This window comes from Xenia sp. Carnegie-2017, unplaced genomic scaffold (genome assembly GCF_021976095.1).
Source record: "Xenia sp. Carnegie-2017 unplaced genomic scaffold, XeniaSp_v1 HiC_scaffold_19, whole genome shotgun sequence".
Taxonomy (NCBI): domain Eukaryota; kingdom Metazoa; phylum Cnidaria; class Anthozoa; order Malacalcyonacea; family Xeniidae; genus Xenia; species Xenia sp. Carnegie-2017.
This window is the reverse complement of record NW_025813481.1, coordinates 11796634-11940812: the sequence shown is the minus strand read 5'-3', so window position 1 is coordinate 11940812 and position 144179 is coordinate 11796634. Positions and strand designations below refer to the sequence as shown.

The following is a 144179-nucleotide window of genomic DNA, read 5'->3' as shown; positions in this document are numbered from 1 at the left end:
TGATTACACTGATGATGAAGATTTAATAACACACATTTGCAATGATTGCCTGCAAACTTTTATCTTAGGTTGATTATTTAATATTGAATATGAGAATATGTTAAATTAACCAATAATATGTAACGGTAAATGCGCGAGCGCTGGCTGCAAGATTTGAACGCTGCTATAGAAGTAGATATAGCCGGCTCATGCAATTGCCGATGATGTCAAACCATTGTTCATATGCTTTATAACTTCCTTCCTTATTAGGTGGCAGGACTAACGACAAATTATTCTCCCTCTGCAATTTGAAGTTTGTTGTTGCTCCTCCCAAGGGGGTGGTAGGGATGCAGCAGATATTGAAAAAGATTAGTTAAAGTCGTTTTCTTTTTCTCCAGCAGACAACAGTCAACTGAGCATAACATAATTTAATCATAAGGTTGTGGAGTGAACTTGTTTTTGCTTAATATATCATAAATGTATTTTGTTCTTAATTTTATAGGTTGATCAAATTTGGAACTGGCCATTTTAATAATAGTAGAAAAAAATCTTAACGCTAACATAGAATGAACTATGTACAAAAGTGGTATGTCCATTTTAACATCCTGTATCAATTCAAGACCGTGGTACACAACAGTTCCGTGGAAATGGACAACTGAAGCGTCCCTTTACGAATTCTAACTTTAGACAATTTTCTCTGCAGTTCCCATTTTGATCTGCACATTGTCTATTGTCTTCGATACTATCAACGACTGCTGGTCTTTTTCTGAATCTGAAAGGAGATGTTGGTCGTGTGAGAACCTCACTGGAAATAGTATCTTTTTCTTCTGTTTTTAAAGAAGTGGGTAGAGCCGTAGATTCAGGATGCGTGGAGTCTGCTTCACTCCATGGTTGGGTTGTCTTCGTTTCCTGTGGTTTGTCTGAGCTCGGGTCTCCTTCGCTCGATGGTGGCATTGTGCTCGTCTCTTTTGGTTTTCTGAGTTCAGGTCTGTTGCCCTCGAGGGTGGTATTGTGCTCGTCTTTTGGTTTTCTGAGTTCGGGTCCGTTGCCCTCGATGGTGGCGTTGTGCTCGTCTTTTTTTGTTTTTCCGAGTTCGGGTCTGTTGTCCTTGATGGTGGCATTGTGCTCGTCTTTTGGTTTTCTGAGTTCGGGTCAGTCGTCCTCGATGGTGGTATTGTGCTCGTCTTTTTGGTTTTCCGAGTTCGGGTCTGTTGTCCTTGATGGTGGCATTGTGCTCGTCTTTTGGTTTTCTGAGTTCAGGTCAGTCGTCCTCGATGGTGGCATTGTGCTCGTCTTTTTGGTTTTCTGAGTTCGGGTCAGTCGTCCTCGATGGTGGTATTGTGCTCGTCTTTTTGGTTTTTCTGGATTCGGGTCTGTCGCTCTCGATGGTGGTATTGTGCTCGTCTTTTTGGTTTTTCGAGTTCGGGTCTGTTGTCCTTGATGGTGGCATTGTGCTCGTCTTTTTTGGTTTTTCTGAGTTCGGGTCAGTCGTCCTCGATGGTGGTATTGTGCTCGTCTTTTTTGGTTTTTCTGGATTCGGGTCTGTCGCTCTCGATGGTGGCATTGTGCTCGTATTTTTTGGTTTTTCTGAGTTCGGGTCTGTTGTCCTCGATGGCGGTATTGTGCTCTTCTTTTTTTTTCTGAATTCGGATCTGTTGTCATCGATGGTGGTATTGTGTCTCTTTTCGGTTTTTCTGGGTTAGGGTCTGATGGTGGCATTGTGCTCGTCTTTTGGCTTTTCTGAGTTCCGATCTATTGTCCTCGATGGTGGCATTGTGCTTGTTATTTTTGGTTTTTCTTAGCTCCGGTATGTCCCTCGCGATGGTGGTATTATGCTCGTCTTATTTGGTTTTTCTGTGTTCGGGTCTGTTGTCCTCAATGGTGGTATTATGCTCGTCTTTTTTGGTTTTTCTGAGTCCGGGTCTGTTGTCCTCGATGGTGGTATTGTGCTCGTTTTTTTGATTTTTCTGTGTTCGGGTCTGTTGTCCTCAATGGTGGTATTGTGCTCCTCTTTTGGTTTTTCTGTGTTCGGGTCTGTTGTCCTCGATGGTGGTATTCTGCTCGTCTTTTTCGGTTTTACAGGGTTAGGGTCTGTCGCTCTCGATAGTGGCATTGTGCTCTTCTTTTTTGGTTTTTCTGAATTCGGATCTGTTGTCATCGATGGTGGTATAGTACTCGTCTTTTTTGGTTTTTCTGTGTTTGGGTCTGTTGTACTCGATGGCGGTATTGTGCTCGTTTTTTTTGGCTTTTCTGAATTCGGATCTGTTGTCATCGATGGTGGTATTGTGCTCATCTTTTTCGGTTTTTCTATGTTCGGGTCTGTTGTCCTCGATGGTGGTATTGTGCTCGTCTTTTTTGGTTTTTCTGAGTTTGGGTCTCTAGTCCTCGATGGTGGTATTATGCTCGTCTTTTTTGGTTTTTCTGAGTTTGGGTTCGTTGTCCTCAATGGTGGTATTCTGCTCGTCTTTTTTGGTTTTTCTGAAATCTGGTCTGTTGTCCTCGATGGTGGTATTGCAATCATCTTTTTTTGTTTTTCTGAGCTTGGGTCTGTTCCCCTTGATTGTGGCGTTGTGCTCGACTCTTTTTGTTCATCGTTTTTTTTTGCTTTTCAAAATTTTCGGGTTTTCTACACCGTGCATCGGCACACATGCTGAAAATAAAATAAACAATATTGATGAAGACGCTTCATAAACGGTATCAATTTTCTTGCTACTCTTCTTGTTCATTTACACATCATATTAATACTTAGAACTAAATCAGGAAAACTTTTGAGACAATTGTAATGATCTGGACAAAGACTGCCTTTCTGATCACGCGTGCGTAACACGTGAACGACAAAATATCCGCTTGAAATGTCAAAGTTTTTATCTGTTGTTTTCAAACACGAAAAAGTTTTAAATTGGTTCAACTTCAGTTTTTGGTACCTGAAGTTATACGATGCTTTATGATTTTGCTAGAAAATGTTTCTTTGTTTGATGTGTTGTGACATATATGTACAACTACTGACTATAGGCCATTGCATTAAAGTAGTAATTAAAGATGCATATAAAACCTATCCGTATCGGCAAACCATTGACATACTGATAAGACATTATGAAAACATGGAGGAAATTAGATAGAGTGACACACACTGAATACGCTTTTTAGAATAGACATATCAACGAAAAAAAGAGTTGCGCTTACACTCAATTATTGCAGTTAATCCTATGAGCACAATTAAGGTGGCGAAAGCTCTCGACATTTTCAATTCTTGTGTTGAAATAGTTGTCATCACTTAATAATATCACTTTATGTTGCTACTTTCGCAATTTTTTGGAGCGTTGCTTCTTTTCTTTCTGTTCAGTGACTCTTACACTACGTGAATGAAGTGTCGTTGTCCGTCTTCCACTTTATACTCAAATTTTTCTTTTTCGTGACTCCTTGATTAACCTTTTCTTTGGCTGTAATTTGTTGTCGACGTAGATATGGTGATGAGGTTTTTTGTTCTTAAATCGTAATAGCGTTGCTTTGGTAAAAAAGGAAATTTTGGCATTTTTATTATAAGGTCAATGCTGCTGTCCGGCTATATTCACATTGTCCTTATCGCTTTAGCTCATGTTGGGACTTGGGAAATATCCTGTTTGCAAATATTCCCACGTTTCTTTGCAAACAAACATTGTATAACTGTTTGTACATTATGACCAACTCATGTGATTCGCTTTTATGACTGTCATTTTTCATTTTTCTTGTGGGAAGATCATGTCTTTAATTGGAGTCAGACATGTTCCGTTCGCACTTTAGTTCCTTTTTTTTTGGATAAAAATTCCGATGTTTTGATCTACTGCCAATATTGCAATGCAGCTTCATGAGCATGAATTACTTTAGTGTATAAGCACTATAAGTTAGCCGATTAAAAAAATATATCATGAAACGTAGCTAGTTATGACGTATCAATAATCAACTTGATATGTGCATTACATCATGATCAAAACGGATTACTTGCTAAAGGTCTTAATTTTCATTCATTCTGTCGCTATAAAAGCGAGAACATCTAAAAACGCGCTTTATATTTTATTTTTTTCGGAGCAATATCAAGTTTATTCGATAAACATTTCACCTATATCAGAGATTAATTGAAGGCGTTGTATAGTCCAGGTTTATGATAATTATGCTACAGTGCTGATTCACCGTCCACCTAGCTATACAAAATCTTTCACTGAGTGCAATGTTTTCTACCCACAATTGACGGTCACTGAAAGAAAGTTTTCGCAATAAATTTTTATTTTACATTTATTCTATGTTATTTGCCAAACGATATTTTTTTTTATAAATTATGTTACCAGCGGGAAGCAACCCATATATGTACAAGAATTATGTGAAAGATTCTCCGTAATTATATTGTAATTGGTTAGAGTTAGATGACGACATTGTGACAAGGGCTTTGTTACATTGCGAGTTACATAGTTCAATTAAAATACCAATGTCTTGTATTGTGCGAAAGGTATAGAACTTAATCAAATGAAATAGCCTAAAAAAACATAGTAAATAAGATGAACTAACTAAGCTATAGAATAAAACTTATTTGAATACAACTAATGTAGTTACGTTGCGTGGTGCTACTTCCTGGCTGTGCAATCATTTTCAAAACAATTTTTCTAACGCGACACTATTCAAAATTTCTAACTTCAAAAAAATTTAATTTTTTGGTTAAAATGTTTTGTGACATACTCAAGCATATTTGAAAACGGTTTGACATTTCTTTTACATATAAAAATCTCGTGTTCTGGAAATTGTTTAGGTTAGCGTTTTTGAAACTCCATAGTAATTTCATTAGCACACGACACATCTGGATTCTTAATGTTCGTTTTATTGATCGACGTCTGCTTTGCTGGTTTATTCTATGTATCGTGGACTCATTAGCCATGTAATATCTTCATTTGAAGTGGTTTCATTGTTTTGAATAAACTCGTGTATTTAGGTAGTATTTACTATCAAACACTTCTTTTCTGTATAAAACAAATAATAATAATAAAACAATAAAAATAAAACAAGATTCACTTTAGAGAGTTAAATAGCTAAGTGCTTTTTGCACACCCAATATTCTCAAGTTCTTCAAAGATCCCGACGTGATGTTCATTCACTAGGGCTGATGCTTTTTGTTGGTATAAAAAAAAACGCAGATTCAGAACATGGATTCGAGAGTAGACTTTAAGATTTACGAATAGCATGCTATTGCTCCATAGTTCAATAGGCTACAAAATGCAGTTTTTGTGTTTTCTTCAGAAGACTCTTTGGCTGTCATTAACATATAACGTAGACTTTATATTTTCAACTTATTACAAGGTGGAGTGTAAGATGTGGTATCGTAGAGACTTTCACGCAAACTGCACAACTGCACTCCACATTTTCTTTCTTTCCTTTCCTTTCGCGGAGAGAAGACGGGACAGGGATGTAACTAATGTCGTGCACATCACGATGCGAATGAATATGTTGCCATGACAAAAATGACATAATTTGTCATAAGTGCAGCGATGTTTTCCTTCGATTCGAGTTGATGGTGTCCTTTAGATGGCATAAACACATTTAAGAAAATACACAATAGTGAAAAAATTTTTGTTTGAAGTTTGCTTCTCCCCTGAACGAATTTTGAGGTGCATTATAAGCATTGTTACATAGATTTGCTTGGAGTTCATCAACTTAGAGTTACCAGATGAGAGCATTGAAATCATCAAATGCTCAACTAGAAAGGTTTGAGAAGGCCTCGACAACAAAAAATGTGCGTTGACAGTCTAGCAGTATGGGTTATTGATAAGGATTGTCTTTAATGTTGATGTACTGTCATTGTTAAGACTTTAATTTTCCGATTTTGCATTCAATTTATGTCATTTTGCAAGATATTATTATATTGATTTGTGATTGAGGATGCGCTAACAGGGAACGCCATTCCTTATTTATGAAGATTCTCGGTAATTATATACTCATGGGTGATAGGCAAACTAAAAAGCCAACATTACTGCTATCAAGTCTTGAAATCAAAGATAAAGGTTGATATGAAGGTTGTAAGTTGTAATAAAATGCAAACCAATTGATACTGAATGCGGGATAAATTGTGGCAGAAAATTCTAAATCGATTCAATCGTTGAATAGAATTAGTCTACAGTCTCTTTCGGACAATTTCCTCTCAAAGGTACTCGGAAAACAAGTTATTATATAATCAACAAAACCAAACACATATCAAATGCTTCCTAGCAGCGACAATTTGTGATCTAATGTACTGTTGTTTTCCAGTTATAACAACGATGCCTAGACACGCAATCATAGCACACACTGTGCTAGCTACAAGCGATTATTTGGAATAACAATTCTGAAGAATGTACTGGCAAAAGAGATATGCAATTATATGATATTCCCGTGAAGGAATGCCTATGGATATCCATAATGCAGTGTCATCAATAGTCTCCTGAGAATGTTAAAGAAACTGAATATGAGCTAAGTGCATCAAGAAAAAAGCTTGTACAAATTAAATGTTGATACCATCATATCCGTGGGATCTAACGTGTCGTGATCATATGAACGTTGGATGTTGTGATTGATAAATGCATCACCCGCATCGACCATGTAGCCAAAAATGTGTTACCGAATGGAGAGAAATATGGCACAGATTTAAAAATGTACTCGTAATAGAAACAAACACTTTTTTTCATAAAACAACTACAAACAATAAGTGACTTGAACAGCTAAGTGCCTTTTGCATACCCAATATTAGCGTTCAATCGTATTAATTTTCAAACCCATAAAAAAACCCCCGAGAGAAAGATGCCACTGTGGTGTTCATTCTTGAAGGTTCATCGACGCTTTTTGTTGGTATTGAAAAAATGCGGATTCATTTTGCGAAGTCGTAAAGTATATTTTTTTGATTTAAGAAAAGCATGCTAAATTCCAAATTCCAATAGGTATACATGCATAAAAAAAGCAATTTTTGTGTCTTTTTAGAAGACTCTTTGGCAGTCGTTAACATATAACACAGTTTCGTATACTGTGTATTTTCAGCTTATTAGAAGGTTGAGTGTACAACGTGGTATTTTAGAGACTTACACCCTTCACTCCTCATTTTTCCTCCTTTCTCTTTGCGGAGAGAAGACGGCACGGAATGTAACGTTGCACACATCACGAGGAACAAGAATATGTTGCTATGTAACATGAAGTAAATCGTATGGAGTGACCCGACATTTTCTTTTGATACTAAATGAAGATGTCCCTTAGCTGTAATAAGCCCATGGCGAAAACGTTGGACTTGCTCTATCAAGTAGAAAGTATCGTGCTATTAAATATTTCTTAGTACAACAAATACGTTAACACATCTGGGCACAAGCAGTAAACTGATTGCAGCGAACAATTTTACACACAACTATTTATCATTCATTGTAAAATGGGCTATAAATTATAGCATCATCTAGAGCTGCTATGAGCATCGCCTAGTTTGTGCTATTATATGGTTTTGGTTCATAACATTGTGAAATTATGACTAGAAAAATTACTTAATGAAAGAGCCGAAACTGTAGCAACTATTTCCACATAATATAACGGATCTTATAAAAGTTACTACACCTTTATACTCTCGACATGCACCAAGGTTTCCTCAGCAGCTCTTTCCTTTCCATCATTTGTGAGCATGTTGTTGATTTCATGCCTTATTCAAAAGGACTTTCGAGAATGACAACTTGCTCTCGCGTAAGCTTTTCATAATAGCGTGGTATATTGCTTATGATTAATAAGGATTTCAATTTTTTATTGTATTGCAAATTTTAAAGTGAGAAATAAAGAAATGGCGAAGAGTTAAAAAAATCACAAAAATTACCCTAATCACCCCAACGTTTTGCCAGTATCTATAGTATCCATTACTATCATCCACTAGGTAGTTGAGATAGCAACCTGAGATGGCTAAATCCTGCATTCTATCTTTTAGAGCTCTGGCCAACACTCATTTAGAACAAGCGAAACGAGTGGTAATGTTTACTTTGCACAGTTTAAATGCATTTAAGCCAAGTGTTTTGACCTATAAGAATGTATTTTTTGTGGAAGGCCATATTTTGTAAATTTTGATAACAACGAACAAATAATGTAATGAATAAAAGTCACACGATATTTAAGCTCCTGCACCACGTAAAATGATAAACATGGTAATTGTGTAAGAGACGACATTGTTCTTGTTATGCATGATTGCGATCGCACGATGGCATTTGTATGGCGGATTAAATGGCTTCTTTGAGTACATTCCACACGATGAGGGCATTCCTTTAAGTTGTTTTTGGTTTCTCATGAAAACTACCGGAAAATTATAAAGGAATAGAACATATTCATGGTTATTCAAAGACAACTCATGGTTATAAACAGATAACCATGAGTTATCTTACAACAACCTCCGAAGCTGAAGCACCAATTTTTCATCAAATTTTATCACTGTGGAGTGAGCTTTCAATTAGCACAAAACAAGTCACCCATGAACTCAGGCAATCACGCGAACATCGTAGCTATAAACTTTACCCTGTTTCAAATTTTTGCCCCATCAATTAAGAAAACAACGTAAAACAAAGCATTAAATTGCTTTTATAACGGAGCATCCATCAAAACATATTTCGTCATGCAGTGCATGAGTAGGATGTGTGAAAGAGATCGTTTATGTGTTTACTTATATCAGTGTTCAATAATTTTATTTTTCTTTCTTTAAATGGCGCCTGTTGAATATACCTATAGCAAATCACAACAATGAAGAAACCTTAACGCCGAATCGAGGCCTGTGGTTGATTATAAAAAGTGCTCTTTCTTCAAAAGCATTGACATGTCCGCTGTGAATTTCGGCCCACCCGTTAGACCAGGAAAATATTGACCATAAAAAAAATTCAGCGTGGTAACAACTCAACCTGCGCTGAAATTGTTAAAACACAGCCCCTTAATATATCATTGAATTTGATGGCTCTTTCAATTCCAATCACTGGGCTTTCGCACTCATTATCAGAATATTTTAAAATAACAGCAGTACAACTCGAGCACGATTGATCTATTGCTAAGTATGCATTGGCCTTTGCGAACTCTGATGCAAACCGATCTGAGTTTATGCAATCAATTAAATCAATCGAAGAGAGTTTGCAAATCAATTATGAATGCATGTTAGAGAAAAAATAAAACGTTTGTCTTCATTTTATCTGTTTTGCATTAGTGTTGCTTCATATGAGAAATAAGTGTTTACTGTGTTTGCGCAGGCTTATGCATATAAACTATAGTCACACAATGTAATGAAATTATTAGCAATGTACAAAACAAGATGCATATAAACTATAGTCACAAAATGTAATGAAATTATTAGCAATGTACAATACAAGATGCCCTATAACCTATCGATCTTCGGTCTCGGGTATGCACTGATCTGTTCTTGAGTTCTTCCAAAGGTCTCTTTGGTTTTCATAGGCCTGTGCAAACACAGTAAACATCTTTTATTTTCTCAATTTTTCCATTCAGTAATAATCAAGAGGAGATATCAAAGAACAATTCCATCAACAATTATTACTAATTAACCTTTTTTTTACACGAAAACAATTGCGGAAAAGTGACATTCATTTGATGACGAGTAACATTCATTAGTATCATGGATTTCTGCTAGAAAAAGTCGCATTCAAAAAAAACTATTCATCTTGAATATTTGTACCTCATCCTTACAAGCAATGTATGGGTAGTATGTAGCTTTAACATTCTATATGTGGTTATAAAGTTGTAAATAAAATAAGAATATAAGGACGCAATTGCTTTTTGATTTTCATATCTCAGAGACAATAAGTTGCTTTTAGTTTACTGGCACATTTTATGTTTTCATAACGCTGTTGTCGTTCTATCATTGTTACAACGGCATTTGGTGTAGTGTTGCACTGCAATATATATAACTGCTGCTTAAACTGGGGAAGCAAGGACTTCTATTAGATTTATAGAGCTTAATAGAATATGATATATATACACTGTAGTAGTCTTAAATTATAGTTTTTATTATGTGTGTCCAGTTCGTGACACTTAGCTGTTTTGAGAAGGCTGTACCCTGTTCAGACTACTTCGTTGATAAATCGACCCAACGGCGTAACTCATCGTTGCTGCCAAACATAATTCGAACAACCTCAGAAAAGTATTCACAACTAACCAGGTCCAGGCATTGGGTGCGAAGCTCTTGTTGGATAAACCACGAATTATCACAAGCAGTGTATAAATGTAGAGGAGTGCACATAAAACGCCGAAAACTGCGGCAAGAAGTGTGATTCGAATGACTTTCGCACTTGCATTAGCTCGTTTCTGATTTGTTTTATCCATCACTTCCGTGTTGTTGTTGTTTTGAAACTTGACAAGATTTGCTTCGATCTTTAGCATTTTTTGCACAACTCTTCTTCCACTGAACAACAAGCTTGCGGATATTCCCAAACAGCCAATCATATAGTAAAGTGCACAAAATACTAGCAAAAACCTTGCGCCTTTCATGTAGGTGGTCGCTAACTCCGAAGCTACGACAGCAACATAATGGACAGCAAGAACGAGTGCTATTAGTTTAATGCCAATAGCATTCGTCGCCATCACCTGGAATTTGCTGAGAAGCATGAAAATCTTGTGGACAAATACAAAGCCAGAAAAAAGGCATGGGTATCCAAATGAAAAAAGTAGCCGAGTAACGACGACTGGAATGCGTTCTGGTGGATTGTTTACGAGCTCGTAAGGCGCAATGCTCAAAGCTAATAACCTAGTTAATGCAAGAACGTTCACGAGAATTTGAACTGTTGCTGCGTAGCGTCGATTTGGCATGTTCCTCATTCGATATACCTTGTATAACTGGTACGCGTTGTAAAGAAACAGAGCGCCAAAGCAAGTGGAAAAAAATATCCAGTGTGTTTTAAATGCAATCTTCCAAATCCCGCTCACTGAAGCCAAGTCGACTTGCGGCTCTACAAATACGCCATTGTCCGCTGTCGTTTCTGGTGCTGCCAGTTCGGGATTTGGCTCGTAGTTCGGTTCCGGTTCGTGTTCGGGGCTTGTCTCCGTTTCATTTTTCATTACCTCGTTCGTCATTTTATGGAAAATATTGCTATAATAATGCACAGAATCTTCTCGATTGTGCAGCTGAATTTTTTCATTAGGTACGCGCTCGATTTTATATCAGCGTAGCGGGAGTGATTAGCTGCTTGCTGTGAAGAGCACATGTAAGTGATGTTTATATATTTATTTGTTTAATTACTTTCACTTGTTATAAATTTAACTATATTGTTCAACTACACAGCTCGTTTTAAAACACAATGATAACCTCGGAAATACTAATGACACATACACTAGTCGTTTGTGGTAAGGGCATGCGCAGTCAGCAGCGTAGGACGATGCTCGAGCTCTAGGTGTTAATAAAAATTAACACTGAGAAAGAGCTTATGGTCTGGCTTATTAGTTCTTTTCATTATTGTAGACGTAGAAAACGTCAAATGTTTTGAGAAGAAAATATCGATTCCCTGAAATCGTATTTATTCTGAAATCCCATCATCCTAAGCAGTCTTGCATGGTAATATATAAAACTTCGACTTGTTACATTTGCCATATGCGATTGTGGTTTATATTTTAAATGCCTTTGCAAAGAATAAGTAAACATGCTCGCCATCGGAGCCTGTTCATGCGCTTCATAGTATTCGGTATTGAAACGGAAAACTTTGTTGTCTCTGCTGCACCTGCTCCGCAAAAACAAGTTCATCAGTTATTACCAGACAAGCAACATAAAAATCGATTTCATTGCCAACTAAATTGCGCAAAAAAGTCGTATGTGGAGAAATAATCACTTTAAATGAGCTCATTAGGAACGTTTGGAAACAATTCAAAGCGAGTATAGCGACACATAAGACCTAATGAGGGCCAAGACGTCACAACTATAGAGAACTAATTGTAAATGAGTTTCTTTGATAGCTGTACATTGCATGGAAAGCAAAATCTGTTGTATTTCTACTTATGATGATTTTTATGCGGGAAAAAATAAACTCGATCATGGCTAAACTAAAATGTCTGCCAACAAAGCTGCTGATTCATTTAGCCGATCCGGGGCTCAGTCGAATTCGCACGAAATGTCCAGATAAAAACTATATTGCTGCAAGACTATTTCTCGAATTGCGTGCAAAACATTATGTAAAGTATTTTCGTTTCTTTATTTTCTTCCATAAGATTTTCATGCCACAATTAATATCGTTCACCAGTCAAATTTCATTTATTTGCATCTCGATATAAAACGCGCGTTGTGATTGGATACACAAGACCTATTGTTATGATAATAGTTAATCATTTATCATTCATAGCATTTCAAAAAGACCTAAATCACTTTATATTTTTATTGTTTGATTGTAGTAGTTTTTAAAGCACAAATTTGATACGGCATTTTGTGTTACTTATCTTGTGTGCTCTCATGCAATTCTATTTCATTTACAATGGTATCACAATTGGAACTTTTATTGATCTAAATTTCGTTTGCCGTAACCCCCAACCTCTCTGATAAGAAAACTCAATAAAAACATGTCTTCTTGCGTAGGATTATTTAATAAAGTTGTGCAATATTTCTTGATAAGGACACATAACATCTTGTCTAGCTGATGATTTTCCTTCCGCAGCGCGTTTAGTTATATAACATGCAAATGTCTGTCTGTGCAAAGCGTATATGCTATATATAAAGAATTTTTTGTAAAGATTTGAATTAGAATGCAAACAATTACTGTTAGTTTTATACTTCGATGTATGCCTATGTAAAAATATACTTATTTCAACGATCAACTCCGGACTCGGTCGTTGAAACAATCAATATGGCTGTTAGTAACGATACACGTGATTCACGGTGGCGAATCAATCGAGAGGTTTAGTCGTGCCTCGTAAATTTTACTCGATTCACAATATCAAGTTTTCTATGTCCAAGTATTTAGATTTATGTATGATGGAACGAAATTGGTATTTGTGAGTGAAAAATAAAAAATATTTTCAGAGTGGGAGAAATATATCTGGCCAACATCTGCTACAGTTATGTCATAACTTATGCTAACGACACATACGTATTGTAGGCAATGTTATTTCCCCCTTTTAAAAAGAGTGCTTTTTCACTTTTATTAGCAAAGATAATGCTTTTTTCTTTATTTAATCAAACCACGCAGAATGAATTCGTTGATTTAAAAATTTGTCTTATTGTAAAGTTAACTTGAACATATTTAGTGTGTTTATGATATCGTTTTAATCAAAACATCTACGCCTGTAGTTAAATCTAAGCAAGTCAATAACGTTGCAAACAAACTCTCGAGACTGCGCAAAGGATTATTGCGTCTGTCGGAAAAGATCATGTTAACTTGCGTCTTGACAACATTTGAATTTTATAAAAAACATTTTGTTCCGACTATTGTCCACTTTTTAAAGAGAATGTCCAACCCACTTAACTCTCCCCACGCGCGTCACAACGTTTATTTGTTTGGTGACAAGAGAAGCTGTTTCAGACACAAGCAATCTTCTTTCTTTATTACCATTAGCATTTAACAGGCTCTTTCAATATTAACGCGTCGATGTAGTTTGTCAGTAACGTTGTAATTGTTATTCTTACAGTAAATACCAAATGAAGTCTCTAGTCTCATAAAGACTGATCTCTTGACACTTTCGTAATACAAGAGCTCTTTGTACTTCTGTGTTTGTAATAAATTGGTCGTTATATTGTCTAGTTTTTCCGTTTTCGTCAGATATAAAAGCGAATTCGACAAACATGCATACCGTTGCAATAATGCAACTCAATGGGAGGTGAAAATTTTTTTCAAATTGTAATTCCATGTCGGTGTTATTAAATTCGCTTTTGCCTGCATTTGCGACATAACATGGAACGCCGAAAATTTGACGCTGCATTCTTGTGACCAGCTGTTTTGGAATGATAGTTGATGAGAGCCGGCAAGTTTTAGCCGAATGATAAAATGGTTTATCCGAAGAGTCATTCTGACGGTAATAGTTCAGGTGAAATAGACGATGATGTACCCTACCCCAATGCAGAGCCAAGAATCGATCTCGACTCCGTCGGCGATGTGTGGTGGATTTTATTCAAAGTTCACTGGATAACGTTTTCAGTATGTTTTAGTCTTTTAGCATTGTATAATGGCTATCAGTTGTACAAGACATTCCGCCTGAAGAGCACGACGAGGAAGAACTACATCAGTATTGTACAAGTTCTTGTCATATTACTCGGATTGACCAGAACGCTGTCTTTAAGTATTTCGCCTTACGATATCATGAGCAACACACCAAAACGCGTTCCGTACATTGTGCCTCGCTTGCTGTTTGCCCTTGGCTATCCTTGTCTTTTTTCTGGGTTCACATTTATGTACAAGATTTTTATGTTACTCAGCAAAGTTCAGGTTATGAAGAAAAATCCAATTGGAAGTAGAGTGGTCACTATAATTCTTGTTCTGCATTTTCTTGCGGTAATTACCGTCGAATTTCTCACAAGATATGTCAAAGGCGTGGAAGTTTTGTTGGTTTTTTGTGCCCTTTATTACTTTGTTGGATGTTTAGCCACCGCTCTTTGCTTACTCATCAGTGGAAGGCGTGTGGTAAAAAAAGAGAGAACAATTCAGAAATCGCTTCATCAATTTGACGACTCCAAAGCTCACCAGCGCGTAACACCAAATAATCTAACGGCAAGGAACAAAATCTTAAGGATTACCCTCTTGACTGCCGTATTTGGTGTGCTCTCTGCTCTGTTCTACATTTACACAATAGTTCTAATGATTAGATCTGTCAGTGGCGAAGCATTTTTTCCAGATCCCTGGACATGGCTCTTCGTAAACATATTTTTGAGAATTTTTGAGTTCTGCTTAGCTGCAACAATGAGTTACGCCGTTGCATCGAGTTATCGACACAATGCCCGTTCGGCAAGAACTTTTTATAACACAAAAGGTAGTTACGCTACCACAATCAGTGTTGCTTAACATATTTGAATCTTTTCTGTTACTCAATGACAAATAACATATTTCACTTCAGCACCATATTGGGGAAGCCTTTATAAAAGTATATATGTGTAAATATATCTCTAATCTATATCTCTGTTCTAATACATATTTCAAATCTAATGTATATTTAGGTTTCAACGTTTGAGTTGTTCCAATAACATGCATGTACAGGTCTCTCTAGAAAGAGTATAGCAGTTATTTTTAATTTCATTTATCAACACGATGATCGAATTGCGTTTATGAGTTACGCTGTTGCATTGAGTAATCGACGCAATGTTTGTTCGGCAAGAACTTTTTATAATTCAAGAAATAGTGACGCCTCCACCATCAGTGTTAAGTGAGAGTCGTCCCTGTGACACAAAGACCAATCATACATTCCACTTAAGCAACATATTGGGAAAGCCTCGATAAAAGTATGTATATCTAAATATTTCTCTAAATGATTCGAGATACTATTAACATTATTTGCGCAATACAACAGTTTTCCCGGCTTTTACAATTATCAAATCCTAGAACATAATTTCTATTATGCTTCGTTGAACAAACTTCCCCATTGTTCAGAAATTATTTTTCATCTTGGAATACGTCATTATAATATTGAAGGGTAGCTAATAAGATGTCATAATGAATCAAAGCATCTTAAATTCTAAACCGAATAAACACGTGAACAAGCGCTTCTTTAATCAATGATTCTGAGAGCAATTATAAGCAACATATTTCTCAGTTTTCTTGAGATTTTTGTAAACAATGCATCTGTTTTTAAATGTATTCAAATGTAATTACAAACAAGTAAAGTGTGATATGATTAGTTTTGACACCTGCAAGATCATTCATGATGCTCTTTATGTGTGTTTATGTATTAAACATTGTCTTATTCACACAAACTTAAATATCAAATTTTGGTTCTTTAAGCAGACAACGCCTCCACGTTATCATAACACTGTGACAAAAGTGACTTTTTTCCTCTTGAATCAATTTTGTGAAGCCTCCGTAGCTCTGGATAGCTATAAACTACCAATATATTTTTAATTGCTTAGACTTAAATCGGGATCTAGAGGAGGTTTTGAGGCCGATGAGCTCTGTTTTCTTTGAATTAATATAAAGACTCTTCTTTGAAAAAGATTGGCAATGTGTCAAAGCACATGCCAGTTTAATAACATAAAAGTACAAATACAAAGTAAATTCCAGGAAAGGTTTTACACAATTCAAACAAAATACTTTACAAATAAAGTTTTTATGAATAGAAAAGAAATGGTGAGGTGAGGTGATAAAATGCACCGTCAAGGTGAGAAAGGGGGGGGGGGAAGGTTGAAAGTTTTGTGAAACTTCACATGACTACGGCCAACTCCAGAATGATTTGGTAATGTTTGCGCAGTACCTATGATACCACATTCTGTGCACGCAAATCACCCTTTGAGCATGTGAGCTGAATAGAAATTTTACCAAACTGCCAGTTTGCCCTTGCAGCGTCGGTAATTAACTATATATTGAACTTCATTACTTTAGCACGTGAACTGTTCCGAGTAAATAAACCTAAATAGAAAAAAACTTCCCCCCGTACTTTTGTATTTCTTTACAAAGTTCTTCCTACCCTCTCTCCGTTTCTCTAAGTTTAACTTAACTATTTACAAGTTAAAGTGTAAATTAATGCGCAGAAGCAATAAAATTATTATTGGCTTGTGAAACTAGCTAGCTCTTTGATTTTCATGCATGCAAAGTGATATTTTTTAACTTCCTGCAATCCAATTTGCTGTGGAAGCTAGCAGCTTTTTGCAGTATATCTTGACCGTTGTCCAAAAGTGCTTTTCTTTGGCCATATATTTCACACAAAGTAAAATTTTAATTGTTAAAAACTGATTTAGAAGCCATATAAATTTTTCAAGGAAAAGGCAAAATGTTCCCAGATGGTAGTTATCATAGCGAGAATGGCTTTACTATGCAGAACAAATTAATTGTTTTAATTACTTAATTGTTTTAATTAATTAATTGTTTTAATTAATTTAATTTAATTAATTAAAACAATCCCATTTCAACATAAACAAGCCACATATCGGCCATTTCACAAAGTGAATTGCTTTTTTTTAAAAAATAATGTTATTTACCGTTAATATCGGTTCGTACTTAACAAATATGTTTTTAGTTTGGACCTCTCAGTCCAAGCTGAAATAATTAACGTATATATATATATTGTGCTGCAGTCGAGTTGTTATATCCTTTATTGACTGAGTTTCTTAGAATTGCTGGCGAAGGTCGTACACCAAAAACCAATCGACAAAACCTTAGCTTAAATACTTCTGAATGAAGATCCCTATCATCCCTTACCCAGAAAAAAAACGAAGCACGTCTCTATCTTCCTTATCAATTACAATAATTAAGAATGCTTTCTCAATGTCAGCAACTAGCCCAATCTTGTTTTGTCGAAATTTGACGAGCAAAGCAAAGATTTGTGGAATGATATTCGGCCCGGTCAGTAAGCAATCGTTTAGTGAAAAGTTACGCAAGTTCGTCGTAGCAGATCCATCATATACAACGCGTAGCTTCGTAGTAACCTTATCCTTTGGTATGACACAATGATGGGGAAGATAGTGAATTTTACAACGATCCTTATCAGATGCCTGAACCCTTTCGACTATTCCTGCTGACAATTGTTCAGAAATACCATTATTACATTTATCAAGATTTTGTGGATCCTTTAGCAGTTTTTGATGCAATGATCTCAATCTATTATGACAGAGTTCTTAATCATCATCAATTTGCGCATGATCATCTTTCCATGGCAGACCAACTTCGTAGCGTGTTAGAGTAAATCGAATATTTCGCACAAAATCTTGTTCCTCGGGTGAGTTCTCTGAGTCAAAGGAGTCAATGCCAACGCTCTCAAATTCCCAGAAACACTTCAATGATATTAATCACTCATCGGTTACCAGAGTAGAATTATTAAGGCAATCGGCTGCTAAAATGATGCTGTTCACAGTATGTCCGTCTGATTTTTGTGATGACCATCCAGACAAAAGCCATCCCAATTTGCTGCTCATCGCTGTTGGACCATTTTCTCCTCGTACAACATCTCTCGTGACTACGTCACAATAATGATCAGCTCCTATCAAGATATCGATTGAATCACAGATACCATTGTCATCAGAAGTATCAAAGTATGCAAGTTCTAAATCATGAAGATGTGGATATTCGTCTATATGTATCCTAGTAGGAAGTGGTGCACATATTGTAGGAAATGCAATTGCATTAATCTCTACTACCTCACCTCCACTCTTGTTTGCAATGCTCACCTTGAACACTTCGTAGCTTACTCGTTTACTCTTGCTTTGGCTAAAGGTATTTAATGGAAGTGTCTCCTTACCAATTGAATTTAACCTTAACCGGCCTTGAAGTCACCTTCGAATGTAAGACCTTTGGCTTCCAGTGTCAAAATGAATTTGCGCTGAAACCGATTTTGATCGATTCGATACGAGAGCTCTGGCCGTCTGCAAAAGAACACTTCCCTTGACAGTTCGTGTGACAGCTGTTGTGGTTGGAGAGGTCACTCCTGACCTCTCCCTTAACAATGTCGACATTTTCTTGTGACGATACACTTGCTTGCTTGGTGTCCCTTATTCAGACAAAAAAGCAACGGTTGGAGTCCCTTAGAATTTTAACTCGGGCTTCCCTTCCCTTTACCTCTTCACAAGATGCTGAATAATGTGATCCTTGACAGTATACGCATTTAACCTTGAAGGTACAAGCACCGTCTTTATCATTTTTTGTTACTACAAATGTTCCAGCTTGGTGTTTTGCAATCGAACGCAATGACTCGCTCATTTCACGTGCCTCAATTCAAACTTTATGGTTTTGAGCAACTTATCAATTTGCCAAACATCACTAGTAGCTTTTCGTGCTACCTGCAATCTTATTTCACTCGGTAGTTTGGACATAATAATTGGTATTAGCAGACTGCCGTACTGGTTTGCAGATACCCCAAGCGAATCAAGTCCTCGCACTTGAACACTTATTTGATCGAAAACATATCTCAATTGCTCCATATATGTGCAGCAATGACCTGTAGGGTTCGACCAAATGTATCTTGCAGAATCGCAATTGCTGCGTCATAATTTGCTGATGATAAGGTAAGTCCCTTTATCCAACGTGCTGCACTACCTTCAAGTAATAAGAATACGTAATTGTTTGCCTTAGACATACTCTCGTTGCTGCGAATCGTAGCATTGTATAAGTCCCAAAAGGCGTTACATTCTGTGATCTTTCCACTGAATTTTGGCAATTGAAGTTTGGGAAGCTTTGCCAACATTATCACTGGTGTTGTTCTTATAGGGGCATTCAAAGTCGTAGAATTCTTATTAATCACTTCATTCGTAATCGTATCACTAGCATTCGTGTTCGTATAGACCGCATTCGTGTTCGTATTGACTGCATTCGTGTTTGTATTGACCGCATTCGTGATCGTATTAACTGCATTCGTGTTCGGGTTATTCTAATCGTTGCTTATCATTGTGTTACTCGTGCTTTCTGTTTCTACCACTAAAGGAATCTGTTCGACTTGTGGTGTAGGACTTTGCCTTCTTTTTATAGTTTCTTGACAAATCTCCGGTTTTCTTGCTGCTTAGATTTTACGTCTAGTGTATAGAATTTTATCCGAGACGGCGGCTGCTTCTTCCATTTCTTGTTCAATATCCGTTACATCACATATCCCAATAAATTTGTCGTTTATTTCGTCTAAGATCTTCATCTTACTCTCAAGTTGTTCAGGGATGACATTACATCGTTCGATGTCTACTTCAGTGGCATCCAGAAGCTCGAGTGTTTCTTTTACAAGCCTTGTACACACGCCACGATAACCGCCTCGTTTGGCGCGAAGTCGTTCAATATTATCCTTTGACATTTCTTTGGTTTTCGAATTAAGCTGCTCCAGAAAACCGTCGTACACCTACTTACCGGTCCCACGTTGGGCACCACTTTATGATTGTTCGAAATATACTCACAAATCTTTGGACGGAACAGACAAGATGTATTGGCTTTCTATATGCACATTTCACTAACGTATAATTGAAATGTTTTTTTTTCTATTTTGCATTTATAATTATTAGTCTGATCTCCTCATCACTGAACGATCCTTTCTATCAATCTTTCTTACAGATCATAAGATGAAGGGGTTTATCTGTCATTATCAAACAGAAACATACGTTTATATGTTTGCCGGTAAATTCGTTTTGACGTTGTTTCACGGCGTGTTGCAACACGTTAAAACTTTCAGGTGGAAGTTTATCAGTTAGGAGAAAAATGATCAAAAAATTAAATACAGAGCAAGATAGAGTGTGCAAACTAAAACAGAACAACGTTCTGTATGTTCGAAGTTAACTCCTCTTCAGATGCGATATTTCACCAATAGGATGCAAAATACTACGCAACAACTTCAGAATACCACCATTTTATATTTTTGTATAAAAATCCCTGGATTCTGATGCCATTGTACAAGAGCATTTGCCTATTTGCGACTCTTTTTTGCAATAAATATGTGACTTTGCTGGACACTTACAGGAAAATCACGTTGCTATAGCAGCTAATAATTTATTGGTATTGAAGCAAATAATTCCATTTTCATGTAGAATAAGTTACTCTGCATGTCAAATGTTTTCTAATAATTTGCTAAAAACTGTATTTCCATTTACTTCTCTCCCATTGAAAGAAAAAAAAAGAGATACCATAATACTTGACAAGTAAAGTAAACGGTTATAACTATATGTTTTCAGTGCTGCCTTCCTGCGTATCGGCTGCTGCGATGCTCTTCTAAAACATCCGATGCTTCATTATATGCATGAATGTTCTGAGTAGACCAATTTCACCAAGTTAAGGGTGGAACGTTTACTAACAAATCAAAATTATACTAAGCGTGCATCATTACCAGTAACTCTTAAGAATGTGTAAGTTCGACGCTGCTTTTATAAACATCCCTAACTGTGTGTAGTTTCGTGAATGAGCGAGGCAATCTGTGCTTATAGAACGGGAACAGGTATGTTTTTTGTTGTGTTGTTACATCAAGTATCTCGTTCTGCATGATGAATAACTACCATTGAGTTCTATAATAACTAGAGCGGCTATCTCAAGTGCGGCCTTAGATATCTGATGACGCCAAAAAATGGCGGATTTCGTCCTTTGCCGCTGAGATTTACCGAAATTGACCGCTTTTCTGAAAATTTCCCAATTTCCCACTCCCTCCTGAGGAAAGAGTGAGGAAAATGTATGTGTGTATTTGGGATTCGGCAAGCAATTTTTTGATGAAAATCAAGGTAAAAACCTTAAATTCATAACAGCGAGTCAACTGTGGTTGTCAGTTATCTGCTCCTACGAGGATGCATTAATAACTATAGACGAAAGAGCTATATGTCGGCTACACATGTATGAATGCAGATGTGCGTCGTTTTCTTACCAGCGTCAAACTTGATTGATCGATTAAACTCTTTAGTCTATACAAAAAAGTATATCATAGTTCATCTCCACGGTCCATGAGAGAAAAGTCAGCTTATTTGTTATCATTGCTATTTTGCTTCTATTCATGCAATGGGCAATGGCTTTTTTCGCCACAATTGTAGGATTTTTACTTGTTTCTTTAAAAACGTACATATTAAATCTCTGGATATTTACGGATTTTCTGTAATTGAGTTTCTTATGAAATTTCAAAAAGACTCAAGTCTGCATAGGTTTGGTAAATGAAAACAAACAATATTGTATAGAAATTACTTTAAGTAACCTTTTTGTGATGTTCTGAAATGCAAGTGCATCAAATACTTGTAAAGTTGTAGCACATTTTGATTTTGTTGTATTGATATATGAATTGGGCAAAATGCAAATAATTATCAAAACACTTATGCTTCCAATGGTGTTTATAATTCATTTGTAGTTTTAATACTTCTACCTTTCTTTTTCACTTTGTTTTGTTTTTCCTATATTTGCAATAATAGTGCACTATAATTTGAATGATTAACACAGTTTTCACCTGAATAATAAATTTCATAAGCAGTTGGTATTGCATTTTGTTCTCTGAGTATCCACATCTGGTGTTTTGTTCATACAAGAATGATGACGTGCAAGTAGATATGTCATAGCAGGCAATAAAACCAAATGAATTACATACCTATAGTGTTCTTTTATGCTAGAAGCTTAAAAGCTTTTTAGAAATAAGAATATTATTGTATTATATTACCTCTATATCATCAATCTCATGATAAGAAATAAGAAGCAAAAAATTTGTAGAAAAGCTTTGAAAAGTGAAAAACTTTTCTTTAAAAAAGCAGCAATAATGCATATGATAAATCTCCATTCTGTACTCTAATAGGTAAATAAGCTCAAATTTTTCTTAAAGAATTATAAGAAATATATAAGAAATATACAGTCAGTGGCGTAGCTAGCGGTCTGGCTGGTCGGGCCCAGCCCGACCAAATATTTTCCCAAAAATGAAAAATTTGTTTTCTTTAAAATTGGATTTGCGAAAATTTTAAATTCTGCGACTCTTTTTGCAATAATCCACAGTCTATTAGTGTAATATTTGTCAAATTGCGTCGTTATTAGCAAATTATCATATTTTTAAACGTTACTTAGCAACAATGACTAGTGCATTTCTAGTGCCAGGCATTACGCAGTTTAGTCGGGCTCTGAAAATTCAGCCCGACCAAGTAGTAAAATCTATAGTGGGATTATCTGCAATCTGATTGGTTGACAGCAACTGAGCAAACTCAAATGCGCTGTTTCGCAACATCTAGTCGGGCTCTGAAAATTCAGCCCGACCAAGTAATAAAATCTATAGTGGGAATATCTGTAATCTGATTGGTTGAGAGTAGCTGTGAACACACTCAAACGTTTAACAACATCTTTTCGGGCTCATTTTCAAAAGCGTGACTTGAATTTTGAGCTTTAAATATACGTTTGGAAATCGTGATAACTTACATTACAATGGCTTCGGCTAATGAAATCGATATAATAAGTGAACTACAAAGAAACCCTTTTCTGTTCGACAATCAGGCGAGCAAAATATACTCGTAAAGCAGCGGCCAATTCCAAATTTACAAGCGACTACAGGCAATAGAAGCTTTCAGGAAAGTTGGTACTCGAAGAAAGATTGGCTTTGTGGTAGCTCAGAAAAGAATGCATTGTTCTGTTGGCCTTGTCTTTTATTTTGCCCTGGATCGTCATCTTCATGGACGCAGACGGGATTCAAAACATGAAGAATTTCCTATCCGATTGTAAGAAGCATGAGAAGGCAAAATCGCACATGGGTGCCTACAAGACCTGGAAGACCTACGGTTTTCAGCCTCGTATCGACTGTCTCATGTCACAAACTAGACGTGAAGAGATTCAGCGTCATAACGAGGAGGTAAGGCAAAACAGGGAAATGTTGAAACCATAACAGAAGCTGTTTTATACTTGTCTAGGCAAGAGCTTGCATTTAGGGGCATGATGAATCTAGTGGCAGCATGAATAGAGGAAATTATAGAGAGCTACTTGAAAGTTTTGCCAAGATGGATTCTGTTTTTGAAAGCGATTACATGGAAGGCTTGCTGAAACCCACCTTGCTGGGGGAGGGCGGTTTACTGGAGTCTCTCCTGATATTCAGAATGATTTGATTGATTGTCTTGATAAGATAATAGAGGATGAGATTTTAAAGGAAATATATTGCTGCACTTTCTTAACTATACAGGTTGATGAGGCAACTGATGTTTCTACCAAAGAACAATTGAGTGTAATTGTTCGAATGGACAAAGGGGAAAGTGTCATTGAAAGACAGCTTGGGTTTGTTGATGTTAGTTGTGATAGGACTGCAACTGCTATATCATCAGTGGTTAAGGGTAAGTTAAGTCAATATAATAATGTGAAAGAGAAATTTATTGGACAGACTTATGATGGTGCATCTGTTATGTCTGGTCATCTCAATGGTGTTCAAGCTCAAGTTCAGCAGGATTATCCTTATGCTCAATTTGTTCACTGTGCTGCCCATAGACTAAATCTAGTATTATGTCAAGCTGCATCCTCCATCTCACCTGTTAAGATTTTCTTTGTTAATATTAGTGCTTTCTGCACCTTTACTAGCAATTCCCCCCAAAAGAAAAGCTTTACTATCATCCCATAGGCTTGAGTTTCCTAGTCCTGGTGACACAAGATGGTATTATAGGGCTCATGTCATCAATGTCTTGCATTCTAACTATGAGAAACTGATAGACATATTTGAAAATCTTACTGATAATCCAATAGGTTGGGACGATGAAACGTTAAGTAAGGTTACTGGTTTACTTGGCTACCTTAATGGCTTCTTGTTTTGTTTCTTGGTACATGTTTTCCAGAGAATTCTTGAGCAGTCATCCATACTTTATTCTATCTTGCAAGACAAGGACACTGACTTTCATTATGGAATGAGTAGGTTTGAGAGATTCAAGGCCTTTGTTGCTTCTCTGAGAAATGATACAGAATATTGTCAGGTGTGCAACCTGGCTGTTGAGAAAGTGGGACCATCAGTAACCAGGTATGACCAACGGCATAATTACAAACAAATTTATGTATTTTGAAATTCTTGACACAGTTGTGACTATGCTGACTGAGCGATTTCAGGATATGGAGCGTTTTAGATTTTTGACCTTGTTAACCCTAGGGTGTTTAAGATGTGGAAAGGTGAAGTGCCCTCAGAAAAGATAAATCTTCTAAAGGAGGTTTATGGTGATATGTTTGACATACCAATGCTAGTTAGCCAACTTTGTTTTATTTACAGAGATAAAGACTTTCACTGTGATTCATGCGATGAATTATTGAAATATATTTTCAGTTCCATTATCAATCTAGTATTCCAGAAGTTGTAAAACTGTTAAAGATAAATGGGGTTTGTCAATTACAAGTGCTTCAGTTGAGAGGTCATTTTCTTGTTTGAAGAGGGTAAAAATTATCTTAGAAATACTATGAGCCAAGGACGTTTTAGTTCTCTTTGCAGGATTTCCATTCACAAAGACATACTGTCAGAGAAAGAAGACGCCAACACATTGCATGATGAGGTAGTAAAGAAGTTCATTGAAAACCACGAAGACTTGCTTTTTATACAAATAGGTATTCATATATGGCTGATAGCGAGCTGATGATGTCTTACGTCCATGCCATGTGAGAATTTTTCCGGGAATATTTTAATGCAGTCAATGATGATTGTCATTTCAGCACGACAATTTCATCACAACTTTTGATAGTTGTTGATGACAAATCTGAGCCTTTTTCGGTTCTTTTGTCAAAGTTTCTTTACAAGATGTACATAGGTATCTATTTATGTATGTGGTGTTGAAAAAATAAATCACATATCTGCAACTATTTTTGAACTGTTTCCTGCTTTACTATAAGATCCTTCGGCAATTTAAAATAACCAAAATGGTTCTATTTCCTGCATAAATATCACGCATTTGCTTTCTAAGATAGCCATTTCCGACGTTCTAGGGAGTCTAAATTCGGAAAATTTTCTCGCCCGACCAAATGTTTTTCGCTAGCTACGCCACTGTATACAGTACAGTAACTTTAAAGGTTTCATCACTGAATCTTTAATGCTTCAGTATAGTGCATTAGATATTAGTAACATTCAAACTACCCTCAACTAAAATATTTTGATAAAGATATGACATGATTTAAACATTAAGTTACATAAAACCCAGTGGCTTATACAGTTTGAAGCTTCACATCTGCATTGAGTCATCATCAATCTCAGTACAAATGTTTACATAGACACAAACTTTATGGCCTTCCATTTTACATGTTTGTGAATTGACATTTCATTAAGCATCAAAACACACACAACCTTCTTGCCATCTTTCTTTGGATCATGAACTTTAACTTCAAAGCATTCAAGGCATCCTTAGTGAATCCATTGTCTCCATCCATAGAATTTGACCACGATCAAATTAAATAACTCTGGATAGGGCAGATATTAAATCAATTATCTTTACAGCATTTTATTTTTTAAGACTCTGCCTGGTCAATAACATCTTCCAGTCATCTTTACTCCTTGATGTACCCTGAATGTTGTCAGCAAATAGAACATAACAAGCTCTGCTCCAAATCATGGGTACCGTTGGAGCTGATCATTTATTTTTGATACTTACTCACAGAGCAAAATGTGTGCAGGGTCTTTTTTGCTTTAGGGAAACTATTTTGCAAATAAATGGGTAAATTTACGATTTCATGCATTAACGAATGACAGAAAAGTATGCAGAATTTTATAAACAAAAACAGGAAAACATCAGTATATTTGGCGTTCAAGTCAGTCTTAAAAAATACGATCTTTAATATGTGTTTTATGGCTTTTCAAGTGCATGTATAATTGCTTTTCAATCGTTGACGGACTAACAAAACAAACAACTACCTCACCTGTGAGAAGCGATATGTTCCTTTTTGTGGAAACTACGACATCCAACAATTGAACGATTGAAGTGTTGGCATTATAAAAGAAATGCCAAAAAAGATATCGTCACAGAATATGGAACTAACGATATCCATATTCTGTGATATCGTGTTTGTTTTTGAAAAATTCTTTATAATTTACTATAGACACCAGGGGGAGGTCGAGAATATTATTTTTCTGCAAAGCGATCATTTCAGCGGAAATACGTCCTTTGGCCGCCATTTTTTTGGCGTCCTCGCCCCAGTAAAGTTAGCCGCTCCAGTTATTATAGAAATTAATGATAACTACATCATGTAGAGATATCGGAACAAATCATTTTGATCATATTTTATTATGTGCATTTTGTTTAATTTCTTTTTTGCTTCAAGCTATGTCTCTTGCTATAGTTTTATACTCTTTCCAAGGAAACAATGAACAAGCTATGAACATTTTGTTGCCTTAATAAAGTTAGAAAATACAAGTGGCTGCTTTGATGATTCGGCAATTCCATAGCGCTTAATTTGAAAAATCTTTTTGTTATTTTTGGAATTGTGGAACGGCAAAAGTTTGCATTACAAGAGATTGTGCCTTCGAAAGCTTTACTTGACGTAAGCGCTTAAATTTGCAAAACTTCAAATCAGAAATTCTTACTATAGCTAATACTGCTTCTCAATATACTAGATTACTATAATCTAACTCATCTTTTCTTAAAACTATACTGGGCAGAGGGTTGCTTTCACAGAAAAACTGCAAAACTGCACTGATGATTAATAACTCTATAAGGCTGCATGACAGACATTCACCTAAATGCGTGCTTTCAATATAATTTTGTAGAAAAAAATGCTTGTTGTATAACAGCATGTTGGCTTTTAAATATTTTTAAAATTATGTTTCAGTAACGGTAGTTTGACCTTACCCCCTCAAGTTGTGCAACATTAGTTTTACCTTACCCCCTCAAATTGTGTGCAACATAGACTCATGATGCACAATTTGGTAAGCTTAAAAAGAAATTCTATATACTTGAGTAAAAAAATTGTGTGGTAACGTTTTTTTCGCAACAAATTCTTACAAAGATAAATGTTGTTATAGCTACTTCAAAACCGTTTCTCCCAGCATGTATCATTCACTAAAACTAATTCTAGTTTCTATTAAGTTGAATCTTTCTTTAGATCATCAATTGTTCACTTTATAGAATAATTTGTTGAACGTGAATTTAAAAATTTTAATGTTTACGACATTTTTAAAATATACATCTAACCAAGAATGAATTTAATAATTAGATCTTATTTCTGTTTTCTCCTTGCAAAAAAGAAAGCTAAGAATATGTCATGTGTTGACTTGTGGTTCTTATTCACACATTCATTAAACTGATTATATAATGACTTACATCAGCCGTATTTTGGTTGACATTACACAGCTCCGAAAAAAATGATTTTACACTCATATCTTACACTCTGTATGTCATTTATTATTAATTTCAACAATTTTTTAAGGGGTTTTTGTTATTGGGTATTTTAACCAATTTTCATTGGGTATGGAAAATTTGAACCAATTTCTGTTTGATTGTTTTAACAATTGGCAATTAGTTTAACATTTGGTAAGAAATAACACATTTAATATTTGTCCATTTTCTAACCAAGTTTCAAATTATTGTCATGGCTGCATCCGGAACAGGGGTTTTTTGCTTATTTTAGATCCACAGTTTGTACAATGTGCAGTACGAGCCCAATTGATTGAGATATTCCAAAAATCGTTGGGATGCTGTCTTCAATTTTTAACCCTATATCAACATTCTTACTTGGTAGACATGGTTTGAGCAGTTTAGCTCTTCTCCGATCATTTTGTTCATTGATGACAATTGAAGATTGAAATGTTTTTCAATACTAGGTAAGTCACCATTATTTTATATAAGCTTTCTCTACCAAAAGATCCAGCTAACAGATGATAACATAAAAAATAATTAATTTGAGGTGACTCATCAAGAGTTGATGAAAAGCCCAAGACATGATGATTTTTTTGTTCATACAACAGATTTGAGTGTTCTCGCAGTAGGGCCTTCTTTTCAGATAATGTCTTACATAACAACAAATTTCAGTAGCAATATTCTAGCCACCTAGCCATAGCATAGGTGGCTGGAACTACATTTTGTTAGTCAATGACATAAGCAGATAAGCTAGTGTATGTTTTGCCAACTGTCAAAAATTGTTCTTTTCCAATTCAGCCTCATTCTGTAATTTGCAACTCTTTTGACATTGCTTCAGTCTTTGTCTATGATGTTTGAGCTGCTGTAGATTAGCAATTTAAATCTAGTGCAATCGATCAAGCGTCAAGAAGCTAAATTTTTAGGTGTTCGCTGTTTGCACAACTATTTCCGTTTTAATTCTGAAAATGCTGGAATTCCCCATCATTCTACGCAGTTCGTCATTCCTTTTGAAGTAAATGGTTTTGAGCACTTCTAAAATGCTCAGTTCTATTCATGCCATCTTCCGTGTTAAACGATCAGCTTTCATATACCGTGATTCTCGCGATAACTCTGTCAGAAGAATGTATACAGCTATTTAACAAGAAGTAAGTCTATCATTGTTGATAATTTCTATACATGCATGTAGTTCGTAAGACGAAACTTGCAAATTCCGTCTTATTAAAATATGACTACTTTTAAATCTAAAATGAGACTTTTTGTAAATTGTTTATTGTAACGCTTTTCTGATTTACTTACAAAATTAACGTGAGACAAGGCCGCGACTTCCTATTCGCGAATACGTTTTATTTAATTGAGTAGCTAATGCTGATATTGGTTCATTTTTTGACTTCATAGATTGTCGTCTATAGTTAGCCTGTCGCATTAAATTATCAGTTGACTCAATTCAGTAATACACTTCACTTCCCTTAAGTAATAATCAAATTGTTCAGTTTGCATTTTCTATTGTATTTTAACTTTTTAACTGTTTATTTTACATGTATCGTGAGTTAAAAATGTAAGCAAGACGTAATTTTTAACTTTAGCAGGGATGCTCTAGATTTCACAACGGGAAACATTCGTAAAATATATTTTCCGACAAATTCATTACGACGTCGTTTCATTAGTTTGCCACATGTTCAGCATCAAAGTTTATTAGGAAATAACATTAAACGTGTTCACTGACATAAAACAACCGGTACAACGTTCTGTATTTTGCAAACCCAATTAGTATTGTTTTTAGAAAACATTATTGTGTAGCTAGACTTGCCCATATTTGGCATAATACTTACATATAGTTGTATCAGCCTATATATAATTCATACAAGTTTAAGCATATATTAATGCTTAAACGTCCATATGTAATAATTTTTGTTTTAGTCACTAAATTTTCATTTAAAACTGCTCCTTTTGATCTTCAACAACTTCCTTGTTCTGATGTATCTAAAATATTTCGAATATTTATACAGGAAACTAATTTTTAAAATTTTTGTATAAAATCAACAGCCTAGAGACCGTGCTACACTATCCTATAATGATGTAATGTTAAATGAAGATATGATCTTCGCACTATGCTGGGCCATTTAAGCAAATGTCTCATGAACCTGAAAAATCATTTCATATCTTCATTTAATTTCAAACACCGCACTGCATATAACATTCTTTCAAATGATGTAATGTATTGTCTATCCCTTACCGGAAAACAATTCTCTAAATTTTTTGTACAAGGATGTACAACAAAAATTAGTTAAATATAAACTGCGCATAAAGGAAAGCAATAAAGTTAAGTTGCTTATAGAGATGTTGGTATAGTGTTCCATGTTCTACAGGCTCTGACATAAAAATTGTTTTGAAGTGGTGTTGTTTTCGATTAAGTAATATTCCGCTCGCTTGCAAAATTTGCAGAATAGTGTCATGTGTAGGTAAGTCACCGTTTTATCTTCGTCGGAACAATCTAGAAATCAAACGTTATATCTCGAAGTTTTGGTGACGGGTCTATATGTGTGAATGTGGTTTCCGAAAAAAGGCATGAGTAAAAAGTGCACAATCTGCATTTAACGTCTCAAGTTGAAAGAAAAAATTGTGTAAGATATAACAGTACTAATAAAAGGTCAAATGTTTTTTCAATAAGCGCTGCTATCCAGAAAGAACTGCTTGAGTGTGGTTTCATATATGAAATATCCGATTTGTGTGTATGAAACGAGAACGTATATATATTTAAAATAAAGTTTGACGAAATACCCAATTTCTGTTTATGAAATGAGAACATTTATATATTTGAAATAAAAGTTTGACCTTGTTGACCTGTGCAAACTATATGTCCTCAATTATGAGAACAGCTAAGCAATATATAGATGTTAGCGAACCGCAGCATATATCTTTTAGGGGGGAGGGGAACATTTTCGGCATTGAATGAGTTATTTAATCAACTTTCCAACAATACACCTACGTATGTAGAGGTGTTTGGAAAGGGCCATTTTTATTGTATACAGTAACTTTACGCCTTGATGCAAAGTATTTTTGATTTATTTAATTACTATAGCTGAGCAATGTCTCTTGTTGCAATTGTTTTATCCGATTTCCAAAAAAGTGCTGATGATGAGCTATCAGTAAAAGAACACGAGTTACTAAACGTTGTTAACAGAAATGATGAAAACTGGTGGAAGGTAAACAATCGGCATGGAAAAACTGGATTGGTGCCTGTAAACAACTTGGCAGCACCTATACATAACGAAGCCATCAAGATCATATCTCGAGGGAAAACTTTTGATAGGTATGACAGCGAATACGAAGATGCGTTGTCAGTTTATAAAGGACAAGAAGTCGCTATTTTTGATAAAAGTGATGATGATTGGTGGTATGTTGGATTCCGAGGTCAAATTGGCTACTTGCCTAAAGTTATTATAGCAGAATTCGAGGTATATATTCTGATGAAATTAATATCATAATTGTATATAAAAAATCCAGAGCTAATTATATGTTATGAATTCTTAGCCACTTGAAAAAAACGACAAGCGAGGTATGTGAATTAATAATTTATGTTTATACCATGCCTAGCTTGAGTCAATTAAACGCAATGTTAGTTTTGAAATATATCATTCATTTTTTCACCATTAGAGAGCACTGATTTTCATTTCAATGATCTGTTTGTCTTTTTTTAGATTTGCAAAAGTTTGCATTCCAAGTAATAGTGCCTTCAAGAGCTTTATGTAAAGTAAGTGCTCTTTACAATACTATAAATCGCAATAATATGATAACACTACTTTAGTACCAAAATACTGTGGTCTCGTTCATCAAAACACATAGATTATACCCGACAAGAGGATTGCATCCTAACAAAAATGTCTTGGTCAGGTTTTTGTTACCTTCAACGGATAGCTCATCGTTGTTGTTTTTTCCCTTTGATTTTCATGAGAGGACTACACTGTACTAGTTTTACCAGAGTATTTTTCTTTTCTTTTTCCACTTCTAGGAAGGAGCTGATGTTCTTGTCACATTTCAAAAACCTCTTCCAAACAGGGGGCAATATTTTGTTAACTTTAAAGGAAATCAGAGTGACTTTACGGTTCTTGGTGAATTCCTCAACGATTTCACATTAAAGATCACCACGCCAAGTAAATTTCTTATTTCATGCTGTATTACTTTGTAGTCAGTGTATATCTTCTTTGTCTATTATTTGTTTGAGAAGTATAGACTTCCGAAAATTTTATTTCGTATTACAATTTCAACATATTTTCAAATTTTTTCTAGTATGCTCTGAAGCCGAAAAAACAAAAGTAACAATCAATCATAAACAATTTGGACTCCCCCAGCAGCTAATTGCTGAAGGAATTGATTTTGAGTTTGAATCTAATACAGATGTCACTTATCGCCTTCTAAAGACAGAGGATGCTCCCTTGGATATAGTGCACAATTTACTTGAAATTTTCAACCCTAAATATGAAGACTTGAGTGATGTGAGCTTAGTTTCTCCTTATTATAAAAATGCACTGAGAAAGAGTCTAAGAGAGCAGAAACAACGCCATTTGATATTAATTTTGATTTAAGTTAATGGCGACACTTCGTCTTGACAAAAGACATCTTTAGAATCATATGAATTTAGTCACAATATAAAAGTATGAATGCATACACTATTTATACTTGTCAAATTCAAAGAAAATTAGACTACGATAAAAACACGACAGATTTTAAAAAGTTTCAAAAGCTAATGAGCTTCTCTGAACTATGAGTGAAAGATTCAGTTTGTGAACTAAAAAAACTTTCATTGATTAGAGGGTTGTATGATTTACATGAAGGGCATTTATAAGGTGTGAAAGTCATCAAATCACGCAGGGTATCTGGAATTGTGCTGATTAGATATGTTAGGGTTAGAGGATTTCTTGTATTGAGTGAGACTAGCGAATGTTAATAGCTTCTAATGGGTAAATAACGCGCATTGCGACTCACATAAGTGTAAGTTTTCCCCTAGCAAATCATTGTTTTTCACAATCATATGACCTATAGAAGAGGTAATATATGTACAATGTTCAAGGAAATAATGCATAGCACAATAAAATGTACTAATTAGAAACATTTTCTCATCAACACACTGTAATATTACGCTTTGTAAGCTGTTTAAAATTTGTATCTGTGTTCAAACTCCTTATTCAATTGAGCATCATTAGTCAGATTTATGGATGATCGTGTTTATGTTAAGAATTTATTTTCCTCTAAGCATATCAATCGTTATAGTTGAAACTCTCTTATTTTCAGAGCGACATAGATCGTGTTTATGATTATGCAACTGTTAGATCATGGAAGATCATGGAAGATTGCTATAATAAATACATTATCAATAATTATCAGTATACTTTCATGGATATCAGGGAACAAAAGGATGAAGGCGATTGTGACGGTATGATGCCTGACTTTGAATTAAAAAACTTTAAGGTATATTATTTTTCATGTAACATAATAATACAAACATTTCGGAAAGCCTTAATTTGGAAAGGAAGATGTAGTTTGGAAAGTCTGATGTAGTCTCATTAGATTTTTTTTTAAGATCAAGATGGTACATAGCATAAAAAGTTGAATTAATCCAAATTTTCAGGCTTTACTTTGCGACTGTTAACTCGATCACTCAAAAGTAAAGTAGAAGTTAAAAACATAAAAAATTACTTTTATTTACCTTAAGGTTTGGCATGAATTAATTGGCTTTCTCCAATTGATATATTGCTAAAAAAAATCCAGATTGCAGTAATTTTGTTATTCATATAACCGCTTTAGTGGGTCGGGAAATTTTGGTATATGTTTTGATACCAGTCACTCCTGATGCTAAAAAATCGCTTGTGCTTTTTTCCCGTGTTAATTACCTTTATTAATTACCTAAGTTTCAGAGACCTTAAGTATTGATGACGAGAGCATGGATAGAGACTTGAAAAGAATGACAGAAAAAGAGGTTATACTAGCTCTACTTGCAAAGTGCGTCAAAACAAAACGTGTAACTCAAGAGCAGGCACAGCAAATAGCGGAGACATTGTACTTTAAGGTAAATATTGCATCATGTAGAGGAAAAGTTTGCTTTGCTAAGGCACGATGCTGATGAAAGTGGAAGAAACATTAAACGTAGCTATTTGTGTAGCTATTTGTATTTTTGTTCTCACGCTTTTGTTGCAGTGTATGTATTCTGACCTGTAGCTAATGTATTCTAAACTTAAAAATCAGGTAAATTTTTAAGAGAAACAAGCAATAAACACTTTACCAGAAAATACATTTTGTATTTGATTAAAACAAACATACACTGCTTCAGATGTAAAAATACTGTTAAAAGAAACAGTTTTAGCAGTCATAAATTTGGGGTAATGTTGCCAAGTATTTAACAAATTCAAAACTCATGTGCAACTTGGCTAAGGCTTTGCCTATTTATACACTTACTTTAAGAAGCTAATCAAGTTTATCACTTTTAAAGTTAAACTTATATCCTTAAAAGATAGCTGGTATATGTAATAAGTGCATGATTTATGGTGGCAAAATTAAAATGTGTCTTTCAAGGAAAGCCATTTCACACATATGCATGCATGTCCATAGGGCATAAATCAGCACTAGTTGGCTTATAAATTAAACGCTGTAATTTTTAGGCGAATGACTTTGAACCAGTTTATGAAGCTATTAAATATGAAGGTATGATTGAATTTAGATCACATTTTAAATCCCAATGTTGATCATGGATGTAATATAGATGTAGATCATGAATAGGATGTAGATCAAAGTAATTCTAAATAAAAATAAAGGAGATTTTTATATGTTTGCATTTGATATAAAACATGCCTATGTATCTATACAAGAAATGATATAATGAGTAAAATGGTGATCGGTAAAATGGATTTGAATAAAATTTTGGCCTGTTGAGAATGTCATTTTCAAATACTGCGAACACTCTCAAGCGTGAGAAAGACGAGTGTTGTTTAACTATCTTAATTTTAGGCCCAGGTTATGTTGATAATTCCAAAAATGGTGACAATGCCGATGAAAACAGTTCAGAGGAAGAAGTCGTTTTCCCTGAATGGAAAAAATGCTTTCTGGACGATGACTACAACATTCGAGACGAGGTCCATAACAAATTAAAAGAGTGAGTATTTTTTGTTTAGAGAACTGGAGAATAATTCCCAGAATAATAAAGTGGCATGCTATATTGTGTTAAGGCTGGTTATGAGGATATTAACTACATACACAATAACTGTGAAACTTGACCATAAAATAATTTTAAATTCCTTTTTATGATTTTTTATGATCAATATTTTTTAGAATATTGTGGATTACTGGAGCCTATGGTATCGTGCATAAAGATAAAAACAAAAAGATGCCATATGAACATTTGTATGTCACAGTTGATAACAAGGAAAACAAATCAGAAGATATTTTAAGAAATGAGATGGATGAAAAGTTTGGATTGGAAACTTCAAAGTTTATTGAATTCCGGTATAAACAACCAAAGAAACGAAAGTTCTTATTTTCATCCAATCTCCGTGCTAAGGATGGTATCTTGCCAATAAATGGCGACATACAGATTCAAAATAGCACTAGTTCTCGGAATAATCATATTTCTCACATGAACGATATTTCTTGCGGCTCTCTGACAATGTTCTGTTGCAAAAAAGAAATGTATTATGCATTGACTTGTGCACATGTTGCTTGTGTTACAGACCAACTTTCTGTCTCAAAAGCATTTGGTCAGGAAAATGAGGTTTCGATAATAATTGATAACGTGAATGCTAGAAATGAGAATGATGGTAACAGGTATTTCTACCAGCTTCCTAACTCTGACGAGAAAAGACAACTGGGTGGTTTTCCTTGCAACACGGTCAGTACGTTTGACAGTGAATCTGATATGATGTATATTCCAATTGGAAAGAAAGAAGATTTCCAACATCTCGGTGGAGATGATATGGAAAATTTTTCTTTGGACTTAAAAGAAACAAACAAAGAGCTTTACAAAACAGCAAACAGCAATAAAGGTTTTGTGGAAGTTCGTACAAGTAATCACATCACAGGTGTTATTAGTGACCGAAACTTTTCCTGCATTGACGGAAACTTAAAACCTATTTTCAAGAATGCTGTGATGGTAAAAAGTATGGATTCCTTTCTACAGAATGGAGACTCTGGAAGTCTCGTTTATTTCAAAGATCGGGAAAATAATTGGCAGCCATTTGCTTATGCTGTGTGCGAAATAGTTGATGATGATGATGGTGATGATGATATTGAAACTACCGAGAAACACTTTTTGTGTTTAAAATTGGATAAAACTTTGAAGATGCTAGATCTCAAGGACTGTAAGTTCTTTAAGAAGAATTGCCTTTGTTCTTTGTCACGTGAAGAATTGAGTTCCTAAACTGTTCTTTTGCATTCATTTATTAACCAGTCTTTGTGTGGAAACATATTAGTAATTTTCAGTGTTTATTGAACTTAGAAAACAAACTGTAAACTTACTATAGATTTGTATAATGCACAATTTAATTATTTAGAAAATCAATTTATTTAAGTTGAAACATTGTATAGTAAGAATTTTTGATCCAAAGTTTCTAGAAGATTTATGATATCATTGAAAAGTTTATAAACACAATGGTTTAGTGCAGATGATTCGTATAGTTTGGCAAACAATATTTGATGAAATATTTGATGACAGTGGAGACTTGTGGTTGATCCGTAAATAATATCATGAACGTACAGTCTATAATTTAACGAATGTATTACTATTATTGTAATTTGTAAACCTATAAAAGATCACGTAAGATTGTGCATATTCAATATATTAATATGTTTATAAAGTCAGTTCTCACGAGCATGTCCATATTTCATAATTTGATTGACTGACCAGATGTATTACTTGCTTTATAAGAAAGTTTTTTAATGATATAATTGTTGAAACTATCAAACCTTACAATAAGAGAAGATTTTTCTTATCAGAAAAAAGAAACCTATACCAAGAGTAGAGAGTATTTCGCCAAACGAATTCAATGCGCTTGGATTAACGCGGAAAAAGTTATTAATACCATTATTACGTGTACCAATTGGTGTTTTTTCTGTGTATTACTCATGCTATCTACCAATGGCTATTTTGTTTGTTTCAAATACAGTGTAGAAAATTTTTACTGCAATTTTTCATATTTGATTCGTCAGTTAGTTAGACGTGGCAAAATATTAAGGTAATTGCATTAATTTGAGCTATTCAATATGGTCTCCCGTGGTTAATTTGTTTCTAATCATGCAGCATAACATTTTTGTATTGATTCTTAGCATATTCTAAAGTTTCTTTTAAAAAGGACTTTGTTGTCAAAGGCGATTATGGACACCTTGTTGTTGAAAACACGATACTGGTGATGGAAATAATATTGGAAAGTGAGTGTAAATTATTGACTTGTATGTAATCTACCAAACCACGAAAGAAGCGAATGCTTTCTTGTTAAGTGCTGCTTTGTAAGAGATGCCATGGTTCGTGAGTTCTCAATGCAAACGCAGTAGTTTGAAATAGCAGCAATTATTCTTAAATGGAATCCTTTATATGTTCACTTGTTTCGTAAGCAGTTGTGTTAAAGTGAATGTATAAGAAATGCTTTCACAAACACGTACTTTTTGTTTAGAAATAATTGGATGCAATGTATATTGACGTTAAGAGCGTTTGTAGCGGTAGTCCTTTAATATTGCGTTACTTCATGTTCTATCGCTATGCAAAAATATGAGTAATATAATTGAAGTAATTAAGTCCTTTCAACGACATTGGCATGCAACGAACGTAGTATCTAAAGATAAAGTTTAATTATTCATATAAAATATAGAAATATATTAGTCATGTTATTACTAAAATTAAAAGTGATCATAAATTAAAAATGCAATCCATAGGAACTCATGCTTAATACGTATATATGTAGAACATAAAGATGGTACAAAAACGATCGGTGTTACCAAAGATGATCTTGTCCATGAAATTGGTAAAAAACTAAGTACTCAATGGAAAGAGCTTGGGAGAAACCTAGTAATACCTGGTGATAGATTAGACATTATAAACCACGATGAATATGAAGTGGAAGAAAAAGCAATTCAAGTTTTTCAACATTGGAAAAGAAATACCGGAAAAAATTCTACTGTGAAAACTTTATTTCGTGTTTTGTCCAATTTTTGCTTTGGAGATGCTTCAGAATATTTACGAGGTATATGTATAGCATCCCCTGTTAATTATCAAAGTGTTTTTAAAAAAAGTGTAGGATAGGACATGCTTATACTATCATATATAACATAACCGAGATCAAAGCTCGTCTAAGCCCCATATTTCTCATGTGCCTAAAACTGCATCAAAATTTAATTACTTATCCTATGCTTTGATTTTTTGTATTACTGTAAACCTTGAAAGGATGAAAAAAAGGAGTGCCAGCATCCACTGGAAAGTAATAGATGTTTTAATTAAATGTAATATATATTAATTGGATATCCTTAACTTTTTTTTCTTTTTCTCATGCACTTAAATATAACCTTTGGTTACATTTTATATAAATTATAGCTGCTCAATTTTTGACCTGTCATACCTAGAGGGCCTTCCATGTGTAATTTCGTCGAACTATGAAGAAGTCTTCAGAGATATGTTTCTTGACGAAGATTACAACATTCGAGACGACATTCACGATATATTCAAAGAAGTCTTCAGAGATATGTTTCTTGACGAAGATTACAACATTCGAGACGACATTCACGATATATTCAAATTGTAAGATTGCATGTGTAAAGAATTCTTTGGTCGTTAAATTATCTACAGCTATGAGGAAAAAAGAATTCATTATGCTGTATTGATATCACCTCTTTGAAAGCTAGACATTTTAATCAACATACTAATGCAATTTTTTATAATGCATAGTTGATATGAAGAACTATACATAAAGAAATGTTTATTGTTGGTTTCCTTAACCATTTTTTGTCTTTATTTATACACAGTTTTGAAAATTATTTCACCTCAATGCAAAACATTTCCAGCAAACCATTCTTCCGCATCTTACACACTGAAATCTTCTTTTTGTCTGTAAACGGTTGCAACACGTTATGAAACTCAAACAACTTAACATGTTTACGTCCTTCTTTATTCTGAACTTTTTAGAGTCTTTGGGATACATGGAGCGTATGGAATAGTGAATAAAGATAAAAACAAAAACATGCCATTTGAACATCTTTATGTCACAGTTCATGAACAAGAAAGAATCTATGAAGAAATTTTAAAAGAAAGGATCGATAAAGAATTTGGATGGAAAGCTTCAACATTCATCGAATTTCGTCGTACATCATCTTCATCATTTAGGTTTATATTGTTAGGTCATGTTCGTGCCAGGAATAGTTCATCAAATTTGTCGCAGAAATTTAGTGATGACAATAAGTGTTGCGGTGCCTTGACAATGTTCTGTCGTCAAAATGAAAATTACTATGCATTAACCTGCGGGCATGTTGCTTGTGACACCAAAGATTTACAAAATGATGTTCCAAAAATAACCGATGTAATAAATACCAGAAATGCAAATGATGTTAACATGTATTTCTACCATCCACACAACTCCAAAGAGGAAATACAACTGAGTACTGTTCCCTGCGACACTGTTAGTAAGTTTAACAGTGAAGCAGATATCATGTGTATTCCAGTTGGAAATAAAGACAATTTTCAGCGTCTAGGTGGAGATAATATGAAAAATCTTGCTTTGAATTTCAAAGAAATAAACGAAGAGCTTTACAAAACAGCAAACAGCAATAAAGGTCTTGTAAACGTTCGTACCAGTAATCACGTCACTGGTTTTATCATTGAACGAAATTTTTCGTACATTGACGCTTCTTCAACGACAATTTTCAAAAATGCCGTCAAGGTAAAGAGTAGTGCCTCATTTCTGGAGAAAGGTGACTCAGGAACTCTTGTCTATTTCAAAGATAGAAAAGATCTTTGGCGGCCATTTGCATATGGCGTGTGCAAAATTGATGATGAGGATGACGATGATGGTGATGATGACGACGATTGTTATAAGTATGACAATAATGGTAACTGCGAAGATTTCAAGGAATACTATTTATGCTTAAAATTGGATAAAGCATTAAAAATGCTCGATCTAAAAGATTGTGAATTCTTTATAGAAGCAGAAAATGTTAACCATAGCGCTTCATCGAATTGAAGAAAATTGCAAAAAATGATGATATACAATATGCATGCTTCATACAATCCGAGTTAACAAGTTTATCGTAAAAAAGTTAATGTATGTAATTTAGCTTTCTTGTAAGGATGGTTCTTTAGATGTTGATTTTGTAAAGTTTCGAGGCATTTAAATTTTGTCGATTTAATTAAAACACTGCAATGTATGTGTTTTAAATATAGATGAAACTTTAAATGTACTTAAATTCAAAGTTGTTTGCTAAATACGTTCTTGGACAGAGATAACGCTGATATTATTAAGTTAAATGGTTGTGCATTTGAACTGATGGTAGTCATAATTACATGTTTTCAATTCCCAGAGGCCAAACAGTTTTTATTGCGAAAGAAAGCAGATATTCAAAACTAGCTAATAAGCTACTGCCTTTTTTGAATTGCCCTGCATAGTTAAAAACAGTTTGTTTGGTCTTTGGTAATTCTGCACTGCATATGTAAACAATACCTGACTACAAACAAGATAGCAATGACAAGTACATTCTTTATGGTGAGCTAAAAATGACGAGCTAAAAGTTGGTTTTCTGTCATCCGCGGATTTATTTTAACATCCTATTTTAATGACCTGCTTTTTAACTATGGGTGAATATGTTTGACAAATAAAAACATGTAGTTTTCTTGCAGAATAGTTACAATTGATAGGGATGACACACAAACTAAGTGATCTTTTACTGAGTTGCATGCGACGGCCATTTCTATTGTGGACAGCTAAAATTGAACAAACAAGATACGTAATTTGTAAGCCTCTTTGTTTTATCATGTTAAATCGTGATTATTCCACAATGCAAAAGTATACTTATAAAGTCAGGGTACATGAAGGTATATCTAAACGTATTACTATTTGTAGCTAAAGTTCTAGAAACCGTTAAAGGAAAGCATTTTACCAAACAAATTTTGATGCCGATTCAACGACGATGAGCTGTAACTTAAAGTTACTAAGCACAACGGTGTATTTCTGAGCATTGGTGTATTTCTGTGTATAATTTATGCTATCTTCGAATTTCATAGATACACTAATAGCCAATTTGCTACTACAACTTTTTCCCTCCAAAGTTTATGGGCACGTTTCAATCGGAGAAGACATCAAAATAATAGCAATAAGCACATTCTGTCTATAGGGTCCCTGTGGTTAATTTGTTTCTGATCATGCAGCATAACATTGTTTTCATTTCTAGCATTCTTTTTGAAATGAATTTATCACTACAAGCGAGTATTACCGGCTTGTTTTTGAAAAAGTACGACATTGGTGATGGATCCAACACCACCGAGTGCACGTGAGTATACAATTTTTGCTTTTTATGTAGCTTTAGCTAATGGTAAATCGAACGAGCCACAAAGCACCAAAATAACTTTTTTCTTGAACTGTTATGAAGAGCTAAAGAGATGCATATTGTAGCACCCCCGTCGCAAGTGCAACGTTGCGAAATAGCAATAATGATTCTAAACGTTATTTTACAGTGTTCAATGAAACTTTTGGCTTCTCTGAGAAAATATCTTGAGCAACTACGTTAAGTTGAAAGCATATAAGCAAGCAGGTGTTTTGTGTAATAAATTCGATACGTAATAAGTGCACTTGAACATCGACAATCGTATAACGTTATGTTGATAACGACGATTTTTACATTACATTACTTGGTGTGTGTGCTGTCTCAATGAAACTTGTACAAGCTATCTTTGTGAAGTACCTATATAATCATTTAAGAAATAAAAGATGTTTACTGTGTTTGCACAGGCTTATGCAAATCGAGGAGACCTTTGGGAGAACTTAAGAGCAGATCAGTGCAAGCTGGAGACCAAAGGTCGAGGGTTGCACCTGCTTAAGAATCTGCGAGGATTGCATAAACAACTGCAAACACAAAAAAAAACTTTATTTCTTTTATAAAATAACAATAATGCGCAACAAGCAAAACGTTCTAATATTCTTCCAAAGTGTATTCAAGATTGATTTGCAAATTCTCTTTGATTGACTGATTGATTTGATTGGTTGAGCTTAGATTGTTTTGCACAGGCTGAAGCAAACGCAGCTCTAGACCAATAGGCGTGCGCATTTCATTGTGTTTATTTTATAAACTAACATTATAAACAAGTTCATGAAGTTGCAGCTCGAAAGCAGAGGCATATTTACGACAACTTTCTTGCCCTTTTGCATTAAAATTGAAAGAAGTCACGTCTTGGCTTAGTAAAATAATAAGATGAAGTTTGCTTTATGCAGTACATACGTAATATTCTGTTTAGCGATCATATTCTCAACCTTCGGTCTAGGGCTTGCACTGACTCGAGTTCTCTCAAAGGTCTCCTCAGTTTGCATAAGCCTGTGCAATTGCAGTAAACATCTTTTAGTTCTCAATTGAAATCCATTGTTTTATAGAGATTAACATACATAAATGAATATAAGCCTCCCAATTATCGATGTTACCACTTCCATGCATTAGTTATAACCAGCTAGCACAAAGACGTTGTGGAAACGTCGTAGCAAGATCGGGTTAACGTTGCGAAAACGTTTTGCTACAACATCTTAAAAACGGAAATTTGTGAACTCGAGCGGACGTCGTGACAACGTTGTGAGCAACGTTGGGGAAAGACGTTCTCACGACGTCTTAACAACGTTGGTCAAAATCCGTTATTGCTTTGTTTTGGGGTTTGCATTTACACCGAAAGATATTTGAGACAATTTATAACATTCTACAGAGTAATTTCATATTAAGAAGGTTTTTTTACAATGCTGCATGGAATATAAACCATTGAACTTTTCTCAGAAACGTCATGGCAACGTTCATTACGAACGTTTCGGCGACGTTTTGTACAAACGTTATTACGACGTTTTAGATCTACCTAATCATGACTTTGTTCACGTGTATTCTTCAGCTATAAATGTTATTATCATATTACAAGCACAAATAATTTTGCCTTGCGCAGCAAATTATACACAATTCACAAACTGAGAAAATTAATGATAGATTTTATATTCGAATATTAACTTAAAAAATGATAATAATTAAATATTGGTAATATAAAATGATAAAAAATAGGACAAAAACCCAAACGTTAGGTAGCGCATATCAAAGCTCATTAGATGATGGGAAGTCAGATCGATATAACGTTTTCACCATTACTTCTCAAAGGTTTGGTGATCTAAAAATATTAAAAGAGGATTTTATGCGTTTGTATGAGATTGTACGAGACAATTTTATACAACAACTTTCTATGGCCGTGTATTAAGCAGCGATTAAGCCGTCTATGTCACATGCTGATCTCTGAGTCATGTATATAATACAATTTACTGTCTGGCAATAGGTCCAATTGGTATTATTCGCATTTCTTATACATCGCTCGATTTACTCATCCAGAGTTAGAGTAGTTTAATCAAATGCCGAAAGCAAATAAATTAATTTTGCTTTCGAAAATTGTGCGAAATACAAGTATTATTTATGTGGTTTATAATTTACATCTAGTGAAATATGATACGTGTCAAAATACAAAATGCATGAACAGGAAGTACAAAATACTTTCGATCACTTGCAACCATTGAGCAAAGCGTTTACTATCAAATACCTTGGCCCAAAGGGGACACGCTATTAACAAAATTTATTGCTGCATTTAAACAATTATAGCAAAAAAGTCTCTGCAACTTAATTTAAAAAAATGTTGTTGCAAATTAAAACAAAATACTTGATGCAAATTAAAAAAACTGGTTGCTGCAAATTAAAACAACCTCAGTTGCTGCAAATTAAATGTCAAAAACCCATGCGCACGCATTATGGTAAAAAGTATTCGGTTAGAACATGTCGGAAGTTATGTAAATAAGTAATAGATAATTGTTATTTGATACTAGGAGCTTATGTTAATACTTTATTAGTTTTGACACGTTGAAAGTCAGGCTTCTACTGTCGCTGGCTGTGAATGTAAAAGCTTGAAATGTTTAAGGTTATCTGTGATGTGAAATAGTTATATTGAGTAAAATTGAGAATTGTGTGTCAACCGCGCGTACAGTAGGATAGTATACAGTCCCAAAAACGAATCGGCAGACACATAACTGTTTTGTGCTAACGTGCAAAGGAGAAAATTGCTACACGTGGTCCTTCGAGTCAGAGATCTATTTTTTGGAAATTCAAGTTTGTTAGTCCAATAGCAGAATGGATGAATTTATGAGGAATAAACGAGTGCGCGCAGGACATAGAAGATCAGCGAGAGAAATTGCTAGTAAATTAAAAGAGAAAATACGAGAAACGGACGGCGAGATCGATAAAAACGAACTGAGACAACTACGAGATGGATTGAACGACAAAATCGCAACATTGAAAATCCTTGACCACGCAATAATCAATATGCTGAGCGAAAGCAATGAGGAAAATGCGGAAGAAGAATTGTGAAAAGAAATTGAAGATGCGGACGAGATACGGGCAGAATTCATACGAGCAACTTTGGATGTGAACGACATCGTCAAGGAGTCTAATGTCACAGTTGAAACGGCAACAACGACATTAAATGGCACGCTGAACAGCAGTTTGAGCAGTGAAACGCGCAGAGTTATAAGAGCAAAACTCCCAAAGTTGGAAGTTAAGAAATTTAGCGGACGGTTGCAGGAATGGCAAGAATTTTGGGATTTGTTTGATAGTGCGGTGAATAATATTGACAGATTGGCTGACGTAGACAAGTTTGCGTATTTAAAGAGTCTCTTACTCTAACCTACAAGATCAACAATATTGGGATTTGCCCTAACTTCAGCGAACTATCATGAAGCCGTAGAATTTTTGAAACGAAGTAACAGGAAAAAGAACGTGATCCAGAAAGCGCATATACAGGAGTTAATGAACGTAAAATCCTTAACGGGCGATAGAGACATCGACAAGTTTTGGCGGTTATACGACACCTGCGAGACAAGCTACCAAGTTTTAAAGGCCTTAGGAGTGGACGAAGTCGTATATTCTTCAATCGTAGTACCGGAAGTCATTGCGAAGTTGCCGGAAATTAAAGGGTCAGTTAGTACGGCTGAAAAGGGAACCAGAAATTTTGGAAGAGTATGATAAGACAATCAAATATCAATTGAGGAGGGGTATTATAGAGCCAGTGATAGAACTAGAGAAAGCTGATAAAATAAATTATTTACCACATCATGCGGTTATTTGCAGGGAAGCGAAAACAAGTAAGGTAAGAGTTGTTTATGATGCGTCGTACAAAGAGTCACTCAAAGCCTCCTCGCTCAACGACTGTTAGCATGTAGTACCCAAATTGGCACCATTGCTCTTTCATATTTTGCTAAGGCTTAGAGAGAAGAGAGTCGCTTTAGTTACAGAACGTGTAGCAATTTTCTTCTTTGCGCTTTAGCGCAAAACAGTTATGAGTCTGCCGATTCGTTTTTGGGACTGTATGCTATCCTACTGTACGCGCAGTCGACACACAATTCTCAATTTTACTCAATATGACTATTCAAATATAGCTATTCCACATCACAGATTATATTAAACATTTCAAGCTTTTACATTCACAGCCAGCGACAGAAGAAGCCTGACTTACAACGTGTCACAACTAATAAAGTATTAACATAAGTTCCTTTTTCTGTTCTTTCATAAGTTCCTAGTATCAAATAACAATTATCTTTTACTTATTTACATAAGTTTCGACACACTCCCTCCTTTGAGCCTTTAGGGTCAAACAAAATTTTTGTTCGATAACATGAATCCACAGCTGCCGCCCTTCTGGGTCTCCTATGACTTTCTACACTGCTACCATTTTCTGAAAGTTCTCTTCTCTCACTACTTTCTTGTTTCTCTATTTCTAAACATCTGTCTTTACTTACCTTTGCATCCATCTCCAGTGGATACAGTTTTTGAAGAGGCCTGCTTATGTGCAGTGGCCTTCTCTTGCTAACAAATTTGACTTCCGCTCCTCTGACTATATTATCTTTTCCCTTGAGCAATCTCTCGATTCTCGCTATTTTCCAAAATCCTCTTTTAAAACTTTCCTGAAACACAAGAACTACATCACCTACTTTCGGACACAAACTACCCTTTACTTTGCCAACCTTGTGACACTCCCTTAAACTTGTTAAGTATTCCTTCCTCCACCTGGACCAAAAATGCTTTCTTAATCTCGCTAAATACCTAAACCTACGCTTGACCTCTTCTTCATCTTCGTCATTAATAGTATGCAGAATTCCTTCGTCTGGAATAGATGTCAATCTTATTCTAAACATAAGATGTGCACACCAACTACCCTTTACTTTCATAAATCCCCTTCAGCGCTTTCTCAGTTGCTTTAAATGTTTTGGCGTTGTTCGAAACTATTAGTCATGATGCTCCCATTCTAGCAGTAAATCTTCGCATGCAATTCAAAAAACAACGTGCACGTAAACTATCAACTAAATCAAGATAAATTGCTTTTGTAACACAGCAGGAAAACAATGCGATGTATACTTTTACCATCTGTCCTCCTTCTTTTGCAAACATTGGGCCAGCAAATTCTACTCCTACTTTAGAAGAAAATGTTGAATACTGAACTCTAAAATCTGGTAAGTCTGCTTGTACTGTTGTTCTATAAGCCTGTCCTTGACGTCTTCTACAAATCCTACAATATCCTATCACCTTTTTAACGATCTGTCTACATCGTGGTACCCAATATTTGCCTCGTAGCTGAACTAAGGTTGCTCTTACACCGCTATGATGAACCTTCCTGTGGCTATCTTTAATAATTAATTCGGTTAAGTGATGATCCTTAGGCAATAAATTTGGTTCTCTAGCTTCGAGCTCTAAATCTTAGTGGCCAAGTCTTCCTTTACATCTAACTATTCCATCACGCTCTACTATGTTTAATTGTCTAACTAATTGCTCATAGTCACTACGTTCTATTAACTCTTTCTGAGCAATTCTAATCAACGCTCGTTCTGCCATTATCATCCCTGACACTTCCAATGTTTCAGTCCTCTTTGTCCCGTGTTTAACTCTTGCCTTCAAATTGTCTACAAATTGCCCAACGATAGCCATGACCCTTATTAGTCTCTCTAGATTTCTAAATTTGCCAAATTTTATCACACAATCTTTATCTACCACCTGTGTGTTAGCAAATACTGTCTTCTCGACTTCTGCAAGACTTTCCTCTGTAGTTTTTATCTCTTTTTGCATTGGCCAATCACACTGGAGACCTGACAACCACATCAGTCCCTTCCACCAAAGCTCACTTTCCTTTAATTGTTATGCCGTAACTCCCCTTGAATCTAAGTCTGCAGGGTTGTCTACCCCCGAAAAATGTTTCCAATCATCCTTCCTGCTCAATGTTAAAATCTCGTTAACTCTATGGCGCACAAACTGTTTCCATTCTCCCTCATTACCGATCCAGCACAATGCAGTCTCACTGACCGACGAATAGTATGTACCATGAAATTGAACGTAGCCTTCTAAGGCCAGCTTCACTGTGTCCATCAACTGTGCTAGTATTCTAGCTGACATCAGTTCTAGTCTGGGAATTGTCTGCAATTTTATTTGCGCTATCCTTGTTTTCGACGTAAGCAACTCTACGTGGTAGGCACCGTTTAGCTCTGTCACAAAATATACGACCACACAGTATGCCTTTTGGCTGGCATCTGCGCACCCATGCAAGTAACACTTTAGCTTACCAAGTAAATTACCATACACACATCTCACTACAATTAAATCCCTGACTCCCTCTAAATCTTCTAAGCACCTCTCGCAACATTTTTTCATTTCACCTTCCAGCTCATTATCCCATTCAGCTTTCTCAATACACAGCTCATGAAACAATAACTTAGCACAAACTACAACTGGACTTATAATACCTAAGGAATCAAAAAATCCTGTAAGTATACTTAGTATATTTCGTTTATTTGGGATGATTGCCTTTGCTCTTTCAGCCAATTACCAAAGGCTAAATACAAAGCGATCCGACTTACACTCGCATCCCAATCATATAGTACTTTCTCAAAACTCCTACTCATACTATTCTCCCCAACTGATTCCTTGGTATAAGTTTGCTCATCAACCCCTTTCGAATTACTAAATTCTGCCCTTCTTTCCTCTAAAATGATTCTTTATCTCTTTTCTATTTCTTCCAAAACATTCTCATCACTACTTAGCCACTTCCTAAGCCTAAATCCTCCCGCAGCCAATCGCTCACTTGCTGATTCTTACAACCTCATTGCTTTCTTTTTGGATTGTTCACCGGACAGTAGATCATCGACATAAAAGCTATCTCTGAGTTTTTTAACAAATTCCTTGTCTATCTCTATGAATGAGTCCAAATGATAATGCAGTGTGGCATTCAACAAAAATGGAGAGCAGTTAACCCCAAATACTACTCTACAAAATCGGTATTCTACAGGTTTCACCCTGTCATTGTTTACACCATCAACCCATAAAAAACTTAGGCAGTCCCTGTCCAAAGTATCAACTTCTATAGAAGATGCAAAATAATGTCACAACTGCGGTAAACCTGTTGGCTGTTATCTGAACGATACGATTGCCGAAATGTTTCATCGTGGCTATCCTTACCCGGTCATCGTCGATATGCTTAGTCAACAAGGTATAACTATTCATCTGAGAAGATTGAAAAGGAAACTAAAAGATATATGCTTGTCAAGAAGGGGGAGCATGTTTGATGAAGATTGGCTGAAAAGACTTATTGAAGAGGAAATGCAGGGTCCTGGACGATTAGCTGGTTACAGAGGCATATGCATTGAAGACTGTAACAGAAAAGCCTAATAATTTTTTGAAGCTAAATTTGACCTCCAGACACATTTACAAAACTAATGTTTGCTAAAAATTTTATGAGCATTTTTATGCTACTTTGAAGCAAAAACGCTTTAGTTTTTGGCACATTCGCAGACATACCAAAACAAACAACAACAGCAACATGCCTTTTAGTTATGGTTGTCTTTGGCTTCCTTGGCTCTAGCCATTCCAACCAAAGGATTGAAGGCTAGTGGTCTTTCCTCAGATGGAACAGAACTTGGTGGTGGATTAGTTTTTTTAAGCACATGATGGAATCTAATGTGTTGTAATTCTGGAATGAATTGCACATGGAATGTCTTTGGTTTTGCTTTTCTCAAATAATCCAAGATGACCTTGACAAATTAAAATAACATTGGAACAGCCATTATATAAGGAATTCCCAGTTCGACACAATCTCTGGTGTTCCAGACATTCTCTACTTATTACCTGAGTATGTTGGAAAAAGTGATTGTCTTGTGTTTGTTGCACATTCTCAGGTTGGTGAAATGAAAACTGCCAAGTAGATGAACAGGAAAACATTTATTTGGAATACTTCCTAACTGTCATGTAGGAAATGAGTATGGAAAGCCCTCATAAATCAAATGAAGCCCTTGCCCTTTTTAATAAACTTATTGAGTTACAAATATAAATTAGTAAGTTCCCCACTTACACTATAAAACACAAACATAAGTCTTATAATATAAATCAAGTATTCATGTATGAAGTATTCATGTTTCTTGTGATAAATTAATGTTTCGTGCGATAAACAATGCCAACAAGTTATAAATTTGCAAACCCATATGAATCTTTGACAGCTACATAGAGAGGTTCTGCCATGGCTTCAACATTGCCAATGTGAACAGCCATTTTGATGGAGATGTCACAACTAGAAACAGTTGGTCTACACTTTCAACACTCAGCACAGCCATGTACAAATTGCATATTTAACTGTTTTGGAAATCCAAGTGATGGTGTCTCGTTAGAACCTGTAAGCCATTTTATAACATCATGTATGCTCAATTCTGCAATGCGTAAAAAATCATACAATCGCAATATATCAATCTACACAGTCACGTATTGATTAAATACATGCAGTTGTGCAACGTTTTTTATTCATTGTCAATTTCATAATAAATACGTGGGTGAGTACGTACTTCCATTCCCGATATCTTCAACTGGATCACAAAAATAGTGAGTTCATCAATTTCTTTGTTTTTTCTCAACCGAAATTCACTATATACAACATCAATCTGTTTCAAAAAGACATCAGCCGATAAAGCAAGAAAAAACCACTTTGGAAAACTTCCAGCCACAAATGTGCATTATTTTTGATACTTTGAATAGGCTACTGCTATCAATGCCATTTTGGATCTTCAGGAGTTGTGGCAAATAACTTTCCAGCTGGTCTTTAATGCACAATAAACTTCAAAACACAAGCCTCTATGTTAATAAAAGGACATTTACTAAACTAATTTAACATGAGCAAGTTTTAACATATAGATTTCCTATCTAATAATTACTGCTAAAACTTGTAATATCATTATCACAGCTTTACTGTATGATGCCTTGTACTGCTGTTATTGTTTCTTTATGTGGCAAACCAGTGTAATCCAACTCTTGCAAGACATCAAGAACTGCATCAGTTAAAAGTATGTTTCTCACTTCATCATCAGTAGGGGCATTGCACAGCTAACGTAAAAAATATGTTCAAAATTTCCCTGTGTACTTGTGCAAGTACAATTGCAGAATTTAAAAAGAAAACACTTACTTTATCAGCAGCTTCTTTATATCTTGGGTTTTTGTTCTCAGTTGGTGATAAGGCATTGCCAGTGAACCATGATGCAATGCTGAATGACATGAGATTGCAAGCAGGCCCACCTTGTAAAATAGAATTCCCATCACAATACCACAGGTCATGAAATCTCCAGAACTTATGGCCAAAGTTGATTTTACAGGCTTTCCATCAAGGAAGTATCTTCTTCGGATGACAGATACAAGCTCTGTGAAGTCAATGATGTCAGGAAAATACCAAAAGCACCTCAGTTCCATACAATAAGACTACTTGGCAACTTAATGTGATTTGGTGTTTTAAGTCTTGCTTAATAGTTCATATTAAATATATGATGTGTGGCATAGTTATAGAATAGTACACACAACAATCAAAATAAGCTAGTATTTAGGTTAGGGTTTGAATCAGGCTTTTAGGTAGTACAAGTCTGTGGAAAAGTATTGAAAAAATCGTGAATTATGTGTTCTATTTCTGCTTAAAGTATATGCAATGCAGTAACTGAGCTAATTTGTAACAAATAAGGTTGTTTTAATTTGTAGCAACTTTTTCTATATTAAGTTGTAAAGAATGATTCTTTAGTAAATTAAATTTTTGCAGTATTTTAATTTGTTTTTTTGCCTATAATTATAATGAGATGCTTCATTACCAGAAAATAGCTCTCTACAAGGACCTCCTTCATTCACAGCTGCTTCTCCAGCAAAGACAACTATTAATTTAGACTTAGGACTTATCTTTCTTTTCAATGCTGACGTGAAATCTTCCCAAATGGTCTTTCTCCTAACTGTGATTCGCTTTGGTTCTTCTTGTGATAGTTCCTTCTCAACAACTCTGGAAATTTCATCAACCAGTGCTTCTCCTCTCAGTTTTTGACATTGCACAGAGGTTTTCACCAAGGGTGTCATTTCTTTGAGCATTTTCATTTTGGGAGGAGTCAAAAAATGGTTCATCAGCCTCTAACAACAACATACTACAGCTGTCCGCATTAATTTCTATATCATGTATGGAGTAACATTGCAAACAAAAGGGACACTGAATTTGCTGATGTTTGGCTGAAGAAGTAGATGTACTAGCAGCATCCTTATAAGCTGAGGGAAGTTGAGTGGACTTTTGAACCATTTGCTCTTCATCATCCACCAAAATAGGTGTGCTGAAACAAGGTTTTCAAAGTTTTCTCTGACTCTGCTGTATGGATTATCAATTTTTTTCTTGAAGCGTTTCAGAGTAAATGCTTCTTCATATCCTGGAATCGTTTTCACCACTTTGCAGTCACTATAGATAAGCTTGTAGGAAAGGTAATCGTCTATCAAGTTTTTGTTAAATCTGCAGTGCTGTTTAAGGAGGTCATTTGCAGTGATATCATCAGGCACAGCTTAAGGAAGAATTGCTCCTCGCAATCCACTGCTGTTTAAGGAGGTCATTTGCAGTGATATCAGCAGGCACAGTTTAAGGAACAATTGCTGCTCGCTTGACAGACAAAGTGCTATCTTTCATAGCCATTTCCCAACGTTTATTTTAACATCTTGCATAGCCTGATAATCTATTCGCATTTTTTTTGCTGAAGGGAATTTTCTTTTCTTCATTTTCTTATGCTTAAAGAATCCAGATCTTTCTTTTTCTTTAGGCAACCGAAACACACTAAAGGAATATCATGATGAATGGCTTGTTTCATTCTGCGCACTTGAACTCTCCAAACTATGAAAAACTCCGTTTTTGTGCTAATATGTTTATTTAAGGCAAATATATCGCGTAATATTTCTTCGATAAGCATCACTACATTTGAAGCGAATTTAGTGCATTATGCTATTGATCCGATTTTTTATGACAGTTAAAGGGTCTTATATTATTCATAAATGTTTTCAACATTTGAAGCCACGATGTGATTTAACGTTGGTTTGTGGCTCTTTTATAACGTTATCTGAACGTTGTGAAAATCCCTTCTTACAACGTTTTCTGAATAGACTTTAATAACGTTGATACAACGTTTAAACTTGGACGCGTTGACCTTTGAACGTCGTATTTTGGTCGTCTTCGACCAAACCAAAAATAAAACCAAAACGCAAGGTTATGTTGTATTTTGGTCGTCTTTGACCTAACAAAACAACAACCAAGACACGACGTTGCAGAGTCGTAGTATTTAGGTTAGGTTCGAACTGACCACAATATGACGAAAATATAACGTCGCGATAACGTTATGTGCTAGCTGGGAACAGCTTTGCAACGGTTAGACATGTATAGTGTAGTGAGTTTATCAAGCTTTGGTGAGGATAGTTCTTGACAAAGCTCGAGCAGTGCTTTTTGACTGCGTTTGTGGTATATAACATCAAAAGATCACTTTGACAATGACTTTTTTTAAGTGTTTTATTTAATTATTGAAAAAGACTAACTGCTGAAATTAATCGGAAGTGATGCTATAATAATTAATGTCCTTATGAGCTCTGCTTAATACATGTTTAGAAGGCGAAGATGCTCCAGAAAGGAGTGATGTTCCAAAGGATGATCTTCTTTTCGAAATTGCTGACAAAACGAGTTCTCTATGGAAAGAGTTTGGTAGAATGTTACATGTACCTGAAGAAAAATTGAGCAGTGTAAATATGGAACAAAATAGAATGGTAGAAAAGGCATTTCAAATGCTTCTACTCTGGAAGAGAGGTAATGGAAGAAATGCAACAGTAAAAACATTGTTGAATGTTTTAAATGAAATTGGCCGTCAAGATGTTGCAGAATATTTACAAGGTAAATTGCTTTCTTTATTCGTTATCATAAAAAGGGTTTGTAGAAAACATCTAGAACATTAAAAAGTCTATTCTGAATATTTTTCTAATAGAAAGTGCTTTATACTTGTATAGATAGACTGAATAGAATTAGAAAATTTTGTGTTCCTGTCTAAGTTGATGTTCTTTATGTAAGTTCTAGTAACGGATTGTGATTGCATTTTTTTGTTTAGTAAATTTGCTTTGTTCTTTTTCGTACGAAGGTTAACTTATGTACTTTAGAGCACTGTTACTCTTTGTATGGTATTATGTCATTTCCATTTGTTGTGCAGTGCCGTAGGCAAGGAAGAAGGGGCAAAGCTAAACTAAGGTAGAAATTAGAAAGGGGTGAGCAATAAGTAATTAGTTGATTACCTTTGTTACCACTAATTCCAAAAGCTTACAAAATCTTTTAGTTTCTTTAAATCTAAAAGCAGAAAATAATGTCTACATTGGTTACTATGTGCTTCCTTAAGTAAATGAAAATATTATAATTAAATCAAGTATTACAAGTAATTATGAGCAAAAAAATGCTGCAAAGTTTTAAGTTTTAGTCAGTCAAAACCTCAATTGAACATTTTTTTAATATGTCACCAACAAGAATGAATTTGGCATGACAATACCAAGTGTTGTAGTCGTCCTCAAGCTGTGATAAATACATTTTTATTTGAGATACTAAATTTATTTTAATGATGCTCTAATTACTTTTGAAGTCGCAATATTAAAAACCCTGTTTTTCCTGTAGCAAATACCTTTCAGAATCACTGATCTCGAAATAAGACTGGATCAAGCATCTAGTACAAAATGTAAAGACAAAAAATAAGGAGCGCCGCCATTACTAAGAGACAAACTTTCGAAATTAAGGAGCAAATATATTGTGGATTTTCTACGAGAATAATCAAGAATTTTCCACATGTAACTACATGAGCAAAATTAAGAGATAAATCATTTTATAGAAAAGCTAAAAATATGATGAAATGTGATGAAATATAAAAATGCAACGATTTTTGTCATCGGTAACTTTATTGTGGGTCCGGAAAACAGAGGAAAATGGCCCAAAACTGCATGGAAATATCTAGAATTGTTGAAATCGTAATTCAGAAGTAATATATGATAAAATATTTTCATTTACGATCGCAAATTGATCATTCTTTTAAAATAACAATCCTTTTTTACGAGTGATTCAGAGTGAAACTTGTATGGCGAGTGTTGTTATAGGCCGATTATTCTTTATGACTCTCTTTACTATCACCACAAAGGTTGTTTTTCACCTTCTGCATTATTTGAAAGCATGATTTGGCCATGTGTTGCTATGTTTTCCATAGTTTTGTCAAAAAATCTTTCTATGTGTTGGTTCCTTAGTAATGGTGGCGGTGGCTTTAAAATTAGTTTACCACTTTTATAGAAATGCTTGATCCAGTCATATTTTAAGATTCAGAATTTATGCAAAATCCCTATTGAGGGATTCAAATTTCGGAGGGGAAGCATATGCTCTGACCTCCTTCGAAAGGCACGCTTTCAGCGGTCGGAGTTATGACCCACCACGCCAAAAAATGAATGGCTACGCCAATTTTGATGCTCTCACATGGGAAATCTTGAGGTTGACTGCACTTCCTTTTGTCTTCGAGTTTGGAAAATATTTAATTTGCGTTGTTTTATGTGCTATGCGAATACTTAAATATATGTATCAAGACTCATGTCTGTATAGTAGCTTTGTTATTTTAATTGTTATTGTTTCTGGCTAATCAATCGGGTTTCATTTTGTTGTTTTGCTGTTGTTGCACATTTTCTTTCACCTACGATCTTACACGAGAGTAAAAATTGGTTTATTATGGAGTTTTTGATTGGACCTTTCACTTTATCATTGAAGAGTTGTTGGTAGTTATTGACCTTAAGTGCATTTGTTGAGTAGCTATAGAACATATGTTCTTTGTCAATATAACTTCTGAAAAACAACTTCAAATTAAATAATAATCGAAGGAAAACATTGAGAGCTCAATGATTCCCAAGGAGGACATTGAGTGAATTTGGATTTTAGAATGTGTGTAGCTGTATAGAAATGATAAATCATAAAAAATTTCAGCGTTTGTGGAATTATTCCCCATGGAAGTATAAAGCTCATCTTGCTTTTATGTTGTTGTAGACAATCGTGAAAGAACGGAAAAGAAGTGCCGACAGCCACTTGAAGGTAATACATCATTATTTAATTGTATCGTCAATATTATACAACCCGTAGATGCGCTGTGTATTACAAGTCATTACTTAAAGAATGAGTGTCAGAGTCATGCTTTGCAAGCTTGGTTGGCCGTTGTATTTGACTACGAAAATGGCAGGTTTTAATAAACACTGTGTCTAGATATCCGGTACAGTGTGAAAGACAAGTTTAAATTTAGTAAAAGTAGTATTCTTAATCTTAGATTTCTACCACTGTAAGAATGTACAATATAATTACGACCGGTAAATATACAAGATTACGTAACGTGGAAACAAATATTTCACTAAATATACAGTGAAGTAAATGAAAGAGACAGAACCACGTAACCTAAGGACATAAAATCATTGTAGAATAAGTTAAAGAATGTGGGCTTTGAATAGATGTATTGTACTCTCCATGCAGAGACCAATTAAACTAAAATACATGGGACGCTATCTGAAGCAAATAATTGAAGCCAAATCTTAGACGCAGACACGCGAGATTATACCCAGACACGCGTGTGTAGTGTTTGCGTTTCTTTAGCGGGATGACAATTGATTGATTACACCCGCGTATCTGGGTGTAATATTGCGTTTCTGGGTGTAAGATTTGGCTTCAAGAAATTATTAGACTTTTATATTACAGGTAGCAACTGCGTTCCATGTATTTTAGTTCAATGAATTGCACTCTTCAAAGGAAAGCTCTCGGATGATAATATTAAAATAAGCGTGCAAGGTATGACCCTGAGTTTTTAATCATTTTTAGCTGCAACTGCAGGATTATAGTTAATGCAGAGCCTTTTTTCATTTATTTCACTTATAAATTAAAGATTTTTACTCTTTGCTTTTAGCCTGGCACATTTACTTTAATAGATTGACATAGGGAGCAAATACCTAAATTTTCATGATTGTTTGAATAAAACTTGTTGGAATTATAAATGAATTCTTTAGTAATGGACATTGCCAAAGAGCTAGTAAATGATTGGAAACCGCTGGGTATAAAGTTGGAAATAAGTCAATCAGAATTGGAAGGGATAAATGCTGATTATAATCATTCTGTGAATGAAAAAGCATGTCAAATGCTTTCAAAATGGCAAAAGGAAAATGGAAGAGATGCCACTTCAAATAAATTGATTAAAGCTTTATGCAGTATTGGTCGTCGAGATCTTGCAGAAAAATTGCAACCAGGTAAAAGCCATTTTGACTTATTGCGCACCTAAGAGGTTTTTCATGCATCATACATAAAAAATTCTCAGACAACCTCACACGAAATGTGCTGAACACCTGGTTTGATAAAAATAGACAACTTGCCAATTTAAAAGCACTGCTCCTGGCATTACAAGAGTGTAAACAAGGAGGTTTAGTTCATGAAATAGAAAGAGATATAAGTGTTAAACTATCTAATCAGGCTGATCAAGACACCGTGGATGGAATTGGTAGTAGCCTATGCAATTTCTTTTTCTTCTGCTTGGGAATACCAAGTTAGCCGATTAGTGTCAATTAATTCTTTAATGATTTACCAATACAAACTTGTATGATTGTCATATATTTCTATTTGTCATACTTCATCTGCATGGAATAATATAATATTCTGAGTCTTTAATTACTCTGATCCTGCATTCCAGTCATTTATTACTATACAGATATATGTTTTCCTGTCACGGCTACAACTGAAGTAGACTTAGAATTATAAAGAGTGTACATGAATGTTTAAAATGTATTTATATGTATGGCGGTATTGTTGTATAGTTTGCCTTATCAGTGTATTTTTGCGAGTTTTATACTAAGGGGATGATGATGTAAATTTTCAACTAATTTACATCATCATCATCGTGTACATGCATAGAAATTTATTACGCTAGAAATGAAATATAATTTTAGTTAAAAAGTAAAGTTTTTTTTTAGATACTGTAGACGAAGAGAAAAAAAGACAATTTACAGGTATAATAGTCAAATCAAACTTTTTATACTGAACTTGTTTTTTTTCAGTTTTAAACACACATTTTTTTTTGTGACAGAAGTTTGCTTCAGCACATCTTTTTAAATTTCCTATTGCCATCATAAAATATTCGGATCATTTATTTATGATTGATCAATTTTTTCACATATTTTTCACACTGGATTGAAGTTTTCTTTAAACTTTCGCTGGCTGGGTTATCACTTAGCTATGTATAACTGAAAAAGAGAGTAGAAGTCATTTTAATATACATATAAACTGCAATTAGTGTGTACTAACTCATAAATTTTTGTACTGGAGTTTTCATCGTGTACTAACGAAAAAACATTTTACCGTACCTAAAACGCCTATCGTGCATCTGCAGCTCACAGTGCGGCAGAAGATTGTTAATTGCAATCTGTAAACACAATGGATTTGAATGGAAAATAATACAGTAAGACAAATATATACGAATATAACATATTGGGATTTCAAAATAATTTCGAGGTAACCAATGGTAGACACAAAATTTTTCATTTCTAGGTCATGTTTATGCAAAGAATCATTCATTGAATATACCCACAGAAATTAATGGAGACGATAGGTGTCGCGGTGCATTGACAATGTTCTGTTGCAAAGGTGAAAATTATTATGCATTGACATGTGCCCATGTTGCATGTGACACCCAAGATCTACGAAATGAGGTTTTGAAAATAGCTGATACAACAAACGCCCGAAATACAAAAGATGACAACATATATTTCTATCAGCCACCCAATTGTGATGACGAAATACAACTGGGTACTTTCCCATGCAGCACTGTTAGTAAGTTTAGCAGTGAATCAGATATGATGTATATTAAAGTCGGAAAGAAAGAGGATTTTAAGCGTTTCGGTGGAGATGATATGAAAAATCTTGCTTTGAATTTCAAAGAAATAAATGAAGAACTTTACAAAACAGCAAACAGCAATAAAGGTGATGTGGAAGTTCGTACAAGTAATCACGTCACTGGTTTTATCAGTGAACGAAATTTTTCGTATATTGACGAAAATTCAACAACAATTTTCAAAAATGCCGTCATAGTAAAAAGTAGTGCTTCATTTTTGGAGAAAAATGACTCGGGAACTCTGGTTTATTTCAAAGATCTTAAAGATGTTTGGTGGCCATTTGCATATGCCGTGTGCAAAATCAATGATGATGATAATGGCAGCGAGAGTCATAAGTATAACAATAATGGTAATTGTGAAGATTCCAAGGAATACTATTTATGCTTGAAATTGGACAAAGCACTGCAACTGCTCGATCTAAAGGACTGTGAATTCTTTATAGAATCAGAAGATGTTAATCATGGCACTTTGTCCAATTGAAGAAAAATTCAAATAAACGATGATGTACAGTGTGCTTTTATCGAATCGAAAATAATTTAAAGTTATTAGGTTTATTTAGTTATCAGGTTTATTTAGTTTATTAAGTTATTTAGTTTTAAGTTAAACTATGGACTTTAGTTTACTAATGGGGTGGATCTGTAGAAATTGATTTTGTTGGTTTTACTATCTGGTTGGTTTTACTATTTTTTGATACCTCGGCCAAGTTTTAATGCGATGGAATTGTTTTTGAATTTAGATTTAGCTTTAAATACACTTGAATTAAAAGCTCTAAGCAGTTTGTTTGGGCTTTGGTGCATTGCATAAGCATTATCTTTCTATGAATGTAATCCAAGATAGCAATGACAAGTACATTGTTTATAATGAGTTCAAAGAGGACAGAGAGAGAAGTTGGTTGTCTGTTGTCTTTGGACTTATTCTTGATTTGCAATTTAGCAATGCTTGATGGTGATCTGATACAAAAGAATATTTATCAGTGTTTATGTTGGCACCTGCCTACGTGGGTGTGCAACATGCACTTTTCTGATAAATTAGGGGCTGTTTACATGATCCCGGCTAACCGAGTTTCACTGAGGCGTGAAATGATTTCGAGGTATTGAAAGGAGTCAAAACTCCAAGCTTAAAAATTAAAACTGTTTATTAAGTACTACGAGTCATTCCTGCTGTAATTCTCAAATTAGGCCGAAATTTCTTGTTGTAATTTTAAATGTTTTGTGCAATTATGAAACCAGAATATTGTGCAATTGCCAGAGAAGATTTGTCTGATGATGATTATCGAATTTCCATTTGAGTTTCCATTTGAGTTTTCATTGAATTTCCTATTGACATTTGCCAAAATCATTCATCGCTTGCCTGAATTCCGTCTACCCAGCTCATGTGATCTGACCCTTAGTTGCAATTTATGCGATGACACCCAAAATACACAACCTTATATAGAATCACAGTGGACATTGTACCATATGCAAATTTCCCGACTCATGTTAAAATATATTGATGTTTTTAACGTATATAATTTAAAAGCAAATACTTGATGGGCATCAAATAATCCTATTGTCAAGTTAATGCGTTGAAGTTTATTTGTTTTTTATGTCTGCAGCTGAGCATTGCAGAAAGAACTTCCTTTTAGAAGAAATGGGGCAATCAAACAGAGCAATAAATTATTTTTGGTGTGCATGTTTGCAGCACGGCCGCCATGTTGGTGGTCAAATGCAAAGGAATGTTTTATCAATACGATTGTTGGCACCATGCAGCCATTGTGGGCTAGCCACATTATTTGATATAGTTCCCTGGAGGCTGGTTGCAATTGAAGAAAAGCATCAGATTATAGGGTATGTGGTTTATGCTATATTATATGAGGAATTGCGCAAGCCTAAATGTAGCAGAAGAAATCGTTTATCGTCATTGAAAGTTTTTAGTTGCAGCCTTCATAATGAGATATTGTGTATTTATCTTTTTAAAGCCTTTTATAAGATTGACAAGAGAGGCTCTAATTCTGATTCCTATTTATGAAACTGGTTCTGTTTCTTGATATTGGTACTTTGGTTGTTGAAATATCCTTGTGTATTAATAGATTATTGCTGAAATGATCGAAATATTTTGTTTCCAAAATATGGGGGGAAATGTTAAATTTTGCAAACTCAGCCATGTTCGGTCATCTATTATTTCCGCTTCTGTTTCTTTCGTTATTGTAATTATCAAAACATTCGATAAAAAATCTTAAGTAAATAGTTAGGGGTTCACACAACCATTTCTGTGATACTTATAAAAATGTTTTTACTTTACATTATTTCAAAAAGATGTAATAAACGACAATCAAAAACACGACATGAACGAAAATACGACACAAACAACATTTAAAAAAGAGGACATGAACGACATTTTGATAAGACAACATGAACAACATTTTGATAAGACAACATGATCAACATTTTAACAAGACCACATGAATGACAATTCAAAAATACGCCATGAACTACATGAACGACAAATACGACGACATAAAAACATTTCAAAAAGTTGTTATTTCATAAGAGACAACAATTAATTAGTCATTCTTTCATATGAGTGAGATATTTTTTAACGTTCTTACGTCAGTTTGTGTCTACCTCTAACTTTAGTTATGTCTACCTTTATGTGTACTCATATCGATATGACTTTCCCTTAGTTTTTGTTTTTGGGAATAAAGTTTCAACATTGTAACTTGTTTCTTGCAGTATGTTAGCAATATTTATAAACTTATTTAGTAAAGCAAGAAGTAGGTAACTATAGCTGTAAGTATATTATTGTACGTGTAATGTTTATATGAAGGAACTAGCTATGCAGTTGTACATAAATATTGTATTAACGACAAATTTTACGAATGTCATTTAGCGTTTGAGTTGAAATAGTTGAATTGTAACATTTGTTAAAATTTTGATTAAGAGACTAAGTGAATTTAAGCGTTGACAAATTTTCCCTTCTTGTTGGACGAAGAAGTGACTTCCGCCAATTAATTTTTGTTTGGCTAAGTCAAAGACTTTTGATATTCGTCCACTTCTGGCGCGCTATTTTGTCTATCGAAGGTAAATATGTCTTATTAAGTTGTAAACTGAGCAATATAAACTTTGACTTATTTACGTGAGGAAATATTTGAATTGTTTATTAATTTGCATTTTTTATATTTCAACTTTTTAAGCGCTTAATCTAAAGTGTATGTGAGTTAGGAATGTTAGCAAGAAGAGACTCTTAAAATGTATGGCGGGATGCTTTGTACTTTCCAACAGAAACATTCGTTTATTTGTTTGCCAGCAAATTCTTTATGATGTTGTCTCACGGTTCGTTTGTCGCACATTAGAAAGTTCAGCGCAGAAATTAACCAGTTGGAACAAAACAAAGGAATTTTAGGTAGAAAATTAGATAGAACGTGTTAACTAAAAGGATACTTTCAAACCAAGTATAAAACAGTTTTACCATATACGTTTTACATAGATCTGCTCATATATGCCGATTTGTTTCCGTAAAACACGAAAGAATTAACACTCCGCATAAACGTTTTATTCTATTATTTATTTTGAATAAAATGCTTACTTTAAACGGAGTGTCAATTGTTTTTTGTTTTACTGAAATGTTTTTCGACAGTCGTAATTTTTGTTCCTAAAAGTTTAAGTATTGTATAAATCACCATATTTCCACAACTAAATTTTATTTTGAGTTGAATCTGTTAGGCTTTTGGCTATTAACTGCGTTGTAATCGTTTGAATTGTTTACATAAATATAAAGTCATTAGATATGTAAATGATTAGTGTAATGAAGTAGTCTCCTCAATCAAGTACAAGTGCATTATTCAATATTGAACTGAAATAAGTCCCATCATATGTTGTTTTGTAAATAACACCATGTGTTATTAAAAGTCACCTTGACAAATTTTTCCTCCTGGTCTCATCCTTGTTAGGGAAATTTACGTAGATAACAAATTCTAATCTCATGAATTTTTGGTAAAGGGTCTAGGTATGTTTTAGATGGAACATATAATTTTCCATTTGCATCTGTAAAAATCATTTGTAAAAATCGATTGAGATATCAATTTGTCAATATAGACTTCCTCCATTGTTATGTTGATCCAGTGTGTTAATTTAATTCGGAATGAGTAAACGATATTGAGTTAAAAGCTATAAAAACTTTCGTTTTCAATGCTGTATTTCCTGCGCAGCGTAGCTATAGATAAACTGATGCAATCGTCTGATGAAACATCAGGTCATTGATCAGGTGTTTCATGCATGAAAGTTACGTCTGAAACCAATTTTCTAAGCAGGCTATTGGCAAAAATTATTCACATCAATCGAAACTGTACTTACCATGCATCACAGCCAGCACGGTATAAAATTCAAATCAAAGCTTGTGCTTGTTTACATGCATGTAAACTATATGCACTGAACTATATGAATAGCTATGCTATAACTTATGATATGAATAGTGAATTAAAGATACTTTGAATAAACTACTTTTATTGTAGATTGCTATATATAAGCTATATATTTGATTTTAGTTATTTCTAGCTGTAAGTGATGCCTCAAGTTATGAGTGAAAAAATAAAATTAATTTTCATTTTAATAACTAGGCACCTTCAGAAAAACATGAGTCAGGTGTGTGAGTAAATTATATTTTCCTCATGCTTTTATTTCACAGCAAATTCAAGTACATATATTATAATATAAACATTAGGATATGCAGTAGATTACAGCTGTCATGTCATGTTACATTTGACTGCTGCTACAAAGCATAGCATGTCATTTGAAACATTTCTTAATTTTTTTTGTGATCGCAGATTTGCAAAAGTTTACAATCCAAGATATTACGTCATCAAAAGCTTTATGTGAAGTAAGTATACCTCATACCATTACAAATTTCAGTAGTACTTCTTAATGAGTGACGCACAATTAGGCTGTGAGAACAATTAAAAGAGCTTTTCCCCAATTGCATTTTTCTTAATATACTCAATGTCATTTCTAAGGCATTTACTAGTTGCTGATTTTTAAAATCATTTTCTCTTTCTAACACTAAAGTATTCGTTTTAAACGATTTTTATCCACATTTTCAATTTCCAGGAAGAAACAAATGTCCTGCTCTTATTTCAAAAGCTTCTTCCAACCAAGGGACAGTATTTCATTAAATTTAAAGGAAAATACAGCAGAACAAAAGTTCTTGCTGAACGTCTCAATGAAAATTTCATCTTGAAAATTAGCACGCCAAGTAAGTGCTATTTTATCAATTTGTTGATGTTGCAATCCTTTCGAGTATTGTCAAAATATATATTCGCATTTATCAATATTGTTGCCAATGAAGTGCCAGGCGGGAAACGGATTCTCAAAATAAATATTAGAGCCCAACAAATAATTTTGAATATAGTCATAAACACTTTAGTTTTTCGAAATTTATTAAAATAGTCTCAACACCTCACCCTAACAATACATCACATCATACTCACACAACCAGAGTAATCTGATACCTCAAACTATGTAAATAACTCTATATATATCTATAATTCTTGTTAACTTCCTTATTAGTCTGAAGATGTCTTGAGTCAAGACGAAACGTCACTATTTTAATAAATTTCATAAAACCAAATTGCTTATGACTATGTTAAAAATTATTTGTTGGGCTCTAATATTTATTTTGAGAACTTGCATTTATCTCGTTTGATAAATTTATAGTCAAGAAGTAAAAAGCTGCTTTAATTTTCATTTATATTTGCAATTTTATTGTAATCTTAAACATATATTGCAGAATACTATCCTACTGAAAAGACATCTCTCATTATCGGTGACAAACAATCTGAGTTTCATAAGCAACTCATAAGAATATGCACGACAAGAACTGCAGGAAGAGCAACTGGAAGATGTGCGGCAAGATCTACGGGAGGAGAAACCAGAGGATGTACGACAAGAACTGCAGGAGGAGCAGCTAGTAGATGTTCGGCAAGAACTACGGGAGTAGCAACTAGAAGATGTACGGCAAGAACTATAGGAGGAGCAACAAGAAGATGTACGACAAGAACTGCAAGAGGAGCAACTAGAAGATGTACGGCAAGAGGTAGAAGAGAAAATTTTACTCGATTCAGATTATCAAGTTTCCTATGTCCAAGTTTTAGATCATGTATGATAGAGCTAAATTGGTTCTTCTAAATCATAATGACACTTGGTCTTTGTGAATTGTGAGTGAAAAGTGAAATAAATATTTTTCGAGTGGGAGAAACATCTCATACAGTTATGTCATAAATTATGCTAACATCATTTACGTTTTGTAGATAATATTTTTTTCCCTTTTATTAAGAGAATGCTTTCTTTTCTATCATTAGCTAAGAGAACGCTTTTTTCTCTTTAATCAATGAGACCACAAAGAATAGATTCGTTGACTTAAAATTTATCTCAATTTCCAACAAGGCTTTTTATTCAGTATCTGTTTGTATGTCAAACAGTCCGATAATCTGAAATCAATATTTTCTATTGTATCGTTAGCTTGAAACTTTCCAGCGTTTTTACGAATGGATCGTTTTAATTAAAACGTCTACGTCTGTGTTTAAATCGAAGCAAGTCAATAACTTTTGGAAACAAACTATCGAATCTGCGCGTGGGATTATTGCCTTTGTCGCAAAGATCATGTTAACATGCGTCTTGACAATATTTGACGTTATTAAAAAGATGTTTAGCAAACGACTATTGTCCATTTGTTAAGGAAAATGTAATACTTCCAACAAACATAGCTCTTCCCACGGTTTACAACGTATTTTTATTGGAGACAAGACAAGGTGTTTTAAACATATAAGCTGCGATCTTTCTTCATTGCCATCTCTTTCAATATTGACGCCCTGATTCAGTTTGTCAGCAACATTGTAAATCTTCCCCTTTAAGTACATACCAAATGAAGTCGCTCATCTCATAAAGGCTGGTGTTTTGACACTTTCTTAATACAAGAGTTCTTTGTACTTCTGTGTTTGAAAAAAATTGGTCGTTATTTTGTCTAGTTTTCTCGTTTTTGTCAGATATAAAGGTGAATTCGACTCATTAATGCATACTCGTGCAATAATGCAACTCCATGGAAGGTGACAATTTTTGTCAAATTCAAATTCCATGTCTGTGTTGTTAAATTTGCTTTTGTCTGCATTAGCGACATAAATATGAAACTTTATTCAAAGAGTCACTCTTACGTTAATAATTCCAATGAAATAGACGGTGATGTACTTTACTCCAATGCAGAGCCCAAAATCGATCTTGCTTCCGTTAGTAATGCTTGGTGGATTTTATTCAAAATTCACTGGATAACATTTTCAACATGTTTTAGTCTTTTAGCGTTGTACAATGGCTATCATTTGTACAAGACATTCCACCAAAAAGAGCACAACGAGGAAGAACTACATCAGTATTGTACAATTTCTTGTCATATTACTTGGATTGACCAGAACGCTGTCTTCAAGTATTTCGCCTTACGATATCGTGAGCAACACACCAAAACGGGTTCCGTACATTGTGCGTCGCTTGCTGTTTGCCCTTGGCTATCCTTGCCTTTTTTCTGGTTTCACATTTATTTACAAAATTTTTATGTTACTCAGCAAGGTTCGGGTCATGAAGAAAAATCCGATCGGAAGCAGAGTGGTCACTGTAATTCTTGTTCTGCATTTTCTTGCGGTAATTACCGTCGAATTTCTCACAAGATATGTTAAAGGCGTAGAAGTTTTGTTGGTTTTTTGTGCCTTTTATTATTTTGTTGGATGTTTAGCCACCGCTCTTTGCTTACTTATCAGTGGAAGGCGTGTGGTAAAAAAAGAGAGAACAATTCAGAAATCGCTTCATAAATTTGACGACTCCAAAGCTCACCAGCGCGTAACTCCAAATAATCTAACGGCAAGGAAAAAAATTTTAAGAATTACACTCTTGACTGCCGTATTTGGTGTGCTCTCTGCTCTGTTCTACATTTACACAATAGTTCTGATGATTAGATCTGTCAGTGGCGAAGCATTTTTTCCATATCCCTGGACATGGCTCATCGTAAACATATTTTTGAGAATTTTTGAGTTCTGCTTAGCTGCAACAATGAGTTACGCCGTTGCATCGAGTTATCGACCCAATGCTCGTTCGGCAAGAACTTTGTATACCACAAAAAGTAGTTACGCTACCACAATCAGTGTTGCTTAACATATTTGAATTTTTTCTGTGACTCAAAGACAAATAACATATTTCACTTAAGCATCATATTAGGGAAGCCTTTATAAAAGTATATATGTGTAATTATGTCTCTAATCTATATCTCTATTTCAATATATATTTCAAATCTAATCTATATTTAGGTTTCAACGTTTGAATTGTTCCAATAACATGCATAACAAATTTGCAATTCATGTAAGTTATTGTCATGCATGTAAAGGTCTCTCTAGAAAGAGTATTGCAGTTATTTTCAATCTCATTTATCAACACGATGATCGAATTACGTTTATGAGTTACACTGTTGCATTGAGTAATCGACGCAATATTTGTTCGGCAAGAACTTTTTATAACTCAAGGATTAGTGACGCCTCCACCATCAGTGTTATGTGAGAGTCGTCCCTGTGACACAAAGACCAATCATACATTCCACTTAAGCAACATATTGGGAAAGCCACTAAAAAAGTATGTATAACTAGATATAACTTTTATAACTAGATATTACAGCGTCGGTAATTAACTATATATTAAACTTCATGACCTTAGCACGCGAGCTGTTCCGAGCAAATAAAACTAAGTAGAAACAAACTTCCCCCGCACTTTTGTATTTATTTACAATGTTCTTCTTACCCTCTCACCGTTTCTCTAAGTTTAACTTAACTATTTACAATTTAAAGTACAAATTAATGTGAAGAAGCAATAAAATTATTATTGGCTTGTGCAATTAGCTAGCTCTTTGATTTTCATGCATGCAAAGTGATATTTTTTAGCTTCTCGCAATCCGATTTGCTGTGGATATGGAGGATAATCTTCGCCAAGATTAACAGCTATATTTTCAATTACTAATGCGCATTTTGTCCTTTGCAATGTGCATTTTGTCTTGATCATATTCCATTCTGGAATTTCATAATCGAATTTTGTCCTGTACAGTTTCTGTTAAAACGCATTTTGTTGCTGAACATCCACTATGATGACGTTACATCATTCGTGACTAGCAAACATCTAATTTTACTCAATCACATTATAATTTATTTATAATTATTTACCGCCAAAAATTGTTAATAGCAATAAATTATACTGTTGCAATATTTTATGCAATAACTATCACGATCTTTGTCCTTCGAAGCAACTTTAGTATTCTGTACAAAAGAAACAATTTTTTTGTATGGGGGATGATAATGGAGCGAAAAATCGAGAGGCAGCAGCTTTACTTCGCCGAGCTGCAAATTTACTGAATCGTCTGGATCAGCAAGTCGTAGACTTCATCGACTGCTCAAGATGGTAATCTTGCCGATCATGGAGCTGCTCAACGTGCCCAATCGTCAACACTAGACAGCACATTGCAAGAACAACAGGCTTCGTCATCTCAAGCTTCCACATCAAGATCATCTTGTTCGATAAGAGAGCAGGAGTTAGGCGGTTGCTTGAACCGTATAATCGAGCAAACAATGGAAAGATGTTTTCTCATCCACCAGCAAAACGTGGTCGTTCTAATTCGTGGGGACAAGGTCGGTATTACAAACCACTAGAAACTTGGACTCACGATTTTTTTTGCCTGGCAAACCATGGGCAAGATTGTGTGCCTACTAAAATGGAAAATATTAAATTACAAAAAGCTGGTCTTGGAAGTATACGTATTTCTTTCCATAAAGATTCAAGTGCAGCCAAAGTGAAGGCAAAATTAGAAGAGATCTATTCCCGGCTGGTATCAGGCTGTGGTTTTGAGATATTTAGGAGTGGTTTATCACTCAAAGATTTGTATCTTATTACCCCTCCACCAAATATCGGATATTCTGTCCACTTTCTTTCGTGATAGTTCTGGCCTAGGGCAGGCTTTTGCATATATTAGACCAGTTCAAGCTGATCTAGATTCCTCATCCTTGGAAACGGATGATCACGCTCACGCAGGAGAAGCTCCAAAAAACAAGGTACTGTATTCAAAGCTTTGAGTAATATAAGAGATAAATTATTATACAGGAAATGTTATATGTATACATACATTGTTTTTGCTTGGATATATCTATTGGACCAACAGTGAAATGCTAAATTGCTCAGTGCTGATTCCAATAAATTCAATCAGGAATCATATGGTTAAATGTGGAATGGACAATCACCATAAACAATTTGAGAAGGTCAAGATGAATGTATGCTTTAAGCTTGCATTAATTCCTATTACGCATTTACTGTGAAAATACCACACTGTTTTTGTTCATCTACTTATTATGAAAATTAAAAGTTTTGTATCTCAGATAATATGAATAATTTGTTATCAGGCAGATTTTCTGGAACTCCATTAATGTCTGAACTGCATGAAATGTTTTCTGACCTTCATGATACTGCCATAGAAGAAGCTGTAAGAGTTCTTAAGTGAGACATTGAAGTGGCAGTTTTATCATTGTTGGATCACAGTAAGTATTTACATCATTATATCAAGTTCCATTTATCGGGTTATCAATATATTTTGGTCGTAGCATAGACTCCATTGAGGCTGAATGGTGGTGTGAAAAGACAAATACTTTATTTTCCATTTTTTTAATAACTACCTCCAGATAATGAATGAATTAATGTGTTTATACGTGTTACTTCAATTATAAAGGCAAAGGAATATTACTTAAAGAGGAGATGCCTAATTATGGTGCTGTTGATAGCGCAGACTCAGATTCAGAAAATCTTCAACAGACAACGACAATTCTTCTGCAAGAAGGTAGAAAGAAATTGATTGTTACATACATGCTAGTAAACACTCATAAATGCATCATAATTGCAGCATTTATCTTAATTATTTTCAAAAGAAACGAGTTGTAAATGATTTAATATAGTTTTCTTGATTGGTTAAAAATGATGCTTTGCTTCATGCATGATTTTTAGCTTGTTGTTTTAACTCGCAATATGCTTATGCAGCACAATTTGGGCTCAATATGAACAAAGTTGAACATGCTTATTGTGATTTTTGCATGTTGTACTTAGGTGTAGAAGTTGTGATATTTATTGGTAAGCGTAGTCTAGCACACACTTACTGTGTTGTATTGCTACAATAACCATTTGACTGGTTTTCTATTTAAGAACAAAACAAGACAGTCATTGAAGAGTATGGAAATGCTACAATTGTCAGTGACAGTCCAGTTTTTCGAGTTTATGTCAACTGCATGGCAATTAACTTTGCCAATGACATTTTGGGAATTTGCAAGAATCACTGTAGTAAGTTGTGTGCTTGGTTCAGTGTAAAGTTTGAAAATGAAACTTCAGTTGGTAGTGGTCCTTTGCGAGAATTTTTCAGCCTAGTAATAAAAATGATTCCTGGTGGTTTTCCACTGGATGGTGAAGAAAGGCCCAAAAGTCTTGTTTTTGAAGCAGAAAATGACCATAAAGTTCCTGTAACCAACTCACGTTTGAGAAGTACAGGCTTCTATCAGTGCATTGGAAGAATGATTGCATATTCTTTCCTACATGCTGGATCACCAGTATTTGGAATTTCTAAAGTAGTTGTTGATTATTTGGTATGTGACATAGATGAGATTCCTTTAATAGAAGTTGTGGATATAACTGACATTGACCTGAGGATTGCATTGAATGAGGTTTGAAAAGTTTTATTGCACCTGAGCATTGCCTTTCAGTATTTTGTTTGAGCTAATCATGTGTTTTATGTCATATTTGAACAGCCTTGGCAAAGACGAAGCTCCTGGAACTGCATTGAACGATATTTTAACTCAGTACAGAGATGAAGCTTCGATTTTAGATACATCATTCTCTGGTGCAAATCGTCATGTTATTGCCCAGCGAATCATGTTACATGCTGTCATTACCCATAGAAAATCAGAGATGCAAGATCTAGCTGATGGAATGAATGAGTTTGGACTGGTTGATTTCCTGAAGAAACACAGAGATATTGTTCAACCACAACTTTTTCCACAATCAACTTCTTCTCTTATTAATAAAAACAACTTAAAAGGAATTATTGAAATTGAAGAAGAAGAAGAAGACCTTCATTGTAATCAACTGATGTTGTTTTTGAAACAATACATTGATCTAATTGATGGGACAACTAGTGGTAAGTGTTTTGGTAGATGCAGGTTGTAATTGGTTGTAGTCAGTCTATGTATTTGTTTTTTTTTGTTTGAATATGGTTTGCTTTTTAATATTTGCACCACAACTGATTATGTATTATATGTTGAAGCAGCAGTGACTTCATCTGTTTGAACAATATCAATGTCAGTAATATTTTCTTGCTTTTAAATTGGACCTTAGCTTTCTCCAAAAAAATATTAAATGTTTGACTGTTTGAGGTACTAGTTATATCAATACTTTAATACCTGTCCATTCCTAGGGGCAAATCGTAAAGATCTGTTGTCTTTTTGGACTGGGTGTGATTTATTGCCTGCAAATGGTGCAATCCTGCATCTCAAAGTTGACAGAACAAAAGATCGTAATTTGCTGCCAGAAAGAACAACTTGTTTTCATTTGTTTGTTCTTCCATGTTATGAAAACTTCGATGAACTGAAAGCAAAACTGGATAGAGCTTTGCAATTTGGTTTAAGAGGGTTTACCAATATTTGATCTTGGAACAGTTTATACATCTCTTTCGACAATAACATAGCTTGTTATAGCTAATATGGATGATGAACAAAATTAAAATATTTTTGTTCTTTGTTTTGGATATCATTTTAATAGTTAAAGACTTAAAGTAAATATATTAATGTTTCATTAAATTTTGTTCTGGCAGTGCATCAGCATTTATGTGCTAAATAACGTTTTCTGCTAAAATGTTTGAATGATGAACACAATGAAAAATTTATAGCCTTCGTTGCCATACATATCTTGTTTTGTATTATCTGAATTGACACCAACCAACAATAGGTCAAGTAGCTTTTCTTCTTTTGTGAGTTCACAATGTTACTCGTCTTCTTGGTGCAGTCTGGTATTTACAAAATGAAGCACCTCAATGTATATGTCAGCACCATTATGATTAGAAGGCGTTAAATGATTAATGGTTCTTTGCAGCTCATCGAGATCCATTTCATTCAATGGAATGTTGGTTTCTGGAACAATCACTTGCTGCTGATCTGTTTCATGACATGCGTAATTTTGTGTAAAGGTGGGTGGAAATTCTTGGTTTGCCTTAGTGAACTGAAACATTAAATTAGATTTTGACTTTAACATACATTAATCAGCTTTGGATCTAGTCTGATGATTATGATGTAAAGTGAAGTCTAAAAGTAAAGTCATGAGTTATTGCATAAAAATACCTGTTGTATATGGTTGATTGAATTATTGGCTAAGCAGGATCCTCGGGTCCATAGCTGTTCAGGTGATAGATTTCTTTCTGGTCTTATGGGAGATCTATTGTAACCTTCCTGGAAAATTTCCAAATTTGTGTTAATAATTGGACAAAACACATAATGCAATGAAAACACATGTTTTTCATTTAATGAATCCAATATTCCATTACTTTCTATATGATAGAATAAATGATAAAAAATACTTGTAGGTCCAACAAAAAGATGTCGCCAAAAGCGCTCAATCCGTTGGTTGTGCACGCTTCTTCCGGTAATATGACTGCCACGACCAGGTCCTCGCGAATGGTGGTTTAACATAAATTGAGCAATACCAACATTTTCACATCCTTTATCTGTTCTTACTCTGGATGGAAGTCCATATTGAGATACACTGTATAGAAATAGATTTAGAACAGTATCAGCTCGATTATTTGTGCTACAGCGATTAAATACCAGCAAGCGTGAATAGCCGTCAATTCCTGCATGAGTCACAAATCTCCATCTAAAAATATGAAACTATTAGCACATTTGTATGCAAAACTGAGATTTATTAACTCTCCAAAATAGGTATTTTTTAGTAGCCCACCTAATCAATTTGTGATTGCCATCAACATGCCAAAGTGATAAGGGGCTAATAACATTACATGTTTGTAAATGTCGATCGTCCAGGTTGGTATAGTCGTGAGAAGGACTGTTTTTGTTGTTGTTGACTGACGTTTCGACAACCTTAGCTGTAGTCATCTTCAGAGTCAAATGATCTTCGTTTACTTCATACATTGGTCACCCTGGTGTGCCACTTAAAACTTGAGAGCAGTTCAATGAAGAAGATGGATTAATATCATGATGAACATCGACATTTAAAAGTTTATTTGAGTTTGAGATTAACTGCAGAACAGCCTCTTCAAGCTCGAGTAATTCAGCAAATCGCAACGTAGTATGGTAAAGAGAATCAATACGAAAAACGCAAAAATCCCGATTTGGACTTCCTTCGAGATCAGCAATACAACTTAAAATAGAGTTGCGAAGGAGTCCGTAATTAAAAAATATGTTTTCAGTTTGGACCTCTCAGTCGCAGCCAATAATTAACGTATATATATATATATTGTGCTGCAGTCGAATTGTTATATCCTTTATTGACTGAGTTGAATGCGATAGAAATAAGTTTTATTTTGCTCGCTTTTTGGTTTGACGTTGAAAATAAAATATTGGTCACAGCGTTCATATACCTTGGGATTGCAGACTGTAAGTATTTTGAAGTATCTAGCTAGATTTTCCAAGCAAGAGATGATCACAAACGACAGGTAATTAAGAAAAATTATTTTTGTTCTGATCTTGCAGAAATCAATTTTAAAACTGCAGGGATTTTGTTCGATCCTTCTGTAAACTACGTTTTTGTAATTTCATAATTAGCTATGTTCATTTGTGCGTTATGTATAATTGATGCGAGAAAATTAGTTTTTGTTCTGTGCGATTTGAATGTTCGTTGTTGGAAATTCGTCAAGTATTTCGGATTTGGGAAAATGCGCTAATACAAACATCAATGTTCAAGCAAGTTTCTTTAGAAACGTTATATGCCGTACTTGCAATGAATGCACCTCTTAAATTTTTCCTTTAATACACGGTAAAGCTCTCGAACCCAAGCTGTGTGTTAAATAATAACTTAAAAAAACCTACGTGAAAACGTCATTTGCATGTCAAATGTCAACATTGCAAGTGGAATAAAAGAAGAATTTATTTGTGTATTGGTAAATTCACTTCAGTTAGAAGTTGTGCTCACAACACTACTTTTTCATATTGTAACTCTATATCGGTGATACTGAGTTCAGTTTTGTCTGCATTTTCGACATACACGTGAAGACACACACGACATACACTATAAAATTAACGTTGCATTCTTGTGACCAGCTGTTTTGGAAGTATTGTTGATGAGAACCGGCAAGTTTTAGTCAAATGATAAAATGGTTTCTCCTGAGGCAGTGATTCACTCCGACGGTAATAGTTCGAGTGAAATAGACGAGGATGTTTCCTACCCCAATGCAGAGCCAAGAATCGATCTCAATTCCGTCGGCGATGCCTGGTTGATTTTATTCAAAGTTCACTGGATAACGTTTTCGATATGTTTTAGTCTTTTAGCATTGTATAATGGCTATCAGTTATACAAGACATTCCGCCTGAAGAGCACGACGAGGAAGAACTACATCAGTATTGTACAAGTTCTTGTCATATTACTCGGATTGACTAGAACGCTGTCTTTAAGTATTTCGCCTTACGATATCATGAGCAACACACCAAAACGCGTTCCGTACATTGTGCCTCGCTTGCTGTTTGCCCTTGGCTATCCTTGCCTTTTTTCTGGGTTCACATTTATGTACAAGATTTTTATGTTACTCAGCAAAGTTCAGGTTATGAAGAAAAATCCGATCGGAAGCAGAGTGGTCACTGTAATTCTTGTCTTGCATTTTCTTGCGGTGATTTCTGTGGAATTTCTCACAAGATATGTTAAAGACGTGGAAGTGCTGTTGGTTTTTTGTGCCTTTTATTACTTCTTTGGATGTTTGACCACCGCACTTTGTTTACTTATCAGTGGAAGGCGTGTGCTAAAAAAAGAGAGAACAATTCGGAAATCGCTTCATAAATTTGACGACTCCAAAGCTCACCACCGCGTATCACCAAATGGTCTAACGGCAAGGAAAAAAATCTTAAGAATTACACTCTTGACGGCCGTATTTGGTGTGCTCTCTGCTCTGTCCTATAGTTACACAATAGTTCTGGTGATTAGATCTGTCAATGGCGATACATTTTTTCTAGAACCTTGGACATGGCTCATCGTAAACAATTTTTTGAGGATTTTCGAGTTCTGCTTAGCAGCAACAATGAGTTACGCCGTTGCATCGAGTTATCCACGCAATGCCCGTGCGGCAAACGCTTTATATAACACAAAAAGTAGCTACGCTTCCACCATCAGTGTTAGAGGAGAGTCTTCCTTGTGATACAAAGACAAATAATACATTTGACTTAAGCAACATAATGGTAAAGCAATCATAAAAGTATATATGTGTAAATTCTCTTAATGATTCAACATAACAGTACCTTTATTTGTACAATAAAACAGTTCTCCCGGCTTTGGTCAGTATAAAACCCTCTGACTTATTTATTTTATGCTTCGTTAAACAGACTTTCTCTTCGACCAGAAATTATTTGTCATTCTCATCATTATAATGATGAAGGGTATAGCTAATAAGATGTCATAATGATTCCCCAACCGAACAAGCTCTTAAACAAGCGCTTCTAAAATCGATGATTCTAAAAGCAAATGAGTACCAAATTTCTTAGTTTTCCTGAGATTTTTGTAAGCCATGCATCTGTTTTAGGATGTATTGAATTGTTAATTACAAATAAGCAAAGTTTTGTATGATTAATTTTGATACGTGCGAGAACATTAATGATGCTTTCTATGTATGTTTATATTTGTGTCCTATTCAGACGAGCCAAAATATTAAACTTTTGTTACATAAAAGGACAACGGCGTCGCGTTGTCATGATTTGTTAATAAACATGACTTTTTCTCTCTTGAATTAATTTTATTTATTTTGAAACCTGCAAGAATATCATTCGTGATGCTCTATATGTGTCTTTATTATGAAACTGTGTCCTAATCATGCAAACCAAGATGTGGAACTTTCTTTGTTTCAGTGGACAAAGCATCACGTTTTGATGAACGTGACTCTTTGTCTCTTGAACTAAGTTTTTTAAACCCTGCGGTTTTTGTTATGCAACTACCAATGTATATTTTACATTTTTTGCTGCAATCTTTATATATTCTTCATTAACTGCGCTTAAATATAAAGAAGTCGGTTTTAGTTTGCTGACATCTTGGTTTGAGGATTGAAAACAAAAGATTGGTCATTGCGTCAATACCTTGAGATGATTGTAACCTTTTTGAATGCAGAAATGTTATCGAGAAAGGGATAATCGCAAACGATAGGTCAATTTGAACAAGCATTTTTGTTCTAATTTTATGAAAATGTTTTGTCAGAAATAAATTTTTTAAATGCTGCATGGAATTTGTTTTAATAGATGTTTCTGCATGGAAAGTACGTTATTATAATTTATTATTATTTTATTTGCAATATATGTAAACTATGATTGATGCGAGAACTGAATTAAAACTAAACTGTTTTGTGCAATTTAACTATTTATTGTCGGAAGTTTGTAAAGCCCTCTGAATTAGAACATAACCCTAGGTTAACATATTATTTTCGTAAATAAAACAACTCATGATAGAATTTGCTCTTCATTTCCCATCTAAATTGTGAAAGACGATATTGTCTACGTAGATAAAATACTAAAGGTTTTTACGACAGTGAGATAAAGGCAAGAAATAAAATTGGCAAAAACGAAATATATTCTATAACAACTTTAATACTTCAAAATTTATCTCTCCACTTCTTTTTCTCTCCCCTAATGTTTTCTGTAGAAAATCTTAACCTTGATAGTAACTACATTAAGAAAAAAAATTAATTGAATTACTTTAGAGAATTTGATATTAAATTTCCAAAATTTTCAACAATGCAATTTTTTGTACTCCACCAAGACAGCTTCATTTAGACCACTTTAGTTAGTTTCGAATATTGTTATTACGACGTTTGTTTTTTGTTGGCTGGAAATAATAACTTTATTTTCTCGTGTTCAAAAACAGTACGAATATCTTCTTGCATAAGTCGGAGTCAAAATGTGTAACATCCATGCTTCTTACATCCGTCTAGAAACTGATGCTGACTATACATCAAGATTGGTGGATATTTAAAATAAATTTCTTGACGAAGATTATGACATTCGAGATGATGTACATGATGTATTCAAGAGGTATGGATTTGCTTTGGAAATATAGCATGAAAATTGTACAAGAAAACCCGAAACAAGTAAAAAACGATATAACATAATTGATAACGTGAATGCCAGAAAAGAAAATGACGGTAATAAGTATTTCTACCAGCCACTAAACTGTGACGAAAAAAAACAACTGGGTACTTTCCCATGTGACGCCAGGGGCGGATCTAAGGTATGTCAAATCAGTCACGGCGACTGATGTTTACATAGTTCAAAAATTATTTATCAAAATTAATGGTTACAATTTTTTGTGATCATTCAATTCCCGTTCTGTAATCGTTTGGATTTCATCGTCAAAATTCTGTTTCATAAATGAAAACTTATATAAATACCACCTTAGTAAACAGATCAGAAGATTTTAACATGTCTAGAATTATATTAACTGGCTGACTGATAAGCTGGTGGCTCGACTGGCTCAACCATAACAGAGTTCAGGAATGCTTATTTAAGCCATTCCATAGGTGAATAGCCAGATCAGTGGACGATCTGGAATAATCTCGACCGATAAGCGGGGTGGCCAGACCGATAAGGAAGTCCAATTGCTATCGTGTAATTGGTACGTTTAAATTTTTGTCTTACTATGATTGGTTTGACCGATTTCGACTGATAGGCAACTGAACTAACATAGTCAAGCTCACTGTCTGAATTGAATGTTTGATCGTTTCATAGTAATTTTCTAAAGCCTGATATAAACTACAATCAGAGGGCATTTAGGGAAATCTTCACAAACTCATAAATCGAAGTGAATGCTGCTGTCCAGGCTGTGAATTTTTTCAAGAGGGTGAACAATTCATTGATGAATTGTAATTAAATGCTTGGCAAAGACGATCTCGCGAGAGACATTTCAATCATTGATGTTCAAAAGCAAGCCATCATTATTTAGAGTTATCTCAGCAGAAATTTACATCCAAAATCGTAAGTAAAGGACAACTGAAGTGCATGCATGACTGTAAATTATTAAAGTAAATTTATGCGAGTGTGTGATGCGATGTATGTCAATATGGCGTATGATAAGCAGATAGATGCTTCTAGAATTGTTGTTGCCGAAGGACTTTTAGCTATTATTTCTTTAGTGCTTGGGGAATCTTGGCCGTTTTATGGCAGCAAAATTCTACCTTCCTTCAAATGTTTTTCAATGGACAAAAAATCTGAAGCCATAAGGTGCCATGCTATTATTTACCATATTAATACAAATATTTGGGGCTGTTCAGTTTATGATCATTGATCATTCAATCATTGGATAGTTATAATACACATTTACTATAAACTGTGGTTATGAGTCTTTCTGATCCACAAAGCTTTTTATTTTGACGATTTGACTGGAATGGTTTTAAACCTGTGTATTTCACATACATGAATTGTTGCCCCATATCACATATTGACCCCTTTTGTAACTGAACACCTCATGTAGAGATGTCTAGGTGTGTTGAACTATGGCTCATACCACATTGTTTGCCAGAAACTCCTAAGGGCTATTGATGTATGAAATAAATTTTCTCTGAAGTAAAAATGTGTTCCTAGGTATGCAGATAAACCTTGAAATTTGGGAAAACAATAAAGTATTTTTCATGATCACTAGGTAATTTTTCTGATGATTATTATAATTTCTAAACTAAATTATTTAAGATTTAATTTTAAATGATCTTTGATCATATGAAAAGATATTTATCATAACCAGTAAGCATGACACATGAACCAATTTAAACATTCATGTAATTATATGATTAAAGGACTGTTGGTTACATTCTGTTTGTATTGGCAAATACAATGCTACTGGTAATTGATATATAGCACACCTTGAATATACTTGCAGAAGATAATAGTCTTGTGAAATGCATAATAAACATCAATGGCATTAAGCTGTCCTTAATTGCAAATTTTCACAATTTTATAATCTTTGTTTAATCTTTGGCAGAAAAATATTTTGAGTTTTTTCTCCAAAGGTGAATTTCCTGTACTGTTTGTGGAGATGGGTAAAGGGTTACAATAAACTTGCATGGTTTGAAGTCTGAGCTTTTCTACATCTATGAACTATCCCTTGTAATCCCTCATTTCCAACTTAACTCATTACATATAGGTTTGAATGGGGTTTCTAGGGGTGTTTATGCCTGACAACTTGGTAGAAATTTTTTTTTGGAAAAAACGTAAGCAAAATGTGTTGTTTTTACGCAAAAAACGATGCCCACATAAACAGTTTGTATTGCTCTAAAACGCTGAAATGGCATTTCCAAGGCTTTAAAATTCAGAAGAGAATGCCTCGGACCCTCTCAGGTGCGGAACGCCTCGGGCGTTCCATGACTGATGTTTGAAAAATCCTAGATCCGCCCCTGTCTGACGCAGTTAGTAAGTTGAACAATGAAGTTAATATGATGTTATTCCAGTCGGAAATAAATACAATTTAAAGCGTCTTGGTACAGATGACATGAAGAGTTTTGCTTTGAGATTAAAAGAAGCAAATAAGGAGCTTTATCATAGAGTAGATAATGGCAAGGATTTTGTATATGTTTGTACAAGTACTCACATTAAAGGCTTAATTTGTCATAGAAACTATTCTTATGTGTGTGAAAATCAAGAAAAACCATTTTCATAAATGTCGTGAAGGTAAAATGCGATTATCAATTTTTTTAGGACGGTGATTCAGGAGGTCTTATTTATTTCAAAGATAGAAACAATAGTTGGCAACCATTTGGGTATGGTGTGTGCGAAATGGGTGAAGAATATGACATATCTTTTGGTCCAGAGAAAAGTTACAAATGCTTAAAACTGGATAAAGTTTTAAAGGTGCTCGATTTGAAAGATTGTGAATGTTTTATGCACTGCACCGGCACCGCAGAGGTCATGGGTTCGAATCCCGTTGAGTCACCTGATTTTTTCAGGTCCTGAGACGATTGCTTAAATTGTCCAGCAAAGTGTGAAGATCATATCTTCATTTAACTATAGTCAAGCTCACTGTCTGAATTGAATGTTTGATCGTTTTATAGTAATTTTTATAAGCATGATAGAAACTAAACTACAATCAGATGGAATTTATGGAAATCTTTTACAAATTCATATATTGACATGAATGCTGCTGTCCAAAATGTGAATTTTTTCAAGAGGGTGGAAATTTATGGATAAATTTTAAATGCTTGGCAAAGACGATCTCGCGAGCGACATTTCAGTCATTGATGTTCAAAAGAAAGCCAACAATGTTTTGAGTTTTATCAGCAGAAATTTACATCCAAAATCGTAAGTAAAGGACAAGTGAAGTGTATGCATGAATGTAATATGTCAAAATCAATTTATGCGAGTGTGTGATGCGATTTATGTCAATATGGCGTATGGTAAGCAGATTGATGCTTCTAAAATTGTTGTTGACGAAGGACTTTTAGCTATGATTTCTTTAGTGCTTGGGGAATCGTGGCCGTTATATGGCAGCGAAATCCTACATTCCTGCAAATATATTTCAATGGACAAAAAATCTGTAGCCATAAGGCGCCATACCATTATTTACTTTATCATAAACAAATGTTTGGGGCTTTTCAGTTTATGATCATTGATCATTCAATCATTGGACAGTTATACTACATATTGTTTAAGATTTGAGAAAACTAACATTGATTACATGAGAAGCTGTTTACTATAACCTGTGATTTTGAGTCTTCTGATCCATGAAGCTTTTTATTTTGACAATTTGACTGGAATGGTATTAAACCTGAGTATTTCACATACATGGAATGTTGTCCCATGTCACATATTGTCCCCTTTTCTAACTGAACACCTCATGTAGAGATGTAAAGGTGTGTTAATCAACGGCTCATACCAGATTGTTTGCCATAAATTCCAAAGGGCTATTGATGTATGAAAAGCATTTTCTATAAAGTAAAAATGTCTTTCTATGTATGCAGATAAACCTTGAAATTTGGCAAAACAGCAAAGTATTTTTCATGATCACTAGGTAATTTTTCTGATGATCATTATAATTTCTAAACTAAATTATTTCAGATCAAACGAGCTTTGATCATATCAAAAGATATTTATCATAACCAGTAAGCATGACACATGAACCAATTTTAACATTCATGTAATTATATAATTAAAGACATGTTGGTTACATTCTGTTTGTATTTGCAAATACAATGCTACTAGTGATTGCTATATAGCACACCTTGCATATACTTACAGGAGATAATAGTCTAGTGAAATGCCTAATAAACATTTATGGCATTAAGCTGTCCTTAACTGCAAATTTTCACTCTGATAATTTTGCTTAACCTTTGGCAGAAAAATTTTGAGTTTTTCTCAAAAGGTGAATTTGCAGGCACTGATGTGGAGATGGGTAAAGGGTTACAATAAACTTGCATGGTTTGAAGTCTGAGCTTTTCTATATCTATGAACTGTCACTTGTAGTACCAAATTTCTAACTTAACTAAACTCATTACACTAAGGTTTGAATGGGGGTCTCTAGGGGGGTCTATGCCTGACAACTTGGTAGAAATTTTTAAAGACTATATCTGTTTTTGAATAGCATTATTGTAAAATAAATTTTACGTTCCTAGACATGCTAATGAGCCATATATTTGGCATGATAATGAGCCTAAATATTTGGCAAAACATTCAAGTATTGTTCACTTCATTTTTTTTTTTGAAAAAAACGTAAGCAAAATGTGTTGTTTTTACGCAAAAACGATGCCCACAAATACATTTTGTATTGCTCTAAAACGCTGAAAATGGCATTTTCAAGGCTCCGAAATTCAAAATTTCTCAGGGGAGAATGCCTCAGACCCCCCCCAGGTGCGGAGCGCCTTCGACGTTTTATGACTGATGTTTGAAAAATCCTAGATCCGCCCCTGGGGCTATCCCGCCTCTGACCATATGCTGCAAAGTTTATGTAAATATTATTATTTTCAGAAGAATGAAATAGACTTTACATATCAAAATTTTTTCCATCTTGGAAAGAAGTTTTTCATGGAAGATGATGTTCATGAAGATATTGGTGACAGTAAAGTCTTATTTTATACATAGTAACATAGATTAGGTATTATAATGGAATACTACATTTTTAATTGTCTTTTTTCATAACTTGAATTTACAAGATGTCCGTTTTCAGATTATGTAAGTTTTATTTCACACCGAAACAAGTTTGCACTGTCGGATTTCTTTGTGCTTAAATTCAATCCTTTATTTTGTACTTTAAAATAATCGCAAAGAAGTTCGTCTTCGAAAGTGAAAATGCATAATTATTAGGATTTGTATTAAAGTAAAAGACATGGATCCTAAATTACACTGGTGTTTTAAACCATAGAAGCAGTACAACTACAAAACAGCAAAAACCTTTATTCGTAAAACAATGTATAACGCAATGAAACACTTACCAAAAAACCATCGTTTTTATTGTCTCTAAAAAACCATCGCTTAAACGGTCTTTCGTTTTATATAACAAATCCATTACTTTATCTTAAGAAAACAAATGTCGCTGACTCGATTCCCGGTGGTATGGTTATCATAGGATGTATAGCTCAGTGAAGTATAATATCAACTGGAATGATAACTTCGCCGCCTTCTTTGAAGCCAGCATGATGCCAGCATTGAGTTCTATAATAACTAAAGCGGCTAAGTGGACTGGGAACTGACGCCAAAAATTGGTGGCCAATGGATCTATATCCGCTGAAGTGATCGCTTTGCAGAAATATACTCTCAACCTCCCACTGATTTCAAAAAAAAAGGAACATGTCGCTTTCACATGTGAGATATTTGTTGTGTTTGTTCATCAAAAATTGAAAAGCAATTGAACTTGAAGCCGGAGCGATAAAATCCGACATATTTTTTATTGTTCTTGTTTTTAAATATTAACATAATTTTCCACTTAGTTGTTAATGTGTGAAACCGTAAATCTGTTTGCAAAATAGTTTCCCTGACTCGCAAAAAGATTCTGCTCTTTTTACTTAGTGGGCAGAAACGATCACCCCCAAAGAGAACCCGTGTAGTAGAGCAGAGTTTGTTCTGATCAATTCGCTGACAACACGAAGAGATGATTGGATGGCAAAACGTTTTTGGAAAATGCTGCAGTACCACTATTTTATAGATCACTATATTCAGACAATTGAATCATGCTATTGACCAGACAGAGTCTAACTGCAAATGCTAAGGTTGAATACAAACAAAGGTAACTGATTTACCGACTTCTTGTCCAACAGTTACTTCAACTTGGACTAATTCTATGGATGGAGATAATGGATTTAGTAAAGATGCCTCGAATGCTTTGAAAGAAAAGGTTAAGTACCAAATAAAGATAACAAGGTACTTTGTGTCTTGATGTTTGATGAAATTTCATGTAAATACAGGTAGTTCAGTTTAATAACTCTCTAATTTCTGAAAAGCTGTTAAGCTTCTAGCTTTAATGAACACAAAGTGTGTTTTATTCATTTGGTTTTATTGCTTTATATTTACATGTGTACATGCACTTCATCATTCTTGTATAAGCAACACCAGATGTTGCATACTTAGAGGGATAAATCCCATAACAACTGGTAATAAAAATGGGTATAAAATTTATTATTATTGTGAAAGCTTTATTAGTCAATCAAATTTTGAACTCTCATGGCTAATAGGAAGCACATAAAAAAGAGAAAAAGAAGAGAAGTATTAAATACACAATTAAGTATTCATGTATTCAAGTGTTATAAACACTATTGTAATTTAAGTGTTTTAATTATTTGCATTTTCGCCATTTCACAAGCATTACAACGAAATCAAGTATGCTACAACTTGACAAGTATTTATGCAGTTCTTGTTCAGATGATCACAAAGATCTCAAAGGCTCTCGTGATTTGTATACAATATTTTTTTCATTATTCATTTACGAAACGCGAGATGCATGTACAAAAACAAATCCTACAATTGTTGCGAAAAAAGGTCATCACATGAAAGAAAGCAAAAAACTAATGATAATAAACGAGCTAACATTTCTCTCGTGATCCGCTGAGCTAAAATATGATATATTTTGTTTCGTGCGGACCATACACTTTGATATCGAGCAAATCATTGAACGACAGTTACAAACCGCACATCTGCATTCATATGTGGCCAACAAATAGCTCGTTCGTCAATAGTTATAAAAGGCATGCGTCATAGAAGCCGACAACTGGCAACCACAGTAGACTCGCTTTTATGAAATTTATGCTTTTACAGTGATTTTCATCATAAAATGCTTGCCAAATATGCAAAAAACACAAATACTTTTTCCTCATTCTTTCTTAAGGGGTAGAGACAAATTGTGAGATTTTCAGAAAAGCAGTCAATTTCGGTAAATCTCAGCGGTAATGGAACAAATCCTCCATTTTTTTGGCGTCAGCCGCTAATTAAAGCCGTGTTAGAGATAGTCGCTCCAGTTATTATAGAACTCAATAAATGCCAGCTTGCAGGTACCTCCAGTACCGGCCGGCTTTCTGATCATTATCGATGATATGTCTCTGTCGCTATGCCGACAATAGCCCCCATATAAGGTTGAATATTCTTCACTGCTGATTTGATTGATAAATTAAAAGAAAAGAAGATAAGATTTCTGTTTCGAGAACTTCCAACGAAAAATCACGATGTTGCCCGTTGGATGAGAGACAAACTTCCTGTTGGCAGCATAGGTAGGAGTCTGTATAAATTATTAATTGTAACAACTACAATAAATGAATGTAATACCATATTTTTTATGCATTTTATAATCTTAGATTTGCGCTTTTTTTTACAGGTCCTTATAAATGTAATGATGATGAAGAAAATAATATTCAAAGATGATATTTTCACTCCACTAATTTCTTTCTTTGATATCTTTTAATAAACAAATATATTGCGATCCATGGAAAAATGATTTTGCCATTAATAAGAGTGAGCGTGATTTTTGCGTCGCCCTCGTGTTAGTGTTAGTTGGTCTTTACAGTGTAGAAAGAAAACAGTATATGTAATCATAACCTTGCATATTGTGCTTTATTTGCTACGTTGAGTATGAAAAATTTATTCAATACGCCTTAAAAACCGATTTTCGTTTTCACACAGTGTAAACAGAAGGTTTGGAACGTCTGGCGAGCCACCGAGACATAAACATGAACAAATCGAAAATTTCTTTGATAAACAAAAGCCTGAAAATCCTTTCGAAAAGGTGATATCTCAATGGAAAGTTGAAAATCACTCTACAGCTGGAACGCTATATGATTTTCTGGTTGTTGAAAATATTATAAACTGATATGGAAGACTTTATATTTCAATAATTTGATGATTTACCAAAATATGTAAACGTTTATTGGAATTCAGAGTTACAGCAACATCTCGTTATACTTTTCTTAGCTAGTGAGAAAGAATTTACTTGTTACGCTTACTTCCGCGTCTTACCCATATTTATATACTGCAAATTTCCCAATAAAATGTTAGTTTGCCAACGTCATGGGTGTGTAACACATTGTTAGCGTGACGCCAAAAATTTTTACATAAGATTCTAAGATTCCTAGAGTATTTGTTGTAGATAGTTGTAATTTTTGCAAATTTCAATTCCATGCAGATCATTATCATATTTTCCAGGTAGTGATGTTCTCAGCAGACAAAAATTATGATTGCCAAACATTTTGACGAATAGTGCTGTAGATAAACTCGATAAGTCGATGACTACGGCAAACCTTAAATAATTGTATGTATTTGCAATTTAAATTCCATTCCAAAGCAACACTTGCGTGACGCCATTTGTCTGGTGACGCAGTTCAATACTTTCTAAAGTTAATTTCTTGCCACGTATCTGCGACTTTTTGGTTTAATTTTGGTGTTCATGTTCATATGCTTTAGTAGCTTTAAAAAGACGTTATAATCTTTGGGTATATTTAGCTTCTCTTTGAGCGTAACTCTTTTAGTGATGGAAGCAATAATAAAATCAGCTTTGAGCATAGTTGTGGATGTCGGGGAAGGCCGAAATGGAATGCATTTTTTGGATGCATTTATCGATAAATTAAAGGAAACATACGATAAATTAAAGGAAACATACGATAAATTAAAGGAAACATACGATAAACCGGAAAATGATCTTCGTCAGAGTTTCATTCACTTTCAGATAGGAGTTGAAGAGCTGAAACGCATTCAAGAGTCGACTGCAAATGAAACATCGTCATCGACACAGGTAACAACAATAAAATTATCTCAACAATGTCAAATGCGTTTCAAATTAGCTGGAGAGAAAGCGAAAAAGACGTTTGAAAATGATTCGTCGAGCACTGAAGAGAAAATAAAAGCAAGCAAGATACGTATTGCAAGCGCTATTCTTGAACATTCAGATAACTGCGGGTTAGCAACAAGGGATTTCATGTTATGTCTGAAAGATTTAAACTCCTCGATTTTTGCGGGAATAAAAGCCAAAACACACAACTATATAGTGACTGAAGTCCTTGACATAGTAATAGATATCAACTTGGCGTTGGCTAATTTCATCTTTAAGCACACAAACAAAAGGATGTCTGTTTTAAAATGGCCCCAGATTCAATATAATGGGCAGCTGGTTCATCCTTTTTATTTCAAGAAGGTTGAACAAAACACGACTACCTCATTACCTTGGTACTCAGCTCACTTTACTAAGAATACTGACCTCTTTAATGAGGAAATGGTCGTAAACAAAGAAGGAGAATTACTAATTTTTGATGGAAATGAACTCCAAAAATTTAACAGCAAAACCGAAGTGTTTGAAACCTGGTGTACGTTTCAAAGGTCAGATGTTCAAAATAGGCAAGTAAGATGCATGAACGTTGATGAAAATGGCGTAGTATATGTACTTTTGGGTTGCAAAGACAAATCGAATAGCGATTATACATTGTTGCTTTGTTTGGAAGACAAAATTGTTCAAAAATGTTCCTTGTCCTTTCCTGAAGTAATACAAGTTAGTAAGATTTTTCTTGCTGTAGCACCAAATAGCAATATTATCATTGCTGTTGCTACAGTCAAGAAGGATCAAAACTACATCATGATGCATGTGTGTGACAGTAAAGGCAACCTTAATAAGCCATTTGTAGCAAAGGGTAAACGTAAACCAATTGATGATGAAATGAAATATTTGTCCATTTCCTCCGACGACAACATAGTCATTTTGACTTATAAATCACCCAAAACTTACCGAATTATCATTAGTACGATGGACGGAAAATTTGTTAAAAAAAAAAAATTTCAACCACACAAAGACGAAATTAATTCATACAAGGAAGTCATTTATACTCCCGTCTCCAACAGTGTCACAGGTTTTTTCTTTGACAAATCAAAGCTGGTGATTGAGACTTATTCTGTTGAAACCGAAAAATTTAACTTGCCTATAATCCTGATAAACACTGGATATGACTCGGAAATTTTTGACGCTTCATTACGCATCGTTCATCATGCTGGCGAAAACGTGGCATTAGTGTGTAGAAAAAAAAGTGTAGTTCGTTTTATTATTGGAAACCGTAGTTGCGGAGACGTGGACTCGACGTTGAAGTGGATGAACATGGAAGTGAAGACAGATTTAGACTCAGTTCCAGGTGTTAAGAAAGGTTTGAGTGATTGGTCGATTTTAATATCAGGTTTATTAACCTATTCTAACATTGCAGCAACCATATTACATTTTAAACACGATGTCCATGACCTCTGTAAATATTTTTTAATTGAAAACTTACTGGTCATTTTATGTTGTAACAATAAGGCTTCCTATTGGGCTTTAGGAAAAGCAAAATAATTTTGTCACCTGCAAAAGATCACTTATTTAATCTTACTCACCGCCTTACAACATGCAAGCTTACAGAAAGGAATTCTTGACAATAGAATAAATTATTTATGTTTAATCAACGAAAAGTGTAATTGAAGATCATTTCCAATGACTTTACAGCATTGCCACTCATGGCATTTTAAATATCGGGATACTTTTAATGAAAAGAACTAAATTATTTTGACATGAAGTAAAAGTAATGTTTATGCTATACCCTATACAAACTCATTTTTAAACTGCATAGTTGTATGATGCTATTCTGTTTCTTTTGTTCTAGTGGTAAAATTTCTGTTATTTTATTTTTAATTTAGAAAACTCATCTTCAAAGGCTAACACATCGTCCACTGCTTTTATCAATTCAGAGCCATCTGGTAAGTCATCACAAAACAGCGTAAAATATTGAAACTTGGCGAACTTGCTAACTGACATTTTATGTTTCCTGATACCAGGGCGTCGGAAGTGGGAAGGCAGAGAGCTAACCCCCTTTTCTCAGAAGGGGATGTCCCCTTTACTTTGCTTCGAGATAGGAAAATTACCACCAAGGAGAATGTTTACTAATAGTTTATTTCGACTATAAAACACACATATATCAACAGTGCAGTGAGTGGACTCTAAAAAATCACGTAGAAATCTTTTGCAAATTGTTTTCACATTAGTTTATTACGTTCGCAAGTGAACGACCGGTGTTGCTAAAATTCTAAATTGCGACTATTAGACAACATGTTGCAGACATAGGTACTCATAATTTTAAAATGTGCCCCTCCGTTTTTATGTTCCTTCCGACGCGCCTGTCTGACACACTTAATAAGGTGTAAGTTAAAAAGTTCCTTTAAATGTTAAAACAGTGATGAATAACGTGAATTCTGTTTAATGCAATAAACCTTAAATGCAATAAAATGAAAATAATCAACATAAAGCTTACATTACTTAAATGCTATGGCAAAATTTTAAGCTTTTTTAAAACTGTATACTTTTTTATACACTCTACAGAACACAGCGATGCTGCAGAAGAGAATAATTGCCATCAAGATGATAGAAAACAAGGTATACCAGTCCACTTTCGTTTTCGTTCATACAAAAAGCTCGACACCAGTAAATTGTAAAGAATCGCAATAGGTTATGATTAATTGATTTAATTTAGTTTTATGTACAAGATGGGAGTTCAGAGCTCTACAAATACGCGAAAACCCAAACCCTAATTTTAACCATGGTAAAGTAGACTACGAGGCCATGGCCGTGTATTTGTAAAACACGCGTGTTACTGAGTTTCACGTGTAATGTGATCAGGGATAGTTACAAAAATAAGACACCTAATAAGTAAGTATTCGTTAAAGCTTGTTTACAACACATAAGACTTTAATATCTTAACACCGATAAAAACGGAACTCAAAAAATACGAAGAATTTAAAACAATTGCATGAGTTTTCAAAATTTACCGGAAAAATTTTGAAACAAACAATGAAATTCATAACTATTATACAAGAAATGTAGCAAAGTTACACAAAACTTGTAAAAAACCAACTATACTATAGTGAATAGAATACATTAGAGGCAACGCACAAATGAATGAACTTTTATAATGTTTATATGCCAACGATTAATAAAACAACATTTGATAAACATTGACCTACCTAAATAAATTACTACTTTACCTAAATAAATTACTTGAATGGAATAGTAGAAACGTATACGTAAGAATGATTATAACCAATTACCCATTAAATGTATATTAGTTATAGTAAATACTAGCGTGAAATATTTTTGTATCTGAATCTTAACAATGAAATATGCTTCATTTGTAATTAAATTTTATATGTCGCAAGTAATAGCTACAATAATTATTCTTCACTATAAATATGCGGACTATTCTGTTTTACAAGCCTAACAAGTTGCCTACATTGAAATCTGTCAAGGTTTTTACTAGGTCTCTATAGCTCAAAACATTCATATATTGTTCGTGTAGTTATAGCTTTAAAAATTAATACAGTAAACAAGATTTTTCAGCGTAGTATGTCATTGTCGTGGTATGACTCATTAAAATAGTTTTTTTTCAAAGCTTAAAACTTCTTTTGCTTGCTAAACAAATGTTTACAATCTCCTTCCTGTAATAATATCAATTTTCCAAATTCAAACGTTCTCATTGACTTACAAATCCATATAAAACAATTTTTGTGAGAATACCACATATTAGTTAAATCGCGTCCGACTAGATAATATTTTTCAATTTCGCAACGATCAATTAATTGCATGAAGTATTAAATTATATATGCACGAAGTGAAATTAACGCTCTCCCCTACACTAAGCCAGTTTCCAAACTGATTATATCTCTATTCCATTTCTTGGTGTTCAATTGGTAAATTTTCCTATCGTTTTATTGAATTTAGAAACCTCGTCTTCGAATACCAGCACATCGGCAACTACTTTAATCAATTCGGAGCGATCCGGTAAGTCATCACAAAACAGCGCAACACAATTGAGTCTTGGAGAACTTGCTAACTGACATTTTATGTTCTCTATAAAAGACACTTAATATGATGTAGTGCATAATTTTCAGGTATAGATTTTTGGTAATAACTGTATTATTACTATTAATAACTCGATAATCAACATTCGTCAATCCTGCAAAAATAGCCTTTAGCAACCGACGTTGAGGGCTGAAGGTTGAGCTATGAAAGACTCTCTCTTCCACTATAAAAGCTCATTCTTTTTTGGCATGACCTGTAGTGAATCCAGCACTCGTCAAAATAATATTAAATTCAAAATGCTTTCCGAAAAACACTGTTGGCTTTGAATTTTTATAGAATTCACCAACTGATTTGACTCCAAGAGGCTTTATGCCAAAATGTGCTGCAATAATTTATTTTCACGTACCCTAGATCCGATACTGGATATTACCTCTGTATTGTCCCCTTTGTGTTCCCATTTACAGATACAGAGTCTGCCGTTGGTCTTACAAACAAGTTATCAACTGTGTGTAATCTAGAAACAACCTACTCTGAAATACCAAATCATGTTCAAAGAAAGTTAGAAGAACGTTTAAATAAAGGAGATGAGCTATTAGAGAATGACTGGAAAAGGTGATTGTAAAATAACTTAACGTTTTAATCTAACCTTTTCCTGTATGATGTATATTATGACATTACACTAATGATTATGTTGGTGCATTGTCTAACTAGAATCTAAAATTGCTTGTTTTTCAAGCCTTTACAAAGTACTGAAGTTTCCAGAAAGTAAAGAAGTCATGATTGCTGAAAAATTCTCTGACAATCCCACACGATATATGTTGAAGACTTGGTTTAAAAGAGATGGACAACATGCCAATGTAAAAGCACTGCTCCTAGCATTGAAAGAGTGTAATCAAGGAGGCTTAGCTTATGAAATAGAAAGGGATTTGGATGTTAAGCTACCTCATAAAGTTCAACAAAACACCGTACCCCTGATGGTTCAGCAAAACACCGTAAATGATCGTGACGTTAGCTTGAGCCAAAACAACAAAGGTAAGTAAAGATGAAAACAGAGGAACGAAAAAATACGGTTGACCTTAATTTTTTCATTAACAATCAAGCTAATTGATGAATCAAAGCATAATTTTTCCTGATTGCTTATTAGTTTACTAGTTCATTTTTGAATGAATGTGAAATAAATATTGGGATAGCTAATGCATATCTCCATCTTCATTAAACTCTAAGATTTATGAAAGATTTACCACCAGATTTAAAGGAGAAGTTGATGTTTCAATTAAACAAAGTCGATGTTGATATTCTCTGCGACATTGCTACTACAATCATGGACAAGAGGTGTTACGTACGTGACAGTATTGATTTCATGGATAAATTAAAAGAAAGGAATATAAGATTTCTGGGGAGGTTTAACCATGGAGTTCTATAAGACTTGGAGGGGAAAGGGGCCTGGACCCGGTTGTCAAAAACTTGGCGGTAATGGCGGATTTTGGTGGTCAAAACTTTCACTTTAAAATTTTTTATCAATATTCACTCCTTCCTGATTTCTATTACTATTTATATGATTGATAACAAGTAAAAAATACATATATAATACCGACAGCATATTATATAAACATAATGCTGAAGCATTATTACAATAGTTACATTCACCACAAACGTTTACGGCCAGCAAGGAGGATTTAAAGGACAAACAGTGTGAAGGAAATAGCACAAACAAGAAGGGTAACCGAATAAAGAGGGAAGTTCAGATGAAGTAAAGGCAGCAGTTGCAACTGGGCCGGAGACATCGTGTGCCTTAGCGTTGTCCCACTGAAAGTGAAAGCAAAGCGACCATCAATCAGAACATACTAATTACTAATGGATAGCGGTTCAGAAGTAACACTTTGTCGTAAACGTTAGCAAAATCAACTTGGAATAACTGGGCGAAAGCTTGACTTCACATTGACAGGGATGACTGGATCTACTGAATTAAAGAGTGAATTTCACACATTCGAGTCCAACCGTTTGTCAGTGATTCGTAGTGGATCGTACCTATCATAGTGGAATTACGTGAACCGGGACGACAATCCCGCCAATAAAGGCTCCGAGAGCGTTAAATTGGACGTGTTGAGAAACAAAGGCCAATGGTTAAAATGTCCGGCATTCTTTTGGGAGGATGAAAGCCATTGTCTAAAGGGGACAATATTTCTGAAGGATGAAGACTGAGAAGTAAGGAAGAAAGGCCAAATTTACGTGACTGCAAAACAGCCTCACTTGTTCGATATGTTGATTTCACGCCACTCCATTTAGTGGAAGTTTAGGTGTTCTGTTGCTTGGTTGATACGTTATAAGGATTATTTTTTAGCAAGGCGATTCAAAGGAAAGTTTTTTCTGGTCCTCATTTGGAATCGGAATTTAAACTGTATGACTAAAAATGGAAGAATTGGATGCCGCCGAAAGGGAGATCTTCGTACATGTACAGAACACAACATTCTCTCAACAACTGAAACTGTTTGCAGTTCCAGGAAATAGCAAGGAGCTTGACAAGGCACTACTCCGAAAATGAGGAATCTACATTCGACAAATAAATCCAATGATGGTGAACGGCTTACTAAAGGTTGGAGGCAGGCTTGTTAATGCGCCAATCAATGGGAAATCAAAACATCCTATTATTCTACCCTTCAAGCATCCCGTCACAGATATGATAATTTGTCAACATCATGTTGAAGTAGGTCATATGGGTCAAGAATCCGTCTTATCATCACTAAAAAATGAATTCTGGATAATTAAAGTAAGAACAGCAGTTTCACGCGTTGTACGACTTTGCCTGGCTTGTCAAAGAAGAAAGGCTCGTTTGGGTGAGCAGCTAATGTCAGATCTACCAGCAAGCCAAGTGACACCTCAAAAACCTCCTTTTACTAATGTAGGAATCGATTATTTTGGACCCATGCTGGTGAAAACAGGTAGATCGTTGGTGAAAAGATATGTCTGCCTTTTGTCATGTTTCACGACCCGAGCAATCCATAGAGAAATAGCTCATTCCTTTGATACTGACCCGATGATCTACGCTCTCAGGAAATTTATTACCATTCGAGGATGTCGCAAACAAATCAGGAGTGATAGAGGAACAAATTTTGTGAGTGCTAACAAGGAAATGAACAAAGAAATTGAAGAATGAGATCGAAGTAAAGTTCACAAATTTTGTACGCAAAGAAAAATTAAGTGGCACTTTAACCCGCCTTCAGTGAGCCATATGGGAGGCGTATGGGAGAGAATGATACGATCTGTTCATTCCCAAGTTGTATGACGACTTGCCACTCATGGCATTGCCACATTGCCACTCATGGCATTTTAAATATCGGGATACTTTTGATAAAAAGAACTAAATTATATTGATATGAAGTAAAACTAATGTTTATGCTATACCCTATACAAACTCATTTTTAAGCTGCATAGTTGTATGATGCTATTCTGTTTCATTTGTTCTAGTGGTAAAATTTCTGTTATTTTATTTTTAATTTAGAAAACTCGTCTTCAAAGGCTAACACATCGTCCACTGCTTTTATCAATTCAGAGCCATCTGGTAAGTCATCACAAAAAAGCGCAAACAATTGAATCTTGGAGAACTTGCTAACTGACATTTTATGTTTCCTGATACCAGGGTGTCGGAAGTGGGAAGGCAGAGAGCTAACCTCCTTTTCTCAGAAGGAGATTTCCCCCCAACTTTGCTTTGAGATAAGAAAATTACTACCAAGGAGAATGTTTACCAATAGTTTATTTTGACTACAAAACACACATATCAACAGTGCAGTTAGTCGACTCTAAAAAATCACGTAGAAATCTTTTGCAAATTGTTTTCACATTAGTTTATTACGTTCGCAATGAAACGACCGGTGTTGCTAAAATTCTAAATTGCGACTATTAGACAACATGTTGCAGACATAGGTACTCATAATTTTTAAAATGTGCCCCCTCCCTTTTTATGTTCCTTCCGACGCGCCTGTCTGACACACCTAATAAGGTGAAAGTAAAAAAGTTCCTTTAAATGTTAAAGCAGTGATGAATAACGTGAATTCTGTTTAATGCAATAAACCTTAAATGCAATAAAATGAAAATGATCAACATAAAGCTTACATTACTTAAATGCTATGGCAAAATTTTAAGCCTTTTTAAAACTGTATACTTTTTTATACACGTGATGCTAAATTTATAGTCACTACAGAACACAGCGATGCTGCAGAAGAGAATAATTGCCATCAAGATGATAGAAAACAAGGTATACCAGTCCACTTTCGTTTTCGTTCATACAAAAAGCTCGACACCAGTAAATTGTAAAGAATCGCAATAGGTTATGATTAATTGATTTAATTTAGTTTTGTGTACAAGATGGGAGTTCAGAGCTCTACAAATACACGAAAACCCAAACCCTAATTTTAACCATGGTAAAGTAGACTACGAGGCTATGGCCGTGTATTTGTAGAACACGCGTGTTACTGAGTTTCACGTGTAATGTGATCAGGGATAGTTACAAAAATAAGACACCTAGTAAGTAAGTATTCGTTAAAGCTTGTTTACAACACATAAGACTTTAATATCTCAACACCGATAAAAACGGAACTCAAAAAATACGAAGAATTTAAAACAATTGCATGCGTTTTCAAAATTTACCGGAAAATTTTTGAAACAAACAATGAAATTCATAACTATAATACAAGAAATTTAGCAAAGTTACACAAAACTTTTAAAAAAACAACTATACTATATAGGAATAGAATACATTAGAGGCAACGCACAAATGAATGAACTTTTATAATGTTTATATGCCAACGATTAATAAAACAACATTTGATAAACATTGACCTACCTAAATAAATTACTACTTTACCTATATAAATTACTTGGATGGAATAGTAGAAACGTATACGTAAAAATGATTATAGCCAGTTACCCATTATATGTATATTAGTTATAGTAAGTACTAGCGTGAAATATTTTTGTATCTGAATCTTAACAATGCTTCATTTGTTATTAAATATTATGTGTCGCAAGTAATAGCTACAATAATTATTCTTCACTATAAATATGCGGACTATTCTGTTTTACAAGCCTAACAAGTTGCCTACATTGAAATCTGTCAAGGTTTTACTAGGTCTCTATAGCTCAAAACATTCATATATTGTTCGTGTAGTTATAGCTTTAAAATTAATACAGTAAACAAGATTTTTCAGCGTAGTATGTCATTGTCGTGGTATGACTCATTAAAATAGTTTTTTTTCAAAGCTTAAAACTTCTTTTGCTTGCTAAACAAATGTTTACAATCTCCTTCCTGTAATAATATCAATTTTCCAAATTCAAACGTTCTCATTGACTTACAAATCCATATAAAACAATTTTTGTGAGAATACCACATATTAGTTAAATTGCGTCCGACTAGATAATATTTTTCAATTTCGCAAGGATCAATTGCATGAAGTATTAAATTATATATGCACGAAGTAAAATTAATGCTCTCCCCTACACTAAGTCAGTTTCCAAACTGATTATATCTCTATTCCATTTCTTGGTGTTCAATTGGTAAATTTTCCTATCGTTTTATTGAATTTAGAAACCTCGTCTTCGAATACCAGCACATCGGCAACTACTTTAATCAATTCGGAGCGATCCGGTAAGTCATCACAAAACAGCGCAACACAATTGAGTCTTAGAGAACTTGCTAACTGACATTTTATGTTCTCTATAAAAGACACTTAATATGATGTAGTGCATAATTTTCAGGTATAGATTTTTGGTAATAACTGTGTTATTACTCTTAATAACTCGATAATCAACGTTAAGGACTGAAGGGTGAGCTATGGAAGACTCTCTCTCTTCCACAATAAAAGCTAATTCTTTTTTGACATGACCTGTAGTGAATCCAGCGTTCGTCAAAATAATATTAAATTCAAAATGCTTTCAGAAAAACACTGTTGGCTTTGAACTTTTATAGAATTCACCAACTGATTTGACTCCAAGAGGCTTTATGCCAAAATATGCTGCAATACTTTATTTTGACGTACCCTAGATCCGCCACCGGATATTACCTCTGTATTGTCCTCTTTACGTTCCCATTTACAGATACAGTGTCTGCGTTTGGTTTGACAAACCAGTCATCAACTGTGTGTAATCTAGAAACAACCTACTCTGAAATACCAAATCATGTTCAAAGAAAGTTAGAAGAACGTTTAAATAAAGGAAAAGAGCTATTAGAGAATGATTGGAAAAGGTGATTGTAAAAAAACTTAAAAGGTTTTAACGTAACCTTTTCCTTTATAATGTTTGTTATGACATGACGCTAGTGATTATGTTGGTGTATTGTCGAACTAGAATCTAAAATTGCTTGTTTTTCAAGCCTTTACAAAGTACTGAAGTTGCCAGAAGGTAAGGAAGACATGATTCCTGAAAAATTCTCTGACAACCCCACACGATATGTGTTGAAGACTTGGTTTGATAGAGATGGACAACATGCCAATGTAAAAGCACTGCTCCTAGCATTGAAAGAGTGTAAGCAGGGAGGCTTAGCTCTTGAAATAGAAAGGGATTTGGATGTTAAGCTACCTGATAAGGCTGAACAAAACCCCGTACCAGTGGAGGTTCAGCAAAACACCGTAAATGATCGTGACGTTAGCTTGGGCCAAAACAACAAAGGTAAGTAAAGATGAAAACAGAGGAACGAAAAAACAGTTGACCTTAATTTTTCATGAATAATCAAGCTAATTGATGAATCAAAGCATAATTTTTCCGGATTGCTTATTAGTTTACTAGTTCATTTTTAAATGAATGTGAAATAAATATTGAGATAGCTAATGAATATTTCCATCTTCATTAAACTCTAAGATTTATGAAAGATATACCACCAGATTTAAAGGACCAGTTGATATTTCAATTAAACAAAGTCGATGTTGATATTCTCTGCGACATTGCTACAACAATCATGGACGAGAGGCGTTACGTACGTGACAGTATTGATTTCATGGATAAATTAAAAGAAAAGAAAATAAGATTTCTGGGGAGTTTTAACCATGGAGTTCTATAATACTTGGAGGGGAAAAGGGGCCTGCACCCGGTTGTCAAAAACTTGGCGGTAATGGCGGATTTTGTTGGTCAAAACTTTCATTTTAAAATTTTTTATCAATATGCACTCCCTCCTGATTTCTATTACTGGTTATATGAACGATAACAAGTAAAAAATACAATTACTATACCGACAGCATATCATATAGAAATAATGCTCCAGCATTATTATAATAGTTACATCCACCACAAACGTTTACGGCCAGCAAGGAGGATTTAAAGAACAAACAGTGTGAAGGAAATAGCACAAACAAGAAGGGAACCGAATAAAGAGGGAAGTTCAGATGAAGTAAAGGTAGCAGTTGCAACTGGGCCAGAGAGCGTGTGCCTTAGCGTTGTCCCACTGAAAGTAAAAGCAAAGGGGAACAATCGACCATCAATCAGAACTTACTAATCACTAATGGAAAGCGGTTCAGAAGTAACACTTTGTCGTAAACGTTAGCAAAATCAACTTGGAATAACTGGAAGAGAGCTTGACTTCACATTGACAGGGATGACTGGATCTACTGAATTAAAGAGTGAATTTCACACATTCGAGTCCAACCGTTTGTCAGCGATTCGTAGTGGATTGCACCTACCATAGTGGGATTACGTGAACCGGGACGACAATCCCACTGATAAAGGCTCCGAGGGCGTTAAAATAGACGTGTTGAGAAACAAAAGCCAGTAGTTAAAATGTCCTGCATTCTTTTCGGAGGATGAAAGTCACTGTCTAAAGGGGACAACATTTCTGAACTAAAGGATGAAGACTAAGAAGTAAGGAAGGAAGGCCATATTTACGTGACTGCAGAATAGCCTCACTTGTTCGATATGTTGATTTCACGCCACTCCATTTAGTGGAAGTTTAGGTGTTCTGTTGCTTGGTTGTTACGTTATAAGGATTATTTTTTTAGCAAGGCGAGACAAACGAAAGTTTTTTCTGGTCCTTATTTGGAATCGGAATTTAAACCGTATGACTAAAAATGGAAGAATTGGATGCCGCCGAAAGGGAGATCTTCGTACATGTACAGAACACAACATTCTCTCAACAACTGAAACTGTTTGCAGTTCCAGGAAATAGCAATGAGCTTGACAAGGCACTACTCCGAAAATGAGGAATCTACATTCGACAAATAAATCCAACGATGGTGAACGGCTTACTAAAGGTTGGAGGCAGGCTTGTTAATGCGCCAATCAATGGGAAATCAAAACATCCTATTATTCTACCCTTCAAGCATCCCGTCACAGATATGATACGACTTTGCCTGGCTTGTCAAAGAAGAAAGGCTCGTTTGGGTGAGCAGCTAATGTCAGATCTACCAGCAAGCCAAGTGACACCTCAAAAACCTCCTTTTACTAATGTAGGAATCGATTATTTTGGACCCATGCTGGTGAAAACAGGTAGATCGTTGGTGAAAAGATATGTCTGCCTTTTGTCATGTTTCACGACCCGAGCAATCCATAGAGAAATAGCTCATTCCTTTGATACTGACCCGATGATCTACGCTCTCAGGAAATTTATTACCATTCGAGGATGTCGCAAACAAATCAGGAGTGATAGAGGAACAAATTTTGTGAGTGCTAACAAGGAAATGAACAAAGAAATTGAAGAATGAGATCGAAGTAAAGTTTACAAATTTTGTACGCAAAGAAAAATTAAGTGGCACTTTAACCCGCCTTCAGTGAGCTATATGGGAGGCGTATGGGAGTGAATGATACGATCTGTTCATTCCCAAGTTGTATGACGACTTGATAGTCACACTAGGGTAGAAATTAGAAAGGGGGCGAGCAATAAGTATTTCGTTGAATACTACTACTAACTCCAAAATTTTACAAAATCTTTTAGATTCTTTAAATCTAAAAGAAGAAAATAATGTCTACATTAGTTACTATGTGTTTCCTTGAGTAAATGAAAATATCATCATTAAATAAATAATTTATAATTGCTAATGAGCAAAAAAAAAGGCTAGAAAGTCGTGGTTTTAATCAGTCGAAAACTCAATTGAACATTTTGTTGATATGTCACTAACAAGAATGAATTTGTCATGACAAATACCAAGTGTTGTAGTCGTCCTAGCGGCTCTAATAAAAGCATTTTTATTTGAGGTACTAAATTTATTTCAGTAATGCTCCAATTACTTTCGAAGTCGCAATAATAAAAATCCTGTTTTTCCTGTAGCAAATACCTATTAGAATCACTGATCTCGAAATAAGACTAAATTAAGCATCTAGTACAAAAGTTAAAGACATAAATAAAGAGGGTCGCCATTACTAAGGGACAAACTTTCGAAAATAAGGAGCAAATATATTGTGGATTTCTACAAGAATAATCAAGAATTTTCCACATGTAACTACATAAACACAATTAAGAGATAAATCGTTTTATAGAAACGCTAAAAATATGATGAAATGTGATGAAATATTATAAAAATGCAGCGACTTTTGTCATCGGTTACTTTACTGTGGAATTGAAAAAGAGCCCAAAACTGCATGGAAATATCTAGAATTGTTGAAACAGTAATTCAGAAGTATATTATTTATGGTATAATAAAGTCGGCTAGTATTCTTAAGATTCAAAAATTTTAGAATAGTTGATAGTGGAACAATGCTCGGTTGAGGATATTTGATGACAGACTAAAATTTATGCGTATTTTTTTTTCTTTTCTATGTAACAAAAGAAAAGGAAGGCCAGAATCCGGTCAGCCAGAGAAAAACAAAAGGTATAGTCTTTTTTGGCAAAAGAACAGACCATGTTTAAAAATTTAGCTTTTGTGTGGGGTAACAAATCTGTTGTTTAAATTGTACTCAAAATTCAAATTTGCTCTGCGAATTCAAATTCACACCATGCACTTATTCAAATTTTAAATTCAAATTTTTGCTCGTTGAGCCGTGTTTCCATTGCATTAGATACTTTATGTAATCGTACGTGAAAAAGAAATTTAGCTATTGTTCTCTCGAACAATAAAAGGCGCATTTTATATATGAGTATGTAATTGTTAAAACTAGTTTTTTTTAAATTGTGTTGCAATTCATTTTGACGAAAAGTGCGCAGCGAAACTAATTATTGTCAGAACTGTGGTGTTGCAGGTGAGCGTATATAGCAGACTTGTAATGAACCAATCCATTGATTACAATTTGTGTAAAAACTGAAAAAGGACTCCAAGTAATCGAGTGTAAGCTAATAGAAGTTTGTGACTTGTTCTTGTGAGATAGAGCCAGATTAAATCATGTTTGTGGATTGCGTTACACATGGAAAATTGTTTTAACACAAAATTCATGTTTTTAGTTCCATTTGGCTTACGTGAATTGCCCTGTGATATGGTTGAGCGACCATTACTTGTGAAGGACATTATAAAGAAATTGAAGTCGAAAAGTAATAAGGTGGGACTTGTAGGCGTTCGTAGAAGAGACGTACTGAGTATTCGCGGTATGGGAGGACTTGGAAAAACTGTATTAGCTCAGGCTGTGGCTTGGGTTCAAGCAGAACAACGTCACGTAATTTGGCTTGATATTGGACAAAATCCAGACTGCTTAACTCTTCTAAATATACTTATCCAAGAACTGGGTGGAACAGTAACTTATAGTAACGAAAGCGACGCGCAATCTTGGTTGAGAGAAAATACGATTGACAAAGATTGCTTGCTTGTTCTTGATGACGTATGGAATATAAAACACGCTAGTTGGTTTGATTGCTTGTCTGGTAAATGTCAGCTGCTGATTACGACACGAGACGCGGACGTTGTTTGTGGCTTAAAAGGTTTGATTTCACTGCACCAATGAAAATATACTCTTTACAAATTTAACATATCAGTAAATTCTACTGTGACGCAATACAATGTTTGATTATCCCCAAAGAAAATTTTTAGTGCAAAGTTTCCATAGGAACTTGGTAGTATTGTGGTGAGAGGCGAAAATTTACACGAGTCAGTAAGTCATTCAGTCAGTCAGTCAGTTCGTCAGTCAGTCATTCAGTCAGTCAGTCAGTCAGCCAGTCAGTCAGTCAGTCAGTCAGTCAGTCAGTCAGTCAGTCAGTCAGTCAGTCAGTCAGTCAGTCAGTCAGTCAGTTAGTCAGTCAGTCAGTCAGTCAGTCAGTCAGTCAGTCAGTCAGTCAGTCAGTCAGTCAGTCAGTCAGTCAGTCAGTCAGTCAGTCAGTCAGTCAGTCAGTCAGTCAGTCAGTCAGTCAGTCAGTCAGTCAGTCAGTCAGTCAGTCAGTCAGTTAGTCATTAAGGAATAATGGTATTTAATTCGCCGTATTGCCGCATTTGCCAAGTACTTGGCTAGCGCTAATTATTTAGCAACCTACTGTGAACTTCTGGTCTAAATACCCTCATACACGACGTGTTGGTGAATTCGTCTTAAACATATGACAGTAAAAATGAAACTTTCCACACATCTGCCTCGGTAAGGAACATTTTTCAAGACATAAAGTGCACTATTACTGTCCTTAAAGAAAGCATTAGTTGTGGATTACTTTAGAACAATATAAAGTCATGTACGACTGTATGACATGTACGACTGTATGACTGTACGACTGTATGACTGTACGACGTTTCATACACCCACATCATTAATATTTGCAAGGAGCACTACTAATTTAGATCTTCTAGAACATTTTGAAGAATAAAGCTCTCCAAAAATTATACAAGATAAACAATATGCACCATGCCCCGAAGGGAAATAACAAAGCCATTGAAAATCTTCAAATCACTCATATCTAAAAGTTCTTTAGTTATTAGCACTGAAGGGAGAGAAAACATGATTGTTTTGAAACCTAAAATCATTCCAAATCAAATTACTATTGATAAGAACCATGCTCAATGTGTAAATCACAGTGTTGAAAATCTCTTATTTAAATATACCTCACAGATCTCACAGGTAGGTATACCTTAAAGCCATTTCTCTATAAAGGGCTGATCAAATTGATTAGTATTTGCATGCCTTTTTTGCAATCAAATTGTTTTGAACTTTGTAGAAAATGCACAGAGCCAGGTAGATATTCTAGCATAATACAACCAGTAGAGATGGCACTGGATTGAGCTTTATCTTCATATGCAATATCTTATCATATGTGAGGTAGGATTGCAACAATTTAAATATTTTCTCTTAAGCTAATAAATAAAAAACATAGAGATGCAAAATTGTTAGGTTGTATTTTAGGGTGAAAGTAGGGCCTCGACGATTGCATTACATTTTGAGCTTTTCCTAATGAGGATAATATGAGGCAATTGATCTTTCAATGACAGAAGTTAAGCCTTACATTCCAAAAAATGATGACTTCTACTTGCCATGGCAGTTTAGGTATTATTCTTTTTTAACAATTAAAATCTTTGCTAGTCAAACCTCAATCCAAGCCTTCCTGTGATACAGATTGAAGCAAAGATTTTTAACACTGTGATTGAAACATTCAGCATTATTTTTATCAATAGTTGAGAATAAAGGGTAATTGTAGTAAGTTTTGGCATTTTGAAAGAGTCCTATAAAGGTCAGCAGCCTTAATAAGTTTACCAGATTTTAATCAATTGAGAAAATTAGTGACACAGAGCTACAAAGGAAATTTCTAAAAGGATCTGATCAACAAGTACAATAAATCAATTATTTATTTTCAAACTCAAACATACTCATTTCAATTGAATCACGACTGAAACCTAAATACCTTATAGCTGTGGAAACGCTTCTTTTACAACTACAATCGTTCAAAGGCATATATATAAACCTCATCATAAAAATCACTACTTAGTATCTTCTTGTTAAATAACAAATCGGCAAGCTGGTCGCTCGACTAACTCGACGACTCACTCAATATACCTTTTACGCAAAGATGATTTTAGTTCGCACAAAATAACTCTGTCTTTATTCAAAATTCCACATTTAATGCCCTTGACCATATCATTACTTACCATAGTGACAGTAATTTGTAGAATAGTCCGACTATTCTACAAAATTATAGTCCACCAAATCCAAACAAAATTTGCTGATAGAATACGATACGCTTGACTTTCAAATTGACGATCTCCCCCGGTCGTGAACAGTGCAAGTGAGTGAAGGAATCATTGACTAATAGAAAATATAGTGCCAAAGTAGTCCGCAGCCCCCCGGTAATTTACAGCAAATGAGTCGCGACAGGAGTCAAGAATAATTAAAATACGCTTTTGCTAATCAAATAAATGGATATAGTCACAAGATGGTGCGAGATTTGTGCGCTTAACCGCTGCCTCCGCAAACAAAAATGGTTTTTAAATACTAACTTTAGATAAAACTAAACTGAAATTTGGACTTTGTAAAAAGGAAAATACGTAATTACTCATCATTATGGTGACCTTGGTTCTCAAAATAGAATAATTATTTTTTTAGGAAAATATACCTGAGCCGCATGACTCTCTTGACATACCCTTGATACGCCCATGAAAATAAGCTTGACATATGTGCCAGAAGAATAAAAAAAACACAACATAACTAAAACAAAGAACGTAAATCATGAGTGATTTAGTAATTTATATGTTTTATACTTCATATTAGTAATAAAAGAATGTGATGCATGAATGACGAAGGTATGATTGTAGCGCGTAAATGTCCTTATTAAGTATCTGCAACGTAAGTTGGCATAAAGATTAAGGTTTATTTACGCAATCTTGGAGTAAGTCAGTATAGCTATTCGTCAAAACACAAAATTTCAGGCATTGAAAAGCCCCCCCCCCCGAAATAAATTTCATTTTAGCATTTTTTGGAACGCCAAGGTTCAATACTAAGTATTCTTAAAACTAATTTTATTTGTCATGTTTAGGAACATATTTTCTAAGAAACTTTGCACTATCCTTGGATGCATACTTTCACAACCAGACAAAGTTCTTTTACGCTTTTTATTTTAAAATATCAAGCAAATGTAGTCGTTTAAAATGCTTATGACAAATACTAAAGCAACTTTAATGAAAAAATTCTATTAGGCATTGAAATCTACGAACTGCAAATAATGCCGAAAGATCAATCGCGCCAGCTTTTGTACAATTGTGCGCAGGTTTCTACTGATGAACAATCGACGCTTTCTGTCGAATTACAAAGAATAGTAGAAGAATTGTTAGAGCAATGCCGTGGACTCCCACTTGCCTTGTCGATCATTGGTGCTACTTTAATAGGTGCTCACGCTGAGCAGGATTGGCAAGACACTTTAGATGAACTTAAAAGTGCAAACTTACAACTAAGTATTAGGTCTAAAGAGGATCTTTTACCTGGTGAATATCAATATACAAATGTGTCGGCTGCTATTGATGTCAGTTTAAAACGACTCAGCCAAACGAATCGAGAATATGAAGAAAAGTTTTTCGACCTCGCCATTTTTCCAGAGGATACCGACATCCCATCAGACATTCTTGAACTCTTTTGGTCATCTGAGAACATTTCAGGGCGAAATTCATGCAGTGGCAAAGAAACAAGACACATATTGCGTTTGCTTGAAAAAAAATCACTCTTACAAAAAGGTCAGGATTTCACCATCCAAAAAGAACTTATTTATTATATTGTATAAGTCGTATCGAGTAACTTGCAAACAATGAATATTGATTAGTGGAACTTTTCTGTGAATCAAACAAGCCAAATTGCCTCAAAATAAAGTATACCTTTACTAGAGCAAAGACAATATTGCTGCAAAAAGGAGTCCTGAAAAAGGCTTTTTCATGGGAAAAGGAAAATTTATGTTTTATTGCTTAGCTTGTGGGAGTAAATCCTGATAATTTTTCTTTAATGTTGATCTTTAACCCTTTTGTATGTACCATTAATTGCACATTTCGTCTCTATATGTATAAAATTTTTAAATTTAATTACAGGACCTGTAATGGAAATGAAAAATAGCTATCGTGTCCATGATCTAGTGCTGGATTATGCTCGCGAAAAACTACGAAACGAAGATCCTTCCAAGCAAAGATCGGTGGAGGATGTTCAATGTCAGTTCCTTGACGCCCTACGTGAACAATGCACAGACCGCGAATGGCCGCGCTTCAATGGTAAAAGAAACTATTTTTTCAGATATTTACCTTACCATCTTCATTCTGCAAAGCAGTATGAAGAGCTCCAACAGCTATTCTTCAACTTCCATTGGCTACAAGAAAAAGCAAAAGAAACTAATCTGCCATCTTTGATATCTGATTTTCGATTTCTTGAACACCCCTCAGACGAAATCAAACTGCTTAAATCGTCGTTAATGTTGTCCGCTGATGTGATCGAAAGCACTCCAAATTCAATTGGTACTCAATTGCTTGGTAATAAATATTGTTGTAAAGTAAATGGTTTGAATGGTTACAAACATATAAATATTGTTGTGATAGATGAAAGCACTGTATTTTGTTTATCAAAGCCTGATAGTTTGTTGGTTAGAAAAAATGAATATAAGTGGGCTAAATTGGGCTTATACATTTACAAGTCGCATAAATAGTAAAATATTCCTGACTTTGTTTGCCAAGGAAAAACTCAAACAAAGAACACTGATTCTTTCAGTCCATATCATTGAGTAAAAAATGTATTAGAGCAATAAGGCGTAAAGTTTTCTTTATATATCTCCAATTTTAAATATAGTGAATGCTCGGGTTTTCAAGCTGCTATTGTCAATAAACTTAAAACAACATAATGCTATATATGCATTTCAAATGTGAAACAGCAGTTAAATTTTGACTTAATTTGATAAGGCGCAAAAAATATAATACTGAGTCAGAAATTTTACTTTATAATGCTACAGCTAGGGCCTTCCTGAGAAGGTTTATCACTGAGTGGGAGTAATTTTTCCCACAGACTGGCCAACTAACTTTTACTAAATACAACATACAACAAAACCTCGATTGTTTTCAAGGTCTACAAAATGACATCCCTTAAATATCTTAATTGTTAATTAATATTGCAGTAATGTAAACGTAATCACGTAGTATCGTTAATGCACTAAAGGAATATTGTTAAGATAGTCATTAACTAACATGCATTATTGCCTACTGTTAAGTTTCTCTTGATTTATACATCTATACGAAAGTTTTAGTCTCTCAACTCTTATTTACGCTGAATGCAATTCATCGGTAATGTGTTGTTTAGTCGTCAAACATCTTTTTTTCTACCGACTGCATTTTCAAATAAAATTTTGGGTTGTGTAACACCACCCTACACCCTCCTATATTCACGGCTTTGTTTGGCAAGGGTTTTATGTTTACTCTAATGTCATCAATCCTAAAATTCATAGTGCTTGGTCAGTAAATGCAGTTGAATGCGTAACGAATTGCAAATGTTTTATGCATTTTGTGTGAGCAAAAAGCTTTAGAATGACAAAACAATTGGACTTGTAAAGAAAACTTTTTGGTAAATGTGAAATATATACACTTTTTTAAATGACGTTTTGTTTTACAATATAGGAAGGCTCCTTTCTCATGTGGAGCAGTTTCCAGGAGTAAAAAAACTTTTAGGTAAAGCCAAGGAAATTTCCTCCACCACTTGCCATCTCGTTCCGTTGTTTTCATGTTTATCGGACCCCACAGGTCCGTTAATAAAGATATTTAGGAAACACTGTGACAAAGTTTTAGCGTTGGTTACCACCGTGGGTCCTTCTGGATTAATTGTGATCTCAGCATCTAAAGACTGCCTGATCAAAGTGCATGAACTGGAGACTGGTATGGAGTTAGAAGTGCTCCGAGGTCATACAATGGCAGTTTACTGCCTCGCGTTGTCGCACTGTGGAACAAAGCTTGCGTCGGGTTCTTATGATTCTACGACCAGACTTTGGAACTTAGACACTTATAAATTGCTATTTACCATGGAAGCTGAAGGAGGATTTGTCAATGCACTGGATTTTAGCATTGATGACAAATGTCTTTTTTCTGGTTCAAACGATGGTATGTTATTTAATTAATTAATCAGCCCCACTGCACTTAGTGCTTAGTTTGTAAAAGTTATTGACATTGTAAGTAAAACACATTGTAAGTTCGTTCAAGTATGGACACCTCAACTAGTTTTGTCTTTGGTTTCCTTCTTTATTGGTTTTATAAAATAACCTTTAAAAACACGGGCGCTGATTGGTCGAATGCTTAAAAATGTGTGTTGATATAAGTTAATAATGCACAAGACTTCAATCTCGCAAGAATCTCGCAGATTGCGTGATTTGTGCAGGAAATTTTAAGGGCGAAAATATAAACAACATGCCATTAAAACCAATACATTTATCTTTTAAACATTGTTTTCAAAAGGCTATTTAATAAACGAAATAGAAAACATATTAACTTGTTTCTATGGACTTATATTGGTGGTTTTCATGTGCGATATGCTAGTGGACTCCTTACAAAAGAATGTCATTACATTATCGAAATTGCTTGAAAGCACTCTCAACTAGTGTTCGTGCTGGCCACGTAATTCCTCGTTTCTCCCAAACTCTCCTGCGTGTTTATAAAGCTCTACATAGAAACTAAGAAAATGTGTTCCATTTCTTAAATATAATGGACAAATTAATGCAATATAAAATTTTATATCATCGTTGGATGAAGCCAAGTTTTAAATCAAAGCAATTCAAACTGAATTAGAATCGTCAATTTTTTGATAGGGAATTTGCGAATATGGGATGTAGCTAATGGGAAACTATTAGCTAAGACACAAGCACATGAAACGAATATGCATATTCGAGGCTTATGTACCACCAGAGATGGCCGTATGATAGCGACCGGATCACTTGATTATAACGTCAAATTATGGGATGCTTCTAAATTAAGTCACCTAGCGACATTAAAGGGACATACAGACACCGTTTATGCCGTAGCAGCTACTTACGATAGTAAAATGATTGTTTCTGCCTCTGGTGATAAAACTTTAAAGATCTGGAATTTGCAGTCATTTGGCGAGTTGCGAACATTAAAGGGACATCAAGGAGAAATATATAGTGTCGCTGTAAGCAGTGACTCGAAACATATAGTTTCTGGAGGACAGGATATGGACGTAAGGTTATGGTGCTTTCGTACTGGAAAATCTCTTTTTTGTTTTAAAGGACACAGCCAATCTATTAGGTAATTGATTGTAGAACTTGCTTCGACTGTGTCATGTATTTACTATGTTTTCATAAAGTGCCATTATATTTTAGACGTTAAGTTTTAACATTTCAGATAAACCTATTCAAATTACTGTTGTCAGCATTATAGTTTGTAATTTCATGCACATTCTTAACAAAATAGCTTAGTCTGCTATTATCCTATAACTATGGTAATATTTCCTTAAATAACACGACAATGATTGACATTATTTTATTTTAGATCTGTTATTATAATTTCGAATGGTAGAAAGGCGCTAACTGGCAGTCAGGATAAGACTTTTTGCCTGTGGGACCTGGATATCAAAAAAGATAAAAACGACAATTCGTTTCGTGGTCATTGTGAAGATGTAATGGATATTGCAGTCACACAAGACGGTTTGAACTGTGTTTCGTCATCTATGGATGGAACAATAAAAATCTGGAAATGTATCAAAGCTGAGGAGCGTTTTACTTTGAGAGGTGTGTGAATAGACCTTTTCAAGGCTATCGCAGCCATATTGCAGGGGGTGCAAAAACATTCGGCCGAGCGCGCGGTCACGCATGGCGTCCATATAAATTAGTAATAAATGCGCAAAAATTACCCTTATACATATTGGCCATTTCTTTCAAAAATATTTCTCAAACTCGTCCATTTTAATAGTTGAATTATTTTTTGCGACGTTTTATACATGTGAGTCCAATTTTGTGGTAATCAAAAAGCGGAAAGTTAAAGAAAACATTTGTTTTCTTTGAACAACTTGACCGTCGTTTGAGCGATGTTCTTGAGTTCGCAACACACGCACATGTCTACAGCAAAGTCAGCAAGTGTCACGAGGAACTATTCTATCTCTTATTAGTATTTCCAATTATTTGTAAAGTGACATTGCTATTTTTATCATTATGTATGGCGACTTAACAGCCAGAAGAAGAAACAGCCAAGTATTGAAATAAACACTTAAAACTGTTAGTCGATGGCAGGCCGGTGTGAAACCTTGCATCATACTCTCTCGTCAACTGTTCAAATTCCAAAGGGACAGGGAGTAAAGATGCCTCAGATTTTGCTGGATTTCCATCAAAACTTGAATCAGAATCCTCGGTGTCATAGGATTGATGAGGACGCTTTGATGTCGTCCATGTTTCTCCTCTACGTTTAAGCGGAGTCCTCGATTGCTCGTACTCTGATAGCGTAATAAAAACCGAAGGATAATCCGTTCCGCGGTTATTTGGGGTTCTTCTTCCCAAGGGAAAACATTTTGAGCAAATTAAAGTACCTTGTGCACCAGGATTTGGGTGAAAGTCATCGGCTCTGCTGTTTGCAATTTGTTTTCGCCAAATTTCAGCAAGTGCTTGATCTTTGGGCCACTTATGAAAAACTAAATTTTCTACGTGAGACCTCTTAACTTAATAATAGGGATAGCGTTTATCATTATCGCAATATCCAACTTCACAACGCGCATTTTTTAACATTTCGGCTATGACTGCTTACGGCTACTCGGCTAGTTTAGGGTTTAGTTCGTTTGACTTGGCTTATGAGATAACAATAAATTTTGCAGCGGACGTTTGGAATGCATTACCCCTTTCCATAAGAGATGTGTCCACCTTAAGCCAATTTAAGCGTGGTATCAAAAAAGCACTATTTTAATTAGTTTCGTTTTTAGCATGTTAATTTTCAAATGATGTAGTTTTATCTTCATGTTTTTCGATTTGTATTCTTTTTCTTTTTCTTTTCAAGTAGTTTTATTATATTTAGTTACTTTTAGAGGACCCCTTTGTAAACCACTTTTTAGTGATGTTGGCATCCTCAATAAAGATTAGCTATTATTATTATGAGTTCCGCACATTTGCGAACTCAAGAACATCGCTCAAACGACGGTCAAGTTGTTCAAAGAAAACAAATGTTTTCTTTAACTTTCCACTTTTTGATTACCACAAAATTGGACTCACGTGTATAAAAAGTCGCAAATAATAATTTGACTATTAAAATGGACGAGTTTGAGAAATATTTTTGAAAGAAATGGCCAATATGTGTAAGGGTAATTTTTGCGCATTTATTAGTAATTTATATGGACGCCATGCGTGACTGCGCGCTCGGCCCAAAGGTTTTGCACCCCCTGCAATATGGCTGCGATAACCTTGAAAAGGTCTATTTCCCTGTTCCTATATCCATTTTCTTAAAATTAGTTTTGCGATTTAATCTATGAATTGCACGAATAAAGAATTATATTATCGTTGTTTGAATACGGATTGGACAGTTTAAGTGTAAGTCATCCGCTAAAAATACTAATATAAGTTTCTGTTTGGATTTTCCAGCTTTTTTGAGCTAGTTTTTAACCACAATTCTTAATTTTGTGAAGGAAAATTGCGTTGTCCCTACCCAAGTCTAAACACCAAGGTCGTGGTTGAGGGGCGCGCTTCCTATGGCGAACTGTTGCCTGTCCGATCTTTTACTCCAATAATACAAATTTGTCAGCAAAATTACTATTCATTTCTTAAGACAATCAAATTGATTCTGCGTTTTTCTGCGATTGAATGCACCCATGTTAGCAATGTATAGGATTAATAATGGGTTGGCTTTGCTGCTGCTACAGGCGCAACACTCAAACCACTACACCTATTTTTGCCACCCTTGTCAGAGCAAGAATCGAATGGCGCATGGAAATAATCAACTAAGGAAATAAACTTTTTAGTAGCCTTAAATTTTCCCGATCATATAATAGGTTTCATGGATAGATACTTCTTTCATCATTTTCTATAAAGGTCTACGTGCATCAAAAATAAAATTAAGCATATTAATTGTTTGCAATCATGTTGCTTGGAGCACTCGTGTAAATGTCCAGTGGGTATTCCAGAATATTATACATAATGATCACTGTAGTGATTATTGTTCTTCATGAAAAGCTCAGCATCAAATGATGATGGTTTATTAGTTGCCTCAGCAGAGGTACTAATTATTGTTGCAAAGAAAGGATTAGTACACGTCTAATATTTCTTCTTAAATTGTGGACATGATTTGCATTTGACATGAACACGATGTGAACATGATTAAAAAGTTTTTTGTTTTAGTCATTTTTTTTCGCTTAAGATGCCGCAACAGTTCTAATAAAAGTATACGTCAAATGTTTACCGAAAAATGAACATTATAAAGTTTTAATATTTGACTTCTTGCTGTTCATATGTTGCAGGCCATACCAAAAAAGTAATAAATGTTTCAATCTCAAATAATGGCGATTATGTTGTTTCGCTTGGAAAAGACTCTTTGATCAAGGTAATGCTTATAAATTATCATATGGTTACGTTGCTTGCACAGTTCTACAATTTTCCCACCAGGCAAAAAAGTAAAACACGGAAACAATGAGAATTATTTGCCGTTGTTTTATGATGGCATTGTAACATATAAGACCTGATTTGATCAATAAAAAGTCAGACTTACGTTCATTGGTTTTAAAATATGTTTTGGCTTACTAAGTTGTCAGTCGGAACTTTACGATGGGTATTAAGTCTATTTAATGCAAAAAACATGTAAATAAATGTGAAATAAAAAGAAAGGGAAGTTTCCGTGTGAAGAGTTTTGTCCATCTTTAAATTTAAAAGAGTTCAAAAAACAGTTCATATCCTATGCATTATGTACGAAATGTAGATTATGATAATGAAGTGCTTCGGTTTGAAAGTGAACTTATTTTTGTAATTTGATGACATCTTAGGAGCTGCGGGATGTTACGTTTTTTATGCTACAATATCGACCATTGTATATAAATGAGCAAAATTTAGCTACTAAAACTTTTGTTCGAATGGCTTGTATTGTAATTAAGTATGGCTAAAGTTATGTAATATATCATTAACTTGTGACCATTATTCATTAATGTCAATTGTTGAGCTGGCAATATTGTAATGCAAGCTATGTCAGGGCTATAGAAAAAACGAAATCCAAGTGAATTTTTGATTTTTTAATTGTTTTTATGATTCCAAGTTTTCAAGAGGAAGTTGATATTCCGCCATCCACCTTGATTCAAATCGAATCATCAAGAATTCATAAAATTTTCAAGAGAATTAAAAGAATTTCGCGCTGTGACTTTTTGCTCATTAGCTCCACAAATAATATAACTAATTTTTTTTCATGACGTTTTTTCTCTCCCTTGTTTTTTTTTCTATATATGTAATTGGTTGATACATTCATTCCGTCTTTTAGGTTTGGAGTTTGATTGACGGCAAAGAAATTCGCGGAATCAGTGGCGATAAGCAATCACGTTTAGTGCGTTTTGATCTCGATAACAAGCTTGTTCTTATTGGCTGCAAAGATAACCAAATATTTCTTTGGGACTGGAAAAATGATGATAAGGCTAAACGCCTTACGCTGCCATCATACACGACCATGGAGATTGCATTTCAGGAAAACATGGCTTATACCTGTAGCAGAAACAACGAAGTTTGCAAAATCGATCTTAACTCACTTAAAGTAACTTTTGTCAGTCAAGGTCCTAACCCAAGTTGTATGAAAATGGTCGTTTTACCCAAAGGTGACGCCATTCTTGCTGGCATTGTGACAGACAATGTGTTCATATACTGGGAGTTATCGTCTTGGCGTGAAATCCGATACAAAGCTGACCATCCTCAAGATTCCGTCATCACAGCAATTGATATTACCAAAGATGGAAAATTTGTTTTGACAGGAAGTAGTTTAGGTACTATTTCACTGGTGAATCTTGGAACCTCTAAAGTGGTACAGAAGTTTAATAACACGGAGTCTGGTGAAGGCGTACGTTTGATTAGCATGTTGTCAAATGATCTCAGTTTTATCATTGTTGACGAAGCAAATCGAGTGGAACTAAGAAATTTCAGCAACAGCAGTGAAAAAGTACCACTAGGTTTGTTTACTTAATGATCATACATATTCAGTTGTTTAGCTTACTGTAGCATTTCCTCATTTTTGTTCGAGCACGGTAAAGTAATATATATATATACAGTAGACGAAAAATTATTATTTTGTTTAAATATCTGCAAAGCAAACACATTATTAAAAGTTTTAGAATGTTTAATAGGAATAATATTTAGTCTTTTAACAATTAAGGTTAAAATGCTTTTAAAAAAATATGCAAATACACGTGGTACGCACAAAAAATCTTTATTGTAAGTTGTGCTCTCTATTAGAGCACTCACTTGCAAACTATACAACAGCTGACATCATTTCTTTAAATAAGGAACTCAGTTCAAAGTTCTTGGTGACGTATTTGATAAATCTTAAACTAACGCATTCGCGCAAGAAATGCATGCAAACTATGAACAACGACTACATAAAATCAGTTTTAAGGCACTATAGCAAGAGTGGAGAAGGTCTATACATTGACATGCAGCTCATTTTTGTAAGTCGATTCTAAAGAAATTCTCATACATGTCACTAGATTAACTGATGAATATTTTTTAAAATAATTGTAAGACCTTTCTGCTTCCCAGCAGCTAGTCACTTCAGAAAGCGATCTCTTTAAAAGCTTCTCCGTAATAACCTATAGATATCAGAATAAAGTTTAGAGCGTGACTTTTTAACGTCAGTGTAATGTATATTGGTGACAATTAAAAAGTCTATATATAATCACTATTTCTGGCTTAAACCCATATAATCGATTCAGTTCTTCAAAGAGCCTTTTGTAAAACTTTTTTACGCGCTAAAGCATTAGCTTCGGAGAAATGTCGATCGAAAGAAAAGTAAGTCACGTTGAATATGACATGACTTAAGATGAAAAGAATGTACACGATAATTCGCAATTATCAAGACAACAACAACAATTGTAATAAAGTAAATGGTTTGAACCCGGGAGAATCGTAACAAACATGTAACATGTAACAACAATTGTCCTAACGAGACAAACATGTAACAACAATTGTCATAAGAATAACATTTGTTTATAATTGTAATTGGTCAATAATTATAAGAACAACATAATCATTGCATGTACCATATCGTTCTTTACAAGCAAATACCCCAACCATAAATTGCATATAGCTAAATTCACTGGGCTGTCATATTCTAAACACGCCAAATTTTTACGAAGTATATCATATTTTTAATAGTTAATTGGATTTCAACAATACTCGCATTATATCAATTTTTCAATTTAACTAGGAATCAGAATCGAATGAAAATTGTCGTTATTTATCGCACCGTTTTTGCTAGACATGTAAACTTCAGATGATAACTCTCCACTATCACTATTTCCAAGAGCTCGATCTTTAGTAAACAACATCTTAGTCCACCTCAGTGTAGACATAATTAAAGATCCACGAAGTATAATCCGTCGCTTAGAATGTTATTGTTATTATAGCTAAGAGCTTTAATATTTTTCAAATTTTGAAAGAAATTACTCAAGCAAAGCATATGGCAAATTATAGAAAACCTTCATTCGTTCATTGATTAAAATATTTCAGTATTCCCGCACTGATCTCGAAATTGATAAATTCACTTAGTGGACTCCTTTTAAGTTTGGAAGTAAGTCTGTATCTCTGTGATTGGTCAAAAGGCCTTTTGGACTTCCTTAAAAAAACTATAGCAAGTCAGGTTACCCCACTTAGAAGTCAAGTCACTTGTTTGTGATTGGTTAATATGCCTTTTGGACTCCATTGAGAAGCTTGAGTAAGTCAGGCTACCCGATTATAAGTCAAGGCACACGATTCGGTAAGATCTACCCTACTTTTAAAATTTTATTGTTTTTTTCGACAAAACTTGAATTTGAACCAAAAATCGTATAAAACTGAACTTGCACGATAACAGAAAAGCCTGCTATAGTGAGTAGTCTTTTAGAACATTAACGATCAAATTTCGAAATTCATTTGAAAATTGTGCTTGAATTTTCTGCATATTTTACGTAAGTCGCTTTACTTACCTGACTTATCCTAGATCCGCCACTGGACATGCAGAACGGTTATAGCTACACCACGGGTAGCAACTGGCAATGTTTTTGATGTGTAGAATTGTAATATATTATCGGTCTGTTTTGTTCTTCTCTTCGTTTTGTTGCCTCAATTTTGTTTTATTTCCTTTTAACTTGTCTGTATGGTATCCATAAGCTTTAGAGTGCAAAAAATACTTTAATGTATCGGTAATTGTAAAATTTTTTTGAAGAAATCGTGGTAACGGTGGTTATGGTTTTTATTTCAACCATCTATAGGTCAACCTGGGGCAAAAGTTAAATGCGTGTCACCTGTGGGCTTGCAATACATTCTGCTGGGTTGTGATAACGGAATTCTGTTGTTCTTTCATCATCAAAAGAACAATCCCACTGAATATCTGAAATCTGCTTTTAAAGAATCCGTGACCCAAGTTCAAGGTCACCCAAATACAGAATATCTTTATTTTGCCGCTGGAACACAATGTGGATCAGTAAAACTTTGGTATGTTGAAAAATCCACTCCTCCAAAACTAATTGAAATCTGGTCACACGATCAAGTTCACCAGTATCCAATAACAGCTTTGGCTTTCATACATGGAGCAGAAGACGTTCTATGCGGTTCTTATGACAACTTTGTGGTCCATATGAACTCCACTGGAGTCGTCCGCACGTACAGTTACAAGAGTTACGGGATTGCAGCGCTGCGTGTCGTGGAAGAGAATTTACTTGTGGCTGCTTACATACGTGGATTTAGTGTAGTAAAATGGCGTCTTAAGGAGGGAGAAATTCTGGAAATGTTTGATGGTGGAGCTGATAGAGAGCAGGTGTCACGTGCATATCTTGCACTTGAAGAAACTGTTAGTCATGAGCAACTATCAGGTACTTGCATTGAGCGCATTGTTTCCAAGGGATCGCACCACTCACTCTTGCATTGGGAACTAAAAACTGGGGAAATTATTCATCGCATGCATGGTCACTCTCATAATATTCGTGCTTTGGCGTTCATTCCTGGAGGGGAGTGTTTGCTGTCTGGCTCACGCGACAAAACGCTAAAAATGTGGAATTTGAAAAATGGACAATTGATGGAGGAGTTCCATTTTGAACATGATGTTCTCGCGATTGCCTGTGCTAAAAATGGAACTGCTTGTGTTGGATTGCAAGGCGGGCAGGTTTGCTTCTTGCGAATCAAAACGTTAGCAGCAAATGCTCAATAGAACTTATGATAAACTTGTCTTCAACAGCAATATGTCTTATATCATTATATAATCTTAATACATCAGATTACTATTATAAGTGGATCTAAAATCAACATGTTAGATGCAGCCTAAATTTTTTCTCCAGCTATTTTTTTTTCATTTAACACATTTAAAGGAAGCAGTTGTAAAATATTGAGATATAGTTGTGGGAGTAATAACTTTAGACGGTTTTCCCTCCAACTAATGAATTCATGTCGATCATCAACATATCACTTAAAAGTGCGTCGAATTTTTTTTCATGGTGTCTTTGATAAAGAGCTGCGATTTTTACACGATTTTAGCTTTAAACATTTCTTTTCTTTTTTTTTTATCGATATCAAAGACAAATGTTGTTATCCTTTCACTTGTATTCAACCGTCCCCAGTCCCATTGTACATATAGGTATGGTGGTTGTATATGATTATATCTTTTACTTTAGTCTCATTATTTCTTCAACTACTGCGATCACAACATGCTTCCATAGCTAACAATTCAAAAATCGTCTCTTTTTAAATTCGTATAAAATGTATGTATACTTATCTCATTTCATTAATGTAAATATAGTGTAGTTATAATTTAGCAACTAGCCCGTTTTAGGAGATCTCATTTAGATTAATATCTTTAATTATATTGAATACTAATTAATAAACACTTAAAAAATGTGGTTTTGAGAAATGTTTTGGATGTACTATGTAGAAATTGTCGGTATTAGTAAATGTGGTATACACAGATTTTCACCTTTAAACACACATAAAGTGTAATTTCAGCTTTAACTTTGAAGTTTATATTTTTCATGCAGAAATGGTAATAAAAAACTACGAACAGGAAATTTGATTTTCGAAAACTGAAACTGAACATGAAATTTGCATTGTACAACAAAACAAAACTTTAGTCCAAAAAAACGCAGAAAAAACAACATGAAATAGATAAGTCAAAGCTCTTTGGCTACATGGACACTTGATGTGTTTCAGTGTTTGCATTGAAATTTGTTATATGATCTATCAACAAGCCACACTACATGCTCATGTTAAGAGCTATAAAGTAACACTGCGTTATCTTTAGACGTCGCTTGCATGTATTACACATACAACTTGTTAGTTTTAAATGGAAGGATGATAACTAATGACATGAAAAAAACCCAGTGACATTTGATGATGCTCAAAGAACAAAATTGGTTGATCAGCATATGAAAATTTTAGCTGAGGAGGTAACAGTCGTTTTAATAATTTAATTTTGCAATGAATAGCAGAGATAGTATTAAGTAATTAGAAAAATTAGAATTGGCCATTTATTGGGGAGACTTTAGGCTTTGGAAATGTACATAATTCATGGTATTCTGATAAAGGAAGTTTATATTGCCTTAACATTGGATGCATTTCTAATAGTGCTATGTTGTGTAAAAAAATTTGTTTTGAGCATGTATTTTTTGTGCAAACATGGTTGTAGTGATTACCAGACAGAAAGTTAATTCTTATTGCACACTTGTTTTTCTTTTGGCATAAAATTTGAATTAAACGTCGTCTGTCACGAAAATTTTTTTGTATTCTGGTTGTGTGGAATGTGTCAATGGAACTGTTTTATAAGGCTATGAAAGAATTAATGAAGAAATGATTTAATAAAACTAAACTATATTTAATGGTGGTATTAAATTTAAAGTTTGTGTGAAATTGAAAATTTATACAGTTACTAAATGATGTGAAAAGTGATTGTAAAATACTTTTGGTTCCAAGAAGATTAATCACTGAAGAGATGATTGTTGTTGCTGTTGTTGTTGATATTTTATGACAATATTTTTACTTCACTGCTTTAATCTAAGATATAATGCAGACATATATGTAATATTATTTGAGAAATGTAGAATAGTGTTTGGACAACAAAAGATTCTGTTTAATTCTACATCCGTAATGATGATCATTACAATAGCATTGATGGTATAGCATTACATTTGTAGAAATAATAATTATCATAGCAATACCAACAACAACGGAAACTATGTATAGTAAATAAAGAATAATAGCAATATAATAAAAACAAATGTCATCTCATGCCGTTTTCTAAAGTCCATATTGTTGCAAACTATGCATAGCTTTATGCAGTACTTATGCCTAATGTGAGCATTATCAATTATTTTACTTTTCTTTTAGTTCAGTTACTTGGAGAATCTTGGTCGCCAGGCCAGCTGCTTACTGGTGAATGGAAAAAAAGAGCTTTATGTCCTTGGTTCATCAGAAGGAAAAAGATTTGTTCACAATGAACCAGCAGTTTTGTGCAAGTTTCAAGCAATGTTTGGTAAAGAGTAAAAAATTTGCAAAGATCAAAAATACATAATTGGCATAAAATTTAAATTCTATTAATATGTCAGCACCAGTTTCATGGATACCAGTTACTGGATGTTAGTCAAGTAGATTTATATGACTAAGTTTCAGAGCCTTACTATAATGTCGTGTTACGTATGGTTGCAAAATATTCATCGCAACTCAAAATAGCATGTTTCTAACAATAAATATTAAGGTATTTTTTGGTATCCGATAAAGTGGTATTCGTATATAAAATCATGAAACCATTCGCTACAGTGTTTCATGCCTTTTGGCAATCACCAGGTGAATGGCAGTTTAGTTGATGCCCTCATAATAGTATTTATTTTACTTTTAAATTTATATTTTGCTCAATCTATAAGAATATTGAGCACTCTTTTATAACAAAAATGTACAAACTATAATTTTATATTGACAAGCCCGCTTCGTGATTTCTCACTCTTCAATAAATTCTCTGAAAAGAGTGAAAAATCATGAAGCTAGCTTTTTGGGATAAAATTGTACTTTGTATAACAGTATAATGTTGTTAGTAACAGTTACTTACAAAGGTTGCCTGTATCTTCCTGAATGGTAGTGTTTACCTTACAGTGATAGTTTAATATTACCTTTTGATACACCTGCTTAATAAATCTTCTCTGTTTTTAATAAAAAGTTTATGGAAGATACAAAAAATTTTCCTATGAGTAATTTTGTAAGAAATTACCCTTTTTACAGTCATGTTGTTAAGTCATTATGATTGTTAGCTCTTGTCAGTGAGAATTTTTCATACTGGTGAGGCAAAAGTTGTGACTGGTTCTCGGGTTCCATATCTCTCCGGTAGTTTTCATGTTGAAGGACTACCAGATGGCATTCGCCTAAAGAAGCCACAACAATATGGCTCAGAGGATATAAAGAAAATCATGGACTGCCAGGATAGTATTTCCTTCATTCTTGAAACGTCAGAAGGTGCACCTTTGCAAGATTTTGGTGAAGACTGCAATGAATTGCTTAGCAATGTATTCGGAAAATGTGGCTTAGTAATGTATTCGGAAAAAGAAGATGTGGAGGTATTGGATATTAATGAGACCCATAGCATTTCTGAAAACGAAGAAATAATATCAACACACTGGAAAGTGTTATGTCCAGAAGCTTTGACAGAGTTAAAAAGAATAAATTGAATGCATATGAGTCTCAAGCAAATCATTTGTTTTACCTGTGTACTGTGATGACGAGGAAAGTCAGTTCTGGCTTATTTCATTTATGGAATCTCTAAAAGGTCTGCAGCAGATAAGCGCAAGAGGAAAATTGAAAGGATGTTGGCTAAATCGTGAGTCAGGCAATACCTTCTATATTATAAAAAAAGAGAAACAATCTTGGAAAAAATATTATTAAGGACAATGGCAATGTAGTTTTTGAGACTGGCTGTAGTTTTTGAGACTGACTGAGATATTAAACAAGTCCTTTGAAAAGAAAATTACTCAAATTTTATCACAACAGGGATATATATATAGTTTTCAATTTCACTCCAATGAAAAAAAATTTCATTGTTTACAATGGTAACAGGCAGCACTGCAAAATGTGCATTGTAATCAACTATTTGTGCCAGCCGATAAAACAACTAACTTTTACCGCATTAATCCGGACACATACCAACAGCTCCTCCAAAGTAACATAACCAAAATCTACAAGAAATCTTCACCAGACGCAAAAACCGAAGTCATTAAGGAATAGAAATCAATAGCGAAAGACCTCAAACTCGAAAGCAGAATCGACGCTCTAGCCGAGAAAAATTGCTTCATCACACTAAAAGACCACAAACCAAACTTCAACAACAACCCGACATCGCGACTCATCAATCCAACAAAATCCTAGATTGGCATCATCAGTAGAAAGATTCTCGAAAGGATCATTAAAAAAATAATAGCACACACCGGCGTAATACAATGGCAAAGCAGCGACTCAGTGATTGAATGGTTCAAAAGCATCCCCAACAAGCGCTCCCAGTCATTCCTTAGCTTTGACGTCGTTGATTTCTACCCCTCAATATCAAACGACCTTCTACACAAAGCCCTGGACTTTTCTTCCGAATTTGTAGAAATCACAGAGAAAGACAAGCGCATAATCATACAAGCTAAGAATTCCCTATTATTCAACAGATCTGAAGCATGGTGCAAGAAAGGCAGCAGCTCAAATTTCGACGTAACAATGGGTAGCTTTGACGGAGCGGAAACATGCCAGTTGGTAGGCTCATTTCTACTCTCACAACTTTCTACAGACTACAGAAATAACATTGGTTTATATCGCGACGATGGCCTCGGTGCTTTCAATGCTCCCCCAAAGACGATAGAAAAAATCAAGAAAGTACTGTGCCGAATATTCAACGAAAACAACCTGAAATTAACCATTGAAGCAAATAAGAAATCCGTGAACTTCCTTGACATCACCTTTGATTTACGATCTGACTCTTTTAAGCCATACAACAAACCTGGAAACATTCCTCAATACATAAACATTCACAGCAACCACGCCCCATCTATCCTACGCAGAATCCCGGAAACCATCAACCAGCGGCTCTCAAGAATCTCATCCAACAAGCAATCATTCGACTCAAGCATACACCCATACCAAGAAGCACTAACAAAAAGCGGCTTTAACTACAAATTACAATACAGCCCACAAACCACACAAAAGTCAAAAAACAGAAACAGAAATAGAAACATCACCTGGTACAACCCACCATACAACTCCAATGTCCACAAAGACATCGGACACAAGTTCCTTAGTATAATCAACAGGTCCTTTCCAAAAAACCATCCACTCAGCAAAATCTTCAACCGAAACACACTTAAGCTAAGTTACAGTTGCATGCCAAACATCGATACGATAATTTCTACACACAATAAGACCGTTTTAACCAAAGAAGAAACGATGAAAACGCCACCACAGACAGAAAATGCAACTGCCGGAAAAAAGAGGAATGCCCACAAAAAGGAGAATGCCAAACCAAAGGGGTAGTCTACCAAGCCACAGTCACCAACACACTAACCAAACACAAAGAAACCTACATCGGTCTAACGGAGAACACTTTTAAAACACGCTACTTGAACCACACCAGCTCATTCCGAAATAAATCAAAACAACACTCCACAGAACTTAGCAAATACATATGGAAACTAAAAGACTCTAACACACCATACACCATCAACTGGAAAATTGTAAAGAAATCACAACCTTACTCAAACAAAACCAAACGCTGTAATTTATGCCTCTCGGAGAAATTCTTCATCATCTTCCACCCAGAACTCAGCTCGCTCAATAAAAGAAACGAACTCATTTCCGCATGCCGCCATCGTAATAAACACTTACTAACGTCATTAATGTAATACTATATCACCTAAACACTTAATTATTCATCTTAGTGTATAAGTTCCGTTGTGCTATAGTGCTATATTTATTCTCCTGACGTGTGTGGCAAGTTAAACAACTGCCATACGAAACAGCTCTGTAGTGAATAAATTTCGATGAAGTAATTCGTGGTTTATTTTATTTTCAATTATATATATATATATAATTGAAAATAAAAACTACGAAACTCGACCGAGCTCAGTAAGCACATTTGGACCCTTAAAGACAGCAATATCGACCACGACATCTCATGGAACATCATTACACACAGCAAACCATACAACAGCACCAGTAAAAGATGCAACCTTTGCCTCAAAGAAAAATTCTTCATCCTGTACCAACCATCCAAATCATCCCTCAATAAACGCAACGAGCTTATTTCCTCTTGTCGCCATAGATCCAAAACACTCCTATGTAATTTGTAACCATACACCGTAATTAATACTCTAACTTCCGTCATCTAACTTGAAACTATACACCTTGATTAATACACTAGCTTCCGTCATCATCTTGTATATATATTTAAGCATTTAAGTATTTTATTCATTAAATCCCCTGAAGAGTGAGCAATCACGAAACAGGCTTGTCGGGATGAAATTGTAGTTTTTGTGTATTTTCTTCTTCTTATATTTATTTACGCTCTGCTCTCGGGCATCGAGCACTGTTTTATACGGAAAATCATAAATTATAAACTTCCTATAAAGTAAATGGTTTGAACCCGGGAGTATCGTTATATGTTTGTAAATGATGATCGTCCAGGTTAATAAAGTCCTGAGAAGGACTGTTTTTGATGTTGTTGACTGACGTTTCGACAACCTTAGCGGTAGTCATCTTCAGAGTCAAATGAGGAGTAAACGTCAGGTTAGCCGTATTTATTGTCTGGTTCTTACGTCATTGTATTGTGTGTACAGGCAAAATGCATCACTTACAGTACTGACTATAGACAACGGCTTACATTAGAAAGTTGGTATACCAACTTGGAACAAACCCCCCTGAACAGATCACAGCAATTACCGGCACCTTACAAACGACTTATTCACAATACAAACAAACGATCAACTAAAAACATTACACTTCAAACTAATTCACAATGACAATACACAATTGACACCCACATTACAACTAAAACGTCACACCTAAATCACACATCACAACTAAAATAAAATATTTCACTTCACTAATCCACAATGACAATACACATTTCCTGCACATTTCCTGTACACACAATGACGTAAGAACCAGACAATAAATACGGCTAACCTGACGTTTACTCCTCATTTGACTCTGAAGATGACTACCGCTAAGGTTGTCGAAACGTCAGTCAACAACATCAAAAGCAGTCCTTCTCAGGACTTTATTAACCTGGACGATCATCATTTACAAACATAAAACTTCCTATAATTGAATATATATATATATATATATATATATATTATATTTATATATAATATATATAATATATAATATATATCATAGATATATATAATATATATTATTGATAAGAAGAAGAAAATACACAAAACTACAATTTCATCCCGACAAGCCTGTTTCGTGATTGCTCACTCTTCAGGGGATAATATATATTATATATTTATGAGAAGAAGAAAATACACAAAAACTACAAATTCATCCCGACAAGCCTGTTTTCGTGATTGCTCACTCTTCAGGGTATTTAAATCCCCTGAAGAGTGAGAAATCTGAACAGGCTGGAATGTTTTTATTCTCTCATCAATATTACGCTCTGCTCTTAAGCATCGAGCACTGTACTTACGGAGATTCAAATAAACAAAACTTCCTAATATATATATATATATATATATTTGAAAATTGGTAACCCAGGCATATTATGATAATGATAAGGATTCTCTGGATTTGTTTTAAATTTTTATTAAGCTTTACAATCGGTGCTTCGAGCCTTCGTCAGAATATGACAATATATTATTTACAAAGATTTTGTAGGCGTTTGGAGCGTCTGATTGGTTGGTTAGTGGTTGAGTTGATATTATTGGATGGTATAAGATGCGTTGTCATGGTTTCGGGTGTATCGATTACGTTAATGAAATTCGAGTGTTTTATTTTAGTCGTTGTGTTATTAGTTTGTTGTTTTGGTTTTGTCTTTAGTTGTGAATAGATGATGGGGATGTCAATATGTCTGTTAATTGTGTTGTTGTCTTTGCTGTACCATGCCTCTTTGAATTCTCGTGCGTGTTTTGTCTGTGCGTATCCAAAAAGTTGTGTTTTTGTCCAGTCAAATGTGTGGTTGGTATCGTAGGTATGTTCTGCTGGTAGTGATTTTGGGTCGCGTCGTTTGATGGCATTCTTGTGTTCAGTGAGTCTTGTTTCAATTTTCTTGGATGTTTGTCCTATGAACTGTTTGGGGCAATCTTTACATGGTATCATGTAGATCGCGTTGGTTGTGTCGAATGTCGTTGTTCGATCTTTATGTTTAGTGAAGTATGATTTGAGTTTGTGTGTTGGTTTATGTGCGATGTTTATTTTGAATGGTCGGAGTGGTCTTGATGTCATTTCTGATGTTCAGTTTATATATGGTAATGTCACTATTTTTACTGGTTCGTCTGTATCTTCGTTAGGTTTTTCAGTTTGTGGTTTGTTGTGTATTTTGTTTAATACTTTGTTGATAAAGTTTCGTGGGTAATTGTTGTTTATGAATGTAGAGTATAAGTAGTTGCGTTCATTCTTCTTGGCTTCTTCTGTATTGCAGTATGTTTTAATCCTGTTAAAGAGAGTTTGTATGCAACTAATTTTTTTTGTTGTTGTTGTTTTCACAACGACATTCGACACAACCAACGCGGTCTACATGATACCATGTAAAGATTGCCCCAAACAGTACATAGAACAAAAGTCGGGGCCACACTATCGTCTATATTGACGAAAACGAAAACGAAAACGAAACGAAAATTCGTGCACGAAATGCATGCCAGACACGACGAAAAATTTCAAGCATGTTTGCAAAGCCAAAACATTATTGGCCAATAAGCAAGCGGCATTTTTGACGGATTAGAAACAATGGCGATCTCTAAAAGAAAAAGATTACCTTTTCTTAAGAAAAAGTTACTGCTAAAATGTTTAAAAAGTAATGGAAATGAATGATTTGATATAAAAAGTTTGTCGACGGACTATCAATAATACTCTCTATCCCACGCCAAGTCCGTAATTTTATTAAATTCATCTAAAACATCTTGCCAGTAATTTCTTTTCTTGTTCCTCGAGTCCTTATAATCCGCGTGACTTTTATCATACAAAATTGTTTTTTCTCGCATCAGATTTATCAAAACCTCTTGCCACTCCGCCATGTTTGAGAACAAAGTCTGATATTATCAAGATATTTTTAGCCAATAGTATGCGTTTTCGTTGACGAAAAAGGTCAAAAGTTCAACCCTTCTAATATGAACGAAAACGAAATTTTCGTCGAGTTTTCATTCAAAATTTTTGTTGCGGAAGTTTTCGTTCTAATTTTCGTCGATATGGACGATAGTGTGGCCTAGGCTAAACATCCAAGAAAATTGAAACAAGACTCACTGAACACAAAAATGCCATCAAACGATACGACCCAAAATCACTACCAGCAGAACATACCTACGATACCAACCACACATTTGACTGGACAAAAACACAACTTCTTGGACGCGCACAGACAAAACACGCACGAGAATTCAAAGAGGCACAACAGGCACAACAATTACCCACGAAACTTTATCAACAAAGTATTAAACAAAATACACAACAAACCACAAACTGAAAAACCTAACGAAGATACAGACGAACCAGTAAAAATAGTGACATTACCATATATAAACTGAACATCAGAAATGACATCAAGACCACTCCGACCATTCAAAATAAACATCGCACATAAACCAACGCACAAACTCAAATCATACTTCACTAAACATAAAGATCGAACAACGACATTCGACACAACCAACGCGATCTACATGATACCATGTAAAGATTGCCCCAAACAGTTCATAGGACAAACATCCAAGAAAATTGAAACAAGACTCACTGAACACAAGAATGCCATCAAACGACGCGACCCAAAATCACTACCAGCAGAACATACCTACGATACCAACCACACATTTGACTGGACAAAAACACAACTTCTTGGACGCGCACAGACAAAACACGCACGAGAATTCAAAGAGGCATGGTACAGCAAAGACAACAGCACAATTAACAGACATATTGACATCCCCATCATCTATTCACAACTAAAGACGAAACCAAAACAACAAACTAATAACACAACGACTAAAATAAAACACTCGAATTTCATTAACGTAATCAATACACCCGAAACCATGACAACGTATCTCATACCATCCAATAATATCAACTCAACTACTAACCAACCAATCAGACGCTCCAAACGCTTACAAAATCTTTGTAAATAATATATTGTCACATTCTGACGAAGGCTCGAAGCACCGAGTTGAAAGCTTAATAAAAATTTAAAACAAATCCAGAGAATCTTTATCATTATCATAATATGCCTTGGTTACCAATTTTCAAATATATATATATATATATACATATGAGCATTTTATGAAACTTAATTAATCGTGCTCTGTCGTACTGTTTTCATGCTTGAACAGGTAAACTTTTTTTATTTGATTTCAGCTGATCCGCTCTATGATGCCTTTACACCTGGTTGTGGATATGTATGTTTTTTCCAGGAAGTTTGACCTTCATCAAAAGAAAGTCGTTGAAAGGTGACCTGTTGTGTCAAGGACAGTGGATGATCATTAATTTTTTGCAAAAATGTCTGAAAACGAGGTCCATCAAAAACGCGTTAAAGAGTGTGACATAACACCAGATCAAGAATCTGGAATGGTAAAATCATCGCATCTCCAGGTAGGTTGGTACAAATGAACATGCCTGTAGATTTCCGTAGCCGTTATCATTATGTATCGATTTCATTTGTAAAAAAGTTGAAAGTTTTTTAAGACTAGAAGGCAAAGCACTCGAACGTTTGCATGACGTAATTTTTTTAAAGTTGAGAAGTGATAATATTAAGTAACAGTGAGATAATTATTGTTTGTCTACTCTTGATTGTTGCTGTTCCTTGTCTAAACCTTCTTTGAGTAGCCCAGCAATTCAACTCACTAGTATATAGATTTTTTAATTACACATTGTTCTGTACTTTTCAGCCAGAAGTTGATTTGGAATCAATAATTGGGAAGAATAAACCTCCTATTCTTCCAACAAAGCAAGATAATAAATATGGACCGCCTATTCCAGCAAAAAAGCCAGGTAATAAATATCAACTATTTTCCAACAAGTCATATATGCATATAGTCATATACCTATACCCATATTGAGGTTTGAATATGTTTCTAATGGTTTCACATGAATTCGTGCAATAATTATGTGTCGTCTAGGTCTAAGAATCAAAAGTGAATCCGACTTAAAGGTATGTAAGGGCTCAAAATAAAAGCCATTCAACTGAAACGACCACAAAAACATTTCCCTTAAAAATATTTTAGTGTTGCAATGTATTGGTAAACATCTTGAGAGCTTAAAACGTCAAACACAGGAAATTTTCTAAAAAAATTATTTTTTCGATTTCTACAACTAGAAACATGCAATTCATTGTGCATCAGTTGCCGGTCAAAAACTTACATTGACCTAGCTAAAATGGAGTTGACCGGTCATTTCACCGAAGCCATTTCAGCTGTTAATTTGAGTCATAGACGGATTTTCTGGGGAGTGCAGCGGGCACAGCGTCAAACATCAGATTTAACTCCAACATAAATTTTTCATGCCTTAAAGAAACATTTTAAGCCCCACAATTTTTAGCAAAACAAATCTTTATTTCACTTGTGACAGCATTAGTTTTTCTTGCAGGAGAATGTTTCAACTCTCTACATTACCTTTAATAACTGCATTAGCAGATCGACCCAAAAGTTATTACTATCTAATTTTGTCTTACGTTTCTTTTTTACAAGCTAAACCCCTAAAATTTTTAGCACCACCCAAGAAAAAAATATGAAAATCCGTCTATGATTTGAGCCCTTTGTAATCACGGTACAGTAACAATCTCTATTACACAGTGTAGTAACAATTGCCACCACATGGTCCAGTGACAATCACCACCACTTTGTACTTTAAGAATAACTACCATACGGTTAAGTGACAATAACCATCACATAGCGCTTTAACAATCATCATTATACGGTGCAGTGACAATCACCATCACATAGTGCAGTGACAATCACCTCCAAATGGTGCAGGAACAATCACTACCATACGGTGCAACTACAATCACCATCAAATGGTGCAGTGACATTTACCAACATACGGTGCAGTGACAATCACCACAACATGGTGCAGTAACATTCACTACCATACGGTTCAGTGACAAACACTATTACATGGTGCAAAAACAATCACTACCATACGGTGCAGTGACGATGACTGCTATATGGTGCATATTAATCACCACCACATGAAGCAGTAACAATCACTACCATGTAAGGTAGAAACAATCACCATCACATGGTGCAGTAACAATCGATTCCATACAGTGCATTGACAATCACCACCACATAGTGTAGTAACAACTACTTTTATACGGTGCAGTGAAAATCCCTATCACATGGTGCACTGATAATCCCTACTACACGATGCAGTGGCAGCATTGTACTGGTGTTGTGTTGTGGGATTGATTTAAATTAAATAAAAATAGTTAAATTTGGTGTTATTATGCTTTATTTTTTTTAATAGAGCAATTTATTGAAAAGACCCAAGGTAAAGACGATCTCTTTTTTTAATTTTACGTTTAATACAATCTTCTAAGCTACTCTTCTTGCAGCTACATATAATTTAAATGAAGAAAGGAGGGGTTTACTTCTTAATTGCTTGGAATTTTATATCGAAGAAATTTACATTTACTGTGAAATTTTATGCCTTTTTCAACTTTTTTCGTCAACTTCTACTGTTCTTCCTTTGTCAACTTCCACTCTTCCACTTTGTTCAACTGCTAAGTTTATTGTCAGGAGATTAATATAAAACTGTCATCAGAAATACATTACTATACTACACATTCTTCTTTTATATGCAAAATGTAAAAGCTGTAATTAAGTATTGTGACTTCATAGAATTACAATACTCAATTACAGCTTTTACAGCAGAAGTTTCGTCAGCATGGTGTATTTCCAGACATCATATGAATAGCGTGAATAAAAGGTGCTAGTCGTATAGTTACTACCTTGTTTATATTTTAGTCATCGCCTCGAATCAGATATTAGCCAGGAGGAGCACGGTTGCCGGAAAAAGGTAGGCAGAATATATTCTGTTTTATCTGATAGTTAACAGCGAGTAAATTCAATGTGTTTTTTTTTTACCTTTGAATTGGCCTTTATTTTCTAGACTAGTTTCGATTTTTATATTTAGGAAAATAACTTTTCAAATTTAATGCCAATTACACGTCATAAGAAAGTCTCCTTAATGGTGCAGGAGCTCAAGCATGAAAAAAGCTCATTGATAATTGCAAATTTTATTGATTACTATAGTTTAGTACCCACAGTAATGTCAACTGAAACCAATTTAATTTTGTGACTTATTTAATTTTTATTTCTATTGTGTATCATCTAGAGTTTCTAGAAAAAGGAGAGGAAGTGCTACGAGAAGACATTGTGCAGAAGCTGCGGGAAGACGTACGAAGAGAGCTGTGGAAAGAAGAACGAGAACATTTACGAAAAAAGTTACAGCAGATCATCAATAATGCTGAAAATCTAATCCAACTAGTAGAATGAAAATCTAATCCAACTACTAGAATGCCAATAGGAGAAGAGGTGATTGGTTATTATAGCGATTATTTCATCCACTGGGATGTTGGTGAACAACGATTTAACGTCAAAGCTCGCCATCACAACGTTATTGGCGTTAATGTCACTGTGTAAAAGATCTTGGACAAAAGAGAAAGAGTCCTTGTTATTCTGAATAAAAACGACTACCACAAAAAGATGATGGAAATTCTAGCTGACACATCGAAATTCAAACTTCTAAATGATGATGCCATCAAAATTACACTGAAATGCGAGAGTCAAGTAAAGACGTTGCTGAGAAAACTAAAGGCAGAAAAATGCCTAAATTAAAAAACATACAACGAACTTTATCCCACTGGTACACGTATCGGCATACTATATGGACTCCCTAAAATTCATAAATCCTCCATATCTCTAAGACCAACCTTATCTAGTATTGACTACTACTCCTACAATCTGGCAAAATTCTTTATTCCTTTCCTTACACCAATCTCCGCCAGCTCCCATGCTATGAAGGACTGTAATATATGCGTGTATTTATAGCCTAATGTATATAATTTATCTCAAATAATCTGAAGATGTCTTAAGTTAAAGACGAAACGTTATTAATAAATCTTTCTTTATTTTACTATTGTGATGGCTTTTTTAAAAGTCTTATGTTGGGCTATTATGTTCATATTGAAAACTAAATTTTGCATTCTTATAAGCAAGAAGCAAAAGTCAGTAAATTAGTTATACATAATATGGATAATAGCTTCATAACAGTATTTTATTTTGACGGATGACAGTGATATTTGTTACAATGCAAGACCATATGGCCAACTATAAATACTTGCCGCTGATTTAATGGTATTGTTTCTGTCATTTGATGACATTGCTTCGACGCTATTATTCTCTTCGATGTACAATTACTTTTGTTTAAAAATAATAGTTTTAAAAGCAAAAGAATTCACGGTGAAAAGCGAGTACGTTATAATAATAGTATTAGCATATCGACCTTGATCATTGTTGTGACGTCACATGGCGGCAATAAAGTTTGCATGCGGCAACGAACTTTGTAAGAAAAACTGATCCACTTTTCGTAAATGTATAACAGTAATTTTTGTATCAAATTGCTTCTGAAGGACTGAATATTTTATTGAGCAAATAAAAGAAGGGTCGAAAAATTCGCTGCTGTAGCACTTTAACAGAGATCACTAATTTTTCCACAGTACTTGCACGTGAATGACGTGATCACGATTATTTCATTATACTTTAACAAGTGACAATCATTGTTTAAGTATCGATGATCTTCTAAATCTTTATGATCATTTTTGTCCTGTTTCTGAACCATATCCATTTTTTTCCAATCATACAATTTCTAATATATTGCGATGTTATCTTCATATTTTGTAACTTTATATTAACATTTTTACTTCGTAAAAATGATTTGAACAGTTCTTTTCCAATCATTCTGTCTATTCTTAACAAATATAGAATGATATGTTTTAAATAGCAACTAGGAAAGTCACCATTGTTTTTTGTCAAACTTTTCCGTTACCCAAAAAGATGAAAATTAAAAGATGAAAATATAGAAAATATTTAATTTGAGGTGATTCATCAAGATTAGTTTAAAAAACAAGATACAATTTTTTATTGTTTTGGCACTAGTTTTGAGAGTTCTTATAATAAGCCACATTTTTTCAGACAATATCTTTCATGACAGTGAATTTCAGAGTCAACATTAGCCATATCATAGGTGTCACGGATACAACATGTCTTAAGTCAATGACGTAAGCTTAGCTCAAAGACAAAAAGAAATTGTCAAAAATTCTTTTTACCATTTAAGCCATATTTTGTCTATTGTAATTTTATTCGCAGCTTTTTAAAATTTGTTTCTCTATGGTTTTCGTAGCGTCTGTTAATTAGCAATTTAAATGCGATGTACGTATTCTACCAAGCATTAAGTAATAATTGCAGGTGTTGCACAACTATTTCTTTGTAATTTTTAAGGTGGCCCACAAGGCCGACGTCAATTTCAAATCATCACACTAAAATTAAATTCATCACACCAAATTCAAATTTATCACACTAAATTCAAATTTATCACACTAAATTCAAATTTATCACACCAAATTCAAAATTTCAATTCGTGCCAGATCCATATGTGATCAGTACTTTATGTTGCTTATTACTTTATTGTTTCTTTAAATCTCACGTTAATTTCACAATGGCAAATTTTCATCCTTGCAATGCTCAAGTCGCACTTCGGGTTAAATATCGTAGTCAGTGCGGAATTAAATGGTGTTGTAAGGTTGTAGCAATCAAGTACTACTTTAAACAAGGCTATTAATCATTGCCCATGCTTATGATAATTTTTGCATCCCTATTTTGAAGTTTTTGTCGTCTTTTGGACTGAGTTTCCCCAATACACCCCAAACTTCACAGCAATATGTGAAGTAAGGATGTACCAGGGCATTATAAATAGAGATAAGTGTTTGTTTGTCTGTGTATTGCTTTAATTTTCTAAGGGCGGAGATACCAGCTGCTACTTTTTGCAAATTTTATCAGTGTTACTCCTCTAAAATAAGTGTTGGTCAAGTATTAAACCCAAACTTTCGTACTCATAAATTCTATTTATAACGTAATTGCCAATTGCAATGTGCAAATTAGAAGTAAAAACATTCTTGATCATTTGTTTCGAGCCTATGATCAAATATTCTGTCTTGATTGAATTCAAACTAAGTTTGTTTGCTATCAACCACTATTCAAGATTATTCAAGTCAGAGTTTATTGTCTTTTCTAGTTCAACTATATCATTATTTGAAGCAGTTATGCTAGTATCATCAGCAAACATTTTTGGTTTACATTGCTCTAAGCATGAGGGTAAGTCATTTATATATATTAAGAAATATAACGGACCTAGAATAGAGCCCTGGGGAACTCCACAGGAGAGGAGTTGTTGGGATGAAATAAAATTTTTGATTTGGCATCTTTGAGTTCGCTTTGACAGATAGGATTCAATTAGGTTGTAGGCTTGTCCTTTAATTCCATACAACTCAAGTTTTCTTAATAAAATTTTGTGGTCAACAGTATCAAAAGCCTTTTTTAGATCAATTTGGACTACAAGGTTCAGCAACCTTTTATCCATGTTTGTGTACCAATCATTCGTACAGTCAATTAAGGCAGTTGTTGTTGAATGTGATTTTCTGAAACCAAATTGACAATCACTTAGGATTTCAGATTTAGAAAAGTAGTTGTAGAGTTGATCGTAAAGTATACGTTGAATGATTTTACTGACGACTGGAAGAATTGAAATTGGTCTATAGTTTCCAGACAAGTTACGGTGTCCATTTTTGTAAAGAGGTATTATTCTTGCTGTTTTCCATTCATCTGGGAAGACAGACAAAGTTATGCACTGATTGAAAATATATGTTCATGTTTCAGATATGACAGGTGCAGCTAGTTTTAAAATTTTACATGATATTCCATCACAACCTGATGCCTTATTTGCCGAAAGTCCACAAATGAGATGGTACACAATATGGACAGTAGTTGGCCGAAAGGCAGCAAACTCTGATTTAGTTCTATTTATATAATTTTCAAAATTAGTTTTTGTGTTGTCTATTTCTTCAGCAAGTTTTGGGCCAATATTAGAAAAATATGTATTAAGGCCCTCTGCTATGCTTTCTGAGGTTGTAAAAGTATTGTCATTGATAATCAATTCATTTATAACTGTTTCATTCTTTTGTTTTCCAAATAAATTATTAATACTTTTCCAGGCCTGTTTAGGGTTTTGTTTTTGACCAACAATCTTTGAAGAGTAGTACTCTTTTTTTGCATATTTTAGTTTAACATTTACTTTATTCCTGCTTTTCCTGTAACACAGCCAGTCTGTTTCTATATTTGTTTTCATTGCCTTGTGTTTCAAATAATCTCGATTTTTCATCAGTTCTTTTATGTCCATTGTCATCCATGGAAGAATTTTTCGTCGAATCTTTTTGTTTTGAATGGGTGCATATTTGTCAAAAATCTCAAGGAATAGACATTTCCACATTTCCCACATAGCATTAGTATCATGGGGGAAGAAATATATAGAATCCCATGGTTGCTCCCTGAGTTCATCAAGAAACTTTTTCTAATTAAAGTTTTTCATTTTCCTTATTTCAATGATGTTTTTACTTTTTGGTATGGAAGTTTTCCTAATTGCAAAAATCATATCATAGTCACTAATACCTGTGTGAATAACTCCTGATTCAGATATTTTTTCAGGAGTATTTGTGACTATGTGGTCAATCAGGCTTTTGGAGCATTTTGTGACTCATGTAGCCTGATTGATTAATTGAGTAAGCTGATAGGTTTCGTAAAGTGATTTTAGTTTCTTTGTTTTCTCTAACATTTGGTCACATGGTTTTAGCATGTCACAATTTAGATCACCTAATATGTACAATTCTCGATTTTCAGCATCCATTGACTGTATCAATTTTTCAAATTCATTAAAGAACTCAGAAGGAGCACTAGGGGGTCTGTAAATTCTGGCAACTAAAAATGGTTTACTTTGTGGTTTAATAATTTCAATGCAAATTGCTTCTACATTTGAGGAGACAAGGTCATTTCTTATTTTATAGTTTATGGTATTGCGTAAATAAATGCAAACACCACCACCATTCCTTGAACGGTCTTTTCGGATTAAATCATATCCAGTTACATGCATCAAACCATCGTTAATGGTTGAGTCAAGCCTAGTTTCGTTAAAGGCTATTAAATCAATATGACCCTTTGATAAGGAGCACCTTATCTCATCAATATTTTTTGGGAGACTGACTATGTTCAGGAAAACCATTTTAAAACCTCTTTTGCTAGAAACCTTGTTAAGATCATATGAAAAATTGCTACTTGCATTAGTAGAATTTTTTTTCAATAGTTAGACCTGCCACAATGTTTGACGTACAAACTGCAGATAATCGTTCCACTTCTTTTGTCCGATAATTTTGGTCTAAAAAATGCTTATTTTGGCCATATCTTGCTGACTTGAGATACGAGCAAAATGCACTCCCTAATGCTTTATCACCAGCCATGTTTAAATGAAGGTTGGACCTGTTTGGCAGGTTCTTATCAATTTTGTCATTATTTATAAATGTTAGGTTGTCTTGTATACACATATCACTAACCAATTTATTAAATTTAGTCAGGTTGTTTGGTTGAACACGGCCATCATACCTTTTAATTACGCTTGATACAGCAACTCTTTTGACTTGTTTTTTGGCATCAATTATTAGCTCTTTCATTTTGGATGCAGCACTTTCAGCATCTTCATTTACCAGATTGTTGGTACACACATAGATAATAATTGAATCATAGTTTTCGTTCTGTAGTGTTTCGTTCATTTTGGTATGGACGTCCTCTACTTTTGCTCCACTGTTTGTCAGTACTGTAGACTGTGCATGCGCTGCTCTTTGAATCTTTGGCTGGTTGATGCGCTCCCCAATAATCAAGGTCTTATTTATTGCTCTAAATTTTACTTTTGAAGTTGGCTTTTTTGATGAAATGGGGTGTTCTACGCCTTGGTTTTTCTTTTGTATCACTTCAAATTTTGATTTGTGGAAAGATCTATATTCAGCAATTTGATTCTGAATCTGACTTTCTTTCTCCGGAGAGGGACATATATTCTCATTGGCGAGAACTTGAAACGTATTCGACAGAGTTAAAGTACCATCAGTGGTCGGTTTAGAATCTGCTCGTCGGATCAAGCTGTTTTTGTTCGCAGATATATTTCTCGATTGTACATTGATCCAATTATTTTGTTTGACTTCTAAAATATTTTTAATTGTGGTATTTTCTGCCGTAAGCTCTTTTACAAGATATTCAAGGGCTTCGATTTTCGCCACCATATTCTTTTTGTCTTCAACCAGCGATGCAACGACTTTTTCCAAGTCATTTGTGCGTTGTTCCGCTTTGAGGCATTCTGCTTTTTGGTTTGCTTTTAGTTCATTTATTGAATTCGTTAATTTCAAAAGTTCATCGTCATAATTGATGTTCTTTTTAGATAGTATAGTTTTTGGATTGGCCTCAATTTTAGCGGATTGAGTGTTAGCGCCGTCCACGTGCTTTGGTGTTTTTACTTTGTTTTGAACAGGAGCATTCGTTGATGCGAAGCTGGCAAGAGTGGCTGCTGATTTATTATTCTCATTGTCATCAACTACCACGAGCTTTTTATCCGAAAAACTATTCCACTTTAGACTATACGCTGCATTTGTAAAATGTAGCGTATCACCACGTGCTGACGACCATCTACCTGACATTTGTAGATCGTTTAAAACAAACGCTTTTAGAGACTCTAGGTTTCCCTGCCATATTAAATCATTGCCAGAAAGCGTTAAGAAATTTAAATTATTTTTTAAATTACAATGCGTCTTTTTTTGTAATGTTTTTCTTCGATTTTGAAGCGCATGTCTTCTCCTTAGCAACTGAACCATCCGCCATGTTGGATTATCAATTGCCATGTTGGATTATCAACTCGTTTGTTTTCCCCATTCATGGGTGTATCGACGGTTTCAGTCGTAAAATTTTATGGCTGCATTTGACTATGTCAAACATTAATCCACAAGCGATACTTAAACTTTTCTTAAACTTAGTCCTGTCGAGCCATGGATGCCCTAAAAAGTTACGAACTGTCCTGGGAACCGAAAATGGCCTTGTTACAGCTGCACAATGTTACTTTACTAATGATGAGCAATCTCATGTGTATAGTACATCTCAACACAATCAAAGAATTTAGGGGTGGTGGTTTTACTTTAGAAGAAGACGAGCAAACTTGTGGATCAACCTTTATAGAGACTTGATGGATTAGGAAGTTGTTTCATTTGAAAATGAACTGGAAATGTCTCATTCAACAAGACTTGAATCATGTAAAAATCATTGGAATACATATTATATAAGAAGATCAAAATTTGACACCATACGAGGAAGGCTGAATTAGTTATATTACCTTCCCGAGAGACACGATTCAGAAGATTTTCTTCAACCTTTAAGTCAACAACAGTGTGACCAGGTTCTACAGACCAATAAACTTGATGAAAACAAAAGCGAATACGAAGAGTACCTTGTACACGTCATGGATCAAGCAGTTTTAAAGCTGCCTTTAGACTGGAGACAAGCCTTGGATCTTTACAATGAATTAATTTACATAGCCAAAGACCATTGCTTTTATACCTCTTTGAGCGGATTGCCTTTTCAAGGTCTGCATTTGATGAGAGAATATTACAAAATGACTGTTATTACAAAAAAGCTGAAATTGAGCATTTCATTTTACAAAAATTGTTTTTTAATTGTTAAGTTAACATGGTTATTCAACATCAGTAAACCTAAAGTTTGTGGAATCATTCTGATAATAACATTGTATATAATTTTCTGTTTACTATGTCCGAGTAACTGTGCTGTCGACTTATAAATTTACGATACTTTAAAGTAACAGCCAAGCCATTTGCTGCGAATTAAAACCAGCATCAACTAAGTTGTTATGTTAACTAAACTATACCCTTATGGTCTGTGTCAATTATACAGTTTCATATGCTTCTCTTGTTTACAAGTTAGTTTTGGAAAATTAGGGAGTTGCTAAAACACCACTCTTACATATTGCTAGCGCAAAGAGATGCTGAAATTTATTAGTTTTGCTCATGTGGGCAACAGGGATTGTTATGGTACAGCCACAAGCTCCAACAATAGGAGAGCAGGTAGTATGATTAGGATTCCTTAATAGGCAATCAATTTTTAAACATCACCATTTATTGATCGATGTTTTTTGGCCTGTAAGCCAACCTTAGATACCCGAAGGTGTCAGATTTGCCATTATGGAATGAGTGCTTTCATCCACTTCTTCATCATCATCGGCATACTAATCAGTTTTAGCGGGGTTTGTATCATTGCCGTGAAATTTCCTCTTTGTATACAGATATGTGATTATCTTCCATGGCTATGAAGAAATCTTAAATGTTATCCATGATGGTGGTTTCTTTATTCATTCTTCTTGAAGTAACGTAATCAGAAAAATGGAGCCTCAGCAGAGAAAAGGGATAATTTGCATCTACATCGCTAGTTTCTTTCCCCTTCACCAAAATACTTTTGGCTACTTCCAAATACTTTTGGCTACTTCCTCCTTTTCTTTACTGCTTGCAGTACTCCGGAAAATTTTAGCCCTTCAGCAAGCTCTTTAGAAAAAGAATTCGTTTGCTAATTGTGCTCAATATTATAGTTCCTATAATATAATCAGTGTGCAAACCATCTATAATGCCAGTGTACCGACTCACAATAATAAGATCTCTGTGAGTTTGAGCATCTTTCTTCATACTTTCCAAGAGCTCATGATCAGCTTCATTGAAATGCTCTTCTAGTACTTAGTTATAGGGGCGGATCTAGGATTTTTCAAACATAAGTCATAAAACGTCGGAGGCGCTCCGCACCTGGGGGTCTGAGGCATTTTCCCCTGAGAAATTTTGAATTTCAGAGCCTTGAAAATGCCATTTTCAGCGTTTTAGAGTAATACAAAATGTATTTTGTGGGCATCGTTTTTGCGTAAAAACAACACATTTTGCTTACATATTTTTCAAAAAAAAAAATGAAGTGAAGAACACTTGAATGTTTGGCAAATATTTAGGCTCACGATCATGCCAAATATATGGCTCATTAGCATGTCTAGGAACGTAAATTTCATTTTACAATAATGCTATTCAAAAACAGATGTAGTCTTTAAAAATTTCTACCAAGTTGTCAGGCATAGACCCCCCTAGCGACCCCCATTCAAACCTCTATGTAATGAGTTAAATTAGAAATTTGGTACGACAAGTGACAGCAAATAGATATAGAAAAGCTCAGACTTCAAACCATGCAAGTTTATTGTAACCCATTACCCATCTCCACATCAGTATTAGAAAATTCACCTTTTGAGAAAAAACTCAAAATTTTTTTCTGCCAACGATTAAGCAAAAATTATCAGAGTGAAAATTTGCAGTTAAGGACAACTTAATGCCATAAGTGTTTATTAGGCAATTCACTAGACTATTATCTTTTGCAAGGTGTGCTATATAGCAATCACTAGTAGCATTGTATTATCAAATACAAACAGAATGTAACCAACATGTCTTTAATTATATAATTACATGAATGTTAAAATTGGTTCATGTGTCATGCTTACTGGTTATGATAAATATCTTTTTATATGATAAAAGCTCGCTTAAATGTAAATCTGAAATAATTTAGTTTAGAAATTATACTGATCATCAGAAAAATTAATTAGTGATCATGAAAAATACTTTGCTGTTTTGCCAAATTTCAAGGTTTATCTGCATACATAGGAAGACATTTTTACTTTATAGAAAATGCTTTTCATACATCAATAGCCCTTTGGAATTTATGGCAAACAATGTGGTATAAGCCGTAGATTAACACACCTTTACATCTCTACATGAGGTGTTCAGTTAGAAAAGGGGACAATATGTGACATGGGACAGCATTTCATGTATGTGAAATACTCAGGTGTAATACCATTCCAGTAAAATTGTCAAAATAGAAAGCTTCATGGATCAGAAGACTCAAAATCACAGGTTGTAGTAAACAGCTTCTCATGTAATCAATGTTAGTTTTCTCAAATCTTAAACAATATGTAATATAACTGTCCAATGATTGAATGATCAATGATCATAAACTGAAAAACCCCAAACATTTGTTTATGATAAAGTAAATAATAGTATGGCGCCTTATGGCTACAGATTTTTTGTCCATTGAAATATATTTGCAGGAATGTAGGATTTCGCAGCCATATAACGGTCACGATTCCTCAAGCACTAAAGAAATCATAGCTTAAAGTCCTTCGGCAACAACAATTTTATAAGCATCAATTTGCTTACCATACGCCATTTTCTGAAATTTGATTTACCAATGAGCTTAAATTAATTTACGAAGTTTCCATTTCTGTGTTAGACGACCCTAGACTTCCGTTTGACAAGTTTTGTTTGACAGAAAAAAAATCTTGACATTGGTTCGTTTCTTACTGCCCAATTAGTCTGTTTAAAGTTAATTAACCTGGCGCACTAAATTTTCAATTGACTAAATCGAGTAATACACTTTGGTTTCCCTGAAAAAATAAGTAAATTGTTTAGTTTGGATTTCCTATCGTATTTTAACTTTTTAACAGCTTATTCAATATTTATAGCAAGTTTGGTATGTAGGTATAAATGAAGCGAGATTTAATGTAGAAAACAAAGTTAAATGTGTTCAGTAAAATAATAAAAGGCTTTTTATTTGGATAGCTAATTATTACAGTATTCACATTGTATTTTTGTGTGGCTAGGTTTGCCTTTAAACATTGCACGGAAATTAATAAGGAAAAGGAGCCAGTGAAATAAACTATGCATGAAAGAAACAAACATTAAGTTTAAAATGATCCGGAAGAAAAATATGTTTTGAAAGTTTGTTGTTTCTAATTTAATAATATATTCAAGCTGCTTGTAAGATTTTCCAAAATAGTATCCTGTGTAACTAAGCCATCATTATATCTTCACTGCACAGTCTGGAAATCAAAATGTTATGTCTCAAAGTTTTTTTGACGTGTCTCTGTGTGAACGTCTTGTAATTTATAGTAAAAAGACAAAAAACATGCATGGTCTACATTTAACGCCTATCACATTGAAATTAAAAACCGTGTAATATATCATAATAGCAAAAATAAACAATGTAATATTTTTTTATTTATTTATGCAAAACGATATCTTTGATTTCCTGACGTCTGATTGGCTGCAGCAGCGGGTAGCTTGACCATCATCGAAAAGTTATGTTTCTTTGCAATGTATTTGTTTACAAAGTGAAATTAAAATTTTTAAAATTGATTAAGAGTGATGATAATTTTTCAACGAGGAAGCTAGGTGTATTCGAATGGTGGTTATCATAGCGAGAGTAAGTTTTACTTTCCAGGCGAAATGAAATTGGAGAAGAACAGTCCCGTCTCATTATCAAGCTGCACAGGCCATTTTATAACGCAATTTTCTTCATAAAAAAAATAAAAAATATATATATGTTAGTTACTGTTTAGGTTTGTCCGTACTTAAAAAATATTTTCATTTGGCTTCAAAAGCGTCTCTCAGCTTTCGGCTTCGGGCTGCTTTTGAGACTTTTTAAAAGTATTTTTTTCCGTACGAACCTTCAAGTCTACAGTGTTTACATGTATGACCTATATTTCCTCACTTGCATAAACATCTATGTGATTTTTTGAAAGAGGGAGGGGGGCATTGATTCATCTTCAATCTAAATGAGTTAGTTCAATTGATCGATTTCCAGCTAATATTGCCCTCACCCTGCCCCGCACCTGCTCCATGTCCAATACGTCAATGTATGTACTTAGAGACACTTACAATGCTTATATAGGCTTCATTTAAAAGTGTTTGATTTATTTTATTACTAGCTAAGCTATGCCTCTTGTTGCAATCGGTTTATCCGACTGCGAAAAAAGTGATGATGAAGAGCTATCAGTAGAAAAACACGAATTACCGAGCGTTGTTGACAACAGTGATGGAAACTGGTGGAAGTTGTTTTAATCATCATATCAACATATAAATCCTTAACCGTAAATATGAAGACTTGATTGATGTCTAGGTAATTATCTGGACTTGGTTTACCCTTATTGTAAAACTTCAATAAGGAAGAGGCAACTGATATTAATTTTGATTTGAGTTAGTTGTCACATTTTGTCTTGACTTAAGACATTTTCAGAATAATTTGAAATTGTTTACAGTAATATATGAATGTCATATATAAAAAAAACTATACTGGAATAAAAAGACGACATATTTTACAAAATTTTAAAGCTAATTAGCTTCTCTGAGCGATGAGAGAAGGATTCAGTTTGTAAACTAAATAAACTTTCATAAATCAGAAAAAACTGGAATTGGGCAAACCAGATATGGTGGGGTTAGAGGATTTTCTTGAAGTGGATGAGACTACAAAATGTAATTAGTGTCTGTTGTGTGAACGTTTGGTTTGACTCACATAAGTGTACGTTTTCACTTTGTAAATCATTAGTTGTAATAATCATATGAGCGATACTGGAGGTAATACTTCCTTTAAGGCAATCATGCAAAGTATAACAAATATGATTTATTTTGAGAGTTTGTTTTCCTCCAACATGTCAGTCGTTGTACTTTAAAATCTCTAACTTTCAGAGGAATAATCTCGCTTACGATTATGCTATCATTGTGATATCATAATCATGATTATGGAGATATGATGATGATGGTGCTGTGATATTTAGGAGCCTTTTACCATGTATTTTAAACCTTCAATTCTTTGAAATTGCATAAAGTTTCAAGAGCAGGGAGATTGGACACTAATGTATATATTTTTTAGTTGTAACTATAACTCCCTAATTTTAATTGGAAAAAAAGCAGGCCCAAGGAATTCTGTTAACAAAAATTACGTAATAATTTATTTAAATAAAATATAGTTGTGTGAGACACAGTTATTTATTGTAACTTTGCATTTTAACTGTGCAATTTCAAAAGAGCAAAGCAGCAAATTATGATGAGTATTTTTAACAGCCAATATAGCTCTAACAACATATTAACCATTGCTTTTTCCAAAAAAATTATGGTTACAATTTTTTGAATCATATAATGACCACAAATGAGCTGTGAGCTCACGAAGAAATTTAACTGTGTCATTTTGGGCTAGCCCGCCTCTGACCATATGCTGCAAAGTTTATGTAAATATTATTATTTTCAGAAGAATGAAGTAGACGTTACATATCATAATTTTACCATCTTGGAAAGACGTTTTTCATGGAAGATGATGTTCATGAAGATATTGGTGACAGTAAAGTCTTATTTTATACATTGTAACATAGATTAGGTATTATAATGGATACTACATTTTTAATTGTCTTTTTTCATAACTTGAATTTACAAGATGTCCGTTTTCAGATTATGTAAGTTTTATTTCACACCGAAACAAGTTTGCACTGTCGTATTTTTTTGTGCTTAAATTCAATCCTTTAACAGCAAAAACCTTTATTCGTAAAACAATGTACAACGCAATGAAACACTTACCAAAAAAACCATCGTTTTTATTGTCTCTAAAAAACCATCGCTTAAACGGTCTTTCGTTTTATATAACAAATCCATTACTTTATCTTAAGAAAACAAATGTCGCTGACTCGATTCCCGGTGGTATGGTTATCATAGGATGTAAAGCTCAGTGAAGTATAATATCAACTGGAATGATAACTTCGCCGCCTTCATTGAGTTCTATAATAACTAAAGCGGCTAAGTGGACTGGGAACTGACGCCAAATAAATGGCGGCAAATGGACCTATATCCGCTGAAATGATCGCTTTGCAGAAATATTATACTCTCAACCTCCCACTGATGTCCAAAAAAAAGGAACATGTCGCTTTCACAGGTGAGACATTTGTTGTGTTTGTTCATCAAAAATTGAATTTCAATTGAACATGAAGCAGGAGCGATAAAATCCGACCGATTTTTTCATGTTCTTGTTTTTAAATATTAACATAATTTTCCACTTAGTTGTTAATGTGTGAAATCGTAAATCTGTTTGCAAAATAGTAGTTTCCCTGACGCGCAAAAAGATTCTGCTCTTTTTACTTAGTGGGCAGAAACGATCACCCCCAAAGAGAACCCGTGTAGTAGAGCAGAGTTTCTTCTGATCAATTCGCTGACAACACGAAGAGATGATTGGATAGCAAAATGTTTTTGGAAAATGCTGCACTACCACTATTTCATAGATCACTATATTTAGACAATTGAATCATGCTATTGACCAGACAGAGTCTAACTGCAAATGCTAAGGTTGAATACAAACAAAGGTAACTGATTTACCAACTTCTTGTCCAACAGTTACTTCAACTTGGACTAATTCTATGGATGGAGATAATGGATTTAGTAAAGATGCCTCGAATGCTTTGAAAGTAAAGGTCAAGTACCAAATAAAGATAACAAGGTACTTTGTGTCTTGATGTTTGATGAAATGTCATGTAAATACAGGTAGTTCAGTTTAATAACTTTATAATTTCTGAAAGCTGTTAAGCTTCTAGCTTTAATGAACACCAAGTGTGTTTTATTCATTTGGTTTTAAAAAACACTTGAGAAAAACGACGATTTTTTTGATAGCAAACATGTTTCGACATTATCAGAATGCCATCTTCAGTGCAGAATGGTTAGTGTTAAGTAATATGATACGTAATATGATATGAATAAATTAATTACAATGAATAGGATTATGATTTAGTTACAAAATTATAAAATATTTACAAAAAAGGAAAAGAAAAATAAGTGTTAAGAACTTATAACAAAAAATATTATTATAAAGCAAATATAGTGTTGTAGTGGTGAACTTGGATATTTAAATCGGGATTAGTTTTATTAATGTGTAGAGCTTCGTTGATTTTGAGTGAGAAAGTGGATTGATCAGTGTCGATGATTTTAAAACAGGAAGGTGAGAATTTGTTTTTACATGAAGGAGAGGCTTGAAGATGTTTGTAGATAGTGGAGTTTTTGTCTGTGTGAGTATGTTCCTTTATCCTGGTAGATAATTGGCAAGAAGTTTCACCAATATAGCGGGAATTACATCCCGCACATGAAAATTGATAAACTACCATA

At 34.5% G+C, this 144179-nt stretch overlaps 9 protein-coding genes across 14 annotated transcripts; 7 read left to right on the top strand and 2 right to left on the bottom strand.

The window, feature by feature from the left end:
• Positions 1-1777: 1777 nt before the first annotated feature.
• On the bottom strand, positions 1778-2500 carry LOC124439462 (early nodulin-like protein 2). The gene has a single exon (XM_046989687.1). It carries the CDS (start codon positions 2498-2500, stop codon positions 1778-1780), a length of 723 nt encoding a protein of 240 aa, XP_046845643.1.
• Positions 2501-13868: 11368 nt separating this feature from the next.
• LOC124439199 lies at positions 13869-15102 on the top strand. Its single transcript, XM_046989429.1, has one exon. The coding sequence runs from the start codon at positions 13947-13949 to the stop codon at positions 14955-14957; it is 1011 nt and encodes a 336-aa protein (XP_046845385.1). The 5' UTR covers positions 13869-13946; the 3' UTR covers positions 14958-15102.
• A 7878-nt stretch (positions 15103-22980) lies between these two features.
• On the top strand, positions 22981-24504 carry LOC124439098 (zinc finger MYM-type protein 1-like). 3 transcript variants are annotated; one of them, XM_046989314.1, is made up of 3 exons: positions 22981-23355; positions 23680-23827; positions 24320-24504. In XM_046989314.1, exons 1-3 carry the CDS (start codon positions 23179-23181, stop codon positions 24328-24330), a joined length of 336 nt encoding a protein of 111 aa, XP_046845270.1. In that variant the 5' UTR covers positions 22981-23178; the 3' UTR covers positions 24331-24504. The 3 variants fall into 3 exon arrangements, with proteins under 3 accessions (XP_046845270.1, XP_046845269.1, XP_046845268.1); XM_046989313.1 differs by having other exon boundaries at positions 24397-24503; XM_046989312.1 differs by having other exon boundaries at positions 23680-24493.
• Positions 24505-28736: 4232 nt separating this feature from the next.
• Positions 28737-36662, top strand: LOC124439006. Of its 2 annotated transcripts, none has more exons than XM_046989204.1 (11): positions 28737-28950; positions 30885-31260; positions 31337-31361; positions 31504-31556; positions 31815-31956; positions 32093-32298; positions 33095-33236; positions 33718-33869; positions 34459-34501; positions 34805-34949; positions 35126-36662. In XM_046989204.1, the coding sequence occupies exons 2-11, from the start codon at positions 30892-30894 to the stop codon at positions 36207-36209; spliced, it is 2361 nt and encodes a 786-aa protein (XP_046845160.1). In that variant the 5' UTR covers positions 28737-28950; positions 30885-30891; the 3' UTR covers positions 36210-36662. The 2 variants fall into 2 exon arrangements, with proteins under 2 accessions (XP_046845160.1, XP_046845159.1); XM_046989203.1 differs by having other exon boundaries at positions 33712-33869.
• Positions 36663-37125: 463 nt separating this feature from the next.
• LOC124439211 lies at positions 37126-40234 on the top strand. Of its 2 annotated transcripts, XM_046989439.1 has the most exons (5): positions 37126-37216; positions 37747-38025; positions 38402-38449; positions 38519-38576; positions 38961-40234. In XM_046989439.1, the coding sequence occupies exons 1-5, from the start codon at positions 37198-37200 to the stop codon at positions 40009-40011; spliced, it is 1455 nt and encodes a 484-aa protein (XP_046845395.1). In that variant the 5' UTR covers positions 37126-37197; the 3' UTR covers positions 40012-40234. The 2 variants fall into 2 exon arrangements, with proteins under 2 accessions (XP_046845395.1, XP_046845394.1); XM_046989438.1 differs by having other exon boundaries at positions 38402-38576.
• Positions 40235-41225: 991 nt separating this feature from the next.
• Positions 41226-59572, top strand: LOC124439158. The gene is made up of 6 exons (XM_046989385.1): positions 41226-41314; positions 53004-53282; positions 55443-55487; positions 56444-56680; positions 57398-57433; positions 57972-59572. The coding sequence occupies exons 1-6, from the start codon at positions 41290-41292 to the stop codon at positions 58793-58795; spliced, it is 1446 nt and encodes a 481-aa protein (XP_046845341.1). The 5' UTR covers positions 41226-41289; the 3' UTR covers positions 58796-59572.
• Positions 59573-70119: 10547 nt separating this feature from the next.
• On the top strand, positions 70120-71040 carry LOC124439461. Its single transcript, XM_046989686.1, has 2 exons — positions 70120-70534; positions 70811-71040. Exons 1-2 carry the CDS (start codon positions 70120-70122, stop codon positions 71038-71040), a joined length of 645 nt encoding a protein of 214 aa, XP_046845642.1.
• Positions 71041-71129: 89 nt separating this feature from the next.
• On the bottom strand, positions 71130-73552 carry LOC124439460. Its single transcript, XM_046989685.1, has 4 exons — positions 73545-73552; positions 72544-72765; positions 71730-72261; positions 71130-71610 (listed from the first exon to the last, which is right to left on the bottom strand). The coding sequence occupies exons 1-4, from the start codon at positions 73550-73552 to the stop codon at positions 71377-71379; spliced, it is 996 nt and encodes a 331-aa protein (XP_046845641.1). The 3' UTR covers positions 71130-71376.
• Positions 73553-85353: 11801 nt separating this feature from the next.
• LOC124438807 lies at positions 85354-116712 on the top strand. 2 transcript variants are annotated; one of them, XM_046989017.1, is made up of 21 exons: positions 85354-87175; positions 87699-87758; positions 88378-88431; positions 89773-89832; positions 90318-90465; positions 90590-90885; positions 93353-93412; positions 94052-94105; positions 95435-95494; positions 95944-96091; positions 96218-96513; positions 99597-99638; positions 100205-100675; positions 103860-104390; positions 104736-105167; positions 106299-106775; positions 107477-107933; positions 108177-108415; positions 111118-111200; positions 112122-112797; positions 115093-116712. In XM_046989017.1, exons 1-21 carry the CDS (start codon positions 85522-85524, stop codon positions 116025-116027), a joined length of 7233 nt encoding a protein of 2410 aa, XP_046844973.1. In that variant the 5' UTR covers positions 85354-85521; the 3' UTR covers positions 116028-116712. The 2 variants fall into 2 exon arrangements, with proteins under 2 accessions (XP_046844973.1, XP_046844972.1); XM_046989016.1 differs by having other exon boundaries at positions 94043-94105.
• The last annotated feature ends 27467 nt before the right edge of the window (positions 116713-144179 follow it).

Excerpts from the sequence above, each read along its gene's own strand:
- LOC124439098 (XM_046989312.1), top strand. The coding sequence starts at position 23,179 with ATGGACGCAGACGGGATTCAAAACATGAAGAATTTCCTATCCGATTGT. Across the intron at positions 23,356-23,679 it reads TTCAGCGTCATAACGAGGAG|GTTGATGAGGCAACTGATGT; the intron begins GTAAGGCAAAAC and ends TTAACTATACAG.
- LOC124439461 (XM_046989686.1), top strand. The coding sequence starts at position 70,120 with ATGTGTTTTATGTCATATTTGAACAGCCTTGGCAAAGACGAAGCTCCT. Across the intron at positions 70,535-70,810 it reads AATTGATGGGACAACTAGTG|GGGCAAATCGTAAAGATCTG; the intron begins GTAAGTGTTTTG and ends GTCCATTCCTAG.
- LOC124438807 (XM_046989016.1), top strand. The coding sequence starts at position 85,522 with ATGGAAGCAATAATAAAATCAGCTTTGAGCATAGTTGTGGATGTCGGG. Across the intron at positions 89,833-90,317 it reads AATCAATTCGGAGCGATCCG|ATACAGAGTCTGCCGTTGGT; the intron begins GTAAGTCATCAC and ends TCCCATTTACAG. Across the intron at positions 100,676-103,859 it reads CGTTGTTTGTGGCTTAAAAG|GCATTGAAATCTACGAACTG; the intron begins GTTTGATTTCAC and ends AAATTCTATTAG.
- LOC124439460 (XM_046989685.1), bottom strand. Across the intron at positions 72,262-72,543 it reads GTTTTAAGTGGCACACCAGG|ATGGAGATTTGTGACTCATG; the intron begins GTGACCAATGTA and ends TCATATTTTTAG. Across the intron at positions 71,611-71,729 it reads CAATCAACCATATACAACAG|TTCACTAAGGCAAACCAAGA; the intron begins GTATTTTTATGC and ends TTAATGTTTCAG.
- LOC124439462 (XM_046989687.1), bottom strand. The coding sequence starts at position 2,500 with ATGATTGCAATACCACCATCGAGGACAACAGACCAGATTTCAGAAAAA.
- LOC124439006 (XM_046989203.1), top strand. The coding sequence starts at position 30,892 with ATGTCTCTTGTTGCAATTGTTTTATCCGATTTCCAAAAAAGTGCTGAT. Across the intron at positions 32,299-33,094 it reads AATATGAAGACTTGAGTGAT|AGCGACATAGATCGTGTTTA; the intron begins GTGAGCTTAGTT and ends TCTTATTTTCAG. Across the intron at positions 33,237-33,711 it reads GGATGAAGGCGATTGTGACG|TTTCAGAGACCTTAAGTATT; the intron begins GTATGATGCCTG and ends TAATTACCTAAG.
- LOC124439158 (XM_046989385.1), top strand. The coding sequence starts at position 41,290 with ATGGATCCAACACCACCGAGTGCAC. Across the intron at positions 55,488-56,443 it reads GTGCCGACAGCCACTTGAAG|TAATGGACATTGCCAAAGAG; the intron begins GTAATACATCAT and ends TGAATTCTTTAG. Across the intron at positions 56,681-57,397 it reads TGCAGAAAAATTGCAACCAG|ATACTGTAGACGAAGAGAAA; the intron begins GTAAAAGCCATT and ends GTTTTTTTTTAG.
- LOC124439211 (XM_046989438.1), top strand. Across the intron at positions 38,026-38,401 it reads TGCTTCAGAATATTTACGAG|AGGGCCTTCCATGTGTAATT; the intron begins GTATATGTATAG and ends TGTCATACCTAG. Across the intron at positions 38,577-38,960 it reads ATTCACGATATATTCAAATT|AGTCTTTGGGATACATGGAG; the intron begins GTAAGATTGCAT and ends TGAACTTTTTAG.
- LOC124439199 (XM_046989429.1), top strand. The coding sequence starts at position 13,947 with ATGGTTTATCCGAAGAGTCATTCTGACGGTAATAGTTCAGGTGAAATA.